The sequence below is a fragment of the Macrobrachium rosenbergii genome, chromosome 55 (assembly GCF_040412425.1).
Source record: "Macrobrachium rosenbergii isolate ZJJX-2024 chromosome 55, ASM4041242v1, whole genome shotgun sequence".
Taxonomy (NCBI): domain Eukaryota; kingdom Metazoa; phylum Arthropoda; class Malacostraca; order Decapoda; family Palaemonidae; genus Macrobrachium; species Macrobrachium rosenbergii.
The window spans coordinates 57700700-57844878 of record NC_089795.1 but is presented as its reverse complement, the minus strand read 5'-3'; the positions used below and the strand labels follow the sequence as shown (position 1 = coordinate 57844878).

The 144179-nt window shown below is 37.7% G+C and overlaps 2 protein-coding genes across 3 annotated transcripts in view; one reads left to right on the top strand and one right to left on the bottom strand.

The window, feature by feature from the left end:
- Positions 1-5415, bottom strand: part of RpLP0 (ribosomal protein LP0) — an 8257-nt gene extending 2842 nt beyond the window's left edge. The window contains exons 1-3 of one of the 2 annotated variants that reach the window (XM_067098607.1): positions 5267-5415; positions 515-788; positions 1-92 (exon numbers count right to left, since the gene is read on the bottom strand). The exon at positions 1-92 is cut by the window's left edge and continues 143 nt beyond it. In XM_067098607.1, coding sequence (XP_066954708.1) covers positions 1-92; positions 515-744 — 322 coding nt within the window. In that variant the 5' untranslated portion in view covers positions 745-788; positions 5267-5415. Of the gene's footprint in view, positions 93-514; positions 789-5218; positions 5247-5266 lie in introns of those variants that run through there. The other variant, XM_067098608.1, reaches the window with a different exon arrangement.
- Positions 5416-54072: 48657 nt separating this feature from the next.
- Positions 54073-131151, top strand: rl (Mitogen-activated protein kinase rl). The gene is made up of 8 exons (XM_067098604.1): positions 54073-54234; positions 69120-69246; positions 75519-75629; positions 86819-86953; positions 95706-95822; positions 104083-104250; positions 112421-112609; positions 115738-131151. Exons 1-8 carry the CDS (start codon positions 54119-54121, stop codon positions 115873-115875), a joined length of 1101 nt encoding a protein of 366 aa, XP_066954705.1. The 5' UTR covers positions 54073-54118; the 3' UTR covers positions 115876-131151.
- The last annotated feature ends 13028 nt before the right edge of the window (positions 131152-144179 follow it).

The window sequence follows — 144179 nt, the reverse complement described above, 5'->3', positions numbered from 1 at the left end:
TCTTCTTATTGGCCAGAAGCTTGTCACGAATTTCGGCAAGATCTTCATTGGTGAAAACAAAGCCAACATTGGTCACAATGTGAGGAAGAAGCCTGGAAAAATCAGTTTAAGAATCAGTATACAGTACTTTGAAAAAATTATGGCCAAGAATTTGCATAATATGAAAACCTTTAGGGCACAAGTCTAAGTAAATTATGAAACATCCCCATTAGAGCAAGTTTGACCTTTCACACAAAATTAAAAAACAAATTACAAAATGTCACAAAGTCATAAACCACTGGATAAAATCACTTAAGAGGCAATGTGGCACTGAATAAAAACTGAAAAAAGTTGAAGAGTGATCTCAGAATGCAGGTTTACATAGTACAGTGCAACAACTTACTGCATCCTGATCTTGATATATTTTAATGACAACTTTATTACATTGTATGCTACGATTCTCTAGTACAGTACATTACCATAATTAAAGGAAAATTTTATGGCCACGCTGTAACAAAAATATACGAGTACTCACCTCTCCAAAGCAGGGATGTTCTCCAAATGACCACGGATGGCTTTGCGAATCATGGTGTTCTTTCCCATAAGAACAACAGCATGTCCACGGAGAGCAATGCGAATCTCCTGCATCTGCTTGGAACCAACATTGTCAGCTCCGACAATGAAGCAACGGCTGTATTCATCAAAAAGCTGAGTTATCTTGGTGAAGTAATTTGCCTTCCATGTCGTTTTGTCCACCCTAACCATCTTGAATGCGTGGATTAAGGCACCGTATCAACCGGAATTAGGGACTGAAAATGTAAAATGTCATGAATAAAAACTACTGTACAGTATATGCTTTAAATATTTATTACCTATGTAATCAGTGTAAAACAAAAATCAATCTCCCAAGCTACCACTTCAAATAGTATTAGTTTAAAAACAAAAATAATTTTAAATTATAGTTAGGTAATGGTAATATAATTCCTACACAACACCTCCGAGAGTAACGCTGTTGCAGACTTTTTTTTACATAAATCTTGAATACCTGACCTAAATGCCTTTTTATAGTTCGATAAATCTCGCAATACTTCTTGGACACAGAAATTTGACTATCTTAAGCAACTTTATAATAATCAAATACTGAGCATCCCATCACTCACTCACCCTCTCTCAAACTCAAAAATATACACGATTAGTACATCAAAAAATAAAAGCTAAAAGTTGGCCCAGACCTTTACCTATAACCTTAAATGCATCACATGTTAGATTAGAGTGCAACTGCAATTTAAACTGCCAGACATTTACGGTTTGTGTGATGCAACTATGCCAGTGGACCTCTACAAGGGAAACCAGAACTTCAAATTGAAAGGTACTAAATATATGGTCATAAATGCCCTACATGCAGTCAGACATGCCACTAAAAACCATAAGAGATCACATCACTTTGAAAGGTTAGGCTATGTGACTGGCATACCTTTTTTAGCACAGTAAGCAAATGGGGTAACTTTTCCTAGCAGGCTATGCAACTTGTGTGGGTTTTTCTTAACTGGTTGTGGTATGCATAATTGTCCTTAATCACAACTGGGAGAGTCAAATGAAAAAAGAAAATAAGGACCTCCAGAACTGTCAAAAAAGAATAGGGCCTATAGCCAAACCAAAATGACTACAAGCATTAGTGTGTATAAGACGTTGCCACTTTTCCCAGATTTGATTCATAAAACCTCAAACGTATACGACATTGCCACTTTTCCCAGATTTTATTCATAAAACCTCGACCTAAGTTGGGATATCATGTACATGTGCAAGAAACTATGCCACATCTTCCTTATACCAGGTCTGAAAAGGTAAACAGCTTCACACTATTGTTCTGTGTACCTTACCGTGAAGATGCAAAATGAACGAAAGTACTGAAATTTGATGACGAGGACGAGTTAGTTGAAAAACATTACAGAAAATGAACTGAAATCATGCATTAAACTGTTCTGATAACAGGATAGGATGAGGATGATTTGGTTTCTAATAATCTAAACGAATCATACAAATGCCCAACATCTAGTCCAGACTCGCTCATGAAAATGATACATAAGAAATAAAAAAAAAATACTGTTATTGGCTCCTCAAGTGATGGTAGATTGTAAATCAAGTTGGTCTTGTCATAAGTAAGATTTTATGAATGGGTTAAAAAACCTAAAATTGAGGGATGCACATTGACTGTAGTCGGATTATAAGTCAGGAAGATGAACGTAGCTAATGACAGCATTGTCCTAGTCATTTTGGTGACTATAGACACAAGTCAAATTAGAAGACCTGGGACCCTAAGTAATTTGGATAAGGTTAGGTCAAGTGCAAATCCATGCAGTTCATTAGCCTTTCTATAACGTCCTCAATTTCAAGTCTCTTTCATATGCTTAAGGTGAAAAGCATAATAAAGATTTTAGTTTAACCATAATCGTATTCCACAGTTGAGAATATAATGTTCTACAATTTACTTCCTGTTATGAATGTTTGTGAAATTCATTTCAATAGCAGAAAGCCTCATTTTTGGGAGGGAGAAAAATACAAAAAGTGAATTATGTACCTATGATACTACAGCAAAAGCTGACTAATCATTTCAAAAACCAAATACACGCCCGTATTTTACTTACTCTGCTTTCTGTCCACCCAAAAATCTCAATTTCCCACCATGGTCCCCCATAAGTGTAGAATATAAGGGGGATCCAGTATCTCTTAAAACTGCTAATTTCCTACCAAATGAGTGTTCGAAATATCCCAATCATATAATAAAGCCTGGGAAAATCATATTTTCAACTCTGGAATATGATAATGGCCTAAAGTATAAATTTACTGACTAGGATACGTGTTTCTGGAAAAATAAGCAGCTAACATAGTACTCGACCTATTTGCTATTTTACTATGATAGGGTATCTGATATTTATTAATATTAATACAGGCTTCCTGGCAATTAAAATTAATGCTTTATTCCACTCAACATATTGGTAATGAAGTTCTAGCATCAAAGCTCATGGGTGTATTTATATATATATATATGTAAGATTTATTTAGCCAATTCTAGCAACATCAATAACCTATTTTAAGTCATACATCATCATGTACATTACCTTATGTACATCAGGCCAGACATGATAAAGCTAAGTACTGGGAAACCAGGAAAGTTAACCAAGCAGCAGTACAAAACCAAGCTACATAGCTCATAATAGTAGTTTTGTAGAACTGGGCAGAGCTTGCATAGCCTACATCATATAACACTTGGAAAACCAACAAAATATTTGAAAAGACATTTGCCAATCTAAAGTAGAATTTTTTCACTGAATTTTTTCAAAGGTCACTTGCCTAGACAGGTTACGGCAAGATGCAAAAGAAAGTGGGCCCAGTATAACACGGGGTAAAACTGAAGACTGCTACCATGGCCTGGTTCCCGCTGTTCCTAACCAGATTATTTAGTGCTTTTTGCTTATATTTATATTTACCATCTTTTTGTATATTTTTACATTCATCCCTAAGGGCTGGTACTAAATATGGCGCCAATTCAGCACGTACAATACCATATCAGAGAGGCGCGGTAGTAGACTTCAGTTCCCCATAAAATGTAAAGATTGTATAATTAAACATTAGGTATTATTTCACTTTATGAACACACTATTATTAACATAAATATAGGTTTTTCATTATGATGTGATTTGAATGATTTTGAGCTTTGTCGCAATGAACATTTACGCCGCAATGATAGTATTGTATGTTAAATTACAAAATTTATTTTGAAACAATATTGCACTTCTTTCTTCATAGCTAATGAAGCAAAAACTGTGTTTACTGATTACAGTTTTGCCGCATTAGCTGAGAGGGGGTTGCAGTATTCTGACAAGTCGTAATTTTATTAATTTTATGCAGCATATCATTTGCCGGTCAGTTGATAAGTATTCATTTATGGCGGAAATAAACTCAAAATCATAAATCACATCATAATACAACAGAAACCTAGTATTTTTATGTTGAAAGTACCACGTCCATATGAAATAATACCAAAACATTATTCACAGCATACAGCCTAAGCAAGGTTTTACAGACACCAACCAGTGCATACATGTTTGGTAATCAGCCCAACCTGAATAGGTATTACAAAGTCCTTGCACAGCCTAAACGGAATATCTTAACACTCCGCAGTAAAGTCCTTTGAAACTGGGCCTATATGTCAGGTTGTCGGTTTATCCAGGTAACCCATAAATGACTTACATATAGGTTACTGGCAATACTCATTTTCTGTTATATTTGAGGGGCCAGTTATTTTTTTTTTTTTTTTTTGGTTTTATATTTTAGAACAAAAAGAGATTAATTAGGTACCAGCTCCTTATTCATTCTCAAACATGAACGAGTGTATTTAAATCTGGCAACACTGATATCACAGAGCATCTACCACCAGTAGCCTGAATTACCATTGTCTTTACATCTCCAGTTTTACCACAGCGCAGAAATGATGTCAAAAGAAATAACTTCTCCAGGGTTACATCCTAACCTAACCTTCCCTTGACTAACCCAGGGAACAGGGTGGCCCTACCCTAACAGGACTATAAGTCTGCCGTAATGGTTACCGCCTTTTGGTCAAAATTTTGTGTTTATGCCTTCTGTTTGTGTTGATATCATTTACCGTCTTTTGTTCGTCTTTTCAAGTTCATCTCCAAGGGGTCGATTTAGCCCAGGAAATTGTAAGCTACAGAGACGAGGCGCGCGGTAGTTGTCTTCAATCTTACAGCCTGGAAAAATTATCAACCTGGATATGGGTTTAACCGATGTTTACGGGTTAACTACATTAACCTTGTAAATTTAACCCAATGTATAATAGAGGAAAAAAGGTAAAAGGCTATTTATCCTCGTTGCATACCGTCGGCCTTTCACCTCTAGCGTTGGCTGGCCTACAGCCATACGTTTAGATATTACTCGTGCACGAAACAACCTATGAAAGCATAAGGGACCCTACAAATATGCATGCATTGCAATCCAACCTTTTAAGGCATCTTGTGACTTAAAAATGTGCTCAAAAACAATTTTACATGACAGTTGCGGTAAACTTTCGTCACAATAGTTCGGTTACGACCACCGCCTCATCAGTCCAAGAATCGGTCCACTTCCTACACTTCACCGATAAACTTTCACACTAATTATCTAATTTTAACAATTCTACAAACAACTGTGATTCCAAAAAACACTATTTTATCAACTACACCGTTAATATAATTGTGTCAAATGAAAAGAAAGGGAGCACACGTCTTACCGCATCGACTACACGAGGTTGAGAAGAAATGAATAACGCGAAGCGCAACGTAAACGTGCGTCTGGACGTATGAAATGACTGACATGATCAAATCATCATCACAAAATAACAATTGTTATTTTGGCTTTAAAATTTGGGCGTAGACATACTAACCATATAATGACTTTAAGTACGTGTACTTCACAAGTAAATTTTAACGTTTCCTGTTTCGCAGCATGAAATGCAAAAGAAATATGTAGTGCTTTGTTTACAACTATTCCCATCACCCATACAAAGTTTGTCAGGAAACTACTCCATTTTTCTGGACCTATATACTGTATTGTTGTGCAAATTCTGAAACTGGTCATGAAAGTGTAGGTAAATCCATCAGGTATGTAGATGGCATGCTTTCTCAATACCTTCGCCAATTAGAATTTAGAAGCCAAAGGTGTGGCGTTGTGCAAGTTTTAAGGCGGTGTCACAACTGCTATTCTGTTAATCCAACGACGTTTCGACCCATGTGTGAGTCAACGAAACTGAAATTCGTTACAGCTGGGTAGTACTGTTAGGGCGTGTAAACAAATCAATTCAAAGTAAAATGGTTTGTGTTTTATAGGAGAAAGCAACAATTCTGTGCTTACGTACAAAAGAAAATGAAGCTTGGCTTATCCTAGACTGCTGGTATAGTGGTTCACCATTCTACTCTTGGGATTTTAATTATTTCAATCTTCATTTAAGCGGAACTTCATTATTATATACTAACATTTATTGATTCGCCTCATCGAAGTAACTTTCCAGTGTTTAAAACATGGAAACAAAAGAAACAATGGGTCTAGATACCATTATATCACTTTACCGGATGAATGAGATGAAATGATCTTATATCCAAATAAACGAGGAAGCAAACTGGAAATATAGAACAGAGGAGGGAGATTTATAAAGAACAAGGGAAGCAAACTACAAATGGATAAAACGAACGTAGAGATTATTGAGCAATCAAGTAGGTTCCAGTGCAGATGGGAAGAGCAGTGGTTAAATAACTAATAAGACTATAATCCCGTCACAGATTATGATTCCCATTTGGATGACCTCTACATTTGGTAAGAGACTGCACGAAAGAAATATGAAAAATTACTGGCTGTAAGGAAGAATTATCCATACAGAAAATGGAGGGAAATTGGAAAGCTGTTATCAATTACCCTGTAGGAATAACAGTACCTACAGAAATAGATATCAGACAGTATACAGTAATTTATCGCCCTATACTGTGCGGCGTCGTAAAAGATAAAATTAACAATATAAGGATGAGAAATTTAACACTAACAAAAAGCAATGAAAAAAGGGAGTAGAAACACAAATAGGAAACCAACAATGTCTGAATACCAGAAGAAAAGGAATAGTTAAAAAGTTGGAAGAATGGTATACAGAAAAGAGGACTAAAAGATTTTAGCTTAAAATACTAAGGGTATTGAAAACGGAAAGAAACCAGAAGTAAGAAGTGATAATAACAACACGACTAAATATGCTAAGTTTGAAAACAAATTGTAAAGTGAAACACACAGATCATTTTTGCAACAAATACAAGGAAAGGAATGCAACGGAGCATCTATTCAATTAAAGGAAACTACAATCGTTAAGAGAGAGTGGAGTATGCATAGAAACGCTAACGGCTAAAGAAACCCAAGGGGAAAAAGCGAAGAGACAAGAAGGACGTAACTTTCGTCTGCATGAGTGTTAACTATACTGTCTTCAGAGAAATATGGGAAAACAGGTTAGACAGAACGTATGTATTTGCAAAACATAAAATAAATCCGTAAGAAAAACAATAACTATATTTACTTCACCTATCCACAAAGGAAAGTGTGTTATAAATGAGTTTGTGGCTTGAGCGGTATGCAAAGATAAACCCTTTGGATAACAAGGTCATAGTCAAATTTTGAGTACTGAATGAAAACTGCTATTGCGAAGCGTCATATTTTTAAGCATTAATACTTCATACATATGCCTACCATCCAGCTACATACAAAACTGCCTGCATTAAGGAAAACAGTTGCACTGTATGCTTTAAAAAAATCAGAATTATCAACTAACCACACAAATAGGTTAACTGATCGCTATAATGGCAGTCTAAGAAACTTTAGCAATTAGAACATAAAAATTTTGCTCAGGAACATAGTGAATGCTTATAAGACTAGTAATACTGTTTCTAATTTGAAAAATATATTAAAACATAGGAACATGTTTATTTTGAAGGTCTGGCCACTCTCCCTTTTTTGTATAGGCCTACTATATGCATTTTTCAAAATGTTTTTTAGATAAAGGATGCCTAGGAAAATAAATTTTTCTTATTAAAAAACTATGTCTAAAACGGATTTTAATGTCGTGAATCCAGTTTATTTAGATCAACCTTATTTAAATCTCGATGGCTTCCTTTAAGGTCTTGAGGAGTGGGTATTATTTTTTCTTCCACATCTTTTAAGAAAGAGCGAAAGTCCTCTGCAGCAAGTACGAGTAATAGTCTCCCAGACCAACTTGACTTACAACATTTCTGGGAAAATATAGCTCATAGCTGCCATCGTCGATGACATTAATAACGTTAAGAAAGTTGAGAAATAGGCAAGTTATCCTTAAATAATCTGTTGGTAATTTTACATTTTCTTTGAGAGAGCATGATACACTTAGCCATTCTAGGAAATGTTGACCGGCGACTTCCGCGTCAAGTTGATGAAAAGCTTTGCAGAATTATGGCCTTGCTTAAATTTATCGTTGGTCAAATTAATAAGAGTTAATTAAATCAGGCTATAAATTGCTTTATCAAAACGTAAATAGTGAATGTGATTGACTTCTTGGAATTATATGAATCATGATTGGCTACGAGCTCGGATGGTAAACAAATATTTATGTGTTGCAGAGTAGCAGCATGGTTGATGGCTTTGAAGGCGATGTACTATAAAACTGCAAAATAGCGGAGGCAATACTTGCTGCAACTATTCTCTCCTATCTGATGCAAAATGGAGCAGCTCTTCGTCTGATAGAGACCTACAGAAGATACATAAGTAACAGCCATTGAAGTACAAGAGTTAACGTATGTTCTTATACCGTGGACCCACTACACCATTCAGATTTGAGTGGTCTGTTCACTTAATATGAGACATTTTGTCATTCTTAGTACTATCTCTAAATCTAGAGATTTTACTTGAAAAAATATTGCCTTTATGTTGGTAGGAACCGTGTTTCCTGCGAAAAAAATAAAAAATAATACACTATTTGCAGTCATGATGGTGCAGCTATCACTTGCTTCTGGACTCTGTTCTGTCATTTTCTAAATATTTTCTTGTTTGGATGTTTGCAACATAACAAGATCTATATACTCTGGATCAAATTACTCACATCTTTTTTCTGTTTTTTGAAATGTGGTTTGGACCATTCCTAGGTTTCATGTTTGACATCTGCCGGACAGAATTTCCACATAGGTTAGTGCAGCGTAGGCTACGCTTTTTGTTGAGCGTTATCATCCGCATTCTGCCGAGGTTCCACAAGATGATGGTACCCAGTACCAAGACTGCTCGTTCCCTTGGTGTCAAATAGTGGAACTGTCTCTCAAATAGTGTTATAGAAGTTGCTGTTCATACCTGGGCAATGTAAGCGCATCGAGCTATGAAAAAAATTAAGGCAAAAGGAATCTGAGCAACGTTGTATCCATCCTAGGTTGCAATACAAAAGGGTATATCTCTTGCCAACTTTTTCCATCTAAATCTGCTAAATAATTAATTTTCATATCCCCGGTAAGTGCCTTTACAATTCACACCTTATGTATAGATGATTGCTTTGCAATAGACGATACGACTAGGAAACAAATCGGTATTTGTGATGCTTTCTTAGACCTTCCAAGTTTTATCAAAGGTAACCTTGATAAAGGAAGTGAGTTCGGGCGTGTTCTTATCTACTTCATTAATGACAGTACTGACTTGCGCATGACACCGGTTTTCAGAGTTCGTGACCGAACTCTTCAAAGTGAGATTATCTTTTTTCTAACAGTGCCAATTGCAAGTGATGTCACAGATGAAAGATTACCTTCTTGACAATTTTCCTTAAGTTTTATTTCATTACATATCCCTCACTGTCCTTTCTAGATCCTGACTTCTAGAGTGAGTGCACCCGACCCATCTTTCAGTTCGTTAGCTTCCTCATTCGGTCGAGATGACGTTTTACTCATCTTGATTAGGAAATCTCTCATTCTCTTTAGCGTTCAACTTTGGAGCTGTGTCCTTGGTAACGTCTTAGCCATTTGGACTGGCAAGTTTAAAACTTTAAATTAGTAATTCTAAAATCTTGCTCATTCTTTTGTTCCATTAGCATATAGACAAAAAAAAAAAAGAATATGAAAATATCTCTATTCTGAACCATATAAACAAAATCAATCAAAATTACCAAGAGCATTGCCGGTGTGAGCTCTGATTCTTTGAAACAACTGCTTCATTCGAAGAGCTGTTGATGACATCTACCAAGTCGTCATCGGCTCCCAGCCGTTCTTTGCCTCTGAAATTTTAACTGTTCTGCTTTACCAAGGCAGTAACATTTTGATCTCTTACGTTAAGTTAGTAATCCACTAGATTTTTATTGATAAAAGAAGGGTGTTCATTGGTGTGGCATCTGCCCGAAGTAATGAAGCAAGTATATGCAGTACTTGCCTTCAAAAATTGAAAATTTGATAGAGTACCACTTTAATCATTTAGATTTATATATTCAAATGTAGTAATATTACTGATAACTTTGTATAAAATCAATGCAATCAGATCGTACCTAGAATTTAAAAATGCAGCGCCTACAAGGGGGTTCTGCTGTTGATATTTCCCAATAAAAGTTACTAACTATGGTGTTGATATATCAACCAAAAACTCATAATTGAAGAATACATTGTTATGTAAACTATTTGTTGTCTGGGATATAAAACTAAGAGAATACTCATAAATGAATTATTTTAACTCTTCATGCTGATTTCTGAAAAGCACTGTCAAAATTCCCACTGTAAAATCCGCAATGTTTACGCTTTAATTTCTGTCTTAAGAACCTTTATGACACCTAGATAGTGTTACAGGAATCATTTACTTTACTGCTGTTGGACTGCCTTGAGCTGTAAAAAAAAAAAAATTGTCAAAGAGCCATCATATAGGTCATCCAGCAGTAAGTCCAAAAGAAGGCGTTGATGGACTAAGAATAGTCCCTTTGAAAACAGCTAAAGAATCGAAGGTAATCTTGAAAGGGTCTCACTGATTAGTGACAGATGCCTCAAAAGAATCTGACTTGTAACTTTGAAATGTGCCTGCTGAAAGCCTTCTTATTCGAAAGTGGAGCAATACAGTCATCCCCTCAAGATATTATATATCTTTTTATTTTCATGAATGAATTTGGTAGTGATGTTTAGCATCTCTGTCTGGCAGGAATAGATTTTGATGTGCTATCACCTTCTTTTCCGGTTTAATTTTTAGGGTGAAGTGCACTGACGACATTCTTTAACACTTACAATCTTGGAACTTCAGTCTCTAAAGTTTCCTAATCTAGGGAATCTTGAAAGCCCTCCAGATTACTTTTTTGAACTATGATTATCGAGTTCAAAAGCTGGTTACAAGGCAATGTACTGTACCGTAAGCAATCCGCAGAACAAAGAGTAACAGATCTATAGCTGCAATCGTCTCAAATGCAACAAAAACCTACTTACATCCCTTTTATCAAATTTTAGAACCATCTTAATATTCTTAATTGGATTCAAATGCATTATTTGGTTCTACCATACTTTTTAACCTCATCAACTGTATTCACATATGGTACAGAAATGCAGTCAGCAAATAAAGCATTTCACAGTCTACAATGATGCACTTCTCAACCCAGTCTTTTAGTTCAAACACCTCTCTCTTCCTTCCATCAGGAACATGTAAGATACATGACGAAACACCTTGGATTAAAATGAATAAATAGATGAATGATAAATTTATGACAGGTTACATGTCGTAAAGAGAAGTGTTGAAATGATGCAGTAAATATGTCCTAAATCTTCTGTCCAACGTAAATGTTGTATATAGCACATCTGTATCAGGTAGCTATGATAACTGCTGAAAAGTCAATATTTGTAGAGTTCTTCTTCTTCTTCTATTTTGTCTTCTGTTGTTTCTATATATATATATATATATATATATATATATATATATATATATATATATATATATATATATATATATATATATATGTATGTATGTATATATATATCTTACATCACCACAAGTGAAATAATGAGAGACTGGGTGTAGGTCCTGACCAGTTTCAGCTTTTATTTCCAAGCCATTGACGAAGGTATGTATCACAATGGGTTGGAGATAAAGCAGAAAACAGTCAGGACCTACACCCAGTCTCTTATTTTTTTACCTGTGGTGATGTGTGACAAACGAATCACGTGTTAAAGTGATTATGTGTGATTATAATCATATATATATGGAGTTAAACACTGGCCACGTGTCATAGGCATTGGGACCTGTCCCCCACCCCCCGTGGCTGTCGACCTAAGAAACAGATCAGCGCCTGCCCTATGAGCCTACATATGTGTGTGTATATACATACTGTATATGTGTGTGTGTATATATATATATATATATATATATATATATATATATATATATATATATATATATATTCATCGTTGCCACCAGTGACAAACTGATATTACAGGACTGTAACACAAATGATTAAAGTTTCCAGCTATTGAAAAGACTTTCATCAGCAGGAACACATCCCTGTCATTTTCAAAATCACTTTATAGAGACACGAGGCCAACTCTCAAACGCTACGCGGGCAGCAGTAGTCAGTCACCTTCCGGTCATCTGTATGTATGTGAGCGCTGCCAAGACATCAAAGCCGAAGCCATTCCAAGGAAAACAAAATGACGTTGGAATGATCCTCGTGTCCTGTGAGTTTAGAAAACGCGACTATTAATAGGGTTAGCACCTGTGTCCTTTAGCTGGGTGAACAGAAACGAAAGAGCAGGATGGGGGGGAAGAGGGAGACAGTGTTGGGGAGAGTTTAACATTCCCAGGGGAATTGTCACCTCTCTCTCTCTCTCTCTCTCTCTCTCTCTCTCTCTCTCTCTCTCTCTCTTCCCCCCAAACCCCGGCCCCGTTACATACAACCCGACGGGGGAAGGTCAAAGGTTCATCGCAATACACACACTGCTGGCGATGCCAGGGCGAGTGGCTTGAGGTAGGAAAGGACGATAATGATCGTTGTGATTAAGAGGAAGTTGAGCTGATGGCCGAGAGGAGGAGGAGGAACTACTTAAGGGTAATGGAGTCTTGTGGTGAACTTTGTAAATATGGAGAGAGGAGTAAGGAAAACCTAACAAGTAAAAAGGGAAGGACGAGAATGCCGGATGTTAAATACTCGTAGAAAAGCAATCAGGAAGATGGTGCTATCATTAATTGCATTGCTGACTTAGAACAACATAGGCGAGGATAAAAGAAAGACGATCAAAGTACTAAGGATAAATGGAATGCTGCATAATAAAAGGGACAAAATGGTGAAGGTGCAAAAAGTAATAATGATAAGAAGCACGGGAGAAAAAGTATGTTTGTTAATTAATTAAAAAGTATTAAAAGAAAAGGAAAAGCGGAAAGTTCTGAAGTCAGATCATGACAGGATATGTCTGATAAAGACAAAGAAGATACGTCTCGTAGAGATGGGCAGATGAGTAATTAGTAAGAAGTGTCTCAAGAAAACTGAAGGACGAAATCAGGAAGTAAAGAGGGAAGTGATACAGCGGCAAAGTTTAAAGAAGAAATATAATAAGGAGGAGGGGAGAACGAAAAAGGGTGATTAAAGGAGGAAGTAATGCACAAGGAATGAAGGAGCGAGTCCCCCTACATCCTTTAATGATAGTTACCGTAATCGCTCAAATTCTAACCTCAGGAATCGAAAATGTAGGTTTTTACGCAATATACTTTAAACGTCTACCACATCATTAACCAACAAGCAAAGGTCGAAGCATCCGTTTAAAAATACATAAGAATTAACTTTCGTAAAGTATTTAAAGTTGTAATTACAAATACGAATGTACCAATGCCTCGTTATTTATGGGACCAGAAAAACACGTTTTCCCGAAGAATTCTCTGAATGTTTTAAGTGGGAAGGTCACCATTTCTTAATTATTAGCGGTCAGTTATTATTTCCTCGCAAATATCGGGTTCTCTGCAAGGACAAAGTTAGGCTACAAGAAAATCTTATCTTTCTATTTACCTACATTGCGCCTGACAAGCGGTATCTTCATTTTTTTTAGGATAACCTGGGTCCTCGTCGATTTATACAATCTAATTTGATTAACTTAGAGATGACTAAATAATTTTCCCAAGATAATGGAAATGAAAAAGTGGAAACTAGATAGTAAATGTCTGAATATCTAACTCCTTACTGAATTCCCTGTGATCTATATTTCACAGTCATTATCTATAATTTCCTTCCCATTCTTTACGCAGTTAGAAGGGATGTTTTGGCAATAGACGAGAACATTTCAGAAGATACTCCTTTATACTATTTTTAAAAAACAAATGCACGGAATCTGAAGTTCTTCTGACTCCGTGTATCCATGGTTACCAAGATGGGATCGATATTGGCGTAAAAGAATTATTATACCTGCTATGAAGACTTAAAAACCGCATTCATTTTGTTGCCTACACAGGGCAAAAGATTGCAGAGATTTCGAGAGCCTCCTCAGTTCTTACTGGAACTAAGAAGGCTCTAAGAAGCTCTGCGTATGGCTTCTGATATAACTAGCCAACACAATTATAGGTGGATTTCAAACATGATTTCCTTGTTCATAATACTTTGAAAGGGTGGTAAACCGTACTGAGTTATTTTGGACGGTGGCATTTCTCAAAATGTGCTTCTGAGGCGAAAGCGTAAAAATTTCATTAAAACAAGCAATATGAAATTTCAAAGTGTTAATTGCCCTCTTTATTTCTGACTGTGTCATGGCCAGATAAATGATCTAGTTATTGTTTACTAATTGGCTGGTTAGACTAACTGTCATTACATAAAAAAAAAACTGTCAGGCGTAATCAGAGAGGGGACACAGAAAAATTATTTATTCAGACCGACAGTAACATCGAACAGGGACTCCATGTATTCTAATATTCCTTATGCACGGTATCCAGTCCCGATGAAGAAGTTAGTTATTATGTTTTTAGGTATAAGTTATAGCGAAGAAAATTCCAAGAGAGTAACTGACATAAGATAGACGTGAATAATTTCCTAAACAAAATCGAAGGGGAAATGGTACCGAAAGAAACAAATAAAAAGTGCGCCGAAGTTTCTTCGGAGCAATAGAGTTTTCTGTACTGCTTACAATGCTGTATGAAACTCTCAGCCACGGCCCATGAAACTCTCACCCGCGGCCCATGAAACTTTCAGCCACAGTCAGGTAGTAGCCTGTGTTGTTGGCACGTATAGCAGTGCCAGACACACGATCATGGCTAACTTTAACCTTAAATAAAATAAAAACTACTGAGGCAAGAGGGCTGCAATTTGGTATGTTTGATGATTGGAGGATGGATGATCCAAATACCAATTTGCAGCCCTCTAGCCTCAGTAGTTTTTAAGATCTGAGGGCTGACGGACAGACAAATGGCCATTCCAATAGTTTTCTTTTACAGAAGACTAAAACAGAGGTTCAAGCCATAATTGGAATTTTGGATGTTCGTACACCAGTTGGAAAGCCCTCATATTAAAATCCCAAAGCATTAACACAGTGTGAGGAATGTTAAAAAGAAGGAATCAGATAAGCAGGTATATATCTGCTTTTATCAACGAAGTATTAATGGTTCTAAGGCAGCGAGAATGAAATACACATGAGAGCAACAAAGTCTTACAATCTCTCTTGCGGAGGCAGTGCTTAGATGAGGTGTCTGACAAGCTACGAGAAGATGAATAATGTCAGTGGAGGAAGGCCGTTCTAGGGAGAGTACCGGCAAAGAACGCCTCACGGGATGTAAATTCCATGACGCAGTGCATCTCTAGGCTAACGGTTTAATCCATTAGCTACTAGGCGCAAGATAAGCGGAAACGTAAACCTCTCAGACTGCAATGACCTTTCACCGACAGAGTTCAACTCTGGCCATCCGAAATGTTACCAGTGGGCTGATTGCTGGCTGGAATAGGACTGATGCTCTACCAGACAGAATTGGTTAAGATGTATACAGTAGGTAAAATGTAATACATGAATATGTGGGAAGACACTATTTGCAGTAAACCAATGGGTGTCATTCAGATCTTCCAGAGTTTGCTGGAAAAGCGGTGGCACTCAAGTCTTCCAGAGCAAAGTGGTAAAATTCTGTCTTTCAAGAAAGTATCACCAAGGTTTCTACTTAGAAATGACTTATCCATAACGAGAAGGCTTCAATGCAAGGCATTACAATAGCATCCAAATAATCCCATTGAAATCAAACAATCGCTTCTGGTTCAACACTTTTTAAGTCATCTTTTGCTTTTTTACCGTAAAAACAAAGGTGAACTCCAAATGAATGAAGATCAGTGTGGTTTATCAAAAAAGTTTTTTTCAAAAAAGGTTTGACTTTGTTCTACAACAGGAATGCATTTTGTTTTCGTCACGGGTCTATTAAAGTCGCTCCTCGGATGTCTCGAAAATACATACTGAGGGAGAGCATTTTCCTCTCTCTCTCTCTCTCTCTCTCTCTCTCTCTCTCTCTCTCTCTCTCTCTCTCTCTCTCTCACACACACACACACACACACACACAGATGCACATATATACGCACATAAACATTAGACTCACCCAATTAATTCTTGGCATCAGGAAACTTTAATCTCAATCTAAGAATCAATATTCAAGGAATGTTCGCCGCCAAAGTTGCAACTCAAAAACCAAGACAAGATTAGATTTTGTTCCTAACAAACATAAGCAAAGTTTTTTTATAATCTTTCCCTGGTACTTTGTTAAATCCCGTAAACAAAAAGACTAGTATTAAAAAAAAAACTGTTATAACCTCGACGCTTCGACAACGACAAACATATTCTTGAAATTTGTTACAATTTCGTATTAAATCACAAATCATTTTGAAAATGTTTGCGCAACCTGAGAGCAACGAATTCATACAGGTAGTTATATTTGATTGAATAATAATTTTACAGAAATATGAACATGACTAAACGACACTGTGCAATGTAGATTGCCATGATACATACTGCATATTCTTTGGCTGACCCTGGACGAGTAACTTAGATACTGATGTCATCGACGCTGAAATGTCTCTTGTAAGACCGGCTATCGTGAAATTCTGAGCCAGTTTACCAAATTAAATCGAACATATATGCACACAGGATGAACCTGCAACGGAAACGCCATAGCAAAAGTGATTTCTGTCTATGGCAAAAGTCAAGTTGAAAATAGTTGAAACTAAACCCTCAAAGCACGCTTTTCATCTCTTTGGTGTCAAAAGAAGGCATCGTGCTTACCCCATATGAAAAATGGAAAAAAAGCACGTTAAACGAAGAAGAAGAGGTGTCAGTGAATTATTGAGGATTCTGACTGGTACTGGCACCTTGTTCAGAGTCATGTTATCAGGTATACTGTGCAAAATAACTGTACCTACTTTTTTCTCACTCACACCAGCTATCACCGGATTCCCGATATAGCTGAGCCGTTAATGAGAATCTCTTGTACGCACTTCCTCACGACCGTATAGCTTACTGTACTGACACAGAACATTTTCGTTTTCTTTTTATTGTCTGCACTTTTTCTGTCCGCACTTTTTCTGTCCGTCCTCAGATCTTAAAAACTACTGAGGTTAGAGGGCTGCAAATAAGTATGTTGGTCATCCACCCTCCAGTCATCAAACATACCAAATTGCAGCCCCCTGGCCTCAGTAATTTTTAATATCTGAGGGCGGACAGAAAAGTGGGGACAGAAAAAGTGCGGACGGGCAGACAAAGCCGGCACAATAGTTTTCTTTTACAGAAAGCTAAAAAAGGGTGTAGTCTGGGGAAGGAAGAGGAGGCAATAATGGAAAAACGATAATGAATTTGTATGCAGTCAAAAAGGAAGATGCTACAATATCGTTACAAGTGAATGGTAAAGAAAATTTAACTAACACTAATAATTAACAATTTTCAACATTACATTTGAACAAAACGGTGCCTCTATTCTACTATTTACGCATGCGGATTTTGAGCCGCATGCTGGTTTGTGCGGTACACTTTTTTTTTTATTATTATTATTACATATATATGGGTACATGAGAAAGACAGTATTCTGAGATGGAGTGCAAAAATAGTTTCATAACTAAACGGAATGCAATAAGCTACAAATAAACTGACAAATTTGAAACTCAAATTTGAAGAAACAAAGAAATATAAGGTATAACGCAGAAAGAGCAACTTGGAGAGGTGCCGCAGTAAGTAAATTCTACTGACATCATTTCTAGAATAGCCTTATGTAACATTTTCATAATCATTCTATTAGATAAGTAGGATATCCACTTTAATTGGTACAGAATAAAAACAGCGTCTATTATTTGGGAAATTCACAAGGCATGACGCAGCACCAGAGTTAATCATGGTTAAATGCGCCAAAACATTAATGGGCAACATGCCCTGTCATAAAGGAACACAACATTATTAGGAGCATCATTTTAACTTGAAGACAAATTGACGGCATATGCTATTTGGCCATTATGATAGGTGATAGCACCGCAAGCACGAAGATCTGCAGAGTGGTGCTCAGTGTCCTCACATACCACCATGAAGGATATAAATGATAACAGAGTAACCATTCTCCTCGAGTTATAGATGGAAGAGGGACTATTATGTAGCTGTTGCTCTGAGATAAAACCGGTCCTAGCTTATTTTGTATTTGATCATCGGGCTGCACATTTCTTACACTTTCCGTTGAACGAAATGAAATGGAAATGTCCCAAGAATAAAAATATTGTAAAAAAAAAAAAAACTAAATAACCTATATGCATACGTAAAAAAAATGCTGAATTAAGTGACTTGGAAATGTCACAGAAATCAATGATTTGTAAAATGTAACTAATATACAATGGTAAAAGCAAAAAATAAATTGTATTAATAGCTATTCAGTGAAAACAATGTCAAGAACGTATTCATGAAAGGTATGAAAAACTTTTAATCCTTCCTTTCAAATGTGTTTCTACAGTTAGCCAACTCCATGACGTCTTTCAGCAAATTGCAGAAAATATTTTTGTAACAGTACCTAACATTAGTGTTAAATATAAGTCAGGCATGTTTTAAGTTCGATGTAACCAGAGCACGACGGTAAGGGTGCTACTTTGGCTTGTTATCCATGCGTCACCTACTCCGAGGTGCTAGTACTAAACACCGTACGGTAAATGCAAAGCAGACGGCCGCACGAAGTTATCGTTTATTAATATAAAATTTGTCGACCACACAATATAGAAATGGGTGTATATAATACTTTGATCCCCGAGGGGCGTCCCAAGGAGCTTCCGCCACGTTTAGTACTAGCACCTCGGAGTAGGTGACGCGTAGATAACAAGCCAAAGGAGCACCGCAATGAGTTACTTCATCCGATACTTGGTGCGAATTTTGGCTGCAGAGGCGTGACCACGTGACCTTACACTCAGGACTTCGGCTACGTCGTAACCCTTTGTGATTTCCCTCTTTGGGTTATACTAGAATGGACCGTTCTTTTCTTCTCCAATTTTCTGTGATCTAGAGCGTGTTTCACCACGGTTTCACACAAATCAGACATTCAAAGTTGCTCAGTTGATTACCAGGACAGCATCATTTATCTACATGATCCGATCTTTTCCTTGCTCTCTGCTCTCTCGTCATTTTAGATCCACGTTAGTTTCTGTCATCAGCTGATGCAGACATCCCGCAGTTCTTTCCTCTTTATTTTTTTTTTCCTTTTTTTGTACCTTGCAAGGCGCACAGGCCCCTCCGTGGTGACTTCTTTACTTCTGAATCTTCAGATCGCTCATTTGTTGTTATATTTATTATAATGGTTTCTTTCCTAATTACTTTCTTCAGCGAAGTTAGGGTTTTGATTCGGTTTGTTTGTTTTACTTTGATTAGTGTTATCATTTGGCACCGCAGGTTTTCAAGGCCCCATTGCCACACTCGGCGTTGGCTGCGATGATGATGATGAAGACGATGACGTTCAAAACAGTTCTTTGTCATCCCCAGAATTCTTCATGTGAAAATTATAGGGGCGAAAATAATGTGGCTCTGCATAATATCATTAATGTTATCATTATTGTTGGTTTATTGTAACAAGGATGTTGATTATTATAAATATTATTATTAGTAGTAGTAGCAGTAGAAAGAGGATGCTTGAAACCTTGAGTTCAGTCAAAGACAGCCTTTAAGAAAGTGGGGAAACTAAAATAAAAAAAACAAAGAGCAAAAACTTTAAACAAACTTGCAGTTCATGCTCAATAGTTGTCATGTGGCATGGTTTACTATTTTAAATCCGGGCACAGAGAGAAAGTATTGATTACCCAAGCCGACCTTGTATAAAGAAAACATTTCCTGTGTTTATAAATTGTGACTAGTCTCTCTCTCTCTCTCTCTCTCTCTCTCTCTCTCTCTCTCTCTCTCCATTCTTTGCAGTTTTCTCGAGCGAATTGTTTAACTACATCAAAGGGTCTTTTGTTCCCGTGAGACTTGTTATTCATTTCGTATAGTTGCCAGGTATCAACGTGCTTCCGTTTTAAACATTCCGGATACCTACACAGGTCTTCGGATGTAGGTCTCTGAGTTCATTAAAAACGAAAGCTTTTTTTTATGATTAAATTCGAGCAAATGAACGCTCATATACATACTGAGCGCATAAACACAAGAATGCAAATATATATAGATATATATATATATATATATATATATATATATATATATATATATATATATATATAAATAAATATGTGTGTGTGTGTGTGTGTGTGTGTGTGTGTGTAACAACTGTTGTTAATCATAATGTAACTAACAAACTTTCATAAGCCTTGTCATTCCATTGCAAGAAGAAAAGAACTCTTGCAAGCGATGTTAGTTAATGTCATCACCAGTATTTGAATTTATCATAGAAGGTAATTCGTCTAGTGATAATCAACTCAGTAAAAAACAACTGTATACCAGTGTAGTGGCACTTTTTAGGATGAGCTGATATTGAAAAAGTTACACATTCAAGTACAAACTTTACCGAGTACGCACGAACATATATGTACGCATGTTTATATTCTTGTGTACTCAGGAAAGATTATACTTGAAAGTGCAACTTTTTCAGTGTCAGCTCATCCTAAAAATGCCATCATACTGAGGTACACACGCTGCTTATTTTATTGAATTGATCGTCACCAGCCGAAATACCTTCTATTATAAATCCAAATACTGGGGATGACATTTAATGACATCGCTTGCAAGAGTTCCTTTCTTGCAGTGAAAAAGTTAAGTATATGTTAGTTTAACCAGACCATTGAGCTGATTAACAGCTCTCCTAGAACTTGGCGAAGGATTAGATTTATTTTACGTGACTAGAACCGGCGGGTTTGCTAACGGGACCTACAGCAATTGTGGGATCGAACACATTGCCGACGAGAAATAATTTCTATCACCAAGCAAATTCCTCTAATAATTCTTCATTGAAAAGCGATGGGAAGAGTCGAACATACGCTGGGCCAACAACATGCCAGGCAGCAACTCTATCCACCCTCCAACGAGAACATAAATGACCAAGACTATATGGTTATAGTTTGCAATATACCAATTTACAATAGTTGGTCAGAATTCAAATATCATTAGCCTCTAAACCAGTCTTCTGATATCTTTGGACATTTCTCCATACTCTAATCTCATAAACAAACTAATGTAAACAAAAAAAAACTACACCATGTAGGTAAATATTTTCTAGGGACTTTTAATAATAGCTTATTTCACCGAACACGTCTAAGGTTTTCAGTAATTCATTTATCGATAAGGTGAAAATAATCTTTCCAAGCTACAATTAGTGTTAGCCACTTTCCAGAATGCTCTTTTGAGACGATCTTCACAGTAAAGTTAAACAAGAATAATAACCACTAAGAGTTTAGACCTGACTCATGCAGCTTGCAATCAAATCCCGGTTATTAGAGTATTAATAACTGATTGCGTCAGATTGTAAGACTAGCCAGAAGTTCAGAGAGTCTTAATCATTGATGAGGTGCTTTTTTTAGGAACCAGTAAAAGCATCATAATATTTACACATTATGACATAATATCGGTGATCTGATGCTAACGAGACCAAATAACAATCATGAAGAAAACATTTCCTCGTCGGTTGCTTCATTCTGGGTTTAACACGTAAGGGACTAATTTAGCTTCTGTCATATTTTTCTCAGAAGCCAACACATCTGAGAGAAAGCAGATTATTTCTAACCAAACCACACATCTAGCAGAAGGCAGCCTTCACAGATAGTTGAAGAGATGTGCTTTTGTTGTTTCATTTTGATTCATTTCCAGAGAACTGTTAGCTCGTGTGACGAACTGTGAATTAAAACGAGCAAGAAACTGGAAACTATACCAGAGAAAGTTGTGGAACAAGATGCAACATTACCAAAAAAAAAAAAAAATTACAAGAACTTCTGATAACCGGCTTTATCTCAATTTCCCACCCAAAAGTTCTTCAGTACACAGAGAGCTTCCCATTGGCTTTTGTTTGCTGATGTGCACTGTTACTGATAGCAGAGATCACAAGCAAAGATTAGTAGCAGTTATCAGTGCAAGCAAGCACTTCAAATAAACGCAGCATTGTAGGAAACCAATATCACCCTAAAGGATATGAAATGCCCGGTTTGGGGTTTCATGTTCCCAGGTCGGTTCCTGAAGAGGCAAGGAACAAATACCAAAGGGAAATGAACTTTGACATATTGGTAATCTACCTCAGTCTCAATAATATCCTTGATTCAAAATGTTGGAACAAGAGTAATAACAAGAGGAGAGAAGTGTTTATAAAGGGTGTCACTGTAATGCTAGAATTTACGAAGAATATTCGTGACACCGTTGAATATGAATTTGATTCTGATATAAAATAAGGATGGCACTTACTCCCTTACCCGAAGATGACAGGCTTAATTCATCTTAGAAGCATAACTTCAGTTATAATATTTTTTCCCTAATTAGTACAACTTAAAAATTCTTGAAATTGTTGTATCATTCCTCTTCACCGTTTAGCGTCTGATCCTTCACAGAATTGCAGTATTGCATTTCCACTTGCTAAGACCTAAGGATTTCGACAATGCAAAAACAGTAGTTGAGTTCTTTCAGGATATAGCCTTACTACTATAAAAACGGTTATATAATGATAACATGTCTGTTCCTGAAGATGCCACAGATCTTTAAATTTTCCTTTACTAGAGCTTCTGAGAAATACTATATTTCACATTTTTTTTTGCGATCTTCAGACTGCACCCTTAACACTTTTATTTTAAGAGTCTTCCCACTCCCGTTCGCTAAAAACAAAAAGTTTTATCATGGATTTTACCTGATATGGTCACAGAAACGGTTTCTGATTTCCAGACCAATTGACAGTAGGTACCTTTGAGAGACCAAATAAGGGCTAAAAAGATGTGCGTAGTACCACCTCTCTGAAAATTGGTAATTTCAGACAAGAATGAGATTACAGAAAACTTTTAGCTATTCATGCAAGGTATTTTAACATTATGTTTACATGGAGGTCACTGTCCTTTAAATGTTGACTCTGCATTGTTGTTAGAAATCTCAAAATACTAAAGTAAACTTTGAAAGGTCATGAATTTCTTCAGTATCCTCGTCCAGTAGTCCCTTCAGCTCTCTAACCAAGACATCTTCAGAAACTGAGCAAATGCAACAGCCCCTTGGTTGGCTTCCTCAGAGGAAGCTAGTTTCTTACTTCCTTTATTTCCTCAAGCCATCCCTCGGATCATTCCACCACAGCTTCCTTAGCTATTTAGCTCCTGTTAATCTTGCACATTCCACCTATCAGTTCAGTTTATAGTTTGATGGCTACTCACTCAAATCAAGCAAGGCATTCAAGAACGAGGCATTCTTCCTTGTCTTCATTAAGTTGTTTACAGACTGATTCAGCTATTATTTCTCTCTCTCTCTCTCTCTCTCTCTCTCTCTCTCTCTCTCTCTCTCTCTCTCTCTCTCTCTCTCTCTCTCTCTCTCTCTCTCTCTCTCATTTTAACCTCAACATATGTATCAGTCCTTCTTCTTAAAAACTAGCTTCTCCTTTACCTACAAAACATAGGCTATGATCCCACTAAACCTTTTACCTTAGGTAGTTAATGTACAGGTTTTATAGCCTCCAGAACAGCACACTCCCTTCTGATCACCGAGAAGTATCCAATGTGGAATGGTGATTGGCTGGTTAGATCAAGCTGCCTTTATGCCAGCACAAGCTTTGCTCTAAGACAACTGATAAGTCTAGTAAGGGGTTGCAGGTTAAAGAAGCCTGGTATGGACCCATAGTGTCAGTTCTGATCGATTGTCACGCGCAATTCAGCTCTAAATTAAAGCTCCCAGCGTTTCCATAAGGTTACCATATGCTGTTTCAGTTTAAAATGCCGCCCTTCTATCATTTAAGAAATTCCCTATAATCTCCATTTTACTTCTTTCATTTTCTTTATTACAGTGGCCATTTTAAATTGTCTTGCTTTCTCCATTTTCGTATTCTTGGTATAAAAGTAGAGTGTAAATACCGGTAATGAGTCCAAACAAAAACAAAACATTTCTTGAACTGTAATATTATCAGAAAATGCACTACTTTTTTTAAGGGCCCCAGTCACTTGATACTGACATTCTTCTGCATTATGACAAAAAAAAAAAAAACGTTGCATCTGTCCAGTAGAACAACTCTCTCTCTTTCTTTGTCTGCCTCTCTTCGTAAGCAGGTATATTATAAATGTATTTATGTATAAGAATGTTTATGCATGCATGCATGCATGGATATGTTAGCGCTTACTTTCCTTAGAGCAACTTTTATACTGTATATAAATATATACTGTAAATACAAATACAGGTAATTTACAAACTCATATATATATATATATATATATATATATATATATATATATATATATATATATATATATATATATATATATATATACATATATACACACATATATACTGTATATATATGCATATACTCGTATATACTTGTATGCGCTCGCACGAATAAGTTACGATGAACATTCATTAAACAGTCCCCCGGTATTGATCTAAATATCGATCGTGTCTGTGACTCGTAATGTTGCCGACCCACATTGTCATCAAGTAAAAAATAGCGAATTATAATTTCGTTGCAATTTACAGAATAAACGCATTAAAGTTTTGTTAATTTCTGGCTGTGCTGCCATGCGGAAGTAAACGAGACTAGGACACCTGACACCACTCCGCGTTATCTGCCTCACAGTCCCGGCTCATACTGACATGGACTTCTTCAAGTTAAAAGTAATTAAAACAAACAAACTTTGTTAAACTTGGTTTTGGATCCCGTCTTTATTTTGGCTGAAGGTACGAACACGTCTAAGCCCTAAGTAGCCTTTGCTTTTGTTACCCACTTATTCGTGAGTGACTGCAAGTAAGTCTCATTCTCATGTGAACTTTGTTCTCGTTACCTATTTAATCCTGACTGAAGTGGGAAGTAGATCGAATCCCTGTATAATCTTTGGTTTGTTGTCCACTTCTTACCGACTGAAGGTGCAAATATATCTAATCTCTATGTCAACTTTGTTTTGGTTGTTCACTTTACCCTAACTGAAGATGTAAATGTCTTGCCAATGTGCAAACCTTGTTTTGGTTGCACATTTTATTCTAATCAACTATTCAAATGGGCTTAACCTCTCTACTAGCTGTGTTTTGGCTGCCCACTTTATTTTGATTGAAGATGCAAATAGGTCTAAGCCCCACGCAGGCTTTGCTCTGAACGTGCAAATAGGTCTGGTTCCTTTCCAAATTTAGCTATAGTTACCCATTATATTCGAATTTCGACTGAAGGCGCAAATAGGTTCAAGATTTTGTTAGTTGATTTTGTTAACAAGTTTATTCATAGTCAAGATACAAATAGATCTTAACCTTATGCAAAGCTTGCCATGGTTTCCCAATTTCTTCAGGCTTAAGGCTCAGCCAGGTCTGATCCCCTTGTAAATTTCTCTTGGTCGCCCACTTTATCCCTAAAAGTGCAAATATGTTAAAACTTTATGCAATTCTCTTTTTGGTTGACCACTTTATCTTGACTGAAAGTGCATGAAAGCCTAAGCCCTTTGCAGAGTTTGTTTTGGCCGCCCACTTTATTCCTAGTCTAAGTGCAAATATATCTAATCCTTACATAAACTTCACTTTGATTGAGCACTTTATCCTGACTGAAGTACAAATAAGTCTAATCTCCATTTGAACTTTGCTTTGATTGCTCACTTTATCCTTATTGAAGGTACAAATAAATTAAATTTCTTCACAGTCTTTGCTATAGTTGCCCACTTTATCCTCACTGACGGTGAAAATAGGTCTAAGAGTTATGTAAATTTTTTTCTGGTTGCCCATTTTGTTTTGACTTAAGGGGCTTGAAAGATAACCTGTATGCAAACTTTGCTTTGGTTACCCTTTTAGTTTTCTGCAAAAGAAAACCATTAAGATGGCTTTGTCTGTCCGTCCGCACTTTTCTGTCCGGACTCTTTCTGTCCGCCCTCAGATCTTAAAAACTACTGAGGATAGAAGGTTGAAATTTGGTATGTTGATCATCCACCCTCTAATCATCAAACATACCAAATTGTAGCCCTCTAGCCTCAGTAGTTTTTATTTTATTTAAGGTTACAGTTATCCATAATTGTACGTCTAGCAGCGCTATAGGCACCAACAACACAGTCCACCACCGGGCCTGACTAAAAATTCCATGGGCAGCGGCTAAAAGTTTCGTGGGCCGTGGCTGAAAGTTTCATAAAGCATTATATGCCGTACAGAAAACTCGACTGTGCCGAAGAAACTCCGGCACATTGTTTACTTATTTTTTCCTAGTCTTGGTACAGATACCTCTAATCACTACGTTAAATATGGCTTTGCTGTCCACATTATCGCTAATGAAGATATTAATACGTCCAAGCTTTATGCAAACTTTGCATAATTTCCCACTTTATCCTTAATAAAGGTGCAAACTTCACATTTCCTCCCAACTTTATTCTTACTGAAAATATAAATAGTTCTACGCAACTTTGCGTGGTGTCCCACTGTATCCTCAGTCAAGATGCGGATATGTCTAACCCCTGTTAACTTGCTTTGGCGGCTCATTTTTTTTTTTTTTTTTTTTTGAAGGGACAGGTAAATCCAAGCTCTATGCAAGTTTTTCTTTGGGTTCCCACTTTATCCTGACTAAGACCTATGTCAGGCTAAGTTACTGAGGACCTCTTCTTTCTGTTTTTGCTTTTCTCTCCTGTTAGTGCCACTAGAGAAGAGCTACCTTAGTTAGTTGACTGGAGTTCTCTTTTAACCATAAAAATCAAGATGAAGTGGCAGAAAGTTGATGTAGGCAGAGATAAGACAAATAAGTATCAATAAATGAATAAGCAAATAATTCTGAACTGATCAATAGAAATGAAAATATATGCGGCCATTTAAAGGGATATAAATGCTTATTCCAACTTAAACGGGTGGCATCAGAAAGTGTTACCCTTCAGGTTCTCGGCAAGTCTATTGGGGTGAAGTTGTACCCCACCTACTTAAACCAAAAGAAGCACTATGAGATTTAAAAGTATTGAGGAATTTCGGCTCGTTTAGTGATAGACCTTCTGACCTTTCCCTAGTGAAGCAAAAACCCTGGCTGTTGGACTATCAGGACACGCAAGTGTATATATCTGTTTATCCATCAACCTATCTATCTATCTACCTGTTTATCTATATACATATATATATATATATATATATATATATATATATATATATATATATATATATATATATATATATATATATATATATGTGTGTGTGTGTGTGTGTGTGTGTGTGTGTGTGTGTGTGTGTGCGTGCGCGCTCTCGCGTGTTGGTATAATAATATATATAAGACCTTACATGAAAGTCACTGAAAAAGGTGCTTTCGCAAGATATATTAACTCAGGAATAAAGATGGATGAAGGTAAACAAAAAGATGTGTCTACCTTAATGAAATGCAGGATTAAAGTGTTTATGATAATTGATAAAGACGAAGTTTTGCGTAAGCCAGATAAGAGTAAGCTGTTTCATATTTATTGTAACAAAGAATTTAAAATATGTACAATCGTGAAAATACAACCTTGCTTGAGAAGTGCAGCAGCCTTGTAACAGTGAGACACCCTGCTGCTATGGATGCATAACCTTCGCGGATTTCATGAAACTCACCACCCCATCCACACCTCTGCGTGTGCGTGTGTGTGTGTGTGTGTTTGTGTGCTTGTGTTTGTGTGTGTGTGTGTAAATAGGTATTTGTTTTTTGTTTACTATATGCATGTATGCTTTCTTTCTGACGAAGACACTTTCGGTAATTATCTGCCTTCATAACTGCAGCTCTTCCATTTCAGTTGAAGTCGATGTTCTAACCTCCAGGATTTCACGGACGAAATATCACGAGGTTGACCTTTTTAAAGCGGGTCTTGCTAGTGAGTGAATTGTGCCTTTTTAAGTGTCGTGTACTTGTTGTAGGTATTTCTTGAACTGTTAACAAAAGCAAGGCAAGAAATTAAAATGTCATCTATCTTACATTATCCGACACTGCATCGCGTGATTGTCTCTTTGTAAGTGCATCAAGAAAACAATTTTTTTTTTTTTACAAATGACATTGTTTTAAGCCACCTTAATTCTTTGTAAAGTGAGCAAACAAGATTCACTAGAAAAAGAGTTCTAAATTCTTCGTTGAAAATAATGAGAAAGATATTTTTTTAGGGGACGTATGGCCTTGACTCTGTTCTGACAAAAACAAGATAAGAGTTCAGTACATTGCAAATAGGAAAATTTCATTCGACGCGTGGTCACTACAGGAAGTCCTCTGTTGCCTACTTATAAGTGCTTATCAGTTACGTCATTAGATAGTTAGTAGTTTTTAAATAAAATTGCAGAGAAATTCTGTGGTATTTTCTTCATCTGAACATCATTGTACCGATACTCTACCTTTGCAACGCAAAAGGTTCCCATATCCTTAGCTCTTGTAGATTATGATGAGTGGAATAAATTGATTATGCATTGTACAGAAGGTCATATATAATAACACCCTCGGTTTTTTTACTTCTTAAAATCGCACACAATGCAAGTTTAGCTATTTCCTAATTATTTGGTTCATGAAAGGCAAAAGGACATACTACATTAGTTATAAGAGTATTCGTTGTTTGATGCGTTATGAAAATTCTTCATAATTGCATTCATCTATTTAGAGCTTCAAGAACCCATATTATTATTATTATTATTATTATTATTATTATTATTATTATTATTATTATTATTATTATTATTATTATTATTATTATTATTATTATTATTATTCAGAGAAAAGCTGTTTACGCAACTTGATATTTCACACTATCTGCATGTTTACTAGAATATTTTAGATTTCATCAACCACATTAAATGATAGACGAAGGCTGTTAATATGATATCAATCAGTAAGATAATAAATTGATTTGGCCACTTTAATTTGGTCACAGGAGTCAAGATTTATAAAAGCTTATGAAATTCTGGTTTCCATTTGATCCGAATTCCACATGTAGACTATCGTGGGTGAGGCAAAGCAGACCGTGTAAAAATCAAGGGATTCACACATACACATATGTATATGTATATGTATATGTATATGTATATGTATATGTATATGTATATGTATATGTATATGTATATGTATATGTATAGCAATGGAACGCTTGGGCGCTGTCGTTTTGACGCAGACGATTTGCCATAGCTCTTTGGGCACCAGCTGATTTGGCACCAGACTTTCTGGCGCCAGCATTTTGAGTGCGGTTTTTCCTTTCGCCCCTGGAGATTTTACACCATACAAACAGTCAGTTAGGCTGGTATGGATTATCTTTTTTTTTTTCACAATGTGGTAGGTTGGTGTGTCCTAAGGATCTGGCCTCCCCTACCCTGATTTCTTGGGGACGCACACTCTCCTACTTATCCTTACTGTGTCCAGCAGCACACTTTTCTAAAGCAGTCCTGGTTCTAGGTTTGTGCACCCAGTCCTCTCCCGGTTTGGTTTCTCGTGATGTTCTGGGATTACTCACAATGCTCCCAGTTTGCCATATTATTAATATGAGCATTCTTTCAAAACGAACAAGCGTAAAAAGCAAGTTTCCATAGAATAAAAAGCCCACATGTAAAATGACAAATTAAAACAGGTAAGTAAACAATCACAAGTATATATTCGTAAGAATCAGTAGACGTCGGAAGAACTAGGGTAATGGAAATTGCGTTAGGGTACCATTACCACAGGTCTTAAAATCACTGTAACACTACTGATAAGAAGTGTGACACTGGGTCACCTCAGCATAACGTGGAGTGAATGCTCTATAAAGTTAGCAGCAATCACGAGTTCTTTAGGCCCAATCACACAAGGTGCTAGTAGAAGACTGTTGTTGGTGTAGATAGAGCTTATGGAAAATGGGAAAAACGGACAGTTATCTTGAAAAAGTGGTTTAATCACAATTGTCACAGTTTGGAAAAAGAATTGGACAAATTTAAGCAGCCTAACCTCAAGAATACAGATCCCTGGTGCCTGCTGGTATCTAAACAGGCCAACATTCCAACAGTGGTAGAACAAAATATCCAGGGCAAATTCCATTAATACCTTTGTCTCTGTAGCTATAGGAAACTAAATGAATAATACCTAGTTTTCTAGCAGCACTAGATAATATATTTATAACTACTGTGAAGATAGAGATCTTGGAGTTGAAGGTAGAGTCAGGTATCATCCATATTTATAATTATGCAAAGCAGATAACAGAGCGGGAAAAACTGGAAAAATGCATAATTTTAGCCTTCTTATTGGACATAGAATTTTATATAAGCAACACTCATGTGCCCAACATATTTAGATAATTCACAGTTAATGAGCTGTTTGACTGTTGTTTACCTGCCAGATCTTCAACGCATAGTCAAAATCCACAGAGGATTTTGATGTGAGACAAAAGGGTACAAACGAAGGTACTTGGCTCCGAAGATCTGTAGTTTTAGCTTTTTGAGGGCAGATACTTCTCATAGAAAATGGTTCGAGATGAATTTCCATGCTTTGCATTTCTCGTGTTTAACCAGAAACCGAAGGATGAATTCTGCTTGTAGTTTATAAGATAATTTATCAATTATTCTTTTAACTCAAAATAAAATCAACTGTGAACAAGATAAAAATCCATGTTTGCAAGCTGGAAGTATTTGCATCTTCAGTTTAGCACTTCCATAAGTCGAGTTTGTCCATGAAGGCTTAAATGACACCAATATGCATAAAGAAGTTGATGATTTTCTCAGTGTAGCTTGAGGCTGATGAAATTCAAGACTGAGGATACACATCCAATAAGCTACAGATAACAGAAATTCTGATGACTGGAATTTTTGTCTCTTACCATCATCATAAACCCTAATGAAGATAATTTCCATTATGTTGAGAGAAACTTCTACTTTTTCCTCAGAGCTTGCTCCTGTCCTGGAAGGTACTCAAGCCTCTTGTAAGTTCACCTGCTTGTAAAGTTCAACCTCATGCTCCAGTGATTACACTGTTACACTCTCCCATTTCATAACTTCAAGAATAGTCAGTCAGAGTAGTATCATGAGTATTCTATAATGCCTTACTTTTTAACATATCTGTTATAACAAAAGTAAAATCTGAAATGACAAAGATCTCAGAAAACTTTCTGTGCAGCACTAGAAAAAGTTGGGCTAGGTTCACTAGGAACACCATCAACAATAATTAAATGGTCAAAAATTTTATGAATTTGAACAAGATCTTTTTTGTAATTACCATATTTCATCTAGTTGCAAAGTTCAAAATAGGAGCTTCATGATTACCCAATTTAAAGGCAGTGTAAAATCAGTTTGAAAATGTTAGCGCCAACATTCATTGCCAAGGTTTCCTTAGATACATTTAGTCAGATCTAAAAGAATCATTATGGAATATATGTACCAAGAGTATAGTGTTTTCAACATGAACTTATCAACAACTTCAGAGAATACTGGTAGGATGGTAAACTGCCTGTAGTTGCTGCAGCCAGCAATTAAAGACCATTTGAAATAAGTGTCATATTTAAGAATTTTTGCTTATCTGTGGACAGTACGATTTATCAAACAAAATAACAGACTTTGGTGAGCCTGGTAGATATTTTCACGCTTGTACTGTTTGTTACCTTACAATCTGTTGTGATACTGACACACTACCATGCGCAATAGCCCAAATTTTTTAAAATGAAAACTGATATTTGTCTTGCATTTTGAGGGATTATTTCTTTTAACACGTCAGTGATTCTTAGAAAATGCTACTAAGTCTTTAATTCTCCTAATGCAGGTCCTCAGTTTTTTTACTATAACAACAGATGCTGCTTAAGATATTGTAAGTCTGGGAAATATTCACTCATAGTAGGTTATCATTACTAGTGTCAAATTATGATTTGATCTTCAGATATCAAAACTTAACTGTCATGCAAGTCATCATTAAGCAAAGTTGATTTCACCCTTTTAACTCTATCAGTTTATTGCTGATATCCAAGTATATATACTCAATTACCTAGAACCGACAATGTACACACTGCGAATACAGTTACTAGAATATGCACGTTACTTACACATACACACGTTAGAATGCTTGCTTTTGTATTCAAATATTCACATATCTGCTCTTGAGAATATAACTATGTGCGCTGCCTCGCATATGCATTCCAACCTATAAAGAATGTGTATCCATAAGATACAGCGTGTGTTCGTTTTGTGTTTGTGGATCCTTAAATCCATACGAAACATATTCATGTTTTTGAATTTAGGTACGCAGACGCGAACATCAACGTTGCACTCGCAGTGTTGTGGCAACATCACGACTGACTGTAAGGTCACCCACAGAACTAACATGAAAATAGCACGAATAATTGTCGAGTAACTAAAAAAAAAAAAAAAGTAACTGAACATGAGTAAGAGCGTAGAAAGTAAATGGGGCAGCTGTTCTCTTCGGTTCTGTTTCTGGCGTCACACCTCCCAGGGTCACGTACGACGCTTAAGAGCTGTGTTTGTCTATTGTGTTTACCTTGCCTGTGAGGAGGTATCTATATATAGCGTCGAGGTTATTGTGGTTCGATCGTAATTGTTTAGAGGAAAGTAAGGAAATACAGCTGATTGTCTCATAGCACCCGTTGTATTATCATTAGTAGTAGTAGTAGTAGTAACAGTAGTAGTTATTGTTATTTGAAAGGTTCATATCTCAGAGAAGAGTTTTGTAATAACATTATCTTCTGTTTAATTTGCTTCCTTTTTCATAACGAATTCTTTAATATTTTTTAATGAGACAGGAACAACAGCTCTCCTACCGCAAACTGAGGAGGAGAAAGAGGCTGTGGCTTACGATCGCACGTAGCAGAGGCCACCGGCAAGAAACCCACGATATCAAGAAGCACAATTTTGCCCTTGATCGCTTACGCCCTTCTTGATTCGCTGCAACAGAGAATGCACTTAAAATTCTTCGGTACCCTTATCCTTCAACACCTGGACTTATTCAGTTTCATTTTTTCCTTTGACGCGAAAGTCAGTACCTTTGAGGTTATCTTGAAAAGACTTTAAGGAGAATTACTGTTTTTCTTTCCTTTATTCATTCCTTTATATTTAAGCATTTAGTTTTTTCTTAACTTTATTCACTCGTTTATATTTAAGCATTTAGTTTTCTTGAGCGAGATATGATGATTTCGCTTACAGGAAAAGCTCACGGCAACTATAAATGTAATATTGACATGACTCCTTTCAGTGGCGTTTTGCTTCTTCCAAATACCTGTATGTGAGAATGTTCTTTGTTGGGCAAATAGCAGCCACCAGGCACTACATACCACATAGCACAATGCCAAGTCCACAGACTCTCGACTGCGTAGTTTGATATCTGTTCCTTTCCTTCTGTGCTTAGGTGTGAAATTTTTGCCTTGCCTCTGTGTTCCCTGAATCTTATAATATACAACCTCTTTTAAGAGGTAAAATTATTTCATCTTTAGAGATTAGATAATTCTTTTTTTTTTCATCTTTATCCTAGTCACGGGTACAAAAGGTACACGCTTATGATTACATTTAAGAAGTGAAATCTCTTAAACTTCCAGTTTTGAAAAGGCATAGCATTCCAGAACAGATCCATATAAAGTGTCTCAAAGTGGGATGTTATTCTAATATATTTTAGATCTGGCCTGCATAGGTAAACTTAAGCTATGAGTCGTCTTTTGGATGTAGTTGTAACAAAGTCCTCTAAAATTTTAGGGCCCTGCATTAGTTTTATACAAAAAAAACATTAAATAAAAAATAAAACAAGTTTCATACAGCGTATAATGCTGTATGAAACTCTCAGCCACAGCTCACGAAACTCTCAGCCGCGGCCCATGAAACTTTCGGCCACGGCCCGGTGATAGCCTGTGTTGTTGGCACCTATAGCGCTGCCAGACGCACAATCATGGCTAACTTTAACCTTAAATAAAATAAATACTACTGAGGCCAGAGGGCTGCCATTTGGTATGTTTGATGATTGGAGGTGGATGATCAACATACCAATTTTTCAGCCCTCTAACATCAGCAGATTTTAAAAATCTGAGGCGGACAGAAAAAGTGCGACGGACAACAAAGCTGGCACAACAGTTCTCTTTTACAGAAAAACAAAAATGACGTAGGCAGGCGTGCCTGTCCTTCTTCTCCTACTAGAATTTATCGCCTGAATGTTTAACATCAGAGCCTGAATAGGTATCATTCAGAAATCGGGCAGATCATTTTAATCAGCATGTCAAAGTGGACATGGTCGTCACTCGGGTCTTACATGCCTAATGCGTATGATTCTCAAGTCTCCAATAAAATTGTTCTACCAAGTCTAGGGATCTTGAACAACAGGCCACTGCCCAGCTCACATGGACAACTCGCAGCAGCCAATTGGCCCTAAAAATAAAAAGTAAGACAACCTGGTATGGTATGAGAAACTATTTTTATCGAAATTTTATGCAGTAAGCAAGGGTTAAAATTGCGAAGTGAAACTACTTTATCAAATAAAAAATTAAATAAGACTAAAATGTAAAGACAATTCCTAAGGCATTCACCAAAACTTCGATTGTCATGTTGACCCCCAGCTGATTTTGTTCTTGTATCTGCCTTGTTGATATTTTAAGATTTAACTGAAAGATTTTTCTATGCAGCCATCTAATTGAAATTTTGATATTTTTATCGTTAAACTGTTTCAAACCATCAACGAATTTCCAAATCGTAAGAAGTGGCAATCCAAGTTCATTTTGCAGGCTTCAGTGCGCAGTTTCTGCATGATTGTTTTTCGTGTTTTTGTATATCCTGTGGGAAAGGGCGAGGACCTCTATCACCACCCGATCTGTTACGCCTACTAAAGAAAGTTGTCTTCAGACTAATCGACTAGATGAAGTTCATGTGGAAAGTGATCAGCGAGAATCGTCCTCTTCAGTCATATATTTGGTTGGAACCAACACAAGCGCACTAATCATCTTAGTTGTCGTTTGCAAAATTTGAGCCGTTGTACATTGCCGAGAAAGTCCGAAAGAAGCCAGTTTCTTGCACATATGATGAACAGCACTGAGCATTTCTGAAAGAATGACAAAGATCCGGGAAAGAGGGATGTGCAACATTGATCTTTTTCTACTCCTTGAGAAAATTCCCATTTCTTTGCCTTCCAAACATAATAATTTTACCTGTCACATTACCAATGGCCACTACAAAATACCTAAAGATCCATAAATTTGAAAAATCTGAGATGGCAAGGATGGCAGATTTCGCTGTTAACTCTTACCTTTTCCTTCGGCTAAGTTCCGGTAGACCACCATGCTTGGGTATGACCTCTTGACATGCCTCAGTCAGGTTATCGAAACATTCACTGAGAACCCGAGCCGTTCCTTTTAACGTTTTAATAGCCGGAATTCTGTTTCTTTTTTTTTTTTGTTTAGTTCATTTACATCTGAATTTCGTAAGCAACTTATAATGAGCATTGATTCACTTGACTATTTCTTCTTTCTAAACATTAGTTCCTTCTTTGTATTTTCTCCTTTTACACCAAAGTTGCACGTGCGACCAGTTCGGCGTCGACTGTCAAAATACACACACACACACACATATATGTATGTGAATGTGTGTATAAATCACTTACAAATCTATATGTCCCTATGAGATAATGATTTTTATTATTACTGAAGAGACAGCCATTGAAAGTGATCGGGCAACAAGCTCGCGTACTCATAAAATATTTCAAGTTCCTCGTGATCTGAGCAATCAGACTTTGGCTACGTGCTTGCCTGTGAGTGTTCTTTGCTCATGAGAATTAGGGGAAGACAATCTATCAGTGCGCTGCAAAACATGACCTTACAAGTGCAACATGTATAAAATGATAACATTTATTCTAAGGGGGAAATATTAGAAAGGTTAAGCACCAATCCACAGCTCTCTAGAGGAATTCAGAACTCCAAATTACTAAGGAAGAGTGGGCTTAAGCAACCGTTGCTTGGATATGATTCTTAAGGAATGGGGCCAACATTAGTTGCGCGAAAGCATAAGTAAGTGGAAGTCTCCAAGCATAATATCTGTATGAATAAGAAAAACCCTGTACCTTACAAATAATTGACGAAAATTCGACATATCTTTAAGTTCACTCATTTCCCCATTGAGAAATTTAAGGGCAAGAAGGTCAAACAACCTCATGCTGATGACAGATATTCCAGCATTGCACGGAAATTGTTAAAATGAGACTACTTTGCAACAACGGCAAGAATAACAAGAAAGTTAATAAAGAGCCTACTCTAGCTTGTACAGTTCATATGTATAGCTTCTTATGAAGCATTTAAGCCACCGACAATCACTGTCTTTGTTATTTTGTATTTGTTAGTGTGGTTATTGTGTAATGTGTTTCAAGAACAGACAAACAGAATTTGATGAAAATTGTCAGACAGATTTTGTCAGATGACCGTTTTGTTGGGGGGGGGGCGCCTAAGTGGGGAGAATCGGGTCAGAGATGAGATGGTTTTCTTGGGAAAGAGTCGTCAGCCCTGGGCTGATTTCTCGCAAAAGATTCGCTTCTCCAGAAGGTCACCCAATGGGCATATACGCTGTTTCATAAAATTCTGTTCACTTGTTTTTTTTTTTATAATTTGCTAGTACAGTCAAAATATTCAAGCAAACAAACGCAAGCAAAAGCATGATCACAATCTAATTACGTTGATGCTAAAATCTCTTTATGGTAAGTCTTATACAAATACCGTGGATATCATAAACCAGTATTTCGTGTCCAGATTTACCGTAAGAAAAAGAAAATTACAGAACTGCAGAGAATGACCACCCAGTCATCAAAATTTTTAACCTGTGTATAACCTCTGCAAAACGTGAGTACACTCCCAACAACGGAAATAGTATTCCCAAAAAATGCTGTTAAGAAGCCACCATTATCAGGCTCTCTACCCAGACCACTATGCACCTTTCATAAGGTTCCATCATACTTCGAAATTTGCCTCGACTTTCAGAAGGCTTTAGAAGGGAGATTGTTTTCATCCAAAGAATAAAAGTTTGCATGCAGAGATCATCATGGAAGGATTTTGGAAAGTATATCCTGAAGAATCGACATATGAAATCGAATACAGAGCATCCTCCCTTAATCCAACCCTATAATACTATCTATGCCTGTTCTCATCTTTTAAACGCAATCTCTATTAAGTTCATAACCACCCTTGTAAGCTCCTATTTTACATCCCATGTACCATTCACTAATCCAGTGTAAAAGTATGACTATAGGGTTTCGGTTACTTGTCATAAAACAAAACATCCATTTCTTTAGCGAATGTCAGAATGCCAAAGAATGTTGAGATGTAAACAAATAAATAAGTGAATAAAAGGCTGTGGCATTCAAGACTGATCTTTATGGAGCTGCATTAAAAGAAAGAGCACATAAAATTTTTTGACAGACTTTCATACCTAAACAAACTGCCTCATTATGAACTTTCGAGTTCAGATTTCGAGGCATTATCAGGAAAGTCTTTCATTATCCAACGTCTGCGCAGCCTCCACGTCCAAGACTTTCATCCTACATTGGTTCCTAGAAGCAGGCATCTGTCGTCCATAAATTTATTGTGGAACGATTAAGTGGAATGGCACATATGACCATAGATGATCGGTACATCATCTAGTGCAGCAAAGACTTCAGTATGTTAAATATTAATACAAAATGTTTCGTACCTCTCTTTCAGTGAATTGCCAGTGGATAAGATCTTAAGATTTCTGGAGATTATTCTGCTCTTTTTATGTGACAAGGGAAGGAATGGCATTTTGGCAGAAAGTTTTTTTTATCTAGTTAAAATGGTAACTTTTCTCCTCAGGTCTTTTGAATGATAGATCTTTGATTACAAGGAAGGAAAAGGCTTATTTTTCACAATTATTTATGAGGTTTATTATGTTTATTGGACATAAAAATTGTCTCGCGTTTTCCTCATCCATAATTCTATGTCCACAATGTCATTAAGAGCTTTCAAATGATAGTGATAGCTTCTTTATTGTCAACTTATTCATTTCGGTAGTACCTTTGGCGACCGTGACTTTTTAGTATGTTGAAATAACATTTGAAGGTGTGAGTACTAAGGATTGTTCTTTAAGGTTGTGGCAATTGTGACAGATGTTCATAACACCTTAGTATAAAAAACACTCTCTGTAGACGAGCCATTATTACAGATCTGTTACGTGAAAACTCAAGGGGCTACTTTCAAGAAATGTTCAAGACTGGTCGACCATGGTCAAGGACTGCTGCATCTAACTTCAATAGGCAGCAATACTGATTCAATACAATGCTCCGCACACAAGCATAACTCTTCATGTAACCAGTTTGAAAAACTATTCGTCCATTACAATTCGGGAGTAACCGTCACCAGACTAATCTTATCAGGGAGAACGAACTGTACAACGTGACGAAGACATAAAATTGTCATGATTTCCGCGACCTTTTAGGAATGTTGGCAATTAAGGTTAAAACCTTCGAATTTTGAAAGGATCTTGAATAGTTCAGAATAAAGATCGTACAGTAAAGCTGGACCATAGCCAATATGAAAAGAGCATTTTAGCACAAGAGAGGATTACTGTTTAAAAACCTATTAAGTATTTACATCGCATATTGTGAAGTAATCCGCCATGCGTCGTGGCCTGTATGTGGATTCTAATGAAGAGTTCTATAAGACAGTGCTTGTAATGGCGAAGTAAAGTTGGCTAAAGGGCAAGAACAGATTTATAAGATTTTGCTCCCGATCCCAAGCAAAATCAAAAGGGTAGGAGGAAGAAAATATTTAGCCCCAGTCAAATATACCTCCATCAGACAAGTGGCAGTTTCGCAGTGCTGGACAACAATGTTAACCAAGATTCGAACTGCGTTGATTCTAAAAGTCGTAACTGAAAAGGATTCAATGACTGAGGATTTCCTATGGATTACTCAGTAATAATAGTAAGTCAAGTGAATTACAAAAAGTGTTAGGTGAAAATAAACTCTTATAGATCTATACTTAATATAGGGCAACAAGTTTTTCCAGGCGTTAGCAACAATACCGGAAGCCAAAATGGGCGTTGCCCCATGAATTTTTTAGGTTTTTTAAGGGTGACATTTGAGAAGCAGTACCTCTTTCAAAAATTTCTAAACTGAGTGACTTTCCAGCTTTACCGATAAATTAAGTAGAATTTTCCGAGGGCGGTAAATTTGTATGTGTTGGTGCATGAGAGAGAGAGAGGAGGAGAGAAGAGAGAGAGAGAGAGAGAGAGAGAGAGAGAGAGAGAGAGAGAGAGAGAGAGAGAGAAACAATGTTACCATTGCGTTGCTTGGTAACAATGTGTCTACTAACTATCTATCATAGATGTTTTATATATATATATATATATATATATATATATATATATATATATATATATATATATATATACTATATATATGTGTGTGTGTGTGTGTGTGTGTGTGTGTGTGTATAACATATATGCATACATTTGTTATGAATATGATTATAATAACTTTAACACATGATTTGTTTATCATACATTACCACTCCTCCTTTGACACCTGTCAGTGGTGGATCTGTAGTCTCAAACGGCTGTGTATGTTCGTGACTGCTGTCTCTGTAGTATTACTATTGCTAACACTATGTATCAGTCCTTCGTCAATGGCTCGGAAATGAAGTGGAAACCACGGTCAGGACCTACACCCTGTCTCTTTATTTTTTTTCACCTGTAGTAATGAGTGATATATATATATGATATATATATATATATGCTGTATATATATATATATGTATATATATATATATATATTCTATATATATATCATGATTACCAGATATACTGCTATATATATATATATATATATATATATATATATATATATATATGAAGGAACAATCCTGATCATTATTACAGAGCTTAAATACACTGAAATTTGATGTGTGGAATTCCGACTCTTTAGACATGTTCACCATTTACGACCCGATATCTTTACAGGAAACACATGATGATCTTGGTCTGCTTTCAAGAAGCTGGGTGAACTGTTTAAGTGAAGCCAAATTTCTCTGAGCAACTCCGTTATGTTCATATGGTGCTACCCAAACTTTCATGGAACATTATTCTCATTGCTAGGGAGGGTGTTTCCATTCTTCCCGAAAGAACTAAATCAAAGGTTTCCCATCTCATAATTGAAAACTACTCTTATTGTTATACATATCAGGATTCTCTATCCTACCAGTAATGGGTCAAGTCGTGAACCCGGATGTCAGCTGGTTTGGTCAGACCTTTTGCCATTCACTTCCAGGAAGTAGATTTCTCTCCCTTGCGCTTTATTTCGTAAACTTAACCTGCCTCTTGTTCAGATGAGAGTTTCACTCCTACTCTGTAAGGCAGATCTTGTTTTGGGCAGATATACGAGTACACGTCTTGGTCTATCAGCCATACATAAATGTATGCTAGAGTAACTGACAAAAACCTTTCGATAATCAAGAGAAATTTTCGTGTCCGTTATCCTATCTTATAAATAAACGTCTCTTAGTTTTTTGTATTAACAGTGCAACTAGGTCATTACGCATTGCTTTGTCTCTCTCTCTCTCTCTCTCTCTCTCACTTGAAACAAGTTGTAAAGTTGTTACAGACTTACAGTCGTCCTACAAAACAAGGGCAGGTGTGGGCTTCCAGTAGCACCTCCCATGTTACCTTAGATCCCAGACTAACTTCCCTTCTTATTTCATTACTGTTATTTTACTTACAGTGTGACATTCGACTCCAAAGATATATCGCTAATCACCTCTTTCAGTAACCACCTAACACAAAAATCTTGTTCATTCACAAAAAATTTAAGACTCTCGTCGGGTAGGTACCAACGCAACCAGAGACAGAAGTGGCCCAGGAGAAAGTGGGGAAAAAAGTACTAACCATTGGTCAAGGATGGAAAGAAACCACAAACCACATACTCCTACCTGTCAGAATTTCGCCTGAGTGGCTGTGGTTGCCATTTTGTGGATAGGTCAAAGATCTGAACAAATTACCCTAACTATGAGAAGGTCAGCCACTGTAAGACTCCATAAATAACCCCCAAATAGCTGTCTAAAAGGCATTTAACATCTTAATACGGAGCAGATACTGTTTTTGTTTTTCTTTTAGTGCCCGGTATTCACTTTAGAGCTATGAATTGCGTGATGCTCCTAGGATGCAAGAGGGGAGGGCGTTGTACTATTAGTATTGTTCTACTCTTTTGTCCAGCATGGTCTATCAGCTGGTGGTTTAAAGTATAGGGATTCCTGGCCCATCCTGCCTCCCAACTCCTCTTGGTGTCTTAGCCCTTCCGTCTCACCACCTGTTTCTACCTTTGGCGGCGTTCCCTGGTGCCACCTGCCTCTGAAGAAGAATTCCCCAAATGCTGACCATGCAATAGGTCATGTACACCTGCAGCAAACGAAGGAGAATTCGAGTTCTGACTGCATATTGCGAAGGGAAATTTTCCCATGTCTTTAACATGAATAGGAAAATATATACTCTGATAAAGAATTACCCTAGTTTAGCAAATTAATGGAAAATTTGGTGCTCTTTGTTGGATCAAATTATCTTCAAAAAGTGGAAGTTGCTCTTGATTAAATATAACTTTGTTACTCGAAAGAAATTAATGGTAAAATTCAGTATGTTTTTCATTCAAAAGCCCTATGGTCTACACTTCTAATTATTAATATAATAACTATATATCACTTTTCAGGGCGTCTGCTTAGACAGCAAGGATACATGTTTGAATGCTTAACTGTGAACTCTTCTTTTGTTGCGTATTTTGAGTGCATTATTTTTGAGCCTGTTTTGAGTGAGTGCGAATTTATACTAACTCTTATAACTAACAAGCCTTATGAAGGATAATATTCCAATGCTGTTGTCTATTCCTCTTATTTGAGCAACGGTTCAGTTATATAAAAAAAATCATACGTTATTCCCTAGTTAATTATATAAACAATTAATGTGTGAACCTTGAAAAATGTCAAAAGACGTACGAAAATGTTTAGTCATGGAAACAATCAGGACTAAGCGAGCGCTGTATTTATTACATTATATGGCTGTGGAAGAACCTCTGTGAAGTTGTAGGAAAAGATTCATGTTCAGATGCGTGTCCATGAATTAGTGTTACATTGAAAGTAATGATATTTCCTTCATAAAGTGACCATTTTTGGAGACGTATTTTGAACTAGACTGTATAATGCTTTGTAAGTACTGGTCTGATGAGGGTGGAACTTAGGTACATGGAATCGAAATCAGCCTAATTGCACAGTTTGTAATACTTGGTAAATTATAATAGTTTTATAACTTGAACACACTTGACTCTTTTGTGTTCACAGATATTAAGTTACAATTACCAGGACAAGAATTAACACCCTTACGGTAATATAAATGATAAGAGCATCTGGCCCGGCTAAGCTTCTGTGCTCTTTTGGTTTTGATGCAGAAGTTGACAGTCAACAAAATCCATACAATTCTTAAGAGAGATTTGAGTCGATTTCGACTCTGCTATAGATACTCCAAAGATAAAAATGGGGAATCCCGTATCAAGAGGTTGTTTGTATTTATTATTCGTGAATATAGACCAAGTTAAAATGCGCCGAAGTTTCTTCGAGCAATCGAGTTTGCATACAGGCTTATAATACTGTATGAAACTCTGCCACGGTATGAAACTCTCAGCCGCGGCCGCATGAAATTTCAGCCACGGCCCGGTGGTGGCATGTGTTGTTGGCGCCTATAGTGAAAGCAGACATACGATCATGGCTAACTTTAACATGAGATAAAATAAGTACTGAGGCGACGGCTGCAATTTGATATGCTTGATGATTGGGGGTGGATGATCAACAGACCAAAGTGCAGCCTCTAGCCCTGTGTGGTTTTTAAAGAGATCTGAGGGGGTCAGAAAGTGCAGACGACAGACAAATAGTTATCTCAATAGTTTTCTTTTACAGAAAACTAAAAATCACGAGTATAAATGACAAAACTATCCCAACTAGAAAAGGCCAACAGGCAACGAACTTACAATTTCTCAATTCCCTGATATTTTGTGTGTGTGTGTATATATATATATATATATATATATATATATATATAATATATATACATGTATCTGTGTGTGTATGTTTATTTGTGTATGTATTAAAGGTTGACTCTGAATCAGATTCACAAGTGGGCCTCCTCTTGTACCAAATTGGAAATGCTTGGGGTGCAAGCTGCGTGCTAATAGCCGCTGCTGTTACAGTCGCATTACAAGAATTCTACATAAATTATATGTAAGAAAGACATGTTCAGAAACTTCATTTTTAAATGTAGCATAAAGAAAAGTATTTATAGAGCTGACGGCAACAATTATTATACTTAGAAAATATTAAGGAATCGTAGTGCATTTGTTTTTATTCTTCTTCCCCTCTTTCTTCAGAATTCAGTAATCCAACGGTTGCCGATAACCTTGAGTAATGAAAACAGATGGATCTCTATTTAGGGCAACATCGTACGGAACAGTATGGTAATCGGAGCAGGTGTTGCGATGACGAAATGGATGCCGGGCCCTCATCCACACTCAAGGACGGTGAGCAAACTGATATGAGACGTCAAGTTTTATCCACAAGAATAATTCAGATCCGGGTAAACAAGGGATGCGTTCTATTCGTAACAATTTACAAAATTCTTTGCCCACGCTCATATGTTTATTTACCCAACTATTTCCTCTTCATCCGCATCAGTCTCCTAGGACTCTAGCGCACGCACCAACGGATTAAATTAAGCATAAACAAATTCTAACATCCCAACTTTCCCAACTCTGCGCAGACCTATATGAAGTGTTAGTTATGATGGATAGATATGTGCAACAAGTGCAACGGAGCACTATCCATTCAGCTCCCAGCGACAAAGGTAGAAAAATAACAAACAACAAACAATGCCTAACAATATCACTTACCAACTTTAAACAAATGAAAATATAAGGTGTTCCGAACAGAAAGAATTGTAAGGCCACCTTCTGTTGCTAGAACTATTCGCTCGATCTGTTATCATTTGTTATTGACAGCACGACAAAGAAGCTGCGAAGTTCTAAATAGATGCAAAATATATATGACAGAGAAAGTGATGTGTCCACTTTGTTGATAATTTTTTAACTGTGATAGCTGAGGAATCCCTTGAGTTCGGTCTAATCAGGAGTCTTCAGCAGTCCACCTTTTCTCGAATCCTTTAATGGGTTTCTGGTCGTTACCCAAGAGATCTGTTGGTGTTCATTATGTTCTTCTGTTTCTGTCTTTGACAGTTATGTCGAATCTAGAATTATTTTTCTTTTCCTATCTTGAAAATTCTCAGAAAATGTTGTAAACATGATTTTCGACCAAGGAAGCTGTTTTTCTCCATATTCGATGTGTAAGTAACACATGCCTGAGTACACGAAACACAAGATAGATCATTCATTTTTCTAATGTAAAGAGACAGCTATGGCCGTAGACACTGTGCCCTCCTTTCGTTTATTCCCTTTTCTCTAAGTCATCTTGAATGCAGTCTCTCCTTCTTCTCTTAAAGCTTCCTCTTCTTCGTTTTCCCAACGCTTCCATATCCATAATCTCTCTCTTACAACATTATCTCCCCACCTTACAAGATGCCCAAACCATCTCAGTCTTAACTCTTAGGCTTTCTTTGAAACTTCATTGTCTTTTGATGACCCCTGATTTGTTCATTTCTTTTCCTATCTTTTCGTTACTCCAGTCTTCCATCTGAGCATCTTCAGTTACTCCACAGTTAATTTATTTTCCTCTATACCTTGTGTGCTTTTCCCTTCAGCTCGATAGGTGCTCTTCTGTCGCAGAGTGCGCTTGATACCCACCTCCAATTACTTCATCCAGTTTGAAGTCGATGGCTTACTTCTTTATCCATATCACCCACTGCACCTATTATTGCGTCAGATACTTAAACACTTTCTTAATTTTCACATCTCCCAACATAATAGTTGGTGCTGGTCATCATCCTTTCCATTAGTGTTATATTCAGTCTTTGTTCGATTTATTTTCATCCCTCTACTTTCACAAGCCTATCTCCAGAGACCTAGCTTTGTTTCTAGATCCTCTCTGATTTCTGCAATTTAACGACGTCAACAGTGAGCGCAGAATATGCACCCGGTGGACTCACTCCTTACAGCGCATATTTGAGCCATTACATCCACCAGAATATGAGACGAGGGGTCTCAACGCTGATCTCTGGCGCACTCCTTTCTTTGACCTGGAAGCTGCTGGTCATCCTTACAGTGCTTCTCATGCTAGTTACATTTCTATAAATTATCAGAGGCCAAAAGGAAGGAAATCTTACTTTTTATTAATGCAGAATAGCCGACAGTAAAATTATCGGGAAGGTTAAGAGACAAGTTAATTCAGATAAATAAACCTGAATTTAGCTTTGCATTGAATTCAGTCATCTCTGCGCCTCTTGACCGTGTCACCAGCTCCAGATACTCAGTTTCAGCGGGCTTGAATTGCTAGTTAATCAGTTGGGAGGGTTAATCAACACATAGAGAACGTCTAGGAACTATCCATGCCTTTCTAGTTAGAATCATGCCCTGCAGATGTTATAATGTTTTTTCGAGTCGTCTTTTATGAACATCGATACTACCCGGAACACTGGAAATTCTCAAAACTTTTCCAACGCACCCTTTGGTGATTCTCTGTGTCACTCGAATTAGTCGAAGTGCGTTCAAATTGGCATTAGCTTAATGGCGTTTCAGCTGACTGATCAACAGTCATACAAAACCACTGTGTATAAATTTGTTCTGAATTATTATACTACCGAGTATTTATTCACTCAGTGCTCTTAAGCTAGCAGAACCAATGCATCTTTTTTTGCCTTTCATTCATACAAAGCAATAAGTCGCTTCCAAGTACTGGAAAGAATATTTCCTAAAGTTGTCATTCTTATCATTATTATTATCAATCATAATGTACTTATATTCTTATTGGACAAGCCAAAAAATGTCTTAGCTTTTCTTGTAAGTTTGAGGGGAAAGAAAATAAGTGAGCAAGTTAAAATAAAAAAAGATAAAAAACTACATAAATGAATCAAGGAGATTACATTGTGCTTAAGAAACCTCTCGAACTAGGGAATCGTAACTCGAGGTTAGGCCACAGAGGCTATGGAATAGCCTAAGGTTCGAGATCATTGTTTGTAGGGCCTCGAGCCAGTGTAAGGTAACTAAATGCAACTAAATAGATGACTCAACAACTCCAGCAGCTGCTGAGACATTCCAGTCAATTAAACAAAACGTATTATACTTTCCAATGGTCGTCAAGTCTGTTTGTGATTGATATTAGAGCAGACTAATATAACTAAGTACTCAGCTCTAACAAGCAATTTGCATTTAACTCAAGTGTTTAACAAACCCTACGAGCTCTATGTTCTTAGAGTCATATAACCCTAAATTCTCTCAAACTTATTCGCATGTAATCCGATGTTTGACGTTTGGTTGTTCATACATTTCGTTTGAAGGTTCTACTTGCAATGAGTGTTAACTTGTGTTGAATACATTGATTTTTTTTTCATTTATGTGCAGTCTATTTCTTTCACTTTTACTCTCCCCGAAAATTGAGTAAACGAGTGAACAAAAGCGAGAGAAAGATTTGGAATCCACTATTTGCTTTGAACAATGAAAAGGAATTCCTGTAAACATCTAAGCCTGTACCCCTAGTAATAAAAAACAGAGAGGATATTCTAACAGTTGCTAAAACTTATAAGCTTAATTCATGAAGAATAAAACATTCAGGAATTGTCAAAGTGATCAAATTCAGTTTTTAATGTCTTTGAGGGTCGCTGGGATGAATCAACATTCCTTCCAAGGCGGTCCCTTTTTCTCGGACTCGAAAACCACTTTGTTTCAACGTTCCCAAAAATCTAGGTATTGTTCGTGGAATTTCCCATATTCTTATTCTTATCCAGTAGATGAAACCTATTCATATGGGACAAGCCCACAAGGGCCATTGACTTGATATTCAAGCTTCCAAAGAATATGGTGTTCATAAGGAAGAAGTAAGAGGAAGTAAAGGTAAATACAGAAAGAAGAGATCCCACTTATTAAAGAAAGAAAAAAACATTAAAAAGCAAGAAGAATAGTATTAGGGTAGTAACGAATTGCATTTTCACTATAAAGATGCAGGTGCAGACTCCCCAAGCATGGTGATTTTCTTTCTCTCCAACAACAGTCATTATGATTTTATACAATTGTCATATGATTTCCTACATGACCATTTTCCAGAAGCTGTATTTCAACACGGGAGTTTTGCTACTTTCAAAAGCTTCTGTTTCTCGAGAGGTAATCCAGGCTACCTTTTCTCTGAGAGCCAGCATCCATATTCAGCTCAAGTGGCACGACGCCAAACTGCCCGTGACCATTCCACCTTCTTTTCCTTTTCAGTGATAAGTATGGAAGGGTCTTCCTCTTCCTGGCAGTGTCATGGATATTGATGCTCCTCAGTTTATTCTCATTTGTTACTCTTACCTGTCTCCCATCGTCATTCTCCACTCTCATGCAGTCTCCTCTGTTTTTCTCATTCGTTCACTGTATTCCGTGAGAGCAATGACGGGCGATTTGGCCTGTTCCATATGAAAGGTGCGTGCACATTGTGATAATAAGGCTGAAGGTCAGAGAGGTTTAGGAAACTGAGAAAGTGAAAATATTATACCCACAGGAAAGCTATAAAATCTTTAATCATAACAACGTCACCAGTTGACTTTAACCATTCTGCATTCAAGAGAAATATGATATGATATCGACTCTGCTATACATATTCCTCTTAAATATAGCTGTTTGGTAATTTTTTAACACTTGGCTAATTATGAATGTTTTGTCACATACAGCGTGACATTTTATATTCATAAATATCAATCCACAAATGTCGTTTGATATCGAACTACCTGTCAAGGGGAATTATAACTGATGAGTGCATCTGCCTCGGCCAGGATTCGAACCAGGAATATATACCATCAGATTCGTTGATAACTCATATCCCTTGGTAGCCGAGTGGTTAAAGTCAACAGCTTGTCTTAGTATCTAAAGTCTAAACCTAAAGGGCCAGGTTCGAATCCCGGCCGGGACAGATATACTTATCATATATGATTCCCCTGGGGTGTGTAAGTTATTCATAAAGTAATAGTGAATTCGATATTAAGCGAAATTGATGCATTAATATGTGTGAATCTATTAAAAAGTAGCATGTGTATAAGTGACAGAATTTCATCCGTATATATATAGATGAAATTTTGTCACTTATACACGTTACATTTTAATAGATTCACAAATATGAACGCATCAATATATATATATATATATATATATATATATATATATATATATATATATATATATATATATATATATATATATATATATATATACATATATTGTGTGTAAGTATGCGTAGGCAAACGCACGCCAGTGGTGTTTCGCTAAGTGTTAGCCGTGGGTACTACCTGGTGCCATACACGTCGAATGACATCGGAATCATTGACCTTGACGGCCTAATGAGAACTGGCAGCAAACCTGAAATGATACCCTCCAGAATGGCATAAGATGAATTCGTCAAACTTCGCCTTTATCTTCTGCACGTGCTGGAAAATAAAAATTGCTGATCCGATGTCAGCTCGTCTGCAAACTATGCAACGTCAACCATATTCATTTGGACGGGACTCAGAATTTCAAGTTTGTAATACTTACAAAATAACTGGATGATTAAGCTAAAATATATCATGACTAAGGAAAAATGAATAATATTGAAACATCAACTCATATATGCACACATACGCACGCACACACATACCGTGTATGTGTATGTATGTATAAATATATATATATATATATATATATATATATATATATATATATACATATATATATATATATATATATATATATATATATATATATATATATATATATATATATGACATTTTATCACACCGTGATTTATATACGATCATGTTTGTAGCTTCATGATAATATATATATATATATATATATATATATATATATATATAAAATATATATATATATATATATATACATATATATCTATAAAGACAAATGCACGAAGAAAGAAACAAGAGTGCTGCGAGGAAAGGCCTGCAGCACTCCGTTGTTTCTCTTCCTTTTCGTGGATTTTGTCTTTATTTATTTATTCGTCACGTTCCATATTTTCGTGATTCAGTTATACACACACACACACACACACACACACACACACACACACATATATATATATATATATATATATATATATATATATATATAAATTCCTCTCCGGAACGCCCCAAGGACATTACTATATAATACATTCTATATAGCATGTGCATATAAGGACACAACCGTTATCCATTTACATCCGTATGTAAATAAGGATTTATGGACGCCATTGAAACTGATATCTGTAATTATTATTATTATTATTATTATTATTATTATTATTATTATTATTAGTAGTAGTAGTAGTAGTAGTAGTAGTAGTAGTAGTAGTAGTAACAAGGTTATATGCCTAAACAGGTTAAGGAGCCATATCCTTCCAGATAATGGAGGAAAGAAAGTTCCAGGACTATGGTGGTTGAAGAAGCGTTTCTAAAAGAGCCGCGATATGCGCATCCCATCCCCAAATCCTGCATCACAACAGTATCCTGCTGGACAAATGAAAATTCCTAAGAGTTATCACACTAAACTGTACCCCACTCCCACTTCACAATAGTACCATGCTGGAGGAATGAAAATTTCTAAGAGTTATCACACTAAACTGCACCCCACTTCCACTTCACAATGGTATCATGCTGGACAAATGAAAATTCCTAAGAGTTCTCACACTAAACTGCACCCCACTCCCACTTCACAATAGTACCATGCTGGAGGAATGAAAATTCCTAAGAGTTATCATACTAAACTGCACCCCACTCCCACTTCACAATAGTATCATGCTGGAGGAATGAAAATTCCTAAGAGTTATCACACTAAACTGCACCCCACTCCCACTTCACAATGGTATCATGCTGGACAAATGAAAATTCCTAAGAGTTCTCACACTAAACTGCACCCCACTCCCACTTCACAATAGTAGCCTACCATGCTGGACAAATGAAAATTCCTAAGAGTTATCATACTAAACTGCACCCCACTCCCACTTCACAATAGTATCATGCTGGAGGAATGAAAATTCCTAAGAGTTCTCACACTAAACTGCACCCCACTCCCACTTCACAATAGTATCATGCTGGAGGAATGAAAATTCCTAAGAGTTATCACACTAAACTGCACCCCACTCCCACTTCACAATAGTACCATGCTGGAGGAATGAAAATTCCTAAGAGCTATCACACTGAAGCATAAAGAAAATTAACATACCTCTACAACACAAGACACTCAATAATTTTCTCAGACCCTCAGAAGGCGTAGGGTCAAGTATACTCAGTTTGTGCTCTATTACACCTGGATCAAAAGATTTACGTCTGTCGAACTTTTTTTATTATTATGAATAATTCTAATTCGGGAAGTAAGAATTTAGTTGAAATATACCGAAACTTTGGCAGACTTTTCCGTTAAAAGGCTATTATGGATTTACCGGAAATGCCCAGCCCTAGGAGAGCTGTTAATCAGCTCAGTGGTCTGGTTAAACTAAGATATACTTAACTTAGCTAGATCAATTCCAAACTGCTTGCCAATTTTATTATCATTTTTTGTTTTTCATCTCTAATATGCACAAATTCTAAAGGTCTGTGTACAAAATAAAATACATAACTGTACACGAAGTTTGGTCGTTATTAACATAAATACTGTTGCCACAGCCTTTGATTTTTGTTCTGCGTGCAAGCACGCTTACTGAACCAACTGAAGCAAAAGCCATTAACACAGCCTGCGAGAGGGCTTCCACGAAACAGAAGCATCCAAATCTAATTAGATATGCGAAGAAATTGCCGTAGTGATAATGATCACGCACGTCTTTTCGTATCGTGCTGAGATCGGTCCCCACGGACTTCACAGCTGTTCGTTAATGACCGTTGAAAATAAATAATAAAGTAAAAAAAAAAAGTAAACCAAAACCAGGTAATTAGTAATGAAAACCAGACGGATGGTATGTAGGCCTACTGGTAGTAATTACCGTCCCCTCCCGGGTTTTCAGGATCTTGAACTTGATATTTCCAAAAAATACGGCAAAAGAATGTTTACCAGTGAGTTGCTGAAGATTTCACGTAACGTTACGTTGTTATATCTTGAGCAGATCAAAACAGTTCAGCGTGGCAATATTGTGTCAGTGGCACCTTAAAGTGGAGCGTTCAGGTGAAAACTCCGCTCATCCGGGGGGGAAGCTGAACCAAACTGGTGTTGCTGATTCCCGTTCCGATGTGAGGATAAGGCTCGGAGGAAATTTGTCATGTTTCGAGCAGTTTTCGGGAAATGAAATAATTTTTTCTCTGGCACGACATTTGGTAGCCTACATTTCCAGAAGCAAACGAAATTTTGTGTTTTATAACATTTGGAGACTAGTGTTCAGGACTGTCTCGTTCCCGATTTATATTTCGGTTATTCCAATTAAACAGACGGGGATCTGACTGACCAAAAATCTTTGCTGTAGTAGGTGGATGTGACAGTTGGAGCTACTGAATAATTACAAATCCCTGTGTTAGCGCAACAACTCTGGTATACGGATATACGGATAAGCCGCCGTATATTCTCATAAAAGGGCTGCTCATTGAGCAAGAACCCGTGCCTACATAGCGCTATCTAATAAAGCCAGTGTAAGGGACAAGAGGAAGGAGGGTGGCTTGAACATTTACAGCCACCGATTGCAGCCGGCCATTTACTAGCCGGAATATTTTGTGTTGTTTTCTTATTATCATAAAAAATTCCTAAAAATATGTTTTGTAACGATAACGTAACAAATCATTATCCTGGGAACAGGTTTTCTAGCCGATATCAAAATAGCAACGCCGTCGCTCGCGAAATTATTGTTGTTTGTGCTGAGCTGATAAATCCGGAGGAGGCAAAAATAAATCGTAAAAAACCGCGGTTTGTAATACAACATTAAAAAAAAAAGAACCCCAAATAGCCTGTAAAGATGCATTCACGTGTCTTCGTGATGGATCGCGTTTGTTGTGATCCTGTAAAATGTCACTGAGTTTGCGATCTGCTTGGTGATTGGTAATCGAACTGCCGGAGTTTTCTGTTGCTGTATAGTTCTACCCTTTGATCCTCCACAGGAAAATATCGACGGCGGTGTCAAAACAGCGGTTGTTGGCCCACCGAACAGAGTGTATTTCTTTTGCGTTTGTTTTTATGTCTGTCCAACTGCCTGTCCAAACGGTGTCTCAGAACGCTATGTGTGGATTCAGTGACATTTCTTTGGTTGGACCCGCTGCAGGGCCAAATGTCTTCATTCCAGCTAAAATCATTTTCCTTTAATTCCAATTAGAATAAATCTGCCCTTACCTAGATTAACCACCTGTTCCAGCCTTAATAAAAATATTATCCATGTGTGCCGTAGATTTCATTATTCGTTTGGAAGTTGACACCTTTCAATAACTATTTCCACCAACAAAATTAGACGGAATTATGCTTTCTCTCAACCTAAAAGATTTATTTCGTGGAATCGGATCCGGACAAATACCCTGATCTGGTGGATGAAAATGTGTGCTCATTGTGGTTGCGACGAAGGCATACCGAATGTGGTCTCTGATGAGTACGTTGCTTTGCTTCTGTTCTTATACATACATACATACATACATACATACATACATACATACATACATACATACATACATACATAGAAACGTGTGTGTGTGTGTATATATATATATATATATATGTGTATATATATATATATATATATATATATATATACTGTATATAATTTATATATTATAACATCTTAAATGCATTGGTATCGCTTCGTGAACCTTGGGACGATGAAAACCTATCCTTTAAATTAAGTCTCTGCCTAAGTCAAGAATATTGCATGTGTTATAGGATGACAAGGCTTACATTTTAGCATAATAGGGTTGTGAAAAAGTTAACACAACTTTTATGGCGAATAATCTAATGATGTTTCACGCTAAATTTTTGATAATATAATAATTTCTTTACTGTATATTTAGATAGTAATTTAAGGTTCATCGCACCATTTTCTTTTTAACTTAGCCAGGTTCATTTCTCAGCTACGAGACCCAGTACTTAACGCTGAATCCAAAATCGCATTTAATAGCAAGTACTGCACAGGTTGCAGTATATATGATTTTTTTCATGATAAATGGATTATCGACTAAATCAAGTTATGGGCTAAGTTTGAAATAATTACGGAATCACTGTATTTTGATTGCCGTGAAATACTGGCGTGGCGCATAATACCTCAGTATTATTCAAGATTAGGATGATGGTACAGTCGTTGGGGGTATCCTGTAGAAAGGCGATAAACAACATCTTGGCCGGATGTCCCTCCTAATGTTACCAGTAACAGGTCACCTGTACGCACCACGTTAATGCGCTACTATGACGAACAGCATGAGTCTGGAAAGGATTTATCTAGTTCACGTCACATCGGGTTGCTGTGATGCTGCACTATTTTCATGGTCAGCTTATTCAGCATGCGACGAATACTTTTGTAAAACAAAATGATGCCTACTTTCTCATTACTTTGGTACTGCTGCTTCATTATGACGTCACTTTGCGGTGTATTTGAAAGGGTTGTGGAATGTAATTAGACTATATTCACCTTTTACACAGTATGATATACTCGCTTGTTGTTGTAATACAATGTTATTTATTGTATATTTCTAATTTACTGCACTTGCGAAAAATACACCAGTATTTTTATCAAAGGAGAAGTACAACGTCAATCAGGTTCCAGTAATATCCTTTTAACTGATCAATAAATAAAATTTCAAGTCACTGAAAAGTAAATGGCAATGAAGAAAAAATAAACATCATAATTTGGTGAGAGACTGTAAAAGGAATAGCTATCCACTCGGAGGTGACTTTGTAAATAAAGGCTACTACAAATCTTTTAAAAGTCTACGTATCATTGTTACTGAGAAACAGAGACATCCTCGCAGTTAGTTGTTATCTGGACGCCATCAGAGAAGCACTCAACACCATGACTGAAGAACGACCAACTGATGGGGGGGAAATTGTCAGGTGTCAGTTGTTTGAGGTGGGACCTCGATACTTCAATTTAGCCTACATAGGAGAGGGAGCTTATGGCATGGTGGTGTAAGTATAGCCGAGGAATTCCCATCTATGTGACAGATTAAGTGTGTACGGGAGGAAGAAGATGGACCTGTTGTGCAGCTCTGGATTATTGATCAGTGTTGGTGCCGTGATGAAAGGTACGGTAGGAAAGCCCACGGAGAGAGAGAGAGAGAGGGAAGAAGAAAGGAAGGCGGATAATAAAGGTTTTCGACAAAGGACTAGACGAATAGATCGAACTTATCGTATTTGTTTGTTTATGAGTCTGGGAGAAGGGCGGTGGGGAAGGCATATTCTCCTTAAAGGCCAGCGAGCCTAATGGGCACTCCCACAAGAGGATTGTGCCGATGGTCCTATCTGCAAAACACCCCATTGGGTTGGTTAGCCTCTGTGTTGGGCCATCTCTTGCATTTCACGTCATTGTCCCCGAAAATGTTCAACGGTTGGCCCCTCCACCGTAGCTGTAGGGTAGGCTCGCCACCAGGCAGTGTCCCAGGGTAGCGGCCTTGCTTCTGGGTGAGGGATGTGGGTTAGGCTAGTGACAGTGCTAGGATGCTGCTTACTGTAGCCCGAGGTTGTGGCAGTGGCTAGATGAAGCTAGTTTTTACTTGGGTAAATGTTGAGGAGACGGCCGCACGAAGATATCTTTTATTAATATAATGTTTTGGCAGAACTATAGAATAGGATGTATATAATGCATTGGAGGCAAGACAGTCTGAGAAATTTACTGAGTTAATGAGAAAATTGCCATCTTTTGGTGATGTTTTTACTTTCATCCACAAGGGGCTGGTACTTTCATGGCAAAAGCTCCCCGGGACACCATGTTTAGCCTACTATTAGTGTGTCGGGGATGAAAGTAAAATATAGACAAAAGACTGTAAATGTCGCTGATTAGGCTATCTCACCTGTACTGTGTTGTATGCACCCTTTTTTCAAATATTCAGCAAAAATATAATGAACGATATCTACATGCAGCCATCTCCTTTATATTTACCTGTATTTGTACCATGCTTATTGGTACAGCTAAAAAGAAGTGTTCTTTAGCGATAGATACAATGTTCCACAACATACACTAGTTTTCTTAAAGCCTGTGTGCTGCCAGGTTATCAGGCCTCCGATATCTCTGTGCATTGTTTAGACTAGATCAGGCTTGCCAGTCATAGGCGGTATTAACCTGGTAGGCTATGTATCCATCTTCGTCAAAGTCCAGGGTAAACTCATGCTAAGTAAAGTAGACGGCTGAACAAAGGTATAGTTTATTAATGTAATTTGTCAACTATACAATATAGAAATGGGTGTATATAATGCTTTGATCCCAAGGGGCTAATACTAAACAAGGCATCCCAAGGAAATCCCGCCATGTTTAGTACTATCACCTCAGATTAGGCGGATAAATACCAGGTTAATACTGTCATAGGCTAGCCTAGGCCCAGCAGAGTGGATAAATTTTTGTAAAGACTTCATGATCTATTTAGTTCACTACCGTGAATTCTTTTCAATCTTGCCAATTTGAACATCTTTTCGTCTATTCCACTTGTCTCAATTGAATAGGCTAATTACAGATATCAGTGAAAGAAGCACCTGTTAGGCTATAATTGGTGTTTGTTTACATGTGGTGTCATATTTTGCAAAGTCATATGGGATGTACTTTACTGTCTCTGAGTACAGTTCTTGGAAGGACAAGTATTCAGCTGCAACTGACTTTGTTAATTGCTTCTGTTCCTTAAAGTGACCTGTCACAGGGTGCCACAGACTTACAAAACTCCTGTAACTTGTATCAAACTTGGCAAAAATCAATAAGAAAATTATTTAATTTCTTTGTGATATCATTATCAAGCCTAGCCCAAGTAACTGTTCATTTCTAACTGAAACGGTATAGAAAGAGTTTTTCAAACTGATCAGATACAAAGAACTAGGCTTAGAATTAGTAGTTACGGTGTGACTGCATTACATTTCTACCTGTAGTGAGTAGTAAATGTTAATTGAAATATTTATTGTAACTCAATGTTAAACATTGAATTGTGAATGTGGTTGGGTACAGGACTGTAACATCTACATAATTAACTAAAAAAGAATGAGTTATGATTTAATACAGTATTTAATACATACAGTAGTTACATTTCTAACTTATCTCAAATGTTATACAATGTATGTTCTCCATAGGCAAACTCTTCAATGCAATGATACAGTGTGATGTTCACCCAGGAAGCATAGGGTAGACTCTTCAAAATCAGATTGGATACATGTAAAATGTGGGGTCTTAGTATCATGGGTGCTAGGAGGAGGAGAAAATTGATTGAGTTATGATTTAATACAGTATTTAATATTTAGTTACATATCTAATGTATCTCAAATGTTATACAATGTATGGTCTCCATGGGCAAACTGTTTAATGCAATGATACATTGTGATGTTCACCCAGGAAGTATATATAGGGTTGACTCTTCAAAATCAGATTGGATACATGCAAAATGTGGGGTCTTAGTAACATGGGTGCTAGGAGGAGGAGAAAATTTATTGAGAGATTACTGTTGACCTTCAAAATTTTTGGGTGTTAGGGCAACCAGCTTCATGCAAAAATGCAAAATCCACGAAATGTTTTTACCTCCAGACTTAAAAGTCTTAATACAGCTTGTTCCTATGCAATATACAAACAGTCCTTTACATTAGGAATTACTTTCAGCCTGAGCTGGAACGGCCGTTTAACTTTCGAACAAGGTGGTTTGGCAGTTAACTACCGTCCGGTTGGCGGGAGTCCTGCCTGCCTGGATGTAAACATTCCAATTTACTTTTGGCTTTCGGATGCCTGTCAATCCATTGGGCAACATGGCAGTGATATGGAGCCGAGACTTGGGTAGTAGATGCCCTTTGGGAGGGCTCTCTCTCACCCAGTCCATCTCGTGACTTGCGGTTCTGGCTCACCGAAGGATCTTGCCCTCTGGGAGGAGGTGCAGGTGATGCTGAAGAAAGGCGCAATGGAAGTCTTGAGAGATCGGTCCCCAGGCTTTTACAGCCGTATCTATCTTGTAGAGAAAGCCTCAGGGGCGTTGGAGACCGGTCATAGATCTCTCTTCCTTGAACCGATTCGTTCGCTAGACTTGGATCATGATGGAAACGACACATACCATGCTCACTTCCATCAGGGAGAATGACTTCATGCTTACGGTGCACTTGAAGGACGTTTATTTTCAAATACCCGTCCATCTGCCCTCGCAAGTACCTATGCTTTATCCTCAGGGAGGCAGTACTCCAGTCCAGGGTACTCTGCTTCGGACTCTCGACCGCTCCCCAGGTGTTCACACAAGCGTTCACCGTTGTCTCAGCTTGGGCCCATTCACACGGGATACGTCTGTTAAGGTATCTCAACAATTGGCTCGTCCTGGGTGAGCCCCGCCAGCAGCCGTTTGCAGGGGACAGATCGACCTACTTTTGCTGTGGTGAATTTTGAGAAGTCCGATGTCACCCCCAAGCTGAGGATAAAGTAGCCTACCTGGGCATGCTGATAGTTACAGCAGCAGCAAGATTCTTCCCCTCAAACTCGTGTATCAGCAGGTTCAGGAAGGCAGTACAGTCATTCCTGTCTCGACATGAGCAACCAGCTCGGCTGTTGCAAGTCGTCCTTGATCACCTGTCATCCTTGGAGAAGCTGGTCCCTCATGGGCAGCTTCACCTTCGTTCTCTCAAGTGGATAATGAAGGAGTTCTGGTCTCAGGCTCGAGATCCCCAGTCCTTTCCCATTCCTCTCTCAGAGGAAGTGAGACAGGACCCAGACTGGTGGTTGGACGACGGGAACCTCGTAATAGGAGTATCCGTGCATATTCCCCCTCCCAACATGCTTCTGTTCTCAAACGCATTGAGCGAAGGATGGGGCGCACACTTGATTTGGGGTGTGTAGAACTGAAACAACAAGCACTTTCACATCGATCTCCTAGAACTCAAGGCAGCGTTCCTGGCTCTCCAAGAGTTTCGGGATTGAGTGATGGGACACTTGGTGGTGTTGATGAGCGACAACACCACAGTAGTGGCATTGTCACCAAGCAGGAGGGCCTAGTGTCCCTTCCACTTCATCAGTTGACAATACAGGTGTACGAGTGGGCAGTAGCTCACTCGGTAGAGCTGTCAGCCAGATACATTCCAGGCAAGAAGAACATAGCGGCAGACAAGCTCACCCACCAGGATCAAGTGATAGGGACAGAATGGTCCCTTCACACAGGCATTACAGAATAGCTGTTCGACTTGTGGGGTCTTCCTTTCATCAACCTGTTTGCCACCCAGCACAACAGGAAGCTTCAGGTATGCTGCTCCATCATACCAGACCCATGGGCCGCTGCAGAGGATGCTTTCCAACACCTATGGGACAACGTCAGCGGTTATGCCTTCCCTACGTTTTGTCTGATTCACAGGGTGATCAACAGGGTGTTAATCACCCCAAAACTCAGAATGACCCTGGTGGCTCCCAAGTGGCTACATACCGTTTGGTATCTGGACCTGCTGGCTCTTCTTTCTGAGACAGCAAGAGAGTTTCCCCGGCACAACCTTCTGTGTTAACCGCACATGGAATGGTTCCATCAGGCAATGCAGTCCCTATGTCATCATGGCTGGAGATTATCCAGCATCTCTTGCGAGTGCAAGGCTTTTCTTGCCACACAGCAACAGAGATGGCTGGATATCTCAGACAGTCCTCTGCAGAAGTATACTGTACCAGGGAAAGTGGGCCGTCTTCTGTGGTTGGTGTCGTAGATGGCGGTCTCTCCGGTCGGAGGCATTATTCAGCAGGTAGTAGACTTAATCATCTTCCTTCGCCGAGAGAGCTTCTCTATGTCTCAGAGGTTAAAGGCTGCCCTGGCCTAGTCTTACTCCTGAAAGGATTGGATATCTCCTCCTCATTGGAGATTTCCCTGCTGATAAGAAGCTTCGAGAGATCTTGTCCCCCCAGCCCAGGAAACTCAGGTCCCAAGTGGGATGTGACTCGTTATGAGGAGCACGTCCCTTGTTATGAGGAGCCTGACTCATGCACCGTACGAGCCTATACAAGAATCGTCAGACAGGGATCTGACCCTCAAGACCGTCTTGCCTGCCCTGACATCGGTGAAGAGAGTAGGCAAACTTCACAGACTTTCCTTTGACGTTAAACTCTTGAGGGGATGAGGATCAGTTACGCTCAATTTCGTCCCAGACTTAGTAGCGAAGACTCAGAATCCATCAGTTCCTAACGCCAGATTCAAGTTCTTAATGATCCCCTACTTAGACGACTTTGTTGCTAATGATCCAGACGAGGTGCTACCATGTCCTGTTAGAGTGCTGCGGTGCTATCTTAAGAGGACTCAATATCTCCGGTCTGAGTGTCGATAACTCTTTGTTAGTATTGGCTCGTCCAAGATAGAAGTGTCCGAGAACACAGTCTCTTTCTGGCCTCATGAGACAGTCAAGAGAGCATGCTCCACAGCTGACGAAGATGGCACGAGTACACCCATCCAAGAGCTCACAAAGTTGGGGCATTGGTTCATACCTCAAATTCTGGAAGAATCTGCTGGTTCCTCAGGTAATAGAAGTCGGGGTGTGGTCACGCCAGACCATCTTCACGTCTTTTTACCTTCAAGACATTGCCCACAAGTCCTTGGACACTTTGTTGGGTCCTGTGGTTGCTGCTCAACAAGTTGTGTAGCTTACCCAGTTCTAAGAGGACAGGTTGCATCTCGCCTAAGGTGTTCGGTTGTGAAAGAAGGGTGTATGTGTGATTGAATGGCATCTCCTCCCCTCCCTCTTTCATCATCCTTCCCTCTCTCTCTCGAAGGGCAGAGAGTAGGATAACGAGCTGTCATTTGCTGGACCTGGCGACCAATGCAGGTAAGTGTCACATTGAGCACCCGTTCTATTCTCTATATCTTAGACTTATAGAAGCAATCCTGCCCCTTTCTCAAGTAGGGGGAGGAAGGGGATCCTGGCAGTAAAACAAACCCAATATTTATATTTGCGTTATTGCCTCTGACTCATCGATTCAGTGTAGCCCTTTTTCGAAGGATGTTGCGTTTTACCCACTCATACAAAAATGCCGAGAAGTCTGACAATTGAACATGCAGTTCTTACACTCCGCTCAACATGTCAGAGGCACGGTACTCTTTCTTGCTCTAATCAGCCAGGAAGAAAACCCAGGTGTGGCGAACTCGTCAGTTCAAAGACTCACTCAGGTTCCTCCCTCCAAGAAGTAAGCTTCCCTATGTAAAGGACTAATGGTTTGTATATTGTGTAGGAGCAAATGGCAAAATTTTTGAATCAGTTTGTATTTTTCCTAACTATACAAATCTGAGGTCCTTTTATGACCATGCCACCCCTCAATCTGATACCTGGGCTGAAAGGCAAGTTGGAATGTTTACATTTGGGCGGGCAGGACTCTTGCAAACCTGACGGTAGTTAACTGCCTAACCACCTTGTTTGAAAGTTAAATGGCTGTTCCAGCTCATGCTGAAAGTAATTCCTTAATGTAAAGTGATTCATTCTTGCATTTGTGATACTTGCATCCAACTTATTTGATTAACTCTCTCCTGGTAGACTGAGCTTGTAGGTGAGCATGCTGCCTTATTGTCACTTTTTTTCCACTGTCACTTCTAGCAAGGAAGCCCTCTTACTTTGTCTGGGAAGAGTAAGCAAATAATATTTAGAGAAAACCGTGAACTTCAAGAGTAAGGTTTTTAGATTCTTGTTAAATACAGGTGTTAGGAAAACAGCTTTTTCAAGAATACCAACTTTTTTGCTTTGGCAGGTAATATGGAGGTTATATTTTGATGTGCTTGAATACCATCCTGGTAAAATTGTGGGCACATGAGGTTAAGGTGATTTCTTCTGTGTTCAAGTTCAGCCTAGATTTTCCAGCTAATTTGTGAGAGTATTTGTGGATGCCAATCCACTTTCACTAGGTTTTACCTAAGAGATTGCCACTCATAAAAACTTTCATGTTCCTTTGTTGGGTCTTATCATGGTGGTGGGTCATGTTTCATTAAGTGGGAGGTAAGTAGCAGACCTCGGCAGACAGCCGTTGGAAAAGCGTCCATAAGGAAGTGCATGTGTTGTCCTCTAGCGATTCAGACTCTAGTGCAGACAAGAAGCATCGTTGGTGCTTTCCTGTGATTCTCGGCAGATGAAAAGGCACATATCAGCTACTACTAGCGTTTCTCTGTTCCCTTGGAAGCAGCCCTGGGAACAGGAGTGCAGTCCTCAGCCTGCTTGTAGCGTCTGGGACAGTCCCAGACATTTTTCTCCTGAGCATCCAGTTGTGGAGTGCCAACATCTGGCGCCAAAACACTCCTCCACCTCTTAGAAGTGTTTGTCTTCCCTTCATCCAGTAGTGTCCTCACGTTCATCTGTCCGTCTGGCGCCAGCTGTCAGGCATCCGGTGCCACATCCCGATCGCCAGACTTCGCCTCTTCAGTTTGTCTCGGCGGTTTCGTCCCCCCCATGGTCCCTGATCCTTCACTGGAGCCCATTCAGTGCCAACTTGACAGCATTTTGGGACTTTTGCAGAAGCTTACTACAGTGGCATATGATCCACTGGACTTGGCTCCCTCTCCGATTTCATCCAATGATGAAGCTGTTGAATGGGATCACACTACTTCGGCTTACACAGCTCTCCTCAAATATTTTTTGGTTAGTTACCTGAGCTTCTTCACCCCAGCAGCCCCGACTTCTCCTGCATCAGTTCTGTGATGAGGAATCAGCTTGCGGAGTCTTCCAGGCTTCCCAAGATGGTTCTTTCCTCCTCATCAAGGAAAGCCTTGTCCGAGATTAATAGTTGGCTATTGGAGAAGAGGGAACTTGGCAAGGCCGTCTTTTGCTCCCCTCCTTTTCTCTTGTCTAGGAGGAGATATCTTACGTGCGTTACTGGAGTATCTCCTTCCTTGGGAGTTGCTGCCTCCTCCTAGGGGGGACTTCTCCAGCTTGATTGATTCCTCTCGCAGGTTGGCCTTCACTTCCACTAAGATTATGTTTACGTCTTCAGAACTCGACCACTTAGTTTGTGACATTTTTAAGGTCTTCGAGGTATTCAGGTTTTTGGACTGGACTATAGGGGCACCTTGCCAAGAAAGTAGAAGACTGTGACATTCTCGTAGGGTACTTGTCTGCGGACTGGCTGGATGTCCTCTCGTGTGCAGACAAAGCCATTAGGGATGGCTTCTTTGTCTTAATTAGGGGTTCTAAAAAAGAGAGAACTGTGGTGTTCTTTTACTACCAAAGGGGTCACTTCCTCCCAGAGGTCTGCTCTCCTGTTCTCACCCCTGGATTGATTTCATCTTTTTTTTCGTGCTACAGTGGAGCGCATAGCCGCGGACCTTCAGAAGAAATCAACACGATCTTGTCAGCCAAGCGTCCCAAGGAGTCAGTCTTGCTTGGCTCTAGGATGGTCTCCCCTCTACAATAGCAGCCCTTTCGAGCAGTAGAGCAAGATTTCAGCCTGGCCCCCGTGTAAATCTACACTCAGTCAGACCAGTCAAAAAGTCTGCCTCTAGACCTTCATCTCACAAGTGAGGACCCCATCCTCTTTGTTCCAGTGGGAGCCAGATTTCTCCATTTCTGGAGGAAATGGAAAGCCAGAAGCAAGAGCCTTGGGTCTTGAAAGTCCTCAGAGAGGGCTACTCCATCCTGTACAAAGAGAAGCCTCCTTTGGTGTCATTGCCCATCACATTGACAGCCTACTCTGTAGGCTCAGGGAGGTTTTTGGCCTTGTCGGTATAGGTCACTTCCCTTCTCAGGAAGAAAGCTGTAGAGGTGGTCGAGGACGTGAGCACAGGAGGTTTCCACAACTATCTGTTCATCATTCCCAAGTCATCAAGAGGCTGGAGACCTGTCCTCAACGTCAGTGCCCTGAATTTCTTTGTTCAGAAAACGAAATTCAGAATGGAAACAAACCAATCAGTCTTTCATCCATTCACCAGGGCAATTGGATGGTAACCATTGATATGAAGGACACATACTTTCATGTCCCCATACATCGGGACTCCAAGAAGTACCCGACGTTCATGTCCCAGGGCAGAATCTTTCAGTTTTTGGTTCTGTGCTTCAGCCTCTCTACAGCTCCTCAAGTATTCACCCTTGTGCTCGCCGCTCCACCTCTTGGCCATCAATGCCTGTCTGTATTTAGATGATTGGCTTCTACGCGCCCCCTCAAGAGACAAGTGCACGGAGGGCCTTTTAATCAGCCTGCAAAGGTTGCAACTAGTTCTGACTCAAGTACTTTTCTATTTAGGGATGACGTTCGACTCTGAGTTTTCGGGCTTTGTCGTCCCCCAAGAAATTCAAGTCATGCCTTAAGACAGTTCGGAGCTTCCTCTCTCTCTCTTCCTGTTCGGCCAACAAATGGATGAGTCTGCTGGGCACCCTTACATCCATCGAAAAGTTCATACCTTTAGGAAGACTCATATTAGAGTACTACAGTTCTTTCTAAAGACCTATTGGAACAGAAAAACTCTCCCGGACTTGTTCATTTTTCCCATCACACCAGAAATCAAGGAGGACCTTTGATGGTGGCTATTAGAAGGAAGACTTTTAGCAGGGAAATCTCTACTTCCTGCATACCCCAGCCTAGCCTTATACTCAGACACATTGGATCTGGGTTGGAGAGCTCCTCTGGAGGGCATGGAAGTTTCTGGGACGTGGTCCGTGGAGGAGACGAAACTCCACATCAATGTAAGGGAACTGAAGGCGATTCATTTGGGCCTCCAGTCTTTTGCAGCAGCAATCTTCAACAAAACAGTAGAGGTCCATTCTGACAACACGACCGCTCTGTCCTACAGGAATCAGGGAGGTACTCACTCCTTCCTTTAACAAAGCAGCAAAGGATCTCTTTCTCTGGGCGCAGGAAGATTGCACCAAGATCGTTACGCAATTTATCCATGGCAAGCTGACTGTCTCTATCAGATGAACTAACTTACTGCATTCAGGTTCTACCTACCGAGTGGACGCTGAATCTGCAGGTGTGTACCGACCTTTGGAAATGGTGGGGAAGGCTGTAGATAGACCTGTTTGCGACGTCAAGAAACCATCACCTCCCATTGTATAGTTCTCCAGCCCCAGACCATCTGGCATGGGCAACGGATGCCGTGCTCCAGGGATGGTCAAACCTGGATGTGTACCCTTCCTGCCATTCAGCATGGCCAGGGGAGCTTTAAACAAATTTTTAACCCACAGCAGTACTTCAATGACCCTAGTAGCTCCGTTCTGGCCGCTAAAGGATTGGTTACTGGACCTTCTCACACTGTTAGTGGGCTTCCCAAGACTACCATAGCAACCAAGCCTTCTCAGACAGCTACACTTCCATTGATTCCACCAAGGCTTATCCAGTCTTGCTCTGACAGGCTTTAGACTGTCAGGAAACTTGTCAGAGTGAAGGGCTTTTCAAGACCAGCTGCAGAGGCAATTGCAAAGTGTAGACGTCAGTCTTCTTCGAAGGTCTATCAGGCTGAGTGGGCAGTCTTCCGCAGCTTGTGTCAAAGACAAACGTCTCTACTACTGAAACCTCTATAACGCAGATTGCAGATTTTCTGCTCTTCTTGAGGGCTTTTAGAGGTTTAGCAGGACCTACCATCAGAGGATGCAGAGCTAAGCTAGGGTCTGTGTTTAGACACAGAGGCTTAGATTTGTCAGCTAATCAAGATATTAGCAACTTAATTAAGTCCTTCGACACAACGAAGCAAGAGAGGATGGTTTTGGATTCCAGCTTTTTACAGGATTAAGCAAGGAAAACCCTTTTTCTTGTTTCTTTGGCTGTGGCCAAGAGAACTAGAGAGCTACAGGCCATAGATAAGAGAGTCGGATTCTCTCAGGGAGATGCGATCTGCTCCTTTACACTTGGGTTTTTGGCCAAAAACGAGACTTCTTCCAAGTCCTGGCCCCGTTCGTTCCCCATCAAGAACTTGACGGATATCCTTGGCACAGAAGACGAAGAAAGAGCCCATTGCCCTGTAAGGGCCTTGAGACCTACCTCGATGGGACTGAGGATCAGAGGCCCCTCCAGCAACCTTTGGTGCTCAGTTAAAAATCCTTCCCAACCACTGACCAAGAATGCATTGGCATTCTTTTTAAGAGATGTGATCTCCGAGTCACACTCGGAAATTCTGGAGGATTCTTTACCTGCTCTGAAAGTTAAAGCCCACAAAATTAGAGCCGTTGCTACATCTTTGGCCTTTAAACGTAACTTGTTGCTATCCACGATCCTTCAGTCAACCTGTTGGAAGTGTAGATGAGTGTTTGCAACTCATTATTTGCATGAGGTGTAGACTGTGTACAAAAATTGTAGTACCCTAGGTCGGTTTCAGTAGCTGGCATGGTGTTGGAGGACGAAGCATCGGAGGTATTCCTTCTATTCCCTATCTCCTCGCCTTGATATAGGTTGTCGAGTCCTGGGGAGCCTTGGGCTACTGTGTACCTGGAGTACCCACCAGTTTGTTTTTTAGTGGATGGGTAGTGGTTTTTAATTTATGTGTAGGTAACAGCGCTGTCTTGTTTTGTTCTTTTGTGGTACTACGCCCAGGGCAAGGCACTTGTTGATGCTTTGTTAGCCTTCGGAGTACTCCTTCGCTGCAAAGCTCCCACTATAGGAGAGGGGCTCCACGGCTATACTGCCACGCCACTACAGATTGAGATGAGCTCCAACCAGAAGCAGTATCTTTCTGCTGTAGCTCTATTACCAATTTCACCAATGCTAGCTACCTTTCTATTTCAAATTCATTACCATTACCGAGTGTTTTTGAGTAGAATATAACCATGTATCCCACCTCCCGTCAATGTGGGATTCAGCTATGCAATTACTCGGTAAGTGACACATGAAAATGATATTTTCAGGATAAAAATAAGTTTCATTTATACTTACCGAGTAATTATAGAACGGAGCCCTCCCTCCTCCCCTCTCATGGACATAGGGCACAAACGAATTGAGCTCTTCAGCTGTGTTGTACCTATTCTTCACCGAAAGTGGGTGGGGCTTGTTACCTAGGCAAAAACAGTAGAAGTGCTACCGTGAATTTCAAAATTTCAAAATTTTAAGCTGCTGCAGTAATTGGAAACTATAGCTATGTAATTATTGGGTAAGTATATATGAAACTTTAATTTTATTATGAAAATATCATTTTCATTATAATGACTTACCAAAACACTGTAAAAGCTTTTATCTCTTTAAAATCGACACGTCCGAGATATAAATTTTCAAACTTTGTTTGGGACGACTGATACACTGATGGAGACCCAACCCCACTGGATGCCGGGGGGGTGTTGTGGCAGGAGACATACCCATGAACCCAGGTCAGTTTCATTCTCGGGCGATGGGGGAACGATCTCGCGCCCGCCTGCCTCAAACTGTTTGGTTTCTTTGTCTGTTTGCGCTAGTTGTAGGCGCTCTCCTGGTGAAGTACTAATTTCCTGTTTATTAATCTAGCTAGCCTAGCTCTGGGAATTGCAGCTATGGATTCAATTTTCTCGATCCAGAGTTTGCGAAGGGAATTTTGTGCCCACAAACTAGTTAAAACTTAAGTAATGCACCGCCATTCTTTGTGTACAGCATGGGGGGGCAAGAGTGTTCTCAGGAGAACACATGCAGGAATGTATGGGTTGGAGTCAGGAGTTTGGCAAACGCATAGTTCCCATCAGGTAAAGCTGGTTAGGGATAGGGATAGGAAAGCCTTGCCGCAAGGAAGCCAGGGCTATCTTCTTCTTCGGTGGTGGCATCGGCATCATCTCCTCTACCGGCTGTTCCTCCTCCTCTCCCCCCTCCTCTACCGCTGCTCTTTCCTTCTCATATTCTCTCTTCACCAGCTTCCCAGTATGTTTTCCCTAAAGCCAAGCCCAGCCTCTGAGGCTGATAAATCAGAATTGCTCTTTCAGAAATCAAGGGAAGCGCAAATGAACGGTTTCATGGAGTCGGTCTTAAGTTTAGTGCGCCGCACCGTAGTCCGGCGTAGCCAGATGACGCCAGTGTTGGTGCTGGTGATAACAATGGGTTGTTCGCGATCGTGTTTCAGGCGTGAGTCTGCTCTTTTTCTGAATCTTTTGAGCAAAGGCACCGTCCCGCCCGCTTCTGAGGCTAGAAGACAGTCCGGCGCTGGCGAAAAGGTCAGGAAATTGTTGCCCACGAAAGCAGGCTTCGTCCTCTAAGGCACAGAAAGCCTTAGTCCTGGTGGCAAAAGTAGTGCTTGAGTCGGGAAAGTGACTTCTAAGGCCCCGGAGGTTCGGGGGCGCGTAAGCTCGTGAGTGTTTCTCCATCGACGCCAAAACTTCTCGCCATCGCCGACATCGCAGGATGAGGTCTCAGAAGCTTCGTCAAGGCGGTCGGTCGAAGCGCACTACCAAGGTTAAGTTCTTTCAGGTGAGGGTAGCAGCAGTTCATCTCAGTCTCTTCATATTCCAGCTCTTCGGATCCTCCTCGCCATCGCAAGGGGATCAGACCCTCTTGGGCCCTTAAAGAGGCAATCTTCGATAATTCCTGCCTTAGGTTACTAAACTCTTCAAGAAAAGGACAGCCAGCCCTATCCCTGGTTGCTCAGCGTGGGGATCCGATCAAGAAGATACATTTCAGACGCCTCCCAGGTCACCTAGGGCAGTCAAGAGGCTCAGCTCCTCTCCAGGAAGTTCCGCCGTAAGTGCCCGGCCTCTTACCTCCTCCTACGACGGCGGTTCTGCCTTTGGCTGCATCCTCGCCTCCCAGGAGTATTCTGGCTGAAGAGAAGCTGTGCAAGGTAGTCCGCAAAGTCCTTGGTATTCCTGAGACAAAGTTGTCGCTCAACTCCTGACAGTTAATCAGCGCCGTATACCTAACAGAGGCGCCGATAACTGAAAATCGGCACTTTTCGGCGCCGATAAGCCCAAAAAAGCGCCGGAAATCGCCGATTTTCGGTTATCATCACGCCCCCAGAACTCAACCCCCATCAATAACTAAGACTGCCTGTATAAGGAATAATAGTTAATGGGTTTATAAAGAAACATGTGTTGTAAAAATATGGTACTGTAGCATATTTTGCAGCTGTGACTACAAACTGCTGAGATTCTTGACTGAAATACATTTGGAAGACCTTGCTACAAATAAAAGTTGAGAGGTACAAGGTCCAAAGGTTGGAAAATATTTCTGAGGTCTCAGATGACTAAGATGGTTTGATCATGTGATGGGAAAAGTGGTTATACAAAAAAGTACACATTTAAGTAAGAAGATGAAGACCAATTAGCATGCCAAGAATGTTGTACAGGGTATAGATGGAGAGCAAATCAGATGGGAGTTCAAGTAGAAAATAGTGGAGAGAAATAGTTTCATCCAAAAGGTAGTATCGCAACAAGATTGTTGCTGGTTGGTTAGGCATTATTGATAGATGTAGGTAAACATGAACATTGTTGTTTTTTGTACTGTACCTCCTCTTCCTCTCATGAATTCTTGTGACTTTCAGGGCATTCCGGAGACAACTTCATCGCTGAAATTTTGTTAGTACATTTCGGTATATATAAGGTGTCTTTTTAGCTAAAATCTAATGTAGTTACTGCATGTATAAGTCTCTTTTGGGTTAGGATTGATTGATTATGGCTGCTAAAACTGACATCACAACATCTAGGTCATTGACACCTATTGTGTTAGGAAAGCTCATTTTTGCGTACTGCCTTGTTTATTTTTAGTGGTGTTCTGTCCTTCAGCTTTGCAGATAGAATCTATCACACATAATTGTGAAGTTTTAAATTAAGGGGCTTCAGTCACACATAATTGTGAAGTTTTAAATTAAGGGGCTTCAGTCACTTAGTTACCATGATGGGTACTTTATTGGCAGTTTTGTACATTTAGAATTGTTGACTGTCTCCAAAAGCATCAGCATAGGATGTATAGGGTTGTTTTAACCATTTCCAGTTTTTCAGAATTTCATTATATAATAAATCTTTTATTGTTACAGATCCGCAAATGATAGTGTTACGAAAACAAAGGTGGCAATTAAGAAAATATCTCCTTTTGAACATCAGACATACTGCCAAAGGACCCTAAGGGAAATCAAGATTCTTACGAGGTTCAAACATGAAAATGTAAGTACCATTTTTTTCAGTCTTGTCAACTTTTAATATGGCTAAACTGTGTAGACTACACCCCTTTTGATATTGCATGGGTAACTATTACTGTGTGTTCACTGAGATGGTAATCATAGTTTTGTTTTGCACTGTGTATAGGTAATTATCAATAATTATTGTGCATCAAGATCATTGTAATTCTGTTAGTTTGTCCTGTGTGATTTCTACAGTTTACTCGCAAATGTGATCTTTTTTCAAGATTTTATTTCTTTGATTTTGACTATTCGTAGTTGGCTGAGTTTATATGATTTTTGTTGGGGGTGGGGCCCTTTAACTAGTACTATTCACCAGTCAGAAAGGTGGGAGATGAATAAATTACAATATAATTAGTAAAAACAATACACATTTCTTGTATATCAATAGTTACAATTACCCGAAAATTTATGAAACAAGAACATTTCCTTTACCACAAAACCATTATTGATAATTGGCCTCACATGGGTGCCACAAACAGTCTCAGGCACTAAATCCCTGTTCAGGAAAGAGATTGAGTGGCGACTGGTGTTGCCCATGTACAGTTAAATCCACCTGGGGTCTCACCAGTAGTCAGATTATTCTTTTGTACATGTGTATTGAGGTTCTTGCAGGCTCTGATAGTCCATTACTCTCTATTGTTTTGCTGTCCTGTGATGAAGCTTATTTTCCAAAATCATTTGCATGCATTTTTATTTACACATTTATACAAGGTGCAAGGGATTACATATGGTTTTTCCAGAAGTAAACACTACCTGTCTCCATGTGCTTGACAAGCAAGTATAGGCTGTAACATGATGAAAGCTGACTGGCTACAACATGCTGTGCGCCACACAGTGTTCAGTTCAACTCTCTTTGCTCCTGTACCCACACTTGCTGGTTTCTCCACAATGTGTAGCCAGTCTGAGTCTCTCATGTGTACTGTTCATATTTCTTGTTGTGGTGCCATGGTCTTGCCATACACTTGTGGTCCTCTGAATAGGCACATGGTAGGCTTTTGTGTCCTCTCATGCTGCTTTGGAAACCACCTTCCCTAATGTTGTGATTCTTAATGTTTGGAATGATTAGTGTGGGGAAATGACCAGAGTGGCTCTTCAACACCTGGTGTCCTCTGTTGTACAAATCCTTAGTTTTGCCACAAAGGTATCACCACCCTTGTACTTTTCAAGATGTTGATTTCCTAGTCTGTGGATCGGGAAATATCCTTCTCTTCCCCTCTTCTTCCCCCTAAGCCACGCTCTTGTTATTGCATGTTCTATTATCAGTGATTCATAATTAGCAGGGAAGAATTTTGTCTCTGGCTGCTTGAAGCCTTCTAGCTGTTCAGTGCTACTCTCTCGCTTGAATGGGCTCTGTCCTGCTTGGGCTTTTCACTGTGCAAGGCTCTTGTTCCTCAGCTGGTCCCTGGTTATACCCACTTCTCTTGAAGAGGTGATAACTCATTTCCCTTGGGAAATGGGAAACAAGGTTTCTTGGTTTTTCTTCCTGCACCATTAATCAGTTACACCACCAGGACTTGAGCTTGTTCTTATTCTGTTGGAAAGGGATCCTCTTAGAAGACAAAGCCGTAGAGTGGTCATTGGCAGCAGGAATGTGCTTCCATTTCCCCCATGCAATCCCTGTTTGCATTGGCTCAGAAAGCCTTATAACACTTGCTGTCTTTCTTATACAGCTGCTTAATGAATCTTTTCATCCTTCAAGGTCAGGTCACCACTGAACTCAAACTTTATCCCCCTTACTTAGAGGGTTTGATATTTTCAGAAATAATAAAACAAAAACTTTTAATTGGAAGATGATAAGAGATCTAAACCAGATGTTCAACAAAACTGATAAGCACAGCTGTTACAAGAAGCAAACTTACTAAAAATTATTGTAGTATTAATAGAAATTGATATACTGAGACCAATATACAACGAACTGCAAAGTTTAAAAAAGAAGTTAGACAAGGAAGAATGAAAATATTTATCAGACATCTCCAACAACACTCCTCAACAAAGAGTATGGCAAAAATTCAGGGAACAAAGTAGGCCATTTGGTAAATCACCAAGGCATTTTATACTAAAAAAATGGATATAAGCTTTTAACCCCAAGAAAAAAGAATAATTGGGAAAATTTTTGTCAATATAAGGAGCACCAAAAATGTAGATGAACATTTTGTGTAAATTAAAAAGTGAAAGTGAATCAAACCCAGCAAATTTTGAAATAACAGACAGATATTACAATAGAAGAATTAGATTATGCCATTTCAGACTGTAACAGATCTCCTGAAGGAGATATTTGTTTTGAAATGATAAAAAATGTATCACCATTAGCTAAATAATACACTTTACAGTCATTCGTGACTCAGGAATTTGTTTCCATAAAAGTGGCACAATCCCATGATTATTCCCACCTTCAACCCAGGAAAAGACCCAGTTAATGTAAACAATTACAGACCAGTTTTCCTAACATGTTGCTCATGCAGATTGTTTGAGATAGTGATAAATCTTGACTGGTATGGCATATAATTAAAAAAAAGAAATTGATGCTTATCCATTTTGGATCACAGAACAAAAAAATCCACTATCTCACGTGAAAGATCACATCCGTAGAGGATTTGAACATATACAAATAATAACAGAAATGCTCTTTGATATACAAAAAGCTGAGAACAGTATATACAAAAATAATTTGCAGAGTTACTTGCCAATTTTCTTTGAAAACTTTCTGAGTGTAAATATCGGGTACAAATTGATGATAGTTATTCAGACTTTCTTGCTTGAAAATAAGAGTTCCACAGGGAAGAGTGTTCTTTAGTAGCATACTATTCACACTAGCAATAAATAACATCAGTAGCCAATTACAAGTTGGGATAAAAAATATTCACATGGATGATTTTGCTATATACTATGCTGCATCTAACTTAAGAAATGCTGAAAACATCACCAGTAATGCTTTATAGTAAAAATATACATATGGGCCTCATCAGTAGGTTTCCAATTCTTTATAGAAAAGACCACTGGAGTTATGTTGCATAAAAGTGTGAAGTGGGAAAAATGAAGACACTGGATTGAAGATTAGACATACCCATCAGTCAAACAGCAAAATTCTTATGCATAATCTTGACACACACCTAAACTGGAACGCCTACATGTAGCTTATATAAAAGCTAAATCCAGAAATATATTAAATGTAATCAATAAATTTTATTGCACAAATTGAGGAGCTTGATGACCAATCTTTGCATTACAGACAAAGCAAATCCGTTATCTCTGTTTTAGACTGTTAATGTCAGATATACAGTTCAGCCTCTGATATAACTTTAAAAAAGTTAGACCCTGTTCATAATGAGAGACTCAGAATATATAGTTGAGCTTTTAAATCTTCCCCAAACTCTTGTATTCATGTAGAAAGTGGTGAACACCTGTCATTCCTCATTGTGATTATAATAATCCATATTGCAGAAATTTACAAGCAATCAGGAACAAAACTTTTTGATCAAAGAGATATTTTAATAAACAATCACTCACCATCTCTCTCAGTTGGAGACAGTTGACCAGCAGAACTATGTCCTCCATGGACCATGTGTGAAATATCAACTTGTACACACTCGAAATATCTAAAAGCTATGCAGTAGAACATATGCTTTAATATGTATAGGTTCATGCTTTGCCAAATACACTGATGGGTCCAGATCTTTCAGATGTAGAATTTGCAAAATAATAGGTAATATGGTTAGCCATCAAAATTATTAAAGATATACTACCGCAGGAATTTATCATTTTTACCAACTCGAAAAGTGTTGTAGAAACCCTTCAAAATGTAATCCAGAAAATACTTTTGCACAACAGATAAGATTTTCACGTCGCAGATTATATGAAGATGGTATAAATGTAGAAATATGTTAGGTTCCTGCCCTTGTAGGCATTAAAGGAAATGTAGAAGCCATTAAAGCAGCCAAGCTGCAAGTACTATGACAGAATCACATGTAGATATTCATATTAGTGCGTATATAACATTTCTAAAACCACTTATAATCAGTGTTCATTTGAACAATGAACATGATAGTACTAATTAAAACAAATCAGGCCCATTATTGGAATATACTGTATAAGTCAACATATAAGGACAGACACAAGCAAGTAATTTTAACTTTTTTTAGAATTTGTCATGCTCATTTGCCCCTTGGATATTTGATGAATAACCCACATGATCTAGTCCCTAAATGTGCAGATTGTAGAGTTTATGCTACCAATTAAACATCATCTGTTTGAACATTCCAAAATATAATTGACAACATATCAAGTGTTAAAAATTAATCAAATAAGTAATATTTTCAGAATCTCCACTCTTAATTAGTCCAGTTACTGAATAGAATGTTTGAAGAGCTTTACTTTAATAAATAAAATCTAAACCTTGTCATTAATAAAGAAAGATCAATTGGGCCAGCTATGTGAGAGCTCAGTGGTATGGTTAAACTACATTACTTGATAATAACACAGTGGCATCTCAACTTCATGGACCTCAACTTGGTAGATTGCCATACCTAACGGACTTGCCCAGATCTGATAAAAATAATGAAAATATTTTATACTTACCAGAGAAATCCTGTGAGCATGATAGGGTTATTAAACAGTGGACTGAGCGCACCCAAGCGGACAACCTCTCATCCTTAGTTGATAACCTCTTAAGTATGCCAGGCTTTTCTGTTTGCGCCTGTGTTGGTGAAGGTGAATGAATGAATAATGACCAATGCTTTTCTTGCCATGCCTGTGAGGGTGGAGAGTGAACGAATACACATGAACATAGCCAACGGTTTCTTTTCTGTCTCTCTCAGTCTCTCTCTCACATTATATTTTTGACGTTACCTATTACAGTAAAATAATGTCCGGAACTTAATACAGTAAAGTAATGTAGTGTTGAACATTTTTCATTGTGTGCATATGTACAGATATACATACATGTATCCATCACATTTGGATAAACTGCACACTTGCAGTGCTCTCTCTCTCTCTCTCTCTCTCTCTCTCTCTCTCTCTCTCTCTCTCTCTCTCTCTCTCTCTCTCTCTCTCTCTCTCCTCTCTCTCTCTCTCTCTCTCTCTCAAGTTTTTTCCTTATTGTAAAGAATTTGGGGTTGCTTATTTTCAAAAGAAACAATGTTTATACTTTTCCATATTATATGGGTTTTGTATACAATATTTTACACATTTGTAAGCTAAGTAGGTACAGGTACTTACACACATTTTTAGAAGCAATTCATTTTGCAGATGTATCTCATAATTTGAGTAAGTGAATCAGTATTTTAGATTGAATGATAATCACATAATACAGGTTAGGATAGGCTATTAAGTGCTGTAATTTGTATAGAGCTGTGTTACACTGTAAGCCATGTGAATTGATACCAGGTACCCTATTATGTAGGTTATATGCCTTTAAATATGAAAGTACTGTAGAATTAAAAAAAAATGATACAAATCAGTAACATGTAAAAGTTCCTTCAGCTGATTTTTTTCATTTTATGGAAAGATCTATGCTAAGAATGATTGTGCCTCTGCTGGAGATCCTTGGATTCACCAGCATGTACAAAGCACTGGCTGTCAAGAGTAAATTGCATTGATTGAGATCTGGTCACCTTCAGTTTAGAGTAAATAGTGTAAGAATGCCTCTTAAGCATCTGTATGCAAAGTTCAAATCATTACCTACTTGAACCTGTTGCTTGTTGCCTGTTAATTTGATTAAAAAAAAGTCATTGCTGTTGATTTAAACTGTAGCTACAGGCAATAGTACATGAGTTTCGCAATAGAGAGAGCTATCCATTATGTATGTTCCCCTGCGGGGAGGGGGGTTAGTGCAGTCAGTGCACCTCAATCGGTGCACTATAGTCATTAAATACTGAAGGTTCTTTGCAGCATCCCTTCAGCCCCTAGCTGCAAGCCTTTTCATTCGTTTTACTGTACCTCTATTCATATTCTTTCTTTCATCTTACTTTTCACCCTCTTTTAACAGCTGTTTCATAGTGCAACTGCGAGGAGATCCTCCTGTTACGCCTTTTGAACTTCTTACTCTCAGTTTTCCTTTCAGCGCTGAATGACCTCATAGGTCTCAGCACTTGGCCTGCAGCCTAAATTGTATATTCTGTCAATCTATTAAGTATGTTTTAAGCACTTGGTAAAAATGGGATCTAGTCTATTCACTTTTAATAAATGTAAATTGCATGGTCATCTTAGTACTCTGTGAAAATATACTCCACATTCAAAGTAACATTTCTTATTCAACAGGTAATCGACATTCGTGATATTATACGGGCCCAAAATATAGAAGCCATGAAAGATGTTTATATTGTCCAGTGTCTCATGGAAACTGACTTGTACAAGTTACTCAAATCTCAGGTAAGAAAACCTATCTATATGTGTTTTGATGATTGTTTTTCTCTCCCAATGGCCATTTCCTTGAAAACAAGCTGTCCTGTTCATTCTTTAATTGCAGAATTGGGGATGAACCATTTTGCAGAAAGTTTCCATCTCCACCTCATTAGCTGCTTCATATAACTACACAGAAGATAGAAAGTAGCACTGAAAGCCTCTTTACACAAACTTTTTACCAGTCTCCCTTAACATTTTGCACCTTGCACTTCCTTTGTACTAAACCTCATATTTTCCCCACATCTTGCACTTTGTGCAGCCTGTACTTCTAGGGCTCCCTCTCCTCCTTCCACACAGTTATCGAGTGGATGATGAGTTATTGTATGAATACAGTGTTCAAGATTAGAAACAAAGTTCTTGAAGGCATAGAGAGACTCCTTGATTAATGATTTGTGATGTTGCAGCATTCATCAGATATTAAAATTTTGGTTTCCAGAATCGAGAATAATGTGTATTGACAAATTATTTAAAAGTGCAAAATAAAAAATTAAGTGGAATTTCAAATTATGTGACAGCATGTTAACTAGGTATTAAGAAAGTTGTGGAATCTGGTCGCATGTTTTAAAGAATAAAAAGGTATCAGCATCACCCTTTTATTCTATAATGACTCAATATCTGCTTAACAGTCTTTTAGCCTTAACTTCTGATTATGCTAGCCATCATCTATTTGTTTGTGAAGTAAATTGCTGAATAAAAAATTACACATTCGAGATGTTACAGGCAATTTTTCAAGGCTTATATTTATCTTCTTGTTGAGAGAACCTGTTTGAATTAAGTTTTTACGGAAAAGGAGGCAATAACATTATTATTATTAAATTGGGAATGTTTGACAATTTATAAATTTGAAGGAATCATTCAACATATATACAGTACAGTACATTTGTGGTTAGAGGTGTGAGGATTGGAACCAAAACTTTAACCGTCTCAATGGCTGATAATTTAGTCTAAGTCATAAAGAAAGATTTTCCTCATGCACTTTTGTTGACACCAATTCCTTGGCGCCAGAGAATTTATCCTTACATTGAGACCAAAGGTTTGTTAATTATGAAAAATACAAATTTATTTAAAATTTGTCATTTTGCAAACTATTGTGTTTGTTTTGTCTTCCAACTGAGCAATGCACTTAAAAGGATATTTTATATAAGTGACTTACCAAGTAATTACATAGCCTATAGTTTCCTTGAACGGCAGCTTGAATTAAAAATTCGCGGGTAACACCTCAAAGTATAGTGCAGGTGACTGGTCCCACCCACTAACAGGAATACCAGGAACTACCAGCAGACAACCTCATTCTGTTTCTGCCAGCACTTGAGTCCACACCGAGTGTCGATGTCGGCTTTGTTCTTAAATTTGCCAGTCGGAGACTAGATTTTGATGATGTACAGTAAACCCCCTGTATTCGCGTTCTTACGGTTCGCAGACTCCCCGATTCGCAGATTGCTCTATGGAAAATATATACACATTATATGTGGAAAATCAGGTATAAGCATTTTTAGAGTTTTTTTTTTTGTTATTGAACTATCAAAATAGACAGTTCTAAGTGTTTTTAGAGGGGTTTTAAGTATTTGCTGATTTTAGCTATTCGTGGGGGGCGTGTGGTACGCATCCCCCGCGAATTTGGGGTTTACTGTATTATCACTGATTTCAAGTAACTTTTAAGCCTACATAGTCTTTCAGGATCAGTATTTTATTGTTTGTTTTTATGATCTAATTCAAATTTGTCATTTTTTGCTACAATAGCAAATTCCCGATCAAATTGGTTAACTACCAATAGTGTAGTTTACCGTGCTACCACCTTTACCGGTTAATGTAATAAAACGTAAACATTGCATTCATTGCCAAACCAATATTTATGTTAATGAAATGCTTATCTGCAAGTCTCAGTTGATGTTTGTCAGGATTTGAGACATATCTGTATGATGATACTTCGTGTGCTTCAACTATTGTCAGTAAAGGTTAACTTTCCTTTTCTAAATAGCGTAATACTGTAATGTAAATGTTGTGTTCACTACTGGGCTGATATTTTTTGGTAGTGTATACATATCTGAAAGTTTCAAATAATGTTTGATAGGATTTGAGATATGTCTGTATGATGGTACTCAGTGTACTTCGAATTATGTCGGTAAAGGTTAACTTTCCTATTCTGAGTAGTGTAAAAACTTAATATTGTGTTTGCTACCTCATTTACTGATTAGCATAATAAAACGTAAATACAGTATTGCGTTCTCTACCAAACCAATTTTTTCAGTATTGAAACGCATATTGACAAGTCTCAAATAATGTTTGATAATAATTGAGATATGTCTGTAACTTTGGAGCGTAGTAAGACGTAAGCATTGCGTTCTCTACCGAACCGATTTTTGGCAGTGAAATACTGTACATATCTGCAAGTCTCAAATACAGGCATTACCCTACTTACGATGGGGTTAGGTTCCAAAAAACCCATCGTTTGTTGGAAAAAGCGTTTCTAGAATATAGCCTAGTCTATGCTATATTATTCAGTACCATCTACAGGCAGTCTCTGGTTTACGACGGGGGATCCGCTCTGGCGCCGCAACGTAAACCGAAATAATCGTAGAAAATCATAAGAAAACCTTGATTTTCATCCTATGAGTATCCTTTGGGTATCTTGAAAGTGACCTAACCTGCATTTTGTTGAGTCTTTCATAAAAAACACTCCAAAATTTTACCATGCTGCTATTTTGGAGCCAGAGAGAGAGAGAGAGAGAGAGAGAGAGAGACCACCTCACCGCTTATCTACTAGAAAAAGACTGAATTTCACAGAACTACAAAGTGCTCCCCATTTTTACTTGTAAGTATCATCCTACATCAAATATAGCTTAAATTATTATCCTATTACTACTGTATTAATCTTTGAAATTATATTATTAATATCATTTCAAAGTCGTCTTAAACATTAGTACCCTTTTCCAGCCAGAGAGAGAGAGAGAGAGAGAGAGAGAGAGAGAGAGAGAGAGAGAGAGAGAGAGAATTACCACTACGACTTACATTCAGCCATTCTTGTGCTGGCACGGGTAAAAGAGAGAGAGAGAGTGAGTTTAGCTCTTTAATCTCTCGACGAATGTTACTCCATTTCTCTTTACTGCGACTGACAACAACAAAAAAATTTTTTTTTCTTTGTCTTCCAGAGATGTACTACTACCTTTACTATGCATTTTTAAAATACTATGAACACACACACATACACACAAACAGTGTGCATATGTAGACTCAAATTAGCAGTATCTTTTCTTGAGAGTGAGAGAGAGAAGGGCTGAACTAAGTATCTATTTATATATCTATCCATTTCGCATTCTACCGTTTGGCGAGAGAGAGAGAGAAAGGGAAACGAAGGGAGAAATTTATCTTATGCCCTTGGTCAGAAATGTCAAGTAATTTGACATATTGAGCAGTTCCACCCTCCTCCATAGGTTCAAAGCTTTGGGCAAAAGACGTGGTGTGATATTTCTTTGTTTAAAAATTGAAATAATTTACTTTCAGAATGCATAAATGTTGTAATTACAGTACAGGGTATATTATTATTATTATGTTATCTTATTATTTGAAAATTAATACTTATTATTAGGCAAGTCATTTATCATACAAATGTGGTTAGTCCTCACCATCTCCCACAAATTTGTTCAAAAATTCTTGTGCCATCATTCTCTCTCTCTCTCTCTCTCTCTCTCTCTCTCTCTCTCTCTCTCTCTCTCTCTCTCTCTCTCTCTCTCTCTCTCTCTCTCTCTCTCTCTGTCTCATTTATCTCAGAGGGAGGGAGAGAAAGAGAGAGAGAAAAAATACTACTCACCCTCCTTTTGAGTGTATGCAAAGCCCGTGAGGCACAAGCTTTGTGGTTAGTTAAAATCCCACTCTTCCTGCCAATAGCATGTCATCAAGGAAGGTGAGAGGGGGAGTAGGGGGTTGTTACAAGTTGTTATTGACTGCCTTCAGTCCTTCTGGCCAATAGTGTATCATCATTGAGAGAGGGGGTTGCTACGAGCTCTCTTATTGGCTACATCTAATCCCTCAAACCGATATAGTGTCGTCATGAAGCCTATGTCAAAGCAATAAAAAAATTGTAACACACCGGATGATGAAATTGTAGTATATTTTTATGTTTATATACAGTAATCCATATTTCTTTGAAGGATATATGCAGTACACAGAGAGAGAGAGATATGGGCAGTTGGCCTTACTTAAATCTCAAGAGTGGAATTATTTGGGGAGGAAGAGAGAGAGAGATATGGGCGGTTGGCCTTACTTAAATCTCAAAAGTGAAATTATTCAGGGAGAGAGAGATATGGGCGGTTGGCTTTACGTAAATCTCAAAAGAGTGAAATTATTTGTGAATTATTCAGGAGAGAGAGAGAGAAAGGAAGGTTGAATGAAGTGATGACATCGGTAAGCAGTTTTGTGATTTCATGGGATTTTAATTTTAAAATTTATCGATACTTTGCTGTGGGTACCTTAATATTAATATTTGAAAATTAGTAAATCATTTTTTATCATAAAAAATGTATTTAGTCATGAAAATAAAATAAAAATCAGTAATTAGTGAATAGTGCCTGTGAAAAAATGGGCAAACGTGAACTTTCTTCCGTCGTGTGCGTTGGACCGAGTCATCTGAAATATTACCGTCGAGAATCGTAAGAAAACCTTACTTTTAATCCTTTGGGTGTTTTGAAAACGACGAATCTTGCAATTTTACTGAGTTTTTCATGAAAAAAACCCCTCCAAACATTGTCCATTCTGCCGTTTTGGATGCATATCTCTTCCAATCGACAAAAAACCTCCAAAATTTGACCATTCTGTCATTCTGAAGCCATATTTCTTCCGTCGGATCGGTGTTGTCAGTGTCATAAACCTGGAACGTGTTGTAACCCAGGAAATAATTTTTTGATGAATATATTTGAAAAGCGTCGTAAACTCAGAACATCGTAAGCCAAGCCCATCGTAACACGGAGACTGTCTGTATACATATATGGTAACCTAGCCTACACTATAAAGTATACTCTATATATATTATATATATATATGGTATAGTACTTATTAATATCAGCTAATTCTGGAGGTTCATACAGATTGACGTATGATAATTCAATACAAAGAAATTGAATATTCAGCATATTCAGAAGGATCCACGAAGATTTTGGCCCTCTCCCAGGAAGTCAAATCCCTGTTTATCAAGAGAGCGGTTGAAGAGGTGCAAGATCTCCACCCAGAAGGTTTTAACAATACCCTTTTCGTGGTTCCAAAGACCCGGGGCGTTGCTGGAGGCCTGTTCTGGACATCAGTGCCTTGAATGTGTTCATACTGAAGACAAAGTTTCATATGGGGACCGTTCGTTTAGTCATGTCTTCAGTACAACAGGGGGACTGGATGGTCACCCTGGATATGCAGGATGCCTTTTTTCACATTCCTGTTCATCCGGACTCACGGAAATTTCTACACTTCATTTTTCAGAGAAGAGTACTACAGTTCCGGACCCTGTGCTTCAGTTTGTCGATGGCCCCACAAGTTTTCACACGAATCCTTGCTCCTCTAGGGAATTGGCTTCACCTTCTGGGAATCAACATCAACTTGTACCTGGATGACTGACTTCTCTGCTCTTCATCGGAGGAAAAGTGCGCGGAGGAGTTGAGAGGAACTCTTCGCCTGACACAGGAGTTAGGCATTCTCATAAACTAAAAGAAATCGCTTATGACACCGACTCAGGAGATTCCCTATTTAGGGATGATACTAAACTCTCAGACTTTTCGGGCTTTTCTGTCGCCCAAAAGAGTCAACAACTGCTGGCAGACTGTCAGTCAGTCCCTTGCTCTTCCTTCCTGCGCGGCAGTACAGTGGATGAGTCTTCAAGGGACTCTCGCATCAGTAGAGCAGTTTGTAAAATTAGGCGGACTGCACATGAGACCCCTTCAGTTTTTCCTGAAAATGAACTGGTGCAGAAAGACCCAACCAGACTCTTTCATCCACCCGATTACGTCGGAAATCAAAGAGGTTCTCCAGTGGAGGCCTTGCGAAGAAAGACTTAAGGAAGGGAAGTCTCTCCTCCCATTGAGCCCTGACCTTCAGTTTAATTCAGCTGCCTCCATCCTAGGCTGGGGCACTCTCCTGGACAGCCGGGAAGTCTCCGGAACAAGGACGACAGTACAACGGAAGTCTCACATACATGTAAAGGAACTGAGAGCAATTCACTTGGGCCTTCAGTTTTCCTTGGGTCTAGTCTGTGGCAAGAAGATAATAGTGCTTGTGGACAACACCACTGCACTTTCTTACATTCGCAAACAGGGGGGCACTCATTCCTTCTCTCTCTGTACGAGACAGCGAGGGATCTCCTTCTCTGGGCGGAGGAGAATCAGGTTGCTCCTGTCACCCGGTTCATTCAAGGAAAAAAAAACATTATTGCCGACGAATTAAGCCGCCTCAAACAGGTCCTTCCAACCGAATGGACCTTAGACCCGTTAGTCTGTGATGATCTATGAAAACTATGGGGCAAGCCCAAAGTGGATCTTTTCACGTCGAGAAATCGCCGTCTTCCACTCTTTTGCTCTCCGGTCCAGAATCCTCGAGCTTGGGCAGTGGACGGCATGCTTTTGGACTGGACAGGCTTAGATGTGTATGCCTTCCCTCCCTTCAGAATGATCAGGGAGGTAATCAACAAATTATCTGCACATCAAAGCATCCCCATGACCCTAGTCGCTCCCTTTTGGGTGAACAAGGAATGGTTCCCAGATCTGATTCGGCTCCTGGTGGCTTACTCAAGACTCCTTCCACAAAAACGGTCGCTGCTCAGACAGCCCCACTTTCTCAGATTCTACCAAGGGCTGTCTGCTCTGGCACTGACAGGCTTCAGACTGTCAGGCACCTCGTCAGAGCAAAAGGCTTTTTGAGACAGGCTGCAGAGGCGATTGGGAGGTGCAGACAACTGTCTTCTACAAAGTTCTACCAATTTAAATGGGCAGTCTTCAGAAGGTGGTGCAGCCACTATAACGTCTCTTACTCTGAGACATCTATAAGTCAAATAGCTGATTTTTTTTTATTCCTGAAGTATGTCAGGAAGTTATCGACCTCTACCATCAAAGGGTATAGGTCGATGCTCAGTTCAGTTTTAAACACAGAGGAATGGATCTGTATTCTAGTTAAGATATTGGTGACTTGATCAAATCCTTCGATACGTCTAAGAAAGAAAGTTCTTCCAGTGTCTCTTGGAACTTAGATGTTGTACTGAAATAGTTTTCAGATCCTCAGTTTGAACCTCTCTGTTCTGTTTCTCTCAGGAATCTCACCAAGAAGACTCCCTTTTTAGTGGCTTTTGCTACTGCCAAACTTGTTATCGAGTTACAGGCGATAGACAAGAGAGAGGGATTTGGGCAGGGGGTTGCAGTCTGCTCTCTCTTGGTTTCCTCGCTAAAAATGAGGCTCCTTCCAAGCCCTGGCCTATGTTCTTCGTCGTCAAGAATCTCATGGACATCTTAGGGTCTGAGGAAGAAGAAAAACTTCTCTGTCCAGTGAGGTGTCTCAAGTACTACCTTCACTGGACGGAAAAGATTAGAGGACCTTTGAGCAACCTCTGATGCTCTGTAAGAACCTGGTTTGTCTGTTCTCCTGAAATATCATACCCTTTTTTCTGAGAGAGTTGATATCGTAAGCCCACTCTCAGATCCAGGAAGAAGTCTTTTTTGTTAATTAAGGTTAAGGCTCACGAAATTAGGGCAGTCGCAACTTCCCTGGCATTTAGACATAACTTGTCTCTCTCTACGATCTTGCAGCCGACGTTCTGGAGATGCAAGTCCATCTTTGCCTCACACTACCTCAAGGACATAGAGACCATGTTTGAAAATTGTAACACTTTAGGACCTTTACCCATGGCTGGCATGGTGCTGGGAGAGGAAGCATAGGGAACTCCCTGTTCCTTTGCTATCCACTCACCTTGACTTAAGGTGTTGAGTCGTTGGGGAGCTTGGGGGTACTTTGTACCTGGAGTATCCACCAGTTTCATTTTTAATGGTTTGGGTTATGGTTTTAATTTTTTGGTGTAGGTGGATAGTGTTGTCATTTTGTATTTGGTCTTCGCCCAGGGCAGGGCATCTTTTTAAACTGTCAGCATACGGTGTACTTCTTCCACTGCAAAGTTCCCACTAATGGAGGGGCGACCTTTGGCTGCCCACTACAAGTTGAGAGAAGCACCGACCAGAGGCAGTACCAACCTGCAGCAGCTCTCTCAACAGGTAAGGAAGCAACAAACAATTATTTAGTGTTAGCAGCCTTTATATTTCAAATTCATTACTTACTTAATGCTTTGGAGTAGAATATGTCCATGCTCTTTCCCACCTCCTAACAGTGTGGAATCAGCTATGTAATTACAGTAACCCCCTGCATTCGTGGAGAGCTTGTAGGAAGGCCATTATCAGTCCCAGAAGGGAAACTACAAATCGATTCTACCAACACCAGTGGTGAGGGCATAAGTTCTGGTGCTATGTTAAGGGGCTTTCCAGCACCCATACTGCTATAAACATTATTATTCTGTTATTTCTCAGGTATAAGGAAAAATTCTCAGTAGCAGCCATTAAAGGGTGTAGGGCCATGCTGGCTTTAGTTTTTAGCATGTAGGCCTGCATCTGTCTGAGGACAAAGACTTCAGAGATGTCATTAGAGGTTTTCAGGCAGAGGTTCCCAGGTCTCTGGTATTCCCTATCTTGGAATCGAGTTGATGTTCTTAGCTTAATTCAGTTATCAGCGGCCTCATTTACCAGTGATCCGGGTTTACGGCGCTTGTCTAGCGACAACAATAACTGGATTTTCGGCGCCGATATGTGCCAATCCCCACTTATAGCACTGATAACCGGGGATCGGCGCTGTTATCACTGATTTTCGGTTATCGTCACGCTGTCGCGAGCAGAACCCCCACCAATAACCAAGGACTGCCCGTAGTGCCCTTTGAGCCTTTTGAACTGGCTCATTTATGAATGAGCTATGAGCATTGCCATTTAAGGCAGGTTTTGCTAAGAATAATTTTGGGGCTATGGCCTTACCTAGGACAGTCTCTTTACCCAGCTTGCAATTGCTATTGCTCGTTCTGGATGAACTGGACACAGTTGATGGCATTTAAGGGCTTTAAGAGTGTATGTGATGAGTAAGAATGCAGTGTCCTTTTTCGTTAGGTCTTTGGTTAAGGACTCTCGTGCTAATTTGGATCCTGATGTCTTTCCTTCCTTGAAGGTAAAGCCAAGTGACATTCTAGCAGTGACTACATCTTTTAATTTTTGGAAGAACTTATCTTTGGATAAGGTTATTGAAGCTGCCCAGTGATGTTCTAATTTTGTATATGCTATGAATTATCTTCACATCAGATTCTGTATACTACCTCTGTATTTTAGAACTAACACAAGAAGAAATTGCCAAACCCACTTGCAAAAGGGCATGCCCAAAAAATCATGTTTTTACACAAAATGCCAGCTTCATATGAGTTGCATGGTGGACACACACCAAATGACTAAGTGGGAGAAAGCACACAGCTCGAGCAAGTCACGGTGGGTCATTTAACCTGATATCAAAGAACCCATGCTTACAGCTGCAGACAGGCTTGCATTGGTCGCATACAATTCAGCATCTACGATGTCCAGTGAATTTATTGTGTTATACCATTGAGTACAAAACATAATTTTCATTTTTCTTGATTCAGGCATCACTGATAAGTAATAAAATGTGGTAAGTTACAGTCTAACAAAGTCCATAAGTCACATGCAAAACACCGGAATTATTGATAGCAGGTGCAAATAAGTGTTCTTCTCACAGATGTAGAGGTGTAATTACTTACATTAAGCATCAGCTGACTAGGAGGCTGGTGATCCAGAAGACAGAGAATGGTGTGAAATCAGACTTTTATCACTTACAGTTGATTAAAATGAAAATGCTGTAAATAATGAGATTAGATGAAAACATGGGGTGTTGAGGTTACCTGAGGCTCTGGGTTGCACATGAACTGTGTTGCTATTAATGTTTTATCATGTGACAAGCAACCATGAGAGTGGCCGTATGTGTTTGTGTGTGCTGAGTATGTGATGGAAAAGTTTGTTACAGAATGTGTATGGGAGAGTGACATGTTGTGTGTATTTTTATGGATATGGTTATAAGTGGAATTTAGGAACAATATAGAATGTGTGGTTTTAATGTTATGGGATGATTTTTAAAGAATACCCAGTATTACTTGATGATAGTGAAGAGAACTTGCCAAGACTGGTGAAAAAGATTTGATTATTGTATGAGGATAGAGTTGAAGGCGAATAAAGCATGCATGAAGTTGTGCATTGAAAGTTAATTTGGTGATTGAAGATTGGAAGTGATAGTTTTTTTAGTATGTAGTAGTAACTGTAATGGAGTATGGTAGGATGAGAGAATGGTATACCATAGAATGAGTGAAGCAACCGTTGAAGCTAATATTGGGCAAAAGATTTAGAAAAGAGGAGTGTCTGTGAAAGCAGGAGCAGTGTTTGAAGGGTTTTTCAAGCCAATGCGTTCATGGAAGAAAATTGCTGGGACTAAATGATAATGAAAGAAAAAAAAGATGGCATCTGTTTGGAGATGGTGTGTATATGTTGCGAGCTTGAAGGAGTGAGATATCTGTCCATTTCAAGTACTGCACTGTGCATTGGTTTGTTACAGTAAGCTGGTGTTCACCAGTTTTACATTGCCAGTACTGTAGTAATGAAAGCCTACAGTTCATTGTTGTAAAGAATTTGCTGATCTTTTCATTCTCAGTATCTTGTGTAATGGTTGGGAACGTAATGGAACTCTTCATATTCCAGGTTCTTTGTAAGGAAGATAATTTGCAGTTGGGTTTGGAAAATATTTAACACCACTTGTTTTCAAATATTTACATCTGTAAAAGTATGAAGTTGTGTGTGTGGGAATTGTATGAATGTTGCTTAAAGTGAGTTATGTTCATTGCAGATTCTGCTTGTACTTTAAATCGGAAAAGTTTTATGTTGCATCAGTATCAGGTGGTGTTATTCCAGTGCATTTAAAAATTACTTCATCATAAGGTGTGCCTATGATAGTTTTATATTTAAGTTTTTTTGCATTACTTGGTAATGAAATGCACTTTAACACATTCAGTTTGCCTTAAGTGTTTACTTTTTTTTTTTGTATTCCAGAAACTAAGTAATGATCATATCTGCTACTTTCTGTATCAAATTCTCCGAGGATTGAAATATATTCATTCAGCAAATGTTCTTCACCGTGATCTTAAGCCATCAAATCTCCTGCTGAACACCACCTGTGACTTGAAGGTAAATTTTACTTTGTGTGTTTTAGTTCATATTTAATTTTTTTTGTCATATTCATTTTTAAATTGTGTTCATTGATGCTGTGTTCAAGTTCAGTGATCTCTGGCTGTTGACTAAGTGCATTATTATTATTATTATGAGCTTGATGGTGCACGCTACACTGCGCTGGAACCCGGCGCTACCTGTCATGTCTCCCCTACCCTCCCGATCTCCTACCTACCCTGCCCCCTGCCCCCACCTGGAGAAGACAAACAAGTTTGTAAGAGAAGGGTGGATGTGCCATATCTCCTCTACCTTCACAATCCCCTACCTACCCCATCCTCACTCCAGATGGACAAACAGGTTGCAGGAGGAGGGTGGATGTGTCATGTCTCCCCTACCTACCCACCCTGCCTCCACCCAGGACAGACAAACAGGTTTTCAGGAGGAGGGTGAATGTGTCATGTCTCTCCTACCAGCCTTCCCCCACCTGGGGCAGACAAATAGGTTTGCAGGAAGAGGATGGATGTTTCATGTCTCCCCTACCCTCCTGATTCCCTACTTAGACTTCCCTTACCTGGGCCGGACAAATAAAGATCCACTTGGATTTTATTATTATTATTATTATTTCTGTATAAAGATCCACTTGGATTTTATTATTATTATTATTATTTCTGTATAAGAGACCTTCTCTCAGTGCAAAGAGATTGAAAATAAAAACTATCTTCACGGTGTAGATTTTGTATAGTTTTTCTGTTTCTCTTATACATCCATCTTTTCATCTGCTCTTCAGTGAAATAGAATCTGACGTAGGACATGTGATTGAAGTCGGCTGGAACTATTGTGTATTTAGTCTGATTTGTGTAGCTTATAAACATGGTTACTGAGGAATTAATTGAAAATATAGAAACTTTGTTTATTTACATAATTTCTTGCATCACATTGCTGGTCTCAGTTTGCCTGTAAAGGGTGCATTATTGTTGATGTTGAGTTGGTTGGGGCTCTTGGGTAGCTGCTACCTGATTTGATGTAAAGGAGGGGATTGGTGCCAGTGCTTTTAGATTCCATAGGTTTTTTGGTAATGGTGACTGGAAATTCCATCTCTTTGTTTATAGTGGTTGTTGTAGGTTTTATCAGGGGTAGATTCCAAGATTTAGGGTAGGGTGCCCAATTAGTAAGCCTGGTCCAATTAGCATGCATTTTTAGTAGAAAAACTCTTAACAAAAAATTTGTAATTATTGTATTCATATTTCCTCCAAATAATATTTGATAACCATGTTATGTTCCCACAAAAAGGGACTGTCTAATAATCAGTTACAAAGAAGCAAAAGAAATAAGTATGAGAAAAAATCAGAAAGTTACGAAATTCTTGTAAACTTCGTACAGGTAGTGATTTTTAGAAAATTATATTTTGACGTTTCTATATTCACTCCATTTCATTTTTGCACAGGTAGATAGGTAAGGAATAGAGTAAACTCCTGAGCATGCTAAATCATTTCACTTAATAAGAAGGGAATAAGGGTGCGTACAAATTGGTCCATAGTTAGCCAATAGGGCCAATTAGCATACGCTTTTTCAGATGCTTCCAACAAGGACACAACCACCACTCTAAGACCACACAAGAGTCACCCCTGCCACACATGAACATGAGACCCATTTCTTTAAATGCTTGTCAAGTATTGGTCTTTAAACATCTCTTAAACCAGGTCTGTTTTGTACGCACTAGCTATGGAATTCTTTGTACGTGTGTACTTTTTGGACAGTGGCTAGTACCGGTTGGGTATTGGTTAGTGTACAGCATGGACCTCCTTTCTATTTTCAAATTTTCCTCCTGTATACTATTGCATGTGTTGTTTGTAGAACTTTTACAGGAAACTGATAAGTTTACAGTAAACTGATACAGAAAAATGCCCAGATCTCTAAAAAAAAACACTTCAGAGTGCAGTGGCCAAAGGAATTAACTGAAAATGGCTTATGTGATGTGGATAAGTATTTCTGTACTAATGTAGCAATTCTCTGGAAATTTTAACACATTTCCTAATGTGATTTCTTAATTATAAACACTGATTCTCTCTCGCTATGACAAAAGAGAACACCGAGAACAGGAATCAGACCTATCATTGTGAACCCAGGCCCTAGACCTCTCTTGAAAGAGACTGAAGATTAATTACATTGTTCCAGGCAAATGGGTTCATCCTGTCACAAAGTACATCATGAGTGCAGTGGAGCTTCTTTTGAAAGAAGCAAAAAGTTATGTTCATGGGAAGTTGCCTCAGTCCTTTTATATAAATCATCCCAAAAACAAATGGTGGGGTGTTTCAGAAAATGCCAACCACCATTGACAGTACAAACACGTGAGCCTCTTACAAAACAAGGAAAAATGTTGGGACTCCAGTGGTTCATCAGTGGTCAGCTGATGCTTTGGATTATTAAAAGGAATAGATGTTCTAGATACTTTTGCAGATCCTTGGATGAATCAGGATTTTCACTTTCTCGTAAACAAGGAAAAGTCTCAGCAATACTAGGAGAAAAAATTAGTTTTCGATGAAGGACCTTCAAAAGCAACATAATTGTGGTTGGTAGTATTTGTGAAGCATACTACCAGTGAAAAAGGATGCATAACATAAAAGACACTTCTTGAGTAACTTAGCAGTGGGTTATGACAGCAAATAGTGCACAAGGCCAGTCATTGCATGGACTGACTGGCCTGAGTCCAGAAATAATTATCACCGGTTAGATGTGTGGACTATCTCTAAACCCAGCTCATCTTTTGCAATGCCTGGATGTGTTCAGACCACTCAAAAAGGATGGGCTAGAGAAGCTAAGGAAGGGAAGCACTTGAATGACAAAATAATTCAAGTAAATTTTACCAATATTTTCTTGCCAGTCTACTAGTACTACTTGAAGGAGAATGTTATATTTGGCTTCCGCAAATATGGGCTAGCACTATTTGACCTAGATGCACTAGATTATGAGGACTTTCAACCAGCTGCAGTTCATAAAGAGCATAGTTCCACCATCTTTTAAAGAGAGGGATTTTACATATTTCCTGAAATTGACAAGGTCTTGTATCCAGTCACAAAAAATGAAATTGTAGTCTTGAAAATGCAAGAACTGTATACTATATTTGGGTTCTCTTTCCCATTAAGTGTGAACTCTTCCCTACAAGAATACATCAGTGCTTAGGTAAAGCAGAAATACTTTAAACTGAGGCAGTCTTGTGTCATGTAAAAAATTACTTGTAGAATAGAGATTCTTTTTACAAAGAACCATAATTCTAACCTTTTAAGCTAGGTTAGGATGGTATAGATTAGATTCTCTTTCCAGTACAAATACTGTACCTCATAGAAAATAAATGTTTTGAAACTCTTCTTAAAGTTTAAAAAATTCCTCCAAATTTTTTGCATTGCCAAGAAAATAGTACAGTAAAATTTTTCTTTTTTAATCTTTACATATATGTATACCTTATTAAGCATACCAATGGGGACAATTGGAATCATTTTTATGCCTTGACTTTGAACCCTTGTTTCAGGAACATTCAATTTTACTTCAATTTTGCATGTACACACTCATAATATAATCATTTCTCAATACGGTGACACCATGACCAGTGATCTATGACCTTTAATAAGTTTGTGGTGGTCAGTGAAAGAAAAAATTGACAATTTTTTTAGCACTGATTAAACAGTCCACCCTATGTGGCATCTACAAGGGATTGGCACTTGTAAATGGAGCCCTCTTGAATGTGGCTATATAGATGCTTAGAAAGATAGGTGTAGTCATGCCTTTATAAATTTTGAAGGCATTCCTGGACTGGAAAGATGAAGGTACATAGACACTCCATCTCATACTGGTGTCTTACGGGTGCAGGGTAGTTTTAGGTGAGTTGTGATGTTCTCTGGTTTTATGAAATGGTAAAGGCTATCTTACCAACTGAGGTGGGGATGACATTTTTAATGATTGTTCTGTGGTGGGCATCTTTGCCTCAGCAATAATTGCTGTGCATTATTCATGGGAAAAAAAAGTTTATATTATTATCCTAAACTGGTGTGTGACTGTCCACTTGTTTTTGGTGGTTTGTATTTGCTGTTCAACATGTTTGTTCAGAAAACCAATATCAACAAGGACCTGTTTTTTTTTTGTTGATTTCTTCTACTGTGCTCTTCCATGTGGAACAATGGCGAGTTCCTCTTGTATCTCAGGACAAGTGCTTTTCCCACTGTGTCACAGTCCAGGATTGGTAAGCCTCTTGTAGACTGTCATTGAGAAACCAGATGGGCCCTGGCTCACAAGGTCATACAGGAAAGGTAGGATTCTTTCAGTGCTACTACTCAGAGGTGAAGTGAAGAAGAGAGCACTCCTTAAAGATTTGTCCTAGATGCTCCAAGTAAGCTTAAGTTTCCATTATGATAAATTTATTGTTAATGCAGTGGAGATGCCTTGGGTGTGGGGATCTTGGAGAAGAATTTTTATTCCACAATGCCTGTGGAGAAGGTGGCAAACAGGACTCCCTTGGGGGAAAAACATTGTCAGTAAGCTAGCCCCTGTGGGTTGTGTATGCAACTATTGGGACTTTAGGCTTTCTTTGAAATTTCCAGTGTCGGTGTATCATCATACCTGTACTGTATACTCTATTAAGGATGTGGCTGGTTGTTTTTTTTATAGGAATGTTGGTAAAGAGGCTGTACATGTCCAAGGATTTCCCCCAGAGGCGTGTAGTGCCGTCAGTGCAGCTCATGTGGTGCACTGTGAGCATTACTTAAGGGTCTTTGCAGCATCCCTTTGGCCCCTAACTGAAACCTGTTTCATTCCTTTTACTGTACCTCTGCTCATATTCTCTTCCGTCTTACTTCCACCCTCTCCTAATAACTATTTCATTGTGCAACTGCAAGGTTTTCCTCTTGTTAGACCATTCAAACCTTCTTATTATCAATTTTCCTTTCTGCTGAATGACCCTATAGGTCCCAGCTCTTGGCCTTTGGCCTAAATTCTATATTCTATTCTATGTCCAAGGATGCACTGATCCCAGTGGAATGGAGTCCTTCAGGGCCTGCAGGAATTTCATAAATGATAGTAGGCTGTGCCTTTTTGAAGGGCGAAGAGGGTTTCTGTTTCATGAGTTATGACTTTTCTACCGATATAACCAGGTTGAAAGCCCTCAAGGGCATGATGGTGTCTAGGGTCTGCATATGTTGCCTTGACCCTGCCAGTAGTTCTTTTATGCCTTGTCTAATTTCCTCAGCGAGGCATCTTGATATATGACAAAGCATGGTATCATCAGCCAGGATATTGTCCAGTTTCTGTTGATGCTCATCTTTGTTGATAGAGCTAGACAGTAACATAACCATTCAGAGGGCCAATGCAAAGCAGGGAGCCTCCAGACGCACTCTTGCCCTTAGCGACTTTGAACCTGGTTATATCTATGGAAACATAACTGAAATGGGAAGATGTATGCTGATCATACATTTCGGCCAACTCAATTTCCTTCAGCTGACACCTTCCAGGATGTAGGTGGTGTAATAGGTGAAGACAAGGAAAGGGGATATTCCAGCCTCCCTGATCATCAGGATACTTAATTCCAAGTGCCCATCCACGCACCTGGAGCAGTTACCTTCATTTCTTATGAGAGGGAAAGATATATCAGCTTCATATCCTTTTGGCCTTTCTATCACTCCTGTGGTGTTTAGATGGACCATGATGTTGTTGACTGGACTCACCAGCTGTGTATGTGTTTGCATTAATACCTCAATAACTGGCTGGTCATGACTCCTGTGAAAGGCTAGTTGAAGAGATACATGTTGAAGCTCTTTCAGATGTCACTCCCTTATCCTCTAGGTCAACTAGAGAAAATTGGACTTGATGCTATCCATAGTAAATGTTCCTCTTGGCAAGAATACTGTATCAACTGAAGAAGTCTCTTGGTTCAGCCTTCCATTGACAAGGTAAGGGTTCCAAAGATCTCTTAGTACCTTTTGAAAGGCACTTGTCTGTTTGGAAGTCCTGGCAGGTAGCCATCAGACATTGCCGTCACTGGAGAAGCTGGCTCCCCGCTATCACTTCTAGCTTTGCTCATTTTAGTTAGAACTGGTCAGATGATGGTTGCCTGTGTAAAGGCTTACATATTGATGTTCTTGGATACCCCAATGCTTAGCTGGGGTGCTTACCTTCTGAACCTTTAAAATATGGGGAGAAGTAGTGAGAAGAGAAACAGCTGGTCATATATGTCTTGGAATTGTTGGCTATCCTTTCAGGCCTCCTAGCATTTGCTCCATCCTAAGAGGGAAGAACCATTGGTGTTAAGTTAAACAACACCATAGTATACTTCAGACACCAAGAAGCGATGCACTCAGAGATCCTTTACTATCTGGCAATCAAAACTTAGGATTTTGCTTGGGTTGAGAAATGCAACATGACGATAGTCCCGAGGTTTGTTTTTGCTTGGGCTGAGGAATGCAACATGACGATAGTCCCAAGGTTTGTTCCAGGGATTGTAGCATCATTACAGGCACTTAGCAGGAGGTCCCAAATCCTCTCTTTGGAATGGTCGTGGAAACTTTTGTTTCTTTAAATTTTCAGCAGAAAACCCATATGGACCATCAACAGACTATAAATCCAAGAGGGCACCAAAGGGAAATTAGCCTGCATAGAGACAAGTTATAGGAAAATGTGATAAATTAATAAATACAAGGGAATTAGAGTGTCATATAGAGTGAGAATCTTTTGGAGCTGACTAATTTCAGTTTGATGAGGCTGGGTTTCCTTTGTCATGGAAATGAGGGAATATATTGTATATGATGAGTAGGTTTATATGAAGAAACTTGTGTTAGAAAAACATAGTGTATTCAGTATATCTTGTCCTGAAGCCAGATGGTAGTAGATTTTCAAGGATTGTTCAGTTTATTCAGCATTATCAGTGTTCCTTACTGAATGAGTGGTGTAGTGTACTATAATTTATTCCTTGGTCAGTCTATGTCCATCGCACTTACCTTGTCATCATGATCAAAATTCCTGTCCCTGTAGTAATTCTTACTACACTAGATCTCTTTTTGTAATAATCCTTGCCCAGTTTCCCACACCTGTGGACCTGATAGTCTGGAAAGGACTGATCAGCCAATTGTAATTGTTTTCTCCATGATGTTCTACTTATTTATGTAGCCTTGCTTAGTTATTGGTACTGTATAGGCTTGTTTATCAGCTGGTAATGGATGAATGGCAAAATTTGGGGTGTATATGAGATGAAACTCATTGGAATTAATATTTCTATTCTTAACGGTGGGAGTGCTGCTCTGCCATAAAATTTCTGGTGAAGAAAAATTCAAAATTGCCTTACACCATGTGTTTCACATCCGCCAATTACGTCTCACCTTGTTTTTGCCGTACACCATGTGTTTCACATCCGCCAATTACGTCTCACCTTGTTTTTGCCTGTTGTCTGCAGTGTTCCTTTTTTCTGTGTCATATAAACTTGTTTATGCCCTGGAGACCAAAATCAGTTTGAAGAATTCAGACATCCCACCATCCTTTCTGGTGTACTTCACCATGGTTGTCTGTGCAAGGAAGGATTTTATTTGTCTTTCCAGTGATAGGATTGGGATGTTACAAGCGGTTGTTCAACAGTAGTGCAGGAGCCCTAGTCAAATGACCAAGTCCTGGCAAAATCTGATTGGTTACAAGCATTCCTTTCAAATGACCAAGTCCTGGCAAAATCTGATTGGTTACAAGCAGTCCTTGCTTATCAGTAGCATTGGTTAACACCGTTTTGGTGTTACGACACTTGGCTAATGATGTCGTCAACCAGATTTTTGGCACTGGTTGGTGGTTTATCAGCATCGGTAGGCAGTTTAACAGCGTCAATAAGCAATTTTCGGCACTGGTAAATGGTTTATTGGCATTTGATAAGAGGTTTATCAAAGCTTACGGTGTTGTAAACGCCATTTAGTATTACTATAAATTGCTGTGATGTTCCTGTTATTGAAGATTTTTGGTTATTGACACTCGGCTGGGAATGGAACCCCCGAGATTAACCGGGGACTGCCTGTATCTTGTGTTGTTGAAGTGAATTCCTCACAGCAGGGTCAGCATGTAATCCCTTTGCTTTCCAGATGGTGGTCAGCTTCATCAGTCTGCTGAGGGTAGGCCAGTTGTTTTTTTGGAATTGATTCATAGGGACCTTCAGGTATGGAAGGCCATTGGTCACAGTAGGTTAGAGAAGCACAGCATGTATCCTTCTCGCTCTCTTTGCTGTAATTAGCTTTTCCTGTCTCCTGAATGGATGCACAGGGAGAAGGCCTGAATGGCAGCCTTTCACAGGAAAGCTTAAAAGCCTTATTGTTGACATCTCTTCTCTTTGAAGAGTGATGACAGTTGCTGTGACTGTTCACAAGAACAGATGACTCATAGTGGAGTGAATTGATTTGACTGTGAGCGTGCTTGTGACTGAGATTGAAGTTTGTCACCAGCAGTGAGGCAGGCCTAAGTAAAATTTTACCCTAACAGTGTATACATCCTGTAATCATTGAATCTTTTGAAGTAATATTTTTAAAATGTAGTGTAAGTGCAAATACCCTATGTGGTTACCAAGTACTGCGCCCTTTATCTTTTATGCAGTCGTGGCATCAAGTGTCTATATTCAAAGGTGATTTCATGTTAAGAATATACTTAAGGGATAATTAGTTTGATATTAAAGATTTGTATAAAGTACTTTTGAAAGCATGGATAATAAATGATAGTTTAAGATTTCCAGATAATTTATAAGAATTAATATTTTCCTTTGCAGATTTGTGATTTTGGTCTTGCGCGTGTTGCAGATCCAGAACATGATCATACAGGATTCCTAACAGAATACGTAGCAACTCGCTGGTATAGGGCCCCCGAGATTATGCTCAATTCAAAGGTATTGTTGGAACTTACTTTACAGAAGGGAGTGTGATAGTGCAGTAAGTTATCCTAGCTTACTGGTTGGCGTAAATGCTGTGCTACATCTAATTCATGACTCAAAACTAAAATTTTAGAGGATCTTTAGTAACTGTCTTGATTTTATAGTAATTTAGCTGATTTTTTCGTACTGCGTCCTTGTATCTGTCCTTGGTCTAGATGGTCTGTATCTGTCTACAGAAAGTGGACAAGAGATTTTTGTTATTTCCTTGTATGCAAAATGAAACATTTTTAGTTTGTAAGAGGGACTTACGGCATATGAATTATTTTCGTATGTAGTATACACTACATTAAAACTAGTTTCTTGAAGTGTGAAAACATAATTAAAAACTTGATTTTTAAAAGGAAATTTGTGGGTATATCATTCATTATCAGGTATTATCCCTTAAGAGATTTTATAGTGTAAATAGATAAACATGAGCAAATAAAGATTGTTCCTATTATAATAGAAATCTCTTTTGTATACAGACAGCTGGTTCTGTCATTGAAGAATGGTAACAAGGAAATTAATGGTGACAGGTAGGTGATTTGGTGGGTACTGCTTACACCCCTCACAGGAACCAAATCTCTTTTTCTTTACCTACCATCATGTTTACACATCTTTGCTGCTATTGTGGACATGAAACCTGACTTGATTTTGAAACTTTTTTTTTTTGTAGGGGGGGGGATTATGTCAGGTGTACTTGAACAATTATTGTGTATACATATTTAATCATCTACATGTGTATGATATTCAGTATATCTTGGATACACAAACTTGGCAGGATTTTGTGTTGTATATTAGAGAAACATTATCAGTTATGAATCTCTTACTTTCTTCTTTGGCAGGAGTGAATTGTCTGGTACATTTCCTAGGAGTCCCTAGGTTCCATTATGTAGTGTTTTCTGTCCTTTTCGGGTTTTTGATAACTGTAAAATGGGGCTGATGCCTGAGTCATCATCTAAGGGTTATCCTTCAGGATTTCCCTGGGGTGTGCTCATCTCATAAAAAGGTGCTGGTTGTTTACCCTTCTTGGGATTAAAATTGAAGAAGAATCTTTAGTTTAGTTATCAGCTTGACTTTCAGATGTTCAGATGGGTTCCTTACTTTAGGGCTGGACTTTTCAAGACTTGCATGGTCTGGGATTGTCCATCAAGGGCAGAAGTTCCTGGATGTCTCTAGAGATGAGTAGATGTTGAAAGAGGATTTTAGCAGAGAGCTGAAAGCAGTGTAACAACGTTGCTCATGGCCTCATCATCTCAGTCTTCCAAAGGCTTTCTCCCCCTAACTCTCCCAGTTTCCATCTGGTCCTCAGGTGTTTGGAGAGAGTGGGATCACCTGCACTCCTTTATCTATTTTCTTGATTGCTGTTATATCTTAAATTGAAGCCTCGGCCTCTTCCTTTCTGTCTTCTTCATCTGTCGGCCACCTGGGTGCTGATAAGATGGAGAGGGACAGGATTCCATCCTCTTGGGGAAATGCCAGGACTCACCGGAGTGTTCTTTCTCTTGTAGAAGGAGCATTGGCCTTGATCCCTTTGGGGACCATGATTTAGAGAAGTCTGTCTAGCTTCGATACTTATAGCTCTTTGCTGTACAAGATACTCTCTAGGAATTATTTCAACTTATCTTGAGCAGACACTATCTTGCTACTGCATGTTCTGTTGCCATTGGTCCCTTACCCCTTATGTAACAAGTACTATATTTCATGAAGCTGATGCTCCAACCTCAAAGACGTATCCCAGTTTTGCCTAGCAAAATTTTGGGGGAAAAAAATTAGCAACCCTCACGTGTTAATGGGTTTGTTTTGATTGTGTGCATGTGTCTTTGACTCTTATTACATAAAGTACAGTGGCTTTGGCTGGTACAGCATATTTATTATTGTAATTTTTTATATGAACCTTACCTCTCCATTATATAGCTTTTACTTCTGTTCCAGCGTGAGTTCAACAGATTGCTAAAGAAAAATGAGAAAACTCAATTTTCTATGAATATCCATTTTCTACCCATCTACTTTCCCCCACCCCCACCAGGGGATCTATAGGTACAAACACTTTTAGCTGGTCAGTCTACTTCTGTCTCCAGTTTTGATATGATGTAGACAGATTGGTGAATGTACCCAGTTTTCTGTTGATGAAATTGGTTTGATTTTGGATGATCTTTGATTTTATTTTGAATATGCAATCGATAAGAACCTGTAAGGTAAGAGTTGCCGTAATAGGCATTATTCCAGTTTTATTGACCCTCATGAGATGTGTGTACTGCCGAGGGAACGATTATGATTGGAATAACTAATGTGAATCGTAGTCTAACAAAATCATGCCAGCAAAGAGTGCTTGTTAGTTTGTAGAAGCAACTAAAGACACTATAGGTCCCATAAGATTCGTGTTAAGGGATGCGTGTTTTGTCTGCTACCTCTCTCAATAACTGGATAGGGCCTCTGCTGCTTCTATTTGAGCTTTATTCCAGTTAGCTTTCTATCAATTCAGGACATTAGATTTCATAGGATTGAGCAATTGTTTACGTTCACTTGGTGTAAGTTTCGCAGAATTTTTTTTCTGTGCTTCCTTCCCGGAAGTCTTGCTAAGTTTGAGTATATCCTCATGTCGGAGGAATGTTTAAGTGGGTTATGTTGCTTCTGCCGGGTAGTAATCACTCAGCTAAAGCTGACTAGTAGAAAAAGTTTCCGTTTGCTTTTTAGGATAGTCTCATTTGAATCCTTTATAATTAAGGATCATCGTGGACGGAATAAAATTTTATTGCAGAACACATGGTTAAAACATGACCCAATCATGACATCCCAAATAGAGCAAAATAGGAGTAGAATTAAGGTTAAAATCCAAACAATACAGATGTTACAAATATTAATAAAACATTTTAATCATCCAAAACTCAAAATATTTTGCATTGTTACCAGGTTTAAATTGTTACCAAGCATAAAAAAAGCTGTGTTGATTTCTTGCAATGTATTGGAAAATTTCCACTTTTATCTTTGCTGTGGCATGATTTACCAGTAGTAAACCCTTTCAGCATAATGCTAATATGCCACAAAGTCAGGGTCCTTTTAGGAGGGTGAAAATACCGTTGATAATGATATACAACATTTATTTAAGATACTACTCATCTGTTAACCCTAAACGAAAGCCTCTGTTTACAAAAACGTCTCCCAGTATGCCGGGCGCGCTTCAGTGAGTTAGATACTAGAAAGAAAGCGGAAAAAGTTTTTCAAAAATCACAGCACGCTTTAGTTTTTAAGATTTAAGTTCATTTCTGGCTCATTTTTTTGTCATTGCCTGAAGTTTAGTATGCAACCATCAGAAACGGAAAAAATATCATTATCATATAAATATTGGAAATAAATGACAGCGCAAAAAAATTTTTCATATATAATTTTATACAAATCGCGCCAGAGCAACAGCGGTTAAAGCTAACGTTATTTTCTTTTCTTTGTATTGTACACTAAATTGCAATGATTTTTGGTATATAACAAATTGTAAAACGATCAAAGCAACACAGAGAAAATATTATCACAAATGATGCATGAATTAACGCCGGATCGAAAAAAAATGTTTTAAAAATTCACCATAAATCGAAATATTGTACTAGAGACTTTCTGTTTGTTGAAAAAATGAAGCTAATTGATTGAATATTACTAGACTGTAAGTGTTTAGCTTACAATTGCAGTTTCGACCATTTAAATTAGAGTTAAAGTTGACCGAAAAGTCGAATTTTTTCTATTTATCGTGATTTATGAAAATATTTCAAAACTGATAAAGCTACAACCATGAGTTATTTTCTGTTGTATTGTACATGAAATTTGCAAACATTTTCAAAATATAAAACTTTATGTAACGACTAATATAAAACTCTGCAAAATATTACGACAACGTATTGAAAGAATTTCGAGTTCGCCGAAAGTTACTCTTGAACATAAGGAAATGTTTTTTAAAAATTCACCATAAATCGAAGATATTGTGCTAGAGACTTCCAATTTATTGCAAAATGAAGGTAAACGATTGAATATTACTAGAATGTAAGAGTTTTGCTTTACAATTGCGTTTTTTACCATTTCGGTCGAAAGTTGAAGTTGACCGAAGGTTGAAATTTGGCAGTTATCATGATTTATAAGAAAATATATCAAAACTGATAAAAGCTTACAACCATGAGCTATTTTTGTTGTATTCTACATGAAATTGCACATTTTCATATATAAAAGTTTATAACGACTAATGTAAACGATGCAAACATTACTGCGAACGTGACGAAAAGAATTTCACGAGATGTTGGCGAGTTACTGTGCACGGCGTAAGGAAAAGTTTTTTTTTCAGAAATTCACCATGAAATCGAAATATTGTGTAGAGACTTCCAGTTTGTTGTTGCAAAATGAAGGTACATGATTGGATATTACTAGAATGTAAGAGTTTTAGCTTATAATTGCGTTTTTACCATTTCGGTCGAGTTAAAGTTGACCCGAAGAGTTGAAATTTTGGCAGTTATCGTGATTTATATGAAAATATTTCAAACTGATAAAGCTACAACCATGAGTTATTTTCTGTTGTATTTATGAAATTGCGCACATTTCCATATATAAAACTTTTATGTAACGACTAATATAAAATGGCGCAAACATGATTTATAACGTGGCGAAAGAATTTCTGTTGTGGACGAGGGAAAAAGTTTTTAAAAATTCACCATAAATCGAAATATTGTGCCAGAGACTTCAGTTTGTTGCAAAATGAATTAAATGATTGAATATTACTAGAATGTAAGAGTTTTAGCAGCATAAATTGCGTTTTTACCATTTCGGTCGAAAAAAGTTGACCAAAGGTTGAAATTTTGGCAGTTATCGTGATTTATATGAAAATATTTCCAAACTGATAAAAAAGCTACAACCATGGGTTGTATTTTTGCTGTATTTTACATGAAATTGCACATTTTTATATATAAAACTTTATGTAACGGCTAATATAGAACAGTAAAAATTACGACAAATGACGAAAGAATTTGGAAATTTTTGGCCGAGTTACCTTGCGGGCGAAAGAAAAAAGTTTTTTCAAAAATTCACCATAAATCAAATATTGTGCTTGGAGACTTCAATTTTTTGCAAACAGCTGTACATTACGTGGGGATTATGTTGTTTTAATATCTTCTTTTCAAAAATTCCATATATGTTACTTAACACTGGGGATATATAGAAAAATGCAAAATCTTTAGGTGATGATAACACATATAAAAGAATTAAATAAGAACCCGATAGAAAATGAATAGTGTTTTCAATAAGAAAGTGAAAAAACCTGTTAAAAGGTAACGAAAGCCTTATAAAGAAGTGTGTATGACCTCTCCATCGCTACCATACATGTATGGTACAATAAAAACTCACAAAGCAAACTTTCCTGCCAGGCCAATTATCAGTTCAGTTGGTTCCGCATCATACAAGCTAGCGAAGTACTTAGTAGATATTCTCAACCCATTAGTAGGTACCATCTCAAATGCAAATATCAAGAATAAACGTGGACCTGATAAATAAACTAAATAGTGTAGAGATTAGTAGTGAACCAGGCTTGTAAGTTTTGGATGTTGTATCACTATTCACAAAGGTGCCAATAGATGATCTGATGGCGTTTTTATCTGAACTGTTAGAGAACACACAGCTGGATATCCTATTTTCTAAAAGTACTATAATTGAACTGATTAAATTGTGTAAAAGATTGTAAATTTGAATTTAATGGTAAATTTTATCAAAATTTTGGTATGGCAATGGGAAACCCTCTATCCCCAGTGTTAAGTAACTTATATATGGAATTTTTGAAAAGAAGATATTAAACAACATAATCCCACATAATGTAACATGGTTTAGGTATGTTGGACGACATAATTTGTGTATGGTGGGGAACCAAGATGTAAAAACTTTTTTGCCAAGTTAAATCAATTAGGTACCATCAATTAAATTCACGATGGAAATGGAAAATGATGGGTGCTACTGCTTTTGGATGTCCTCATGACGAAGAAATAGTAGCGGTTTAAATATAGTGTGTATAGAAAACCCACTAATATTTCTTCCTATGTGCATTTCTATTCTGGACAAAGCAATAAGGTTAAAAAGTCAGTGTTTTCATCTATGTTTTAAGAGCATTACGGTATGTAGCCCTGAATATATTGATGATGAAATAGATAAGATTAGGAATGCAGGCAGAAATTGAAATATCCTGATAGTGTATTAAACAGTGCATTTGCAAAAAGACTATGTATCAAAACCAGAAAGATCCTTACAACACAAAAAATTTGCTTGTTTTGCCTTAAGATAATAATATGAAAGATATCCCTCATCTTCTTAAGAATTTTGGTGTTAATGTCATTTAAGAACAATACAACAATGAAAAATGTACTTATCAAGAACTCCCCAGACAATACTAAAGGTGTGTATATAAAATTCCATGTAAGTTTTGGACAACTTTTATATTAGCCAAACCGGGAAAGCACTGGAAAAAGAATTGAACAGCATAAGAAATGTGTGAGATATGCACAAGGGAACAGTGGTATATTTGTACATGTTAGTGAGAACAATCATGCTATCAACTGGGAAGGGGCAAAAGGATTGTATATTCTAATAATGCACTGAAAGGAACATCATTGAATCTAGCTTTATAAAAGAAAGTTACAACCATAATATGAATATCAGTCAAGGGATGTATAAACTTGATCCCTTTAATATCAAAAAGAAATTTGTAAATTGTTTAAACTTTAAGGTAGGCAGTAGAGATGTATGAAAATAGGATTATCATATTTGTAAACACAGTACGAGGGTAGTAATGTTAATGAGTTTCAAACTCCGCCTCCATGACACCTGTCAGGTGTGGGATCTGAGGTGGGGTATGGTCTGTTTATCAGCAATGTCCCCTGAGTCTATTATGATTTGTAGCCAAATGAGTTTTAAAGGCCACTCCTACCTCGACACCGGCCTGAGTGGGGATATGGAGTCTCTAACGGTTGTGTATGTTACGTCAGTACTGTTCTTGTAGTATATATATTTGTGATGTCTCATACTCTGTATCAGTCCTTCACAATGGCTTTGGAAATAAAGTCGAAACCGGTCAGGACCTACACCCCGTTCTTATTTTTCACCTGTGGTAATGTGTGATAAATGAATCACGTATGTGAAAAGTGATAATAATCATATATATATATATATATATATATATATATATATATATATATATATATATATATATATATATATATATATATGAAAAACCATGCCTGGATAGTTGGCAGCAATTGGAAAGAGATCATGGTAACCATTGCTTATAGTTGTAAGTATACTGAGAAATGGGTGTTGTGGAGGTGGTATGCCAGGGTGTGCATTGGTGGCAGGGGTGGGTGGTCCTTGTTTGCAGGGGAGCTTTCATGAACTTACTGACTTGAAAACACCAGCATCACTTGAATATCATTTCATTTATCACTTTTGAGTGGCTGAGTATTGTGGGAGGGTAGGCCAGGGTAAGTGCTTAAGCAATTAGGGGGGCAAGGAGAGCAGAGTATGGAGGGTTGGGCAGTCCTTTGTATGCTTCATCTGTTTCATGTCAGTTTTTCACCTCGCTACCACTTATTCATGAGTCACCAGCATCACCATTGCTACATGGTCTAGATTGCCCCAGGCATTGTTGTTATAAGCACTTTTCTGTCCTCATGCTGTACTGTATCAAAAGCAGACCAACTCTTGAAAGAAAAAGCAGTGAGCTTTGATCATCTTGTGTATGAGTTACCATTTAAATTAGTGACCCCTTTGTGTGATCTGGTTGGCAACATGGACCCAGCCATTTGCTCCTTAAAAACAACCTGCCAATAACAGACTAACAATGGCGTTTATCCCGGGTTCACTTTCTCTTGAACACTTTTAGTTGCCCTCCACTCACTCCACAAAGCATGGTACTCACATCAAACCCATGGCAGCTAACAGACTAAATACAACCATGCCTACTAAAACAGTGCCACTAACAGTCTAAATGTGGTATCTAAACACTGGCTAACTTTTCCAGCTATAGTCTTCTCACAACTCATGAATCAGACTGGAAAGGAAGGTGTGAACTGGACTTTGACTTTCAAAAGACTACAAATATGGGCTGTTATCAGTAATGAGTTTGTATAAGAAAATTAATCTTGTTTTTAAAAATTACATATTCAAGTAAATTGTTTTATGTCAGTGCGTATTAATAACATTATCAATTTTCATTTATTTTCAGGGTTATACAAAATCCATTGATATCTGGTCAGTTGGATGTATTTTAGCAGAAATGTTATCAAATCGACCGTTGTTCCCTGGCAAACATTATCTTGATCAACTTAATCATATCCTGGGTATTTTAGGTTCCCCTTGCCAAGAGGATCTTGACTGTATCATTAATGAAAAGGTATGTACTGATATATATATATATATATATATATATATATATATATATATATATATATATATATATATATATATATATATATATATATATATATATATATATATTCCCAGATCAGTAGGTAGGAAAGGCCAGGGTACCATACTATTGATTCAGATTTGGGTTCCAAATTTAATTGCTGTTGACAGGTGGGTCTGCCTTCTATACAAGAGTGAGTTAATCTACAGAACTGGGAACAGATGACCTCAGGCCTTACTGAATGGCATATTAACAGAAATGTTGAGAATCAGTTTTCAAAATTAAGATTTTTCTTTTGTCATACATTGTAGTTAAAAATGTCCCAAGATATATAGAATATCATCAGATGTAACACAATTGTTAAATAAAAATAGATCATAAATGTAGAGATGTAATTGGGATGTGTTTTAAATGTACTATCATTAGTGCATGCAGTGATACTTCTTTCTCTATAAAAGAGTCCCCTGAGATATATAGGATAATATCAAACATAACACAATTGTTAAATTAAAATAAATCATAAATGTAGAGATGTAATTTGGACTTGGTTTATGATGCACTACAGTTAGTGCAATCAATGATACATATTCTTTTCTATGTTTTATTATTGGGATTTGTTAGGTTAATACAATACTCTAATATTAGCCAAGTTGGTGTTATTAACAAGTATCTTTCACTCGTTATATTGACCAGTCTGAAAATGAAATATTTATTATATATGTAAGGTCACAGTGCTTTGGATAAGGTCATGTGACAGTTTAATGTAAAGTTATGAAATCAAAGGCTACAAATGTGAAGTTATTAAGGCCTCCATGATCTAAGTATAAACATAAAATATATAACATAGAAGTAAAGCTGAATGGCAGGACAGAGAAGAAAAGTGCATCTCATTGAGACAGTGGCCAAAAGTAAACTGACTAGAATTGAATGCATTCAAAAAGGTTAACGGCTGGATTTTCCAGCTCGCTGAAAGTTAATCCCTTATGTAAAGACCAGCGATTTGTATGTTGGGAAAAATACAAATAATTTTATAAATTTGTCATTTTTAATAATCTAATATTCAGATTCATTATTAGTTTTATAATTAAACACATGTAAAATTGTTAGAAATAATGCTCATATCTTTATTGATACAGGTGATAGAACTATTACAGTGTTAGTAAATCTGGATTATATAGAAATTTTATAAAACTTAGGGATAGTGCACGTAAGTGGTATGTTGTAATATAGAGGCATGACTTCGTGTAATTGAAATTCATTTTCTTATTTTTTAATCTTATTACAGTTTATTTTTACAAACTTAGAAGTTATTACTTAAGTCAGTTTCTAAGATTGAAAGTTGAGCCTTTTTTTTTTTCATACAAATACAAAATTATTACTGTCTTCATCTGCTTGTAAAATAACATGGATTCTGAATATCTTTGATTTTATGTGTTAAGGAAATTGATAAATTTCAATATGAAATTTTCTCTATATTCTGCCTAGTTATTGTTTCTCCTAGACACACAATTTGGTTACTGATTGGTGATGTAAAGCTGTTTATATTTTGTTTACACAAAAGCAAAGCTTTTGCAGTCATTGTGTTGGATTAGTTACTCAGATGCTGGCAAACCCACTGCTAGTCCTAAGTCTTCAGAAGCAGACACTACAAAGGTAATAAAGTCTTGTATGATAGATTTCAGGGAGTGCATCAAAGGCTGAAGGGATCTTGTCTCCATGGTGGTGCCCTAGTTCTTGTTTTATGAATGATTACATGTGTATTTACCAATCTTGTACCTAGGAAAAGGAATGCAACTCTGGAGAATTTCTGACTTGGTGGCCTCTTCAGACTGCTTTATCTATTTTTGTTCCTTATTCGTAGAGGAATTGTTGAAGAAGCTGACTGATCAACTTGTTAGTGCAGCCATCAGACCAGAACTATGGTATTTGAAGAGCACTACATCTGTGTGTGCGGATAATTTCCTGCAGTAAACTCCAAGATAAGGATAGAAGGGATACCCAGTGGAAAGTACAATCTCTGTATTAAAAATACACAGCTGCAGCAGATGCTTCCAGGCCAAAGAATTAAATTTAACACTCTGACAAGGACGACACCTGCTAGAAGTCAGCATTTGCTCACACTCCTTGTTCTAATGGGGCCATGTACAGCAATTCTGGAGGATGTAGGGCCAGTATAGAACCACACCTTGGATAATTCAAGTTATTAGGGACAGGTACCAGCTGCTTTATCCAAAGGCATTGTCCCCATTGGCTTCACAGTCAGTCACCGTCCACTCTTACAGAGAGGTCTCTTAGAAACATTGTGTATTACAGAGCAAGATGAAGTCAGTTTTGGAGTACCAGGGAGTCCATGAGATGATAAATAGCTCTCCAGGATTTTTCAGATGGATTTTTGTAATTACAAAAGTTATGGGAGTAGGAAAGCTATCATAAACCTCAGCCTGCTGAAATGTGCCAGCAAACCCTTGTAGGATGGAGACTGGCTTTGTTTCATTGATCCATCTATCAATTTGGAAGTATGTTATATACCTTCATCTGGTCTGGCAAGGTTTACCAATTCAGAGTAATGTGCTTAGAGTTAGTCACAGCCCCTCAGACATTTACAAGGACTTTTGCTGTCTTTGCACCATGGGTGCACACGAATGGAATAAGGCTTGACAGGTATGTAGCTGATGTGTTCATGATTTTATTGACACCAACAGACCTTTGCCAGCACTGTCACTGGCTTCTGGTATGCCTGGACTTCAGGTCAAGTGGGAGATATCAGACTACGAACAAATTACAAGGACAGCTCATTCAGGGATAGAAATATTACAGCAGATACTGATGTCCATCCAACAGAAGATTTTGTTCATGGTGCTGGAGTTTATCCAGTAAACAGATCATCCATGTAAGATATGGCAAGCTCATAAAAGCCATGTGCCGTTCCTTGGGAATTTGGTCAGTATATGCTCTCACCAGTTTAGTTGAACATGATGTGGTCAGCTGCACCAACACTGCTAGACTGCTCTGCAGTCACCCTCTTGGACAATGTTTGAAGAGATCTATTTAATAACAGGCCCCTTAGTACCTCACAAAATGATTTTCTCTTTTTTCAGAGGTTTTAACTCAAAACAGATGCATCAATGCAAGGGTGGGAAACTCATTTTATAGATTTCTAGGCAAAGGACCCCATTGGTCCAAGCAAGAGAAGCAGGTACACAAGTGATTTTGTAATCACAGTAGCAAATTTCAGGAACCAAGATGTAACAAAGTCAGGAAGCCTGTGTCACCTGACAGCAACAGTTTTTATCTGGACAGAATCCAGCAAGGTCGAGATCTTTCCAGGAAGAAATATAGTTTTAGACAGCCTCATCAGGAAGAATCAAATTCTTCCCTTGTTATGGTCACTTCATCTGGCCATATAGCAGCATGGGTCAGTTCCTAGTTCCTCGTTGGACGATTCGGTAGAGTTGTCGGATAGCACTCTGCTAGGCCTGAGTTTGACTCTCTGGCCGGCCAATGAAGAATTAGAGGAATTTATTTCTGGTGATAGAAATTCATTTCTCGGTATAATGTGGTTTGGATTCCACAGTAAGTTGTACGTCCCGTTGCTAGGTAACCAATTGGTTCTTAGCCACATAAAATAAGTCTAATCCTTCGGGCCAGCCCTAGGAGAGCTGTTCATCAGCTCAGTGGTCTGGTTAAACTAAGGTATACTTAACTTAGGGTCAGTTCCTTAGTGGATCTGTCAGCAACTAGCCTGAAGAAGAATCATGTTCTTCCATCGCTATAGTCTCCATTTTAACATATAAAACCATATGGCAGCATGGGCCAGTCCTTTAGTGGATCTATCTGCAACCAGCCTCAATCCCCACCTTCATATATTTTACTCTGTTCTTGCAGGCCCATGCAGTGACCTGAAATTCTACATCTTCCAGCCCTTTTGAGATGGTCAGGTAATTTCTAGACAAGAACATGGATTCTGTCAGTGTCTGTAGTGGCTTTTTGGTAACAGTAATTTTGTTTTGCCAACCTTCTAGTACTTCTGGTACATCTCTCAGGAGACTCACTAAGTGGAAGAAGCTCCTGTGTCAGTCACCTATTTTTACAAGGATTTGGAATTGCTGAGCTTTGCACATGGAGGCTATCCAGTAGAGCTTCAGAGGCAGAATGATTTCAACAGCAGTCTTGACTATCTCCAAGTCATGCAGAGTTAAGCTTATTGCCAACCAGGCAAAGTGGAACTTAACAGTCAAACATCATAGATTTAGTTAATGCCACAATTCTCCAAACAATGGAAGCAGTTATCCTAAACTTTTGAAGGTTATAGGTCCACACTTTTGAAGGTCATGTCAATGCATGGACCTAGTTATTGAGTTGTTTTAAAGCAGTTTGGTAACTCTGAAGGAGGAAATATTCCTGGAGGCCCTAAACACCCGTAATACCATCTCTCACTGGTCATACAAGTGTTACAAAGCCTATATTTGACCCTGTTGACAAGGTTTTTTTTTTTTTTTTTTTTTTTTTTTATACTGAAAATTCTTTTTTCTTTCTGTCAAGGCTTTGAGGCAGGTCATATTGCCTGTTCTCATGAATAAGGTAGCACACCAAGGATCTGAAATTGATAGATTTGTTTAGGATTGAAATTCAAAATGTCTGTTTTTCATAGCTAACTTTTAGCATTGACACAAATTCCATGTACAATCCAACCTCTTAAATCCAGGAACCTTGGGACCAGGATACTGCTGGACCACAGAAAATCCCGGAAAATAGAATGCACTCCTAAAAAATTAAGCCCCCATGTAAACTTATCTTGCAAGCTAATTCCACATACAAATAGCTTAGTTGCTGACTTAGCCTACTACTTCCCTAAGTTCTGACACCACTTTATCATTTTATTACTCAAACATTTTCACTTTATCATTTTATAATTCATATATTTTATGCCTTTGGACACTTTCTTCATACCATACTTAATAACACATTTAGCCTACATTCCCGAGTTAGCCTAACTGTAAGTGGACGACAGTACATACTTAACTTTTCTTTGAATATCGTCAGTGACTTTCATCTCCTAGATTCACTGTCTTCAAAATTATCGCTATTAGTTTCTTCTTCATTTTTTTATTGTGAAGGAATGAGATGAAAAAAATAAAGAATGAATTTTGGCGATCACTCAGCACATTTGACTCTTCACCATCAAAAAAGTAAACAAAGCACAACGCCATCTATTGAGGAAAATGAGCACCAAACATTCACTAATGGGATCATAAACACCAAAGGTAAACAAAGCTTGAAACGGGAAATAAAACAATTATTAATGCTTCCAAACAAGGTTTTATACTGTATAGCAATACAAAGGCTAAAATAGCCTTAAATCAAAAATTAATATATACATATTGTACTGTAGTGGGCCTATATCCAACCTTAAGGCATGCAGGTATGCCTACTTGAGCATCAGGGGTAGATGAGGGTGGAGGGAAGTGGATTTTGTACCCTTTGAATGAATCTTCTCAACCATTGTTGCATGGTAGCTTGCTTTTGGTACTTTCGCTTCTCCCCAGTTAATATTGTTTGTATCAAATAAACAGACGATTTCTTGTTCAGTTATAAAATCTCTTGCCCCACTCCTTCGATTAAATCTCTTGTCAGCTGGATACACTTATCTATAGAAATTCTGTCTTCCACATCTTTGTTTTCATCTTCACTTGATTCATACACTTCCTCCTTTTCACGTTGTTCTATGATCTCGAGTATCTCTGATCAGTTGGCTGATAAAACAAAAGGCCCATCATTATCAATAGTCATCCATTCCTCAATGCTGTCTTCTGTAATATCTTTTGTTATTTCAAGACAATTTCTGGTTTGACATATTCCCAGCATACTCAACCAATTCCTGCCCAAAGCCTTTTCATTTGAAACTAAATCCACAGAAGTCAGCTTCTTTACCTTCATGTTCCTGAAACACTAAGCTTTACCATGGGTTATACCAGCCACCTTTGAAGTGTACTTTTTCAATTTTATTCCAGGCAGAAGCTCTAACCACAGAAGTCCAGTTTCTTTACCCTCGTCCTCTCTGTAATATCTTTTTGTTATTTCAAGACAATTTCGGTTTGACATATTCCTAGCATACTCAACCAATTCCTGCCCAAAGCCTTTTCATTTTGAAACTAAATCCACAGAAGTCAGCTTTTTACCTTCATGTTCCTGAAACACTAAGCTTTACCATGGGTTATACCAGCCACCTTGAAGTGTACTTTTCAATTTTATTCCAGGCAGAAGCTCTAAAATCCACAGAAGTCAGTTTCTTTACCCTCGTCTTATGCCAGCCACCTTGAAGTGTACTTTTTCTCAATTTTAAACCAGGCAGAAGTAGTGACAGTACATATCCTTTAAGTTAAATTCCTTCTGAATTCTTCAGAAGGCTTTCCATTATTTAGTGCAACAATGAAACAGTGCATAAACTTGGATCTGTATTTAGATTTCAGTGCTCATAATATGCCCTGGTCACAGGACTGAATCAAAGAGGTGCAATTAGGTGGGAGGTATAAAGCCTGAACATTGTCTTTAATCAAAAATTCTGCATGGGGTGTGCTGAACAATTATCCACGATCAAGAATATTTTACACTTTTGATCAAGGCCAACCGAGTTACTGTGTACTCTAGCTTCATGCACAAAGTGATTTTCAAACCATTCAAGACAAATTTTGCTTGTTATCCACCCTCTTTCTTATTTCCACAGTAATTATGTGAAAAAGTTTTCCCCTTCAAAGGCCCTTGCTTAACACTTTTAGGATAACCATCAACTTGGTTTTGTGTGTTCCTGCAGCATTGCAACAGGCGAGAGCTGTTACCCTATCTTTGGAATCCTTACCTCCAACTGGAGCTGCCTCAATATCTTGAGCAAGGCTTTTGCATGGCATACGACTCCAAAACGGCAGTTTCATCTGCATTGTGTACTTGTTCAGGGTAAATTTTCAGTTGCCACTAATTGTGCAAATTCATCCACAAATTTTTGCTGCAGGTTCCATGTCGCATTAAGTTTTTCACCACGTACACTATGAAACAAAATGCCACATCTACTTTTAAACTTCTGTAACCAACCTTGTGAATGTTTGGTTGTATAGTACTGTTAGGTAAAGAAAACACATTAGTAAACACTAATACCTAGATTGTTACATAAATGTAGGAGATGCATAGAACTGGTGGTTGTGCCATATTCATGGATGATGCAGTTGTTAGGCTATGATAATTATTACTCTTACTGACTAACCTGAACTGTTGAGGCTTAGCTAAACTATACTTAATGAGCATTATTTGCTTTTATTTATTTACCTCAAATGTATAAATAAATAGAAAGGTACACAGCATCTGTTACCATATTTGCTCCTTGGTTTATTTTTATAAAATCATAAACAAGGTTTAAGAAGTCATGAGGTTTTTAAGAGTTTTATTGACCGGACATAAATTTTCAGCCAGAGTAAGGGTTCAGATTACCCATATGTATGTGGAGAAGTCACTTGTTGCCATCTGACTGGCCTTCATTTGAAGAGGGACTGAGGCAGAGGCATCTAGGACATTTTGTTGCTCATGAAAGAGCCAATTATAAAAATAAGTTTACAGATTTTTTTTTTTTTTTTTTTTTTTTTTTTTTTTTTTCTAAAAATTACTCAATATTTTGTTAGAATCCACAACCTTGTGAACTTACTGTTTTATTTAAATTTTTAAAATGTAATCAATTTTTGCAGATGTGATATGTTCGCTAATTTTTTAGGAGTACCCATGCAAGAAACTGAATTTTAGATGATCTGGTTAAAGTATGTTATAGTTTGTCCTTCCATCTCTCAACCTCTTAGAACAATTAATGATCCACTGCTGTGCAACAACATACAAGTTTTTGTTAGCTTTCATTTTTAAAAGCTTGCTTGTAGACAGGTCCCAAAAGTCAAGGGTTTTCTTCTTTAAGTGCACCATTGTACATAAAATAAGTAAGTAGCTAGGATTTAAATTTTCTACAACTTGAAACTTGCATGGTGTTTAAATTGTGAATTCAGCTTTATGGTCTATAAGCCCTATGTATTAACTGAGACTTCAAAGGAAATCAAGTACAGATGATTCGTAAGTCACCTTTAATGAGGAAGAGATACTAAATTTAATTTTTCTCTCTTGACAGGCAAGAAGTTATCTTCAGTCATTACCCTACAAGCCAAAGGTACCATGGACCAAGCTGTACCCTAATGCAGATGCCAAAGCTTTGGACTTACTCGATAGGATGCTGACATTTAACCCACATAAACGCATTACTGTTGAAGAAGCACTTGCCCACCCATATCTAGAGCAGTACTATGACCCTGCAGATGAGGTATGTTAAAGAAGTTTTTCTTGAGCAGTAATCGCAATTCTGTAATGTTAGTTTTGCATGGTTGAAGCCAAAAAGAAATCTCATTACAGTAACTCTAAAGTTGATTCCTATACAGTATATTGGTAGACATAGGAGTACTTTATATAAAGCTTTTATTATAAGATATTTGAAGAAAAGACTTTACCCAAGTCATGCATGTTTTATGACTATGGTGGTTTATTCTAAATACAAAATGCAACGTCTTATACTGAAAGAGTTACATTAACACAAAGGAACTTTTATTTTACATGTTACAAAGGAAAGGAACTCTTAATAACGACTAAAATCTGATTATTTTATTTAACATTGTCAAGTCAGCTTTACTTTGCAGTGATTAAATGCAATTCTGCTTTGACACAGCAACATCGACTTATCAGTCGGAACTTTATTCCTAGTCTCAGTTCATGTGTGGCCAGAAATTGTTGGTCAGGCATGTAGTCATTTGCAACAGACACAACCCATAACCTAGAATGCATCAAATCATTTGCTTTACAATACACAGGTAAACCTGACTTAAACCTCAGCTCTTATTACTCTTAGCAGTGTACTGATACATAAAGTAACATTTTTCCAGATTTTACTGAAACAGCAATTTCAGTTACAATTAAAAAAAAGTCATTATTTTGTTAAATCAAGATAGATTTCACGGGCTTTGCTAATACTGTACGTCAAGAGTTAGCACTTCCAAGGTTTACTTCTTTTTGCTAGTCCTTGACAAGACAGTTATTCTTTACATGAACTTCCATATAGCATTGAGCAGTAACTCTAATAACACACTGAAACAACATTGAGATATTTCAACACTGACAAGAATACCTTTAAATATCAGTAAATTACTTCCGTTCTTACAAGAATATCATTAAGCAACAGTGTATTAAATCACTACTGATAAGAATATTTTTTAAGATAACAATGGATTGACTCAACACTAATAAGAATTTCAATAATATATGTACAGAAATAGCAGTGACTTTTTTACGTCTAGTACAATGCACTTCAGTACTTTCAACTTTTTTTTTTATTTTAAGTAATATGCTACTGCAGTACTGTACCTTTGTTACTTCCATTACATTTCACTTTCCCTTACTGAACCCTGACATTCTTAGATTTCTCTTTTCCTTGCCATGTTCCGTGTCTGTTTAGAACCTGGCTTGTCTTGTGTGTGCTAGTACTCTTCATTGTTTTGCACTTTAACATGGACTTGACAACAACCAGTGATTGCTCAGGGTTGAGTCTGGTTTTTGGTGGAAGGCGTGTGTATTTGTATTCCCTTTTATCCAAAGATGAACAGTGGATCTCTCTCTCAAATGATCTTGGATTATGCAAACTGAATCTTCTTTTGAACTATCCAGTACTTAGGATGAATTCTTGTTGATATTCATTATTTTCATGCTCCTTATGGGTTTGAAACAGACTTCTAGCTTTTGCCGGGATGGTAATAGGGCATAGTGTTTTTCGTTTTTTAATCTGGTCTTCTATTCACACTATTAATAACTATTCCATTTCATGTATTGACCCTTGCCTTTGCTTCTTAATTAGAGTTCATTGAAACACAACCTTTTAACAGCTTCACATATGCGTTCTTGATCCTGAAGAATTGTTGACAGTGTTGAATGTTGAAGTTTTAGGTCATGCTTTTGTGCTTATTCTTTGCCCTCCTTTGTACTTATTCAACTATTGTTCTTGGGATTGATATTACCATGAGATGAATGTGTGCAGAGAGAAAGAGAAATGAAAGTGGGAGATGTTGGCATGTTCATTCATGTTAGGCAGGCCACACACTATCAAACATGTTCGATTGTACAGACTGCAGCTGGTGTACAATGAAATGTCAGTATGCGCCAGAGAACTTTGTCATAAACATTTTAGTTGGATGAATATCAAACAGTTAGTCCTTCAACCTAGCCATACATTCTTAGATAGTTAAATTGAATGGTCATATGCCATGCAGGATATACATGATTGATAGTGTGGCCAGTTTTACACACATCGCTGAGACCGCTACTCATAAGCGCTGCTTGCACTACGATGTTTTGTCTTTTTTACTAACATAAACGTGGATTGTCGGAAGTTGCACCTGTTGTAAGGTGACACCTATCTGTATAAGCATTGTTTTTTATATATATAAAGATAGGTAGTTTACATGAAATTATGAAAATAAAGTACATTCTTTTGAAGGTTTGAGACAACTTTGTTTAAACAAATTTACTAACACCAGCAACAATATTGTTACATAACTATTTGGAGGTTCATCAAAGAACTTATTGCTTTTCTGTAGGTTTGGATAGTGCCGTTGTTAGGCCAAGCTGTTTTTATCCATTCTACTGTTCAGAGCAGTGTAAAGTGAGCTGAAATACACTTGATAAGCATTATTTATACATTTTATTTATATACCATGCATGGATGAATTATTTGTGAAAGTCTACACATAGCATCTTCAACTTTTCCTCTTATAAAACTGAATGGGATTGAAATTGTTTTTATGGATTCCAAAAGTTTTTTGACTTGCATAAATTTTCAGTTGCAAAGAATTCAGTAGTCTAACCCTTACTTGTGTAGAGGTGTCACTATATATGTATGAGTTTGCGTGTCTTTCCTTTATACACATTCAGCCATAAACTTGCTTCTGGTTAAACAAATCATTTATAACTAACTAACTTAAAATTAGATGTGTTAGAAACACACACACACACACACACACACACACACACACACACACACACACACACACACACACACACACTCTCTCTCTCTCTCTCTCTCTCTCTCTCTCTCTCTCTCTCTCTCTCTCTCTCTCTCTCTCTCAATTTTCCATATAACTTTTATCTCTTATGTGGCCAACTGAAAATTGTATAGAAATTTTATTTTTTATATTAATAAGGTGAATTTATAGAAAGTTTTGTTTTATTTGATGTTAATAAGGTGATATTATAGGGAGTTTGATAACATTGTTGCTAGAATATTTTGCATTAGCAGTAATGTACCTGTTTAGAGTATACAATCGTTACTGTATTGAATCCTTAGAAAAATAATATATGATACACATACTCTGTGGTGCTAAATTTAGATTTTTGATCTTCATTTTTCAGCCTGTTGCTGAAGAACCCTTCAAGTTTGAAATGGAACTCGATGACCTTCCAAAGGAGAAACTCAAGGAATTGATATTTGAAGAAACTGTGTTATTCAAGCAAAGGCTTGCTGCTGAGACACCAATGCAGCAGAATTGAGATGTGAAATTATGAGATTATTGAGGAATACAGTAATGCACTATTAACAAAAATAAATAAAAAAAAGAGTTGGTCTCAGGAGGTGTTTCTGGCTGTATTGCATTGTTAAGGGTATATCTAGAAGCATCATGACTTTTGCAAAGAATTCAGGCAATGTTGTTCATGAACTAAAGTGCATCTTCAAAAATTGACTTAATCAAGGTGAAATAATATTGATATACATGTAAATGACACGTATGGCCAAAAGCGTTAAGAATAATGTGATGTCTCAGAAGTAAAATGGATAAAAGTGCCTCCTCACCGTATAGGTCATTCAGGCAATACAAGATAAACTACAAAATGTCTCATTTAGAAAGTGTACCTGTAGGCTCATTGACTTAAGCAGTGGAAAGAGGCTTAATGGCAAATATGATGTGGACTAGAAGTTTGTACTGATTGACATGAGGGCTATGTCTTTAGGAAGGGTGCTTCCATTGTGTATCGCCAGTGTGATGCAGAACAAATGATGTTTTGCCATCTTGGTAACTTGTTTATTTAAAAATGAATTATATATGGAAATAAAAGTGGACTTAGTGACATTATGCAGTCAAAATTGTTACTCTGGGAAGGTGTTATTTTGATACATAGATAATCACAGGCAATTTGGAAGCATGTAGGTTTGTTGTTTTTTGAAATACTGTAATATTGAACCCTAAAAAATCATGGTCTGTGATTTGCATTTCAAATATGATGACAAATCTGGGTTGTGTTAATGAAAGCAGTGGAACTGGCATGGTCGTGTAGGATTGTTTAATGCCTTTTCCTTGGGCTACCTGATTTTCTGTAATGTCATGAGAATAAGAATTTCTCCAGTGTGTGCAGTAAGATACAAAATGGAATGGAAGCAAGCTTTTGGCTAAACTCCCACCTTAAAAGAGTGCCTGCTCTTTAGTATTGGCACTAGAATCTTTTCAGCCATGTGATGCTATATTTAGTAGTAAATAGGTATAGATATATAGATTATGAAAGTTTTATTTATATACTGTGTAGTATATTCCTGGTTTTCCAGTCCCTCTGTATTTTTTACGAAATTATCAAAATTCCATGATTCTCTCTCTCTCTCTCTCTCTCTCTCTCTCTCTCTCTCTCTCTCTCTCCTCTCTCTCTCTCAGTATAAACTCTTAATTATATTATTCTTATTTCTTGTTACATCTATTGACCTTCAAAAAAGAATTTTGGTATTGGTCATTCATATGTATGGTTATCTTTAATAATTTTTTTTGCTTGCTTTCTTCCAAATACAGTAGTTATGTCATGAAATTTGTCATATATTTAAATGCAAACTTGTAATGGGTTTTAGGTGTGAGTGATGTTACTAAATGGCCATGAACTACTGCTTAAAGTGAGGAACTGTGAAAGGGGCAAGGTTTGTGTGCCATAAATTGATAATACATTATAGTATTACGGGCCAGGCTAGGCTTGTGTTTGCATCAACATTTTACAAAGTACTGTATATATAGATTTATATATCTGTATGTGCCTGTGGATATGCATATGAGTGTATATGTGTATGTGTGTACACATACACACAAGATCAAACCCATTCCAGCATCATTTCTTAAGCTGAGGATGGGTGGGGAAGCTATTACAATATAGTGGTATGCATTACCCATATCTCTTGGCTTACCTCATTGTTACAGACTGTTTTTACAATATTTTGATACATTTGATACATATCCATTTACACTGCTACATAGGTTTTTTAAGATCTAAATTTGGCTTTTGGTATCAAGTGAAATTCAAGATTTATGTTACCCCTGGTTCTGGTGGTACATTGATAACAGTTGTAGGTATATCACCTAAAATAATGTTTAAGTCTACTTGAAATTTAATAGTTTTATTTTAAATAATAATGAATTGGGAAATGGTAACTGAGAACAATTTTTTCTAATAGGCTGGCCAATTCACATAACACATTTTCACGCTAGTGATAATTATATGTTATTCAGGTACATTTGCCACATATCCACTTACACTATAACATTCCAGTGTTAAAAGAAGTATATGCACTGATGATCATTGCAGTGCTGCAGTTAAAAGCATGTGTCACGTCACCATCATGCAGTGATTATAGATTCATATCACGTTGAGGCAGATGAAAGCTAGTGCTGAGCATACTATCAATATTTGTAATTTTAGAAATTACCTGCAGCTTGTGTTTTATACCTTGTAGGAGGGTACCAGATAGTGCACAGTGCGTGGCATGCTATGCATTGTATACTGAAGATTCTTATCAGTGTCCTTTCAGCCCTTCCTACATTTTTTTTTTTTTGCTGTTGACTTTTGATTTGTTTCTTAGTCTCATCTTACTTAGCTGTCAGACTTGTTTGACTTGACCTTGCTTCAATTTTTACATTTGGACAAGCCCTGTTTATTGGTCTTATTAAAAAGTAATTCAGTATGATAGTCTTCTGCTTATTACATCAGCTGAATGCTGCCTCAACTAATAGTTTTGGGCTAGCTTTGTGCAAGTTAAGATTTTGACTTACAATACTAAACAATAATGATACAGTGGTAGTGAGTTTAAATTTTACTTGAGGGCAAATAAAAACTAGGATTTTGACATGTATTGGAGGTTGCTGAAATAACTTATACTATCCAGCAGCATAGTTGTATAGTATTTAGGTACATACATCTATCACACTGCTACATATGATCATTGAAGAAGAATTGAAGCCTTGAGAATGAGATCAAGTTCAAGAACCTGTTCTTCTTGGCCTTTGTAAGATCTTCAAGCAATGGTCATGTCAACCTAAGGGTGCATCCACCCCTAAAACATGTTGTAAACACAAGGTGATAACCAATTAAACACATATCACAAATAGGTTTAATAAGTGTCAACAACTGGGTAGTTCTAACCAGTGTTTACAAAATTATCTAGCATTTTTCAAAGGTTCATAACCAATTATGGTCATTAACTTGTCAACTTGGTTGTGATATGTGATAATTTGCCAACAATTGTGTACAAGTTTTCCTGTAGTGTGGGCACACCCTAAGGTTGAGGGATCAGACCTTTATTTGGTAAATGTTACCTTTTATGTGAGACTAGTTAAAATACTTTGTTTTATGGTACTGAATTTTAAGTTGATGGTTTAACATAAGCAGTTTTTAATGTGAAATTTTATGCAAGGCTTCCCCAAATTCCCAACCACTTGTTGTGGGTGGAGCGTATCAGAAAGCAATTACCTAAATTTGATTCACATTGCTTTATCATTTTTGTTGCTATATCTAAGATAGCTTTGGTAGTATTCTTTCTTATGCCATCCTTTGCATGCTGTACTACAAGAATTAATTGCTCATTAACAATCCAGCATTGACCTGAATACGTTTGAATGCTCTTAAATCATGAATAACGGCGACGCTTGCTGGCTGCCTCCTCACCTCCCTTTTCAAGTAACTGGCATGGTTGAACAGGATGAAGATCATATGCAAGACTCCCTGGGTCTGATGTTGGCTTGAGTGCACAAAGATGATATGAACATTCTGTATGTGTATGAAGGTTAGCCCATCAAAAGTTTCATTAACTTATCTAACAACAACAACAATAATAATGATAATGATAATTATGCATGCATTTCTAGATTCAATTTCATGTACAGCCTTGGAAGTGGTGGTTTTAGTGCATTTTCCTGTATTATGGTGGAAATGGGAATTACCTAGATAAAAATATTAATGGCTAAATATATTACATATTAAATGTTAAATTCCAACATATATTTAAATCAGTACATATAAGAGTAGGAGAATTAGTAAAAACCAGGCTTTGAATAGACCTAATTTAATCTGAAAGCTAAACATGCACAAAATGGGTGTGAAGTATTGTCTTCTTCAAAAAAATCTTTGAAGAATTGATGATAGCACCTGATCATTATTATTATTATTATTATTATTATTATTATTATTATTATTATTATTATTATTATTATTATTATTATGATATCAGAAATTTGCATAGAATGATTCATTTGCACAGGAAGACTTTTCTGTGTTCATACAGTGATGTCAAGCTGAGATTTGGTTTATGCAAGCATTCTTGAAGCCGACAAGAGAAAGTTGCATGCATGAATAAAAGTAAAATATAAACTAACGTGAGAAAAGTCCTGAGACGATTGGTATGTTTTTGTGAAAGTACAGAAATCATAAAAATACAAAGTACCAAAGTACTTTATGCCTTTCCTACGTTATATGGAAGCCAACTTATGTGTGTGTTTCACAAATTTAGGATTGTCTGTGGTGGTCATCTTTGAACTGAACTCTGTTAGCAAGTCTGCTTCAAAATTTTGGAGACATATTAGGACAAAATGTTTTATGATAACCTAGATCCAGCCTTGGCTGAATATGACACCTTTCTGGTTTAGAAGGTAGCTAAAGGATTCCAGTACTAGATATAGAAATGGAAACTAGTTTTGGGGTACTAAGGAAATGTTCATAGGTAGATGGATTAAAACTATGGCAGTTAATTAATCACCATTGTGTAACAGTAAAGTTGAAAAGCTAGATATCAAGCCTGTTAACCATAATTTCATGAATAGAACACAGGGAAAAGTAATGTCATCAGTATTAAAAATGAAAAGAAATTGGATTTGTTTGTAGGTAACAGAAGCTTGTCAGCATAATACATGTAATATGCAACATTATCCTTACTAAGAAAAATAAAAATTCAAAACGTAGAAAAGATCGAATTTAATTGCTACAACTAAACATTTCAAAGCCTGATCAAATTTAGGAGCAAATTCCAAACATACCAACTCCAGTTTAAAAAAAATTCAAAATTTGATCCTGTCAAAAATTGTCTCTACCCATTAAACTGTAATGTGTGTTTTAAAGAATCTTTTTTAGATATATAATATAGAATGAAGATTATTAATGTAAAAAAAGACAGAACAGGTGTGACCATCAAGGAAGCAAAGTTGGAACTGAAAGCAAAAGTAACTGAGTTTCCAGTATAACGTTGATTTCTTAACCTGTGTGTGTGTGTGTGTGTGTCTTGGCAGTTTTTCTTATGCTGCATAAGAATGTTTGATATAAAAATTGTGGCAGTAATGTGATTACAGTGAAAGTGTGTGATTGTTAATTCTTTGTTGTCTAAATGACACAAAAACTGATACTTATTTTGCAAAACCAGTTCTAAATATTTTTTTTGTCACATACCATGCCCCACAAACACAAACATGGTCATTGTAAGTGAAGCACTGGTGATAAATACCCAAACCCTCTTCACTATAATCTCTCTTCTACAGAATAATCCATCTACTAACTAAACACACACTATTAATATGTATGAAGTTAACAGCTGCAAATACAAACACATAAGAGAAGTAACAAGTACAGTAAAGGTTTTATTCCATCAAGCTAAATAAGGCGGTAGTTTAGTGGTCCTATCAGTTGTAGCATGAACAGGGTTGGCCATTAAAACAACAAAAGGAATAAAAAAAAAATTTTAACAGATTAATAAGGCCTACTACTATGTACATACTAAGTATTTTACAAAAATATCAGTTTCATGACAACTATATACAGTACGGATTTGCAACTATCATCCCCGCCAAGTAGAGTATATGATTTAAATTTTGTCAGTACAATATGTTTGTTTGTTATAATAACATTTAATTGAAAAGTACTATCAGAATTGACTTTCTTTTTTGCTAGATGATGGCATCAAAGCAGCAGCTCAGTTGCCCCAAACTTTGGCCACAGTACCATTGTGGCACATAACCCCTTGTTCAGGCTGCCCCAACTTTCGAAGCCTGTACAGTATTTATAACAGCATAAAACTTCTTGTGTTATTCCATTGTTCAATATCATTAGAATTTCCCATGATCAGCTTAGGTCTGTATGATATGATTATATATCCAAAAGCATCATATTTTGGCAATTTTTTAGTAAAAGCAAAAACAAAAACCAGTGATTGTCATTAAGTTTTCTTTCTGGTGTATGAAGGTTTAGTGCGGGAATATAGGGAGCTTCTGAAATTTTTTAGGGCAAAATATGAAATTGTCTTAAAATAGGTTTCTTGGGGTAAATTTTATTTAAATGATGTCTATTATTTATAGTATATTATAACCATATCCCAATACTGTAATTTTTCTTTCCTACAACAGATGGCCTCCTTGAAAATTATAATGAACATGCATATACAGTACATTACTTTTTTTACCAGAGCATTCATACATGCTGTCATATACATTATACTTTCCATAAAAATGTACAGTATACCTTATATGCATAAGATTTTCTTGTAACCTACATGCATGTACATGTATTTTTAATATCTATATACAGTATATGTCTTATTGATTTGTTTATACATTGTACATTTGACAGTGTATAAACAATGAAACATTTTGCAGACGCACAGGTTCGTGTGTTTTAATTTCTTTTAAGAAAGCTATCATTCCAGAATGTATATGAGTGCATTGGAAGAAAATGAAATATGAAAAAAATTTTGTGCGACAGTTGCATAATGGGCATATGGACTGGATGTGCTTACTAAAAGCCTGCCCATTGGGGATCAAGTGTCAGATGCTTTTAAGATTTTTTTTTTTACTTTTCTTTGACTTCTCTGTTATACTGTTTTCTTTTATATATACTGTATTTTAAATTTTGCTGACTTAGCTTCTTTAACAGTGTAAAATTCTTTATGATGTCAATATATGAAGGTAATTTAATCCTTTGTCAAGCAATATGTTGAACTTATTGTATGAAGTGAAAAGTCTGCGTGTATTTTGATATTTTTTTCTTGTCTATTACAGCTGACTTAAAAGGAAATTTTTGTCATCTGCTAAGTCTAATTACTAAGCAGAATTAAAAACGGGGAATTACCTGAAGTGTCAGCTTGAAGCTGTGTTATTCTGTAATTGAATGCCTTATATTAGATGACTATAGGGTCCCAGGTTTTTACATCTGTATAAAGTTCCAGGGGAAATGATAATAAATGATATGCAGAGGTCCAAGGGTTCAGCCCACAAAGCTGTGCATTCAAATTAATTTCATTCATGCTTTGTGCATTTATAGGTTTAACATTTGATTTTATTTTATATGTCCCAAATTTATTCTTATACATTAATGGTCCTTCAGAGTGTGTGTATTCATGTTCAGTGTTTTATCCAAAATTCCCTCTTTGGACTTCCAGTTAGTGATATTTTTTATTGAATCATGAAAGTTGCAGAATAAGTCAGTGAAATTGTCATTATAACAACTTTGCTATATCAGAAAGTATTTTTGATGTATAACTAAGGTGTCGATATCATCTCTTTGTGTACGATTTAACACGTTTCACATTTGCCTATGAGCATAAGGAAAGAATTTTGCCTATGTATTCAAAACAGCAGAGTACAGTAACATCTAAGGATATTAATTTCACCATATATTCTGGTAATTAGCCATTAAATGGTTGTGGTCATTGTATCTATGTGTGGGCATAATGTTGTGTGTCATGTTCCTTGTAGCATCTCATTCCCATTTACATTGAGGTGATCCAAAACTCTGTGGCTGTGAGTTTGCTTGAGCTCAGAGTGCTATAGCAAGGATTGATTTGTTAGTTCTACTGAGATTTCTTGTTACTGATTTAAAATTGAAAGTTTGTTCACACCTTTTTGAGAGTTTGAAATATGAGTAGAACATTTTTAGTAACTCTCAATACTTTGACTGGGATATGTAAAGCTCCCAGAAGTACAAATCTTGTAATTGTTAGGAAGTATATTATTTTGATTTTAATTGGGTATGTTTTGCAGTAGTTTTTAATACTGAATATTTTTTGCAGTACTTATTTACTGTATTGCTGCAACTATCACGCTACTACCACCAAAGTGGTCCCATGGTAACATGAGGGTTGTATTCTGAAATGATTTGCAGTTGATCCCTTCCATCATAATGAGGCAGGGTGTGTTGCAGTATGTTGTAATAAAATTAGTCAGGTCTCCTATTACATCAACACTTGTTTTCATAGCTGACTTGTCAGCAGTATTACCTGCATCTTATTATTTTTCATTTTAAAAATTTATAATGTACAGCAACTAGGAATAACCATGATTACAGCTCTTTAGTGTTACTCTTCAAAAAAAGTTTTTAGAACAACAAATATAAGTACAGTGCTCATCTCATAATTTATATGAAATGGGTTGAAGTGTTGAAATATGCTTGGTCAACTGTAATGAGATCAGACAAAGCCTTTCCCACTGTTGGTTTGTGGTTCCATTAAAAACCATTATTATGAGTAAGTGGCAGATATTGAGAGACCATCAGACCCCTTTTTCACATTGATTTATTCATTCAATAGATATAATATGAACATACATGACCAATCCTGTGTTTAGTGATTTTCCAGATTTCAGTCAACAGCAGATGACAAACTATGCATAAAGATATGAACTTGTACACCCTCCAGATATTTATCCAAAAACTATGCATATACCCCCAGAAAATCGTAAACAGCTTGCAGTAGAATAAGATATAAAGGTCCACTATGCAATATATTACACTGATGGGTCCAAATCTTTGTAAAGCATGGGATTTGGAGCTGTATCATCCAACAAAATATACCAACTTTTCTTGCCTAACAATGTTTCTGTTTTCACAGCAGAATTATGTGTAATAGGATTAGCTATTAAAACAATTGGAATTTGTAATTTTTACTGATTAGAAGTGCTGTAGAAACTCATCAAAATTATAATCCAAAACCTGGCACAGCAAATTAAAAGATTTGCTTTGCAAATTATACAAAGATGGCGAAAATTTAGAAATATGTTGGATTCCTGCTCATGTAGGCATTAAAGGAAATGAAGCTGATAAAGCTGCAATTACTATGTCAGGATCGCACATGGCTATTCCCGTTAGTGATTTGTAACATCTCTGAAACACATTATAAACAGTAAATAACAGAACATACAGAGTAGTGTTGGACATGATAGTAACTAAACCAAACCTGCTCTAATGGAATGTGGCCTAATTAGAATTGGCCACTCATGTGTGAAGCATGGATATTTGATGAATAGCAACCTAATCCAATCAATGTGTACAGATTGTAGAAAAACACTCGCAGTTAAACATTTTTGTGTGAATGTCCAAAATGTAATTGACAACGAATGTAAAGTTTCAGAAACATCAGCTTAAAGAAGTTAGCCAAAATTCCCATAATTGTCATTGAACTCTATATTATAAGATTTTTAGAGGGGTGTAGTTTACAGTAAATAAAATATAAATCTTATTGTTAATAAAGACAAATCTTTCAGGCCAGCCCTATAAAAGCTGAAATAATTTCGTTCAGTGGTCTGGGTAAACTACTTAACAACAATAAACTACTTAATAACAGTAATAATCATAATAAACCCCTTGACAAAGCAAGTTTTCAGTGCTTTAGAATTATAAGCTGTAATTGTCTTGTTTATTAAAAGTAACATCAAAGAAAATATCCTGTACAATACATTACAATTCACACCAAAGGAGTGTTAGTTTATCACAGTCGTTGGTCGCTTGGAGCTGTGTGATAATACTGTAATTTCTTCCTGTTTACATGTTCAAGAACAGAAACTGATGTGAATATGGCTTTTTCTATTAATTGCCTATTGTTACACTGGGATGTGAAAGCTTTCATGTGAGTGTTCTTTCCGGAAAGCACACTAGCTTCTTTCAAGCATCATCTGACTTTGTTAGCCAGTGAAATGGTCACAATCAGCTTCTGAGAGGAAAACTGTTAAAATGTGAGAAAATTTTGGATATAGTAGCCCAATGCCTTCTTGTAAACAGTGTATTTCAGAAAAGCATTGATTAAACAAACATGATGTGTGCACATATTTAGAATATTTTCCTTTCAATTTTTCTTTTGCTCACTATTGGAACATAAGGGTAGGTTGTCATTTATTGTTACTGGAAATATGATTTTCATTATATTGAATATAGGATTAAGCTAGTAATTAAAAAATGGATGGTCATAGGTATCTTTTGATTTGTTAAATGTAAACAAATCCTCTAGTCGTTGCTCCCCCCTTGTGTAAAGTATGAATCTGTATAAATGTTTACTCTTTATAAAAAATTGAGTAAACTGCTCATATAAAAAATTGTGAGTATACCGCTCAACATCATATGCCACACGCAGTATAGCACAGAAGGTGTAAAAGTTCACACACTTCAATTAATGCTGACATCTCCCAATCTCAGTATGGCGTAAGATGTGCTACAGATCATTTATGAAACAAGACAGTTTTTCTTACCTGAAAGGGCTTCTCTTTTCACAGCAGAACTGTCAGTAGTATGGTTAGCAGTTGAGATTATAACAAGCATGCAACTACAAAAATTTGTAATTTTCTGTGATTAGACGTCTATAAGACTTTCAAGGTGATTGTCCTAAAAAATTTTGAGTGCAACAGAAGTTTTCATTCAATAAACTGTATGTGTGTGTTATAAATATTGGAATATGTTGGATACCTACTCATGCAAGCAGTAAGTGCAGTGATGCTGATGAAACAGCCAAAGCTGCAACTACAATACAAGTTTGAATATAACTTCTGGGTAATGGTATGCTATACCTAAAACCGAACATTAACATATGTCAGAAAAATGTACGAGTTAATCTGCTGATAAAAAAAAATTCAGAGATTTAACCAACTGGGGACTGTGGTGTTTTTATTTCAAAAGTACCACATTGAGATCATTTTTCCTGCCATGAATTGATTCACTTGCGTGACCTATGATTGTCTGCCAAATAATCTATGTGGTCGAATCTTAGAATGCAGAAAAATAGATCCTTTGCATCAACCCTGTAAGAGCTAAATAAATGAGCTCAGTGGTCTGGTCAAACTACTGTACTTTGAAAAATATCCAGTTTTCAGTCAGTACCATATCTCAAGCCATGGAAATAATCCATTAAAAGGATTTGGCAAGGCTTTAACACTTTTGGTGTATCCAGCTAATAATTTCTCAAGCATTGTAATTTTTAATTATTAGACCACCCACTCCTTTTGAAGTTGAGAATGATTTCTCAGTGGTATGGTTAAACTTTAATATAATAGTATAATAATTATAAAATGGTTATGGTTGAAGAACCCTAAAAGAGTTCAGAGGTCTGGTTAAACAAATCATTTATAACTAACTGTAAGACCATAATATGGTGTCACAAGTGTATAATACGAGAGAGTTGACTTTCAAGTCCTGACCTTAAGGATGCTACATAACACATGTAAAGCTCAAGGTAAGCCAGATTTAAGAACGGCTGGCCCAGGCTGGACAACAGATAATGTAACATGGAGCTTATTACCCTTAAACTATTGCTGTAACACTAAATATATGGATACACTTTGCATTTCATCATAGATTGTTTAATGTTTTATTCTGTTTGTTGAGTACTGTATTACCTTTCATAGAAATAGTAATTAAATCTATGTTTGTAAGTGGTGATGAAAAGATGGTGAAGGAAGAAAGTTTGTTTAAGGGAGCCAGACACTGATAAGACTGAAGAAAATTTTAGGAAAAATTGTTAAATATTTATGAAATTTTGTATGACGTTCCACTGTGTATGGGGGATTTAATCAAAATTCTTCGTAGCTATGGGGATTTTCTTCCACCAGCAGAGCATATGATGTTTGTGGTGTTTGGTCTGTACATTTCATTGAAAATTACCATCAGAATTGACTAGTAGCACATTTTTTCCAATGTTGCCAGATGACAACACCAAAGATGCAGCTTGGTTGGCCTGAAACCATGGTCAATGTAACAATGCAAAGCATCAGCCTCACCCAGGCAACTCTAACTTAAAAAACATTTATTTCAAATTGACTCAATTATAAAATTTTCAAAAACTGATCAAATCTAAACTTCAATGCAGTAAGAGCTAAATGAATGAGCTCAGTGGTCTGGTTAAACTACTTTGTAAAATTAAAGGCTGCTACCCCATAATTTTCGACAGATTCCATTAAAACTTCACATAGTCTTAGATCTGTAATTAATCTAATAAAATTCTATCTTAGAAGTCACCTTCAATATTTTTTACAGATTGCTTATTTTTTATGGATATCAGTTTTTAAAATTTATTGTAGTTTTAGATTTTCTTGAAACTGAAGTGTAGAAAAATTATAATTTGTTAATTTTCAATATGTGGGTTAGTACTGATTTTTAGTGGTAGGATTAACAGCAGTTTATAAAAATGTTATTTTCTCAGCATGATGGTGTATGGTGTAAGAGAAACGGTAGTTATTTGTATGGTTACAGTTCTGTAGCAAGTGAATTGCAATTTTCCTTTAATATTAATTAGTCACCCAAGTACTGTACTGCATTTTACTCAGGTTGAAGGAGGAAAATGTTTGAATTCAATTAACTGCCAGTGAATTGCATATTGCTTTTTTGCAATTGCAACCACAAAATATTGCTTTGAAATTTGCATTTCCTAACTTATATTTTCCATTCCTTCCTCACTTGAGCCACTTTCAGTGTAATGTAAAAATTTCACAGCAGGGAATAATTTTTTTTTAATATTTTTTATACCAAATTCTAGGTGTTTTTTTTATTGTGCTGTTTTGTGTTTAACCCACATTTAAATATGCCGTCTAATTTTAAGAGTGACCAATTTGCCATTTTTGAAAATAAGAAAGTGAAATTGTTGAGGCCTGCTAAAATTATAGTTTTTTATACAGCCTAATAGGAATAACTTAAGTGTTTCTTCCTTCCATTTTTCATTCACTTTCTTACTCTTTTTACCAGAGGAGCATTACAACATTTCTATAATTACAAGATGAAATATAAAATATCATACAAATTGTATCTCCTTAAATGGGAATTAAATGTCTTTAATAGACTTACTGCCAATTTTAGATGGTTTAATAAGGATTTGAAGGTTTAAAAGCTGAACCAAATTCACTCTAGAAGTAAAGCCTTAAGATTTGGATCACCTCAATTTTGTTTACAATATTTACAGTCCGTTACTGTTTGAAGCAGCACATTTCTTCTTATCTTGGCCAGAATAAGGATTTTTTGATATGGAAATTTGAATGTCCCCTAATGTTCTTCTGAAATTTAAATTGGTGTAAGGCATTGAAGGGACTCCATTACTGTGCTACAGACGTGAGAAGGAAAAAGTAGCAACAAGTCTTGGAGATAATTAATATTGACTACAAAAAGCTCATGAGATCTATGTTAATTTATTTTTTGTTTATGTCTTTTTTCTAATAAGAAAGCAAACGATTGTCAACCAAAATCTGCAGTCTTTTAATTTTGGAAATTGCAAGTAGAGGAATATGGGTATTTGGCAATAGCCAGTTAAATGGTATAGGAAGTGTTTTCTGCCAAGAGAATGAAGAAAGAAGATTGCCAGGTTTTGCTTGAATAAATTTTAGGATCTGGCATTTCTAAGTTAAAAATATGTAGTACATGAAAAATTTAAATCTCACTTTTTATATTCATGTTTAACTAACGTGCCATTACTGCTTGTTATTACTTGTATAAAGGTTACCGGTTATTATCTACAGGAATGTGTTGAAATTATGTTAAACTTTTTTCGTACTGTTTGCTCATTTCCAAAGCATGAGAGATGTATATTTCAAATACAATACTTTAATACATTTATTTATCCCAAAACAAATTTAACCGTAAATTAATATTAAATTAAATTATGGTAATAAATTTCATTTCATGATGCGAATAAACAAAGCTCACAAAAGCTGAATGGTTATATGACGTAGAGTGACCATGAAAGCAGTAGATCATATAAAATCAGATGTTTCAGATAGAAATTTTGTAAGCTAAATTTGATAAACTGCAGAATCAAAAAAGATATCTTAGTAAAGATATTCTAGTGTAATTAGGCCAGGATGTTATGCATGTACTGGTGTAAGGATCTTCAAGGTCCAAGAGAATTAGCCATGTTGTTATGTTACAGCCCCTGTCTTTATTAACTGTGCAATAGTGCTTAAGTGGTGTTGCAAGTGACCGTTGCCCTTCTCAGAAATGTTTTAAAGTTCATACTTTGTAATGTTGTTATGCAATGCATTCTGAAAAAGACAATCTTAGACAAGGGTCATGGTTATTTTCAATAGCACAGGTCTTGCTGTCGTCAGCTCGTATTCACATGTAGGGGAAGTGTGTAGGCGTCTCCAAAACAATAAATTTACTTTGTGTAGAGCAGATGATTCACTCTCAAGCTCTGTTACAAATACCATTGTAGGTCATATTGTTGACTGACGACAATAATGATAGAAGACGTGGAGCTCCTTACTTTGGAAGTTTTCATTTGTAAATTGTGTACCTCATCTATGGACAACTTGTCGATGTGAAAATGAATGTGGTATTCTCTCCCCCATCATATTTTCTATTCTTATGCTAACTTGAGATGTTAGGTCAGACTTGCTTTGTTTAGATTTGACCATATAAACCTGTGAGTATCTGTGATTTTCGAGAGTTGGCAAATGTGTTTGTACAGTCTAAAATGTCTTTGTGCAAAATGTACTATATTGTACATGTGTATCTTGTTTAGGAGAAAATATTTCTTATTACTAAAGATATTCTATATTTCTCACCTTGAGTATTTAATCATTTTGAAGCCCACATGAGAAAATTAATATTCAAACTGGCATAATTTTTTTTCTTTCTACAGTAAGCTCTGTCATGAGCATATGTTTAAGTACAACTTAAGCACAAAGTAGACCTCTGGTATAGAGGTTGTAGATGAATTTAATTTCTTTGCCAGTAGCCTTGAATTTGCTATTGGTGATAAGTTTGCTTTCTTTTTTAAATTTTCAGGGGTTTCCTGATCGACCTATTAGCTAATAGGTCTTTTTCAATCAAATTTCAGGCATCTCAGTGTGGGCATATGTTGTATGTATCTGGTAAGGCACTTTACAGATCACATGAGTTACTGTCACATCTGGAATGATGAGACCAATAAATTCCATATCCCATTTCTTTAGATGAAATTTTTTTGTTATACAACAAAGCCAGGTTTTCCTTGAAAGCACATCCTTAAAAGGAATGATACATTACAGTGGAGTTGTGATACTGGCTTATAATATTTATAAGAAAGTATTGCCACTGATTTGGAAGACACCTTTTGAAACAAGTACAGAGTAATCCTTCCAGCTGTTCTGTATGTTAATTGGAAGGTTTTTTTTTTATTTCTTTGAGAAGAGTATGAGCTGGTAAATAGATCACCTCTGTTTATTTGTCAATGATTTTCCTCCTAACTTCTAATTAATAAGGCTTTATCCCTGAATTTTTGTGTGAATTCTAAAGTTTTCCCAATGAAGTTTTACATTATTCTGTGTATGCAATACCCTCTTGACTATTTATAATACAATTCATACAAAACAGGTAAGTTTAGGTAATATGAGATTTAACAAATGTACTTGTGGGATGCTCTCACTCCAGTGTGATATTCTCTAGCAAAATAGTTTTGTGAAAATATGTAAGGAAATTTTTCAATTATTCAGAATGTTTACAGGAATAGGAAACATTTTGACGGAAGCATTGCCATAAAAATATAAGCTCAGAAGTACAACTGTACCCCATAAGACTAAATTTTGGAGCAGAATATTAAGTCATGTGACTAAACATAAATTGGCCATACTTAACAGCACATAATAGATTTGAGCTCCTGGTTGCCAATACAATGTAGAGCTAGCATTCTTACTGTATTAGTTTTAATTTTATGATTTGTGGTATAATTTTACAATATTTTTATGTATAGGATGCTAAAATTGACTGGAGGCTGTAGGTTGTAAATTGAATATATAGTTAACCGGCGATTCTCTTTTCTAAGACATTCCATACAACACACATGGGTTTATCTGGTGTTCTGATAAAATGCTGACCCAGAAAACATTCCTTTAATCTTTGGTGTTAAAAAATGTTTCCATCCTGTCATAATTATTCAATCAAAAGTTCTCCTAATGTCCACAACCCGATATTCCAAAGAATGTCAGGGATGATTTCCTCAGCATTTTCCTTTACAGGTAAAGTGATACCTGTGAAGATTCATAAGTCACCATTTGTACGAAACTTTTGTGAAATCAAGGAGTTATTACCTTAAATTTGAAATAAAATGTATGCAAGGAACACTGTATTATGTTGTCATGTGATTGTAGCGACCCCAGTTTTTTCATGCATGGAAAGTGGAAAACATCCATTATACTTTACTTCCTTAAATCTATAGCCTTAATTCAGTACAGTAACTTGGAAAATGCATGTATGGTGTACACAGATATTATATACCCTTTACTCTGAAGTTTTGTCAATTACACTTGTGACTTTTCCATGCAGTACGTACTCTCAAGTCCTATGCTGCAAATATCTCTTAAACTTTGTTACACTTTATCTTGAGAATAACTTACACTTAAGGGCATTCCTGGTTGGGTTAGATGCACTAACCAGCTATAATTTCTTTTCATTGTAAGTTACTCCCAAAGTAATTTCAGCATTAAGTGATGATTGCGGATATATACAGTACGGTACTCTAAATTTTTTCCCCATACAGTATGTGATTTCTGTCCCTTTTGGGGTGGTGCTGGAAGGGCATACTCTATGCTGGGCAAAGTGGGTGAAAGTACGTTCCGACCAGAGCTTATGAGGTCAGGGCCATTGGTACATCCCTCGCATTTAGAGAGAATCTGTCGGTTCATCAGATACTGAAAGTGGGAGTGTGGTCACAACAGACCACGTACACCTCCTACCTACAGGACATTGCCCATAGGTCCTCAGACACCACTTCCTTGGGTCCTGTGGTGGCTGCTCAACAAGTTGTGTAGCTTATCCAGCTCCTCTAGGGGGGACAGGTAGCATCTTGTCTAAGATGTATGGTTGCAAACGAGAGAGAGAGTGTACGTTTGTGTGACTGGCCGCCTCCCTGTCTCTTTTATATCCCTCCTCTCCCTGCAGGCAGAGAATTGGTTGGCAAGCCGTCATGTGCTGGAACAGACTTGATGCAGGCGAGTTAAATTTCCGAGCACCCTCTCTATTGTCTAATGTACTTAGGTTGATTGGAGTAAATCCTACCCTCTCTCTAGCAAGGAGAGAGAGGGGCTGACAATAAACAAACCTGTTGGTTATCTTTAGCTTTATTATCTCTGACCATTCTCAAATCAATGATGCTTCTGAAATACCCATTAATTTGAAATGCTCAGACGTCTGGTGGTTGAACACATACGTTCAACAGATGAGAGGCATGGGACCCCTTCCTTTGCTCTGCACGACCAGGAAGAGGGGCCCAGGTGAGACAGATCACCAGTTGCTTCAGAAACGTACTCAGAATCCTCCCACCAAAAATAACTCTTCCATATGTAAAGACCGAAGGTTTGTATTTGTGTAAGAACAAATGACAAATTTTAAAGTAATTTGTATTTTGCCTAACATACAAACCTGATGTCTATACATGTACTGCCCACCTCAAGCCACCCCTCATTCTGATACCTGTGCCAGAAAGCATATGTAAAGACCTCAGATTTGTATGTTAGAAAAAATACAAATTACTTCAAAGTTTATCTATTATCATCATAATATGTATAAAAAAAAAGCAATCAACCCAACATTTTTAATTGTTTAACCGATGTAAGCATAACTCGGTTCTCTCTCTCTCTCTCTCTCATGAAATATGAGTTACTGTATCATTTACAAAAATATGAAACAAACTCGGGAAGTTCACGAAGCCATCGAATGAGTGCATGCATGCATATGTATGTTACAAATTTTTTTTATTTACTCTGACATAGGCTCCATGATGACACGCTATTGGCTGGAAGGGTTGGAAGTAGCCAGTCACACAGCAGGGCACCAGCTTTCCTGGTTGCTGGTTGGCTTGTAGCACAACACATTACTGGCTGGAAGGGTTGGAAGTAGCCAATCACACAGCAGGGTACCAGCTTTGCTAGTTGCTGACTGGCTTTTGATGGAGTTTCCCTCTTTTCAGTTTTCTGTAAAAGAAAACTGTAGAGATGGCTTTGTCTCTCCATCTGCACTTTTTCTGTCTGCCCTCAGATCTTAAGGCTAGAGGGCTGCAAATTGGTATGTTGATAATCCACCATTCAGTCATTAAACATACCAAACTGCAGCCCTTTAGTCAAGTCCAGTTCTGGAGGCATTGCTGACACACCTTCACTTGACTGCATCTGGGGAGCAACTAAGCGCTGCCTGGTCATAGATGAGAGTTTCATACTGCAGCACATCGAGGGGCTCGTGATGATGTCAACCAAAGACAGTTGCAACAAGATCGTGACACTGAGGCTTGTCTAGATCCTCAAAGGTGCTTTTTAAATTTTGATTTGGTAGCTTTTTTTTAATTTAGATTTGATCAGCCTGGGAATACAGGCCACCGCTGGACCATGGCCAAAAGTTTCATGGGCCACAGCTGAAAGTTTCAAACAGCATTATATGCTGGACAGAAAACTTGATTGCTCTGAAGAAACTTCGGTGCCTTTTTCATTTGTTTATGATTGGTTTTAGTTTAATGTTTCCTGGTACTACATATTCATACAACTTAGGTTTGTGAATTAATCCTTATTTACCTTTGTGTATGCGATGTCAATAGGGTATTAAATATTTTTAATGCTCTACTCTTCCCGGGGAATTTTGACATGGGGATGTCTGTCGAGTGTGGCTCTGTGGTTGTGATTCCTTCACTCACCCTTGGTTATACCGACGTCTTCCATATGGAAGTCAGATCGATCTGGGGGTAGTAACTCAGCATTCCTGAAAGCATTTTTCTGGTATGTTAGCAATATTTATACCCTAGAAATTCGTGTTAGTATGGAATTTCACCAGGTGACATGGGGCCGAGCTCAGAAATAGATTCTTCCTTTGTCAAAATCCCTTTTTTGTTCTCTCTCTCTCTCTTAGGGGTAACTTGACTAGTTTTCACATGTAGCTGCAAGCCATATATTTTTAAGGGTAATGTTGTAAGATGACTTTGAAATATTATAGTATTTTAGGATGATAGTCTAAGGTGTACTCTTTGGTGTTTGAATTATTAAAATGGGCAGTGAACTATTAACATAGGCAGTTATAAGCATTTTATTTTAAGGTATACAGGGTACAGTATTTGGTATTTGAACTATTAAAATAGGCAGTTAAAAGCATTTTTAGATGGGGGTAATAATTTGATGCGGATTTTCAGTATTCGCAAGTGGTTGTGGTCCCTAACCCCCACAAATACCGGGGATTGAGTGTATATCAAAGTCAAAGTTAAACAAATAAGTAAGTCCTCAATTTACGGTGGGGGATCTGTTCCAGCACCACGCGGGAAGTTGATTTCTGCTGTAAGTCAGTGTTTCGCCGTTATCGGTGCTTTAACAGTGCTTATGGTAGTGTAACTTGATGTTGCATCAAGTTACAGCTCTGTTAACTTAATGCCTACTCTTGACGTTAGCACCGATTATAGTGCTGTAAAATGCCACTGACAGCGCTGAAAAAGCAGCGTAAGATCGAATCCACTGTAAGTCGGTGTCGCCATAAGTTGGTAACGCATTGTAATCTCTTCCCAGAATTGCCAGCCTAACTCCATACTCTTGTTTCTTACCTGACCCCCTACCCCCTTTTTGTTACTTCTGGACTATCTCTTATTATTATTCCTAGTGCAGTATCTCTTAAAACTGTTTGCTACAGTTTAGGAACTTTTTACGTTTTAGTATATGTATTTTCAAATGCTTTACAATTATATGTAATACTTTGTGGTTGAATTAGAAATGTTCCTTTTTTATTATCATGGCAATTTACCACAGCTTTTTGCTTTTCTGCTTTTATTGTAGAACCCCTGATGATGCAATGCGGCTCCCCTTGAAAACTGGGACGAGAGAGGAAAAGACATTTGGAAAAACAATGCACAAACAGAACCACCATTCGCCTTGCTAAGTTTACTCAAGATAAAGGGACAGGAATATGTAGAAGGTAGGAAAACAACAATTGCACTTGGGCGTAAATTACGCTAACACAAGACAGGAGAATCAGATTAAAAAAAAAAAAAATCCTTAAACCTAATAACTTTTAACAAATACAATTACAGTGCCAATAAACATATTTTAACCCTAGACAGTTCCATAACAGGAGATATATACATATATACAAAAATATAAGGCTGCCGATAAGTCGTCCCTTTACAAAATAAACTTGAGTACAGTATTATAGTGGAGCATCATCCTGTAATCCAGTAATACACTCTGTGAGGTGTAAACTGAACATCCATAAGAAAAAAGGTAAGAATAGTTCAAAAACACATCAAGTAGATCTTACTCTTCTTCAGCGCTAGGAGGCTCTGTAATGGTCCCTGGATGTTAGCTGGCTGAAGGCAAGGGGAGATGAAAGGAAGGTGTAGCAACACTGCACAGGACACTCGGCAGGAGCCAGGAGTAACACTGTATCTGGTATAAGGGCTGCCACCATCAACCAGAGTCAATTAAAGCAAGCACCAACACTGCACACAGCTCACAGGGTGGCAAAGGAGTTGGCACCACCAGCAGGTATCTCCAAACGAGAAGGGCCCAAGTGTGTCAGAAATGTTAAGCTGCAGAATCTGCCTTCAGGAGCAAAAAGGTGCTAGAACATCCTCTAAAGCAGAACAGCTGACACACTTAACTGGAAGCAACCCCCATAAACTCCACAACACTTGCGGGAGGAGTTGGCAGTGGGCAACAAACGACCAGACCATCACCAACAGGCATGAAAACAGAAACATTCTTACATAGGTGATTTATCTATTAATGCAGAACAAACATCGAGAGGAGGTAAAAAGACCCAACTCCAGCCTTCAAGAGTCAAATGACAAATAAAAACAACAACAAAACTAATGAAAATGTACTTTACGTTAAATAAACGGGTCTGCAAGAAATTAATTTACGCTACTTTCCTACAATATACAAATACATATATACATATAAATATATTTACAGTATATACATATATATATTATATATATATATATATATATATATATATATATATATATATATATATATATATATATATATATATATATATATATATATATATAATATATATATATATATATATATATATATAAATGTAATATATATTATACATAAATATATACTTTGTATTATGTATGCATGCATGTTTATCTCTAACCCAACTGACCCCAAGAATAAGCAAATCCATCCAGTTGTCAGATACATCCCCAGCAAGAGGAATGTAATGGCAGACAAGCTGAGTCGTCGGGGTCAGGTACTGGAGACAGATTGGTTAGTACACCTGGAGGTAACAGAAAGGTTGTTCCCTCTTTGGGGAGACCGATGATCGATCTGTTCACAACCCGGCTCATCGAGAAACTGGAGGTGTTTTGTTCAGTCATTCTGGACCCATGGGCTGCGGCAGAAGACGCTCTCCAACATCTCTTTGACAATCTGGACACATATGCCTTTCCTCCCTTTTGCCTGATTTTTCAGGTAATCAACAGGGTGATGATCACACAGAACTTGGCAGCTCCCATGTGGCCACAAGCCGAGTGGTACTCCGACCTACTAGCCCTGCTGACCGAGGCACCAAGAGAAATTCCCCCTGGCACAATCTCCTTTGCCAACCACACAACAAGAGGTTCCACCAGTCCGTAGGGTCCCTGTCTCTTCACGGCTGAAGACTATCCAATATCTCCTGCGAGCGAAAGGCTTTTCTTTCAGAGCAGTAACAGAGATATCTGGCTATCTCAGGAAGTCCTCCACAGCTGTGTGCTAAGGGGAAATGGGCCATCTACTGTGATTGGTGTCATCAATGGGGTTTCTCTCCAAGTAGCTGACTTCCTCATGTTCCTCTGAAGGAAGAAGTTACTTTCTGTTTCAGCCATTAACCCTTAAACGCCTACTGGACGTATCATATGTCGACTAAAATTGTCTGTTGGGTGCCAAGTGGACGTACCGTACGTCGACTACAAAAAATTTCAACCTTCAGTCAACTTTGACTCGACCGAAATGGTCGAAAAACGCAATTAAGCTAAAACTCTTACATTCTAATATTCAATCATTTACCTTCATTTTTGTAACAAATTGGAAGTCTCTAGCACAATATTTCAATTTATGGTGAATTTTTTGAAAAACTTTTTCCTTACGTCCTTGTAGGTAACTCGGCCGAAAATTTCAGAAATTCTTTCGTCATTTTGTCGTAATTTTTGCGCTGTTTTATATTAGCCGTCACATAAAAGTTTTATATATGAAAATGTGTGCAATTTCATGTAAAATACAACAAATACAACCCATGGTTGTAGCTTTTATCAGTTTGAAATATTTTCCATATAAATCTCGATAACTGCCAAAATTTCCACCTCCGGTCAACTTTGACGCGACCAAAATGGTAAAACGCAATTGTAAGCTAAAACTCTTACATTCTAGTAATATTCAATCATTTTTCATTTTGCAACAAATTAGAAGTCTCTATAAAATATTTCGATTTATGATGAATTTGAAAAAAAACTTTTTCCTTACGTCCGCGCCAGAAATTCTTTCATGTTCTCGTAATGTTTGCACCGTTTTATATTAGTCGTTACATAAAGTTTTATATATGGAAATGTGCGCAATTTCATGTAGAATACAACAGAAAATAACTCATGGTTGTAGCTTTTATCAGTTTTGAAATATTTTTTTCATATAAATCACGATAACTGCCAAAATTTCAACCTCAGTCCTTTAACTCGACCAAAATGGTAAAACGCAATTATAAGCTAAAACTCTTACATTCTAGTAATATTCAATCATGTACCTTCATTTTTGCAACAAACTGGAAGTCTCTAGCACAATATTTCAATTTATGGTGAATTTCTGAAAAAAAAACTTTTTCCTTACGTTCTGCGCTGTAACTCAGCCTAACATCTCAGAAATTCTTTAGATCACGTTGTCGTAATGTTTGCATTGTTTTACATTAGTCGTTACATAAACTTTTATATATGAAAATGTGCGCAATTTCATGTAGAATACAACAGAAAATAATTCATGGTTGTAGCGTTTATCACTTTGAAATATTTTCAAAATCACGATAACTGCCAAAATTTCAACCTCGGTCAACTTTAACGCGACCGAAATGGGAAAAAACGCAATTGTAAGCTAAAACTCTTACATTCTAGTAATATTCAATCATTTACCTTTATTTTGCAATAAATTGGAAGTCACTAGCACAATATTTCGATTTATGGTGAATTTTTGAAAAAAACATTTTCCTTACGTCCGCGCGGTAACTCGGCCAAACATCTCGGAAATTCTTTCGTCACGTTCTCGTAATGTTTGCACCGTTTTATATTAGTTGTTACATAAACTTTTATATATGAAAATGTGTGCAATTTCATGCAGAATACAACAGAAAATAACTCATGGTTGTAGCTTTTATCAGTTTTGAAATATTTTCATATAAATTACGATAAATAGAAAAAATTTGACCGGTCAACTTTAACTCGACGGAAATGGTCGAAAACTTCAATTGTAAGCTAAAACACTTACAGTCTAGTAATATTCAAGCAATTAGCTGTTTTTCAACAAACGGGAAGTCTCTAGCAATATTTCAATTTATGGTGAATTTTGAAAAACATTTTTTACGTCTGCGTGTTGCAGTTCATGCATCATATTGTGATAATATTTTCTCTGTGTTGCTTTTGATCGTTTACAATTTATATACCAAAATCATCGCAATTTAGTGTACAATACAAAGAAAAAAAATAATCCGTTAGCTTTAACCGTTTTGCTCACAGCGCGATTTGTATAAAATTATATATGAAAATTTTTTTGCGCTGTCATATATTTCAATATTTATATATGATAATGATATTTTTTTCATTTCTGATGGTTGCATACTAAAACTTCAGGCAATGACAAAAAGGAGCCAAAAATGAACTCTTAATCTTAAAACTAAAAGCTGATTTTTAAAAAACTTTTTCCGCCTAGGCGCTAACTCCAGAACATACCGCATATGGAGACGTTTTTGTAAATAGAGGCTCGGCGTTTAAGGGTTAAGGGCTACAGGGCTACTCTAGGTTTAGTTCTATACCTGAAAGGTGTTGACCTCTCTTCCTCCTGGAAGATCTCAATGCTTCTGAGAAGTTTTGAACAGTCTTGTTCCCCCCAAGAGAGTTTAGGCCCCCCTAAGTGGGATCTGACTCTTGTCCTTAGCACCCTCACTCGAGCTCCATATGAACCTCGACGAAGATCATCGGAAGGGGCATGACCCTCAAGACGGTCTTCTTAGTGGCCTTAGCCTCAACAAAGAGAGTAGGAGAGCTTCATGGCCTCTCTTTTGATGTTAAATATTTGTCCCAGAATTTGCAACAAAGACTCGAATCCTTTGGTTCCTGATGACAGGTTCGAGTCATCCTCGATCCCCTCCCTAAGAAACTTCGTTGGTGATGATCCTGAAGAAATGCTGCTATGTCCTGTTAGGGTAGTACTGCGAAGCTACATAAAAAGGACTCGACATCTCAGGCTTGAATGTCAAAGATTTTTTGTTAGCACTGGCCTGAACAAGAAAGAAGTGTCAAAGAACACCATCTCCTTTTGGCCTCACAAAGTAATTAGACAAGCAGACTGCACATCTCAAGATGCAGATACCAATGCACTGCATGCAAGAGCTCTTGATGTTAAGGGCTTTGGCCTTTCCATCGCGTTCAGGAAGAACTTGGTTCAAAGGGTATTGAAGGCTGGTACGTGGGTTCGTCAAATGACCTTCACCTCCTCCTACCTGCGGGACATTGCCCATAGGTTCTTAGACACTTTTTCCTTGGGTCCAGTGATGGCTGCTCAACTAGTTGTGTAGCTCATCCAGTGCCCCTAGCAGGACAGATTGTATCTTGCCTAAGATGATGGTTGTGAAAGTGCGAGCGATCAATTGCTGGAGCTGGCTAGATACAGGTGAGTGAGCACCCATTCTACTTTTTATATTGCAATTGTTCCAACACAGTACAAATTCTAGAATAGTAGAAGCAAGTCCTACCTTTTCTCTATTACATGGCAGGAGAGGGATTGACAATAGAACAAGGTTGTTAGCTACCCATAGTTTTGTTGTCTCCGACAAGTAGAGGTTCTTACATTCTTCTTTGGCACAATGTAAACTGGAGTTCCCATTGCGTCAAAGCCTAAGCCCATATGTCTGACTGTGGTTAACAGATCAGAGGCATGCGACTTCTTCCTATACTCTAACATATGACCAGGAAGTGAGGCCAGGTGAGCCGAACCACCTGTCACTTCGGAAGCTTACTTTCATCCTCCCACCAAGAAGGAAGTCTTCCATAAGTAAAGACCAGAAGGTTTGTACCGTGTATGAACAAATGAAAAATTTTTTAATAAATTTGTACTCTTCATATTATACAAACCTGAGGTCTCTATGCAAATGGCCCACCTCAAGTCACTCCTCATTCTGTTTCCTGGGCTAGAAGATAACTGAGCATCTTCGAAGGGAAGCACACAAGGCTCCACCTCCTCTCTCCTCCCATTGGCTAATGGGGACGAACCACGAACCACCATCCTTGTTCTATTTTTAACCAGTTTCCTGCTGGTAGCTGAGATTTATTCCATACCTAATAACCTCAGGTTTGTATGTTATGAAAAATACAAATGGATTCAAAAATTTCATTTTTACACCCAGATTGGGGTGCAGATCAAAGCATATGGGCCAGAAGAGATTGAGAGTATCATGGAGACAGACAGAAGTGAAATTGCTGAGAGAAACCTGAGTAAAAGTGAGAATGAAGAATTAAAGATGCTAATCAAATAAATGGAACAGAAGATGAAGTGTCATTGAAGAAAGCTGAGGAGAGAATGGATGAAAAGAGTGCCGATATAAAAAAAATATGGGATGTGGAAGTCACAGGCAAAGATAGAAGGAAAAGACTACTCTTGTGGCAGGAGCCAAGAGGGTAAGCAATGAGAGTAGTTCAAAAAGGAGTAGAAGGTTGGAGGAAGAAGGGAAATAGAGAAGAGTGATGGTAGACTGAGGTAAGGGATGGACACGCTTAAAGATTCATTGTACAGTATTCATCAGCAAATGGGATTAAAGGTATGAGTGATAGTCAATGAATGGGAACAGCACGTGGAATGCAAGTGCATAGGAGTTTGTTGATTTGGGAAGTGATGCAGATTACAAGGCTTAGTATAGCGAGAGTAAGGGACATAATAGACTTTTTCAGAAAGTTTGGAGAAAGTAGATTTTGGTTGCATGAGCTGGAATGGTTTTTGGAGGAAAGGTTGGCTGAATTTTGAGACAATTATGAATGTAGAGATCACTAATACAAAAATGTAAAAGAGTGATTGAACAAGGAAGGAGAATGAAAGCAGAAGTGGAATACTATCAGAAAAGGAATAAGTTTGAAGAAGCAGGAATATGGATGAATGAGTCTTTGCATATGTAAGCTCATTGATTTGAGACCTTGGTTGGGAAGAAGTTTAAGAAAAAAAGACATAAATGAAAATGAAGCTTTGATGAAAAAGTTTCTAGTATCTGTACCACTTAATGTGGCTGACATTATAATTCTTAAATGCAACGGGAAAAAATGACAATGTGAACGATAGATTGATGTGATGGGCTAACAGACTATGTAAATACATATTTACATTGTGTCTTGAAGATGGCAAAAAACTGTCAGACAACAAAACTTATGTTAGCCACCAACCTTATTAGTTGCCAGTCCCTCTCTCCCCTTGTAAGAGAGAGGAAAGGGACCTGCCTCTTTTACGAATTTGTATTGTGTAGGAACAAACATCTGATACTATACAGAAAGGGAGCTCGCTCACCTGTTTGTAAGCAGTTCCAGCATGTGATGGAATTATTCTCTACTGCCTGCTGGTAGAGGAGAAAAAGAAAGTGAGAGGAAGAAGACGAGTCACCTCATTCACTCTCACTTTCATATCCAACATCTTAGGTAAGATACAACCTGTTCTACCAGGGACACTGGATGAGCTACACAACTTGTTGAGCAGCCACCACTGGACCCAAGAAAAAAGTGTCTGAGGACCTGTGGGCAATGTCCTACAGGTAGAAGGATGCGAAGGTGGTTTGGCAAAGCCAGGTACAGTAGTTGCCTTTAAAGTCCTTTGAACCGATAAGAAGAGATGGTAGGGCCTAGACTCTTAACATCATGTGCTCTTGCATGCACTGTATCAGCATCTGAATGTGAAGCAGAACTGTAAGCTTGTCTAATCACTTCATGCAACCAAGAGGAGATATGTAAGGACGGGGGTATGAGCGACATACTGGCTGGGTGTTAACTGGTTTATTGGTTGTTCCTTACCGAGATAAATGTACAGAATCTTCGAAGATGTTATTGACGGGTGCGAGCGGTAATGTAGCGTCTACACATGGACAGGTAAAACAGAGATAAAAGGTTCAGACATCTGTGTTTGTCGGCAGACAAACAGATGGCGATATCAAGAGACATCAAGAGACATGATTAACATACGGTGATGAAACATACATCAGTGGAAAGGCCAGGAAATTCTACATATGGCCAATTGCATGAGATTCAAGACAGATTAATGGATACAATGCAATAGCATAATAAATGTGAAATGGAGAGACCTTTGGCGTCTTCACAAACAGAAACATACACACAGTTTGATACAGAAGATTCATTGGAACATTATGAGTACATGATTAGAATGCTTGCATGGCAATGCAAGTAGTGGTGATTGTACATACATTAAGACAACAATGCTTAGGGAGAAACAGACGGAAATATTGTATGGTTGAAATGTCGCGTTCCTGTAGAGAAAGAAAACGAGGCGCTCCTGTTTTGTCCTGTCGACTCCGATGATGACGATCGACGAACACACACGTGTTTGGAAGAGACAGCGTCGGGCTCTTAAAGTACTCTCCCCAAGACGTGTAACGTCTGACTGTTTGAAGAGGCAGCGTCGGGCGACGGGCTCTTACAATGTTCCCCACAAGCGAGGCATCGATCACGGAAATTGTCTTGGCGACAATTGTAGTTGGCTCGAAGGGGCTTGGGCTAAGGGCGGGTAGGAGGCTGAAGGGCGGCACCGGCCAGCAGGAGCTCGGGAGGACGGGAGCTGGTTGAAGGGTGGCGTCGGATGATCCTTGGTGGCCGGCTCGAGGGCTGAAGGATGACGGCGGCTGATCCTTGGTAGCCAGCTCGAGAGGGGCGACAGCAGGCTGAAGGATGACGTGGCTGGTCCTTCGTTGGTCAGCTCGTCCAGTATGAGTGCGGGGGCGGCTTCAGGTTTCCTGGAGGAGGCATCCAGGGCTCTGGTGGTGGAGTGGGTCATCTATTTCAACCATACAATATTTCCGTCTGTTTCTCCCTAAGCATTGTTGTCTTAATGTATGTACAATCACCACTACTTGCATTGCCATGCAAGCAT

Bases quoted from the DNA above. Each gene is read 5' to 3' on its own strand.
- rl (XM_067098604.1), top strand. From the start codon at position 54,119: ATGACTGAAGAACGACCAACTGATGGGGGGGAAATTGTCAGGTGTCAG. The intron at 104,251-112,420 runs GTATGTACTGAT...CTCTCTTGACAG, and splicing joins ACTGTATCATTAATGAAAAG to GCAAGAAGTTATCTTCAGTC. The intron at 112,610-115,737 runs GTATGTTAAAGA...TTCATTTTTCAG, and splicing joins ACTATGACCCTGCAGATGAG to CCTGTTGCTGAAGAACCCTT.